The sequence below is a fragment of the Ranitomeya imitator genome, chromosome 2, assembly GCF_032444005.1.
Source record: "Ranitomeya imitator isolate aRanImi1 chromosome 2, aRanImi1.pri, whole genome shotgun sequence".
NCBI classification, from domain to species: Eukaryota; Metazoa; Chordata; class Amphibia; order Anura; family Dendrobatidae; genus Ranitomeya; species Ranitomeya imitator.
Window position 1 is genome coordinate 371136826 of NC_091283.1, and position 144179 is coordinate 371281004.

Here is a 144179-nt window from a genome sequence, read left to right on the forward strand (position 1 = left end):
GATTGTGTGTTTGGACACATTAGTTGGGAGTATGAGTGGCCTTGCTTGTGCCTACAATGTGCACTGCCTGCTTTATTATGGTGATTCTTCACATTCTCCTTTCACCCATTTTGTTGTTAGGTTGTTAACATCCACTGGATCCTCTTTCATTTGATATTTTTACTCTGTCACACAATTTTCGGAATACGCTCAACTTTGTTGCTTGAGAAAGCAATAAAAGGTTGACCGTTAGGGTACCAGTCCAGATCCTCCCAGATTTCTTCTATTTATTCTCTTCTCTTCTTATTTAAGCCACTTTTGGGCTATACTGAGTTTGTCTTTTGGCCTCATCTTAAACAGACCATTGCATTGTCTGTTAACAACACAAAACTGAATGAAGTTTACATGCCAGTGAAAGTGACTGAAAAATAATGATGAATAAAGTAATAGAAATAAAAATAATTTTTTATTGAATAACAATGGTAAAACCTAGAACATAGAATTTAGAATTTAAAAAGACAGGGGATGAAAGAGACCTCCAAAGAAATTTCAGGAACAGGGGCACGACAGACCACCATATAGATGAAAAGATTTTAAAACACCACCCGCTAAAAACCAAATTGAGTCACTATAGCCTGCTAATAACAAATTGGATTTCTGAACCAACAAAAAAGATATGTGATTTAGTAACACCCAATTGGGGGAAACCCAAAAAGTACAGGTGGTCAGATACAATTCAGTAAGGGCAATGCACACAACAGTAAAGAGAAAACCGGCAAGGAATATATAAATTTTACCTGGAACCAATGTGTTGGTAAAGTGCTGCGGTGTGGTGCAGGGAAAAGGGGGTGCCTGTGCCGCTTCCTACACCCGACGAGTGCCGTTTCGCTGATGCTTCTTAATGGGCCCCCAAGTATCGTCCGATACTGATATTTGCAGTATCGGAATGCTCAACACTACTTATCTCCTGAATCCACCCTCAGTCTATTCCTTTCCCCCACCCAGGGAAGAGGGGAGTAGTAGGGTACTGTAATAGACCAACCAGACTAACAAGGTAATATGAACAAGGATAAAGGAAAATACCAATCATACAAATATACACATAAAAAACAAAGGTAAATACTGGGGAATGGAAGATGGGGTTAAGCCAAAGTAGGAGAAGAAAGGGCTTTGTTACACACTCAAAACCAAGCAACAGTCACATTAATCCACCAAACTCCAATAATAGCCACTAACAACCTCCAGCCATGCAGCATAAGCCATCTCTGACAATGAGTGCTAGCCAGGACCCAGATTTTATATGAGATTGGAGTAGCTAACAGTGCACAGCTGAGAGCCTTAACTCAGGAAAGCTTCCAGGAGCTCTCAGCTGAGCAGATTAACCCCTGCACTGCTAAAATAAATTTACACCGTTTAATATGAAGATGACATGCTAAGTGAGATTATGTTAATGGAGGAGCTCACCTCCAAGATCAATAACTCCCATAATAAATTTTATAAAAGATAGTTCAACTGGCTGGTAGTGATGAGCGAGTATACTCGCTCGGGTTTTCCCGAGCACGCTCGGATGGTCTCCGAGTATTTGTGACTGCTCGGAGATTTCGTTTTTGTTGACTCAGCTGCATGATTTACATCTGCTAGCCAGCCCAAGTACATGTTGGGGTTGCTTGGTTGCTAGGGAATCCCCACATGTACTCAGGCTGGCTAACAGTCGTAAATCATGCTGCTGCGGCGATGAAAACTAAATCTCCGAGCAGTTATAAATACTCGGAGACCACCCGAGCAACGAGTATACTCACTCATCACTACTGGCTGGAGTTTAAATCTTCTGCCGATTGTCTTGACCTTATAGAGGAGAGCTAAGGTTATGCTTCAGGAGCCTTTCTGACGTTACCCTTATCCTCTTACCCATACATTCCTTCCCCCACTTCCTTTTATCTTTGTGTGTATTTGTTTTTTGGTTTTAACTTCTCGTTTTTTCTTTTATTACCCTTCTTTGTTAATTCACATGAAAATGTAATGACTTAATGTTTAAGTCTTGAGTCACCACGCCGGCATATCCTAAATTACCGTGAGCCAATGTACTACCAGTGACTCTACCTTGGATTGCCTTTTCATTTTAAAATGTTTTGGAAATACTGTTTGTTATGGTTATGTGGTCATGTTTGACCTACTACTTCTGGCATAACTAGTACCCAGTGTTTGCATTTGTATTCCCTTTTCAAAACTTAATAAAGATACATTTATAACAAAAAAATATGAAGGTGAAGTGCCTCTAATCAGTGCAGGAGTATGCAAAATTAAGACGCCGCGGTCTTCTGGCTCCTCTGTGGTCTTATCAAGAGAGGAAAAAGACCAAGCAGTATAATTCGCACACCTGGAGTATATAATATGCAAAATATAATCAACTTTATTACACCAAAACACATACAATTAAAACCACGTACAAAATATTACAAAGGAGAGTGATATACATATATTCCACTAGTACCAATACAGTGAATGTGCAACACTAACAAGTGGCTAGCTGCGAGAGATCACAAGAGCTTTTAGTATGTGCAAGTATAGATGGTAATGAACATGTGAATAAACATAAATAAACGTCAATAAAATATATGTAAACACACAAGTAATACAGTAGTGTGCGTCCCCACATCAAGAACAAAGCAGCACCACTATGGCGTGGGGCTAGAGTATGACCCAGTAACCACAAGATAAGCTGTATGTGAGCAAGACACAGAAAAAATATCAAAAAAGCTATGATAGCAGGTAAGAAAGACCATGGTCTCCAAAGATTATATATAGATAACAGCTTGTGTGTCCTTTAAGGGTATGTTCCCATGGTCAGTAAACGCTGTGGGTTGGACGCTGTGTACGTCCGCAGCATCAAACCTGCAGCGGTCAGATGTTACAGCATAGTGGATGGGATTTCAAGAAATACCATCTCCACTATGGGTGCACGGACGCCTTCGGCTTCCTTCCGGAGACGCACATGCCGTGCGTCTTTCCAGACTGCAGCATGTCTATTTACGATGCAGAGGTGCTCAGTCTTCGCAGCGTAAATTTCCCATTCACTATCATTAGATACTGTAAAACCACATTCTCTTCTTAGTCACGTGTATTAACTGCGGGAACACAGCTTACTATGCATGTGTATAGGAAAGAAATATATCTTGGTACCGTGTTAGCCAGTAGATAGAAAAATATTTAGAATTGACAGTCCTCAGTGGTTGATACCTTTTAATGGCTAACTGAAAAGATGGTAACAAATTGCAAGCTTTCGAGACTACATACGTCTCTTCATCAGGCAAAGACTAAAACAAATTCTGAAGAATCACATATTTATGCACAACATTGTATAGAAAAAAAAATTCTTTTTTGAGGACTCTCAATTCTAAATATTTTTCTATGCATGTGTACTAATTTATATAATAGCATACCTTGTTTCAGACGGAAGTTCACCTACACTGCTGTTCTCTCGATAGATCAGCTGACCGCGAGAACTGCCATGTACGGAACCGCCAGTGACGGGGTTATCTCTGGTCACAAGCCAAGTTCTCACGATCAGCTGACCGCGAGAACTGCAGTGCACGTGACCGCCGGGCATCGCATTATCTCCGGTCATCATCTTCAAGCTCCGCTGTGTCTGAATGTCAGGCTGAGCCAGCCATCCAGGTGTAGCAGAGCTGGACTCGACGTGGGACAGGATATTGTTGCTTTTTTATTTTATTTCTCTTAGGCCATTTTCACACGTCCGTGTCTCCTGCATGTGTGGTCACAGTTTTTACACGTAGACCCATTCAAATGAATGGGTCTGTGCACGTCAGTGTGTTTCCATGGACCGTGTGTCCTTGGGCAAAACACGCTGATGTATCCGTTTTTACCGTCAGCAATGACAGTAAAGTCCCGCCCTTGTGCACACAGAGAACACACATTGATGTCCTCCGTGTGACACGCATCAGCACCGAGGAAGAAGCGCTACAATATGTGCTGTTCCCCGGCGTCAGGTGCTGAAGCTGGCTCTCATCATTCTCCCCTGCTCTGCCGGCGAGCAGAGGAGAATGATGAGCGTTATATTGAAGTCTGAACGAAAGCAGGTAGGGGCTTTTGGGACTCTTACCCCCATCATCCGACACCTGCTGCCGTTAATAACAGTGACAGCAGGTGTGGATGATAGGGGTATTCCAAAGCTGCAGGCTGCGAACTAAGGAAATAAATGAATTAAAAACTTGACGTGGGTTCCCTCCTATTTTTTGAACCAACCAGGCAAAACTCACAGCTGGGGGTTGCAACCGTCAGCTTCAGCAAGGTTGGTTATCAAGAATAGAGGGGTCCCAGGACTTCCGGGAGGCGGAGCTTGTGAATGGCCGCTTCTTAGTAGAGCTCCTGGACCAAGGGCGCAAATTCCAGCCAAAGCGCCAACTTCTCCTACCCAGAGACCAGGATAAGGACCGGACAAGGGGCACCCGCGGTAGTCCCAGCTCTCCGGACCCCCCGGGAGACAAGAGGCGCAATCAGCGCCACATACCTCGCAGCACACGGCGCCGCTCCCGGCCAGCAGGGTCGGAGGCGGTGAAGAGATCGGAGGAGGGAAAGTGCTCGGCACACAGCGGCACCGATCTCAGCCAGAGAGGAGGGCAGGATTCACCGCCGAGGATCCGAGGCGTCCCAGGACAGTGAGCGGCTCCAGAGGGGTGCAGGAAGATCAGCGCGGGAAGAGGAGGTGAACCGGCGCCATTTTGCTGGAAAGCGCACCAGTCCTCACAGACCGCTGCGTACTGCTGGAGAGGTGAGAAGAGCCAAACCGCAACTGCCGCCGCTAGGACAAGGTGAGCGGCACAGGGGACATATACATTACCCTTGCACGGGGGGAGCAAGTGAAGGCTGCGGGACCTGGAGTACTCCAGCGGAAGGTGCGCGAGACCCCCCCCCACACTGTGGTCACTGCCCCGTGGAGACTTGCAGCAGATAGCAGCGCTGGTGCAGGAAAAGGTGAGCAGCACCCCCGACTTAGGTCAGTCACAACGCTGGTAGGGGTGTGAGGCAAGGAGAGAGACGTTTCTGCAGGTTTGCAGGAGGCACACCTGGAATTGGGTGATCTGCACAAACTGCGTAGCTGGAGCTCAGTACTGGCTCCTGTCACAGCCCTATAGTAACCACAGTGTATTTGCAACATATTTGGACGGCACAGAGTTTTAAGCGAAGGCTCACCTGATATACTAACGTAAAAGACATTTAGACTCATCCCCAGATGTAGTTACCAAGCACAAAGATATCACTGATAACTTAACAAATATTTCAGGCATCCATCTCACCATGGGCAAATTTTTGGGTAAAAATGCCAAAGCCGGCAGAAGTTCTACAAGTAACCAGGCAGGCACATCTCCGGTATCACAAAAAGCTGATACCAATACAGATAACCCACAGTCAATCGCAACCGCTATCATAGAACGGCTGATGCCTGAGATAGACAATCGTTTGGCAGCTTTCCAAACTTCATTGGACACAATAGTCTCACAAGTTAATACCCAGGGCGCACGCATAACAGATGAGGAACAAAGAATATCAGATCTGGAGGACTCTACCATAACTCTCACAGACAAACTAGATGATAAAGAAAAGATCATTTCGGATCTTATAGACAAAGTAGATGACCTTGAAAATAGGTCCCGTCGCAACAATTTGAGACTTATAGGCCTCCCAGAGTCTATCCCTCCCTCGGAGCTAGTAAAAATTACATCTGAGTGGCTGCCTAAAACTCTTGGGGTATTGCCAACATCGGGCGTCGTGGCTATTGAAAGAGCGCATAGACTAGGACCCCCGAGGGGAGGAGAAGGGGACAGGCCGCGTCCAGTCATCTTTAAAATCCTGGACTTCCAAGATAAAGTTCGCATCTTGGCAGCATTCAGAAAACAACATACTCTGCTGTATGAGAACCACAAACTACTACTGTTCCAGGACTACTCGGCCGCCATGGCAGCCAAACGCAAAGCCTTCAACCCTGCTTGTAAAATACTGGTGGATAAAAACATTCGCTTTAGTCTACAGTATCCTTCGATTCTGCGCTTTGTCATGGAGGGGAATAACCGGTCCTTCAGTGATCCAGGAAAGGCTCTGGAATTCCTTCGGGAAGCACCCCGGGCTCACTCTTATTCTGATAATTCCTGAATAAGAAAGCTACTTTAATATGTCATTACTAAGTGATATCATGTTTGTGCTAATAATCCTGTGCCCTTAAGCGGCATGTTTATTTTCTATGTTATGTTCACTCTAAGGTTGAGTACATCTGTTATTGTTATAGAGTTAAATTGGGGAAGGGATTTGGGAGGGGGGAAGGGCTCTGCTTACATACACTTAAATCTTGGGTCCTGGGAGATCATATGCTCACTCGCTGGGATGGGTGGAGATCTCACTTACAACTTATGCAAGTGGGTCTGGCGGTCACCCGAAAAGGGATAGGTTAATGACTGATCAGGCAGGCACTAAAGACACCACTATCCGCTCCTTACAATGGTGCTCATGGAATGTCAATGGACTAAACTCCCCAGTCAAGAGGAAAAAGGTTATAAATTTTCTACAAAAACAAAATTTCCACATAATTTTTCTTCAGGAAACACATTGGATTAAGGGTAAACATCCCTCCTTGTTAGGCAGAAAATATACTCTTTGTGCTGAGGCCTCATATACAAAAAAACAACGAGAAGTAGCTATACTGATATATAATGGCCTCAATTATGAGATACTTGACACTCTAGAAGATCCTCAAGGCAGATTTCTGCTGGTTAAAATTATGATTGAAGGAATGTGTTTTAATCTAGTCAACATTTACGCCCCAAACACGCCTGAGGTTCAGTTTCAAGTTAAACTAAGAGAGAGATTGGCGGGGTGGGATACGTCACGGGTGGTCATGGGAGGTGACTTCAATGAGGTAGCAGACATCTCCATGGATAGATCTAACCCTAAAGAAACTCATCGTTTAATGCAGGATAGTGGTATTCAATCACTAATAGATCACTTTGATTTAATTGACATATGGAGACTACAACATCCTTTGGAGAGGGACTACTCTCATTACTCCCATGTACACGATTCACATGCCAGGATTGATTGCTGGTTGTTACACGAGTCATTGTTACCCTTAGTAACACAATCAAAAATACAAAACACTCATATTTCAGATCACGCTCCGGTGACGTTTCAATCCAAACTAGTATCCCCAATCCACCAGGAGCGGAGGTGGCGCTTTCCTTCATACCTATACCAATCAGGCGATTTTAGAAAATACTTACAAATGTCATGGGGAGTATATAAAAACGATAATCAGGTCCACTGTGATGACGCATACTTGTTTTGGATGGCCTCTAAGGCCGTGTTGAGGGGTCAAATTATCTCCTATGTTAGCCATAAAAAAAAGACATTATGAATAGAGCTAGGGATACACAAAAATCAGTAACCCAAGCCTACAAGGATTTTAAACTAAATAACACTCCATTGACAAAGGAAAAATTTTTGAGGGCTAAGGAAGAGGCAGATACCCTGGCCCATGAATTGGCTTTATTCAACTTAGACTACCAAAAACAAAAATATTTTAAATGGGGTAACAAGCCGGGGAAGGTGTTGGCATCTCTCACAAGGCCATTTAGGAAACCAACGAGAATATACAAAATACAACAACGCAATGGTCACACTCTAATTAAAAATGAAGAGATAGTGGATGAGTTCCGTTCTTTTTTCAGCGAGTTATACAGGTCAGAGGCAGGAGGAGGGAGTGGGGAATTCCTCAAAAACCACCTTGCTTCAGCGCTCACAGAGGAAGAGAGGGAAACCATTAACTCCCCAATAACACCTTCAGAAATCGTACAGACTATAACTAAACTTAAAGTATCCAAAGCACCAGGTCCAGACGGGTTCAGCAACGAACACTATAAGATCCTAGGTACATGTATAGCTCCCCACTTGAGTGAGTTATTTAATAAGATAGTTGGACTTGGTCACCTGCCAGACCGGTTTAATGAGGCGGTGGTTATTGTTCTCCCAAAACCAGGTAAAGACCATACTCAGGTTGAGGGATATAGACCTATTTCATTATTAAATTCAGACTTTAAAATTTTCACAAAAATCCTGGCAGACAGACTACAGAAAATAATTCCAAAATTGATATCGCCACAACAAACTGGTTTTATTCACGAGAAATCCATTACGTACAACATCAGGACAGCTGTGAGTGCCATATCTTATAGTAGAGCACACAAACACATGAAAACTATTGTGGTAAGTCTCGACGCTGACAAGGCGTTTGATAGAGTAGCATGGAATTATCTATATGATCTGCTATCATTCCGAGAGTTTGGCCCGTGGTTTTGTGAAGCGGTCAAATCAATTTACAGACAGCCATTATCCAGGATGTCCGTGAACAATGTTCTATCTAGACCCTTTGAGATTCAGAGGGGGACACGACAGGGTTGCCCTTTGTCTCCACTTTTGTTCAACATTGCATTAGACCCATTCCTGAGAACTTTACAGAACGAGGCAGCTTTTGAAGGGGTGAGGGTGGGAGCTACATCTGTAAAAATCTCAGCCTTTGCTGATGATGTTGTTTTATTTATTGCCAACCCGGAAAAGGCAATCCCGGCCATCATGCATATCTTAGAGAGTTTTGGTAAATGCTCTGGATTCAAAGTTAACTACAGTAAATCTGAGGCCTTGGCAGTTTTTAGATCCGGGAGGTTGAGCGACCCCACATTCCCATTCCACTGGTGCCAGGAATCTATTAAATACCTGGGGATACGGTTACCTGCAAACCCATCTATTTTATATAGAGCTAATTACAAACCACTAATCTCCTCCATAATTGATCTTCTCCACTCCTGGAAACACTTCACACTGTCGTTCTCTGGTAGATGCCATTTAATTAAAATGATAGTTTTTCCTAAACTGCAATACACCTTTCAGACTCTGCCCCTTCTCCTAACTCGATCAGATCTGAACTTATTGAACTTAAACTTCCGAAAATTCATTTGGGGGGTTGGTGGTAGATCACGCATAAGTCTCGCAAGACTACAGGCGACTAAATTGGAGGGTGGTGTTTTCCTGATCTGGGAAGATATAACTTAGCGGCTAACCTCAGATATGCAATTGATTGGATTGGGGGTCTTTCTCACTTTGCAAATGTTGAATTGGAGCAACAATTTTACCCACACATTTCGCTACCAGTTTTATTACATCTAGGCGGGGAGGACCTCCCAGTGGGAATACAAGACCACCTGTCACTATGGCAAACGATGCAAACTTGGCGACAATGTAAGAAGATTTGTAAGCTAAGGTATAATCTATCCCCCTTCCAGACCTTTTTGGGAATCCCGGGGTTTCTGGGGGGTTCTGTACCGTCTTTTTATAAGCTTTTGGCTTCCCAGGGATGCGGGCAGGTAATAGACCTCCTGGATCTTAATTTCTCAATAATATCCTTTGAAACGGCGTCACAACAATACCCATTATTTAACAATAAACCGTTTTTATTTCTCCAGGCGCGTAGCTTGGTACAGAAATGTCAGTCATTGGGGGGGATGGTGGAGGGGAGGACCAATTTAGATGGGTTTATCCGAAATGCAAAATCTCACCCGGCTTCTATAAGTAACATTTATTCAATATTGCGTAGGAAATGGGTGGGGGAAGGGAAAACCACGGGTGTGGCGAGGTGGCTGAGGGATATGCCATGCTTGGAGGTGAGTGACCTCTTTGAGGCTACCATGACACAAAGAAAGACTCTGCCATACAGCAGTTATACTGACATGGCACTTTTAATATTACATAGAGCCTATATCACACCTTGCCTGCAATCAAAAATGTCCCCATCCATCGTCTAAAGAATTGCAAAAAATTTGTGAGGTGGGCTTCACACTCACTCCACAATGGGCCATTTTTAATATCCTAGATGAGACATCTCGCAAATTACCCAAACACATCAAGGCAACACTTACGATATGGGCTTCAGCAACTAGGAAGAGTATTTTGCACCAGTGGTTGAGTCCTTTGGTCCCTTCGCTCCCTTTCATTCGCACAAAAATTCAGTTCATATTTAGAATGGAGTGGTTGGACGCACTGACTAACAAAGAAAAACAAGTAGGCAAATTCTTTTCCACATGGGCTACATTTATTCCATCGCTCCCTTTAGAGACTAGGGAGAAACTGAGAACACAGTTTGAAAATACTCAATGGTATTTATTACAGCGGATAGGTGGTAACTCACCAATTCCATGAGATACTTCTATGGTCAAGTGTAAGCAGAGTCTGGAGGTTCATGTTTTTGGTTTATGTAGGGGAGGGAGGGTTTTGGGATACAATATCATTAATATTGTCACATTACTGTATTATCAACATTGGAAATGTATGATTTGTATTGTTTTATAAAACTCTAATAAACAGATTTAAAAAAAAAAAAGAATAGAGGGGTCCCCACACTTTTTTTAATCATTTAAATAAATAATTAAAAGAAACTGTGCGGGGTCCCCCCCATTTTTGACAACCAGCCTTGCTAAAGCTCACAGCTGGGGGCTGGTATTCTCAGGCTGGTAAAGAGCCATTGTTATTGCCCCCCCAGCCTAAAAATAGCAGCCCGCAGCTGCCCAGAAAAGACACAGCCAGAGTAAAATCCTTTATTTGAAAAAATTCCTCCTTTAATCCCTTTACCCCCAAAGTGGTTTGCACGTTAATGACCAGGCAATTTTTTACAATTCTGACAACTGTTTCTTTATGAAGTAATAACTCTAGAACGCTTCCATGGATCCCGGTGATTCTGACATTGTTTTCTCGTGACATATTGTACGTCATGATAGTGGTAAAAATGTATTTGATATAACTTGCGTTTATTTGTGGAAAAAAAACAGAAATTTGGCGAAAATTTTGAATTTTCATGCCCTTAAATCACAGAGATTTGTCACACAAAATACCGGTACTTACCGTATATACTCGAGTATAAGCCGACCCGAGTATAAGCCGACCCCCCTAATTTTGCCACAAAAAACTGGGAAAACTTATTGACTCGAGTATAAGCCTAGGGTGGAAATGCAGCAACTACCGGTGAATTTCAAAAATAAAAATAGATACCAATAAAAGTAAAATTAATTGAGACATCAGTAGCTGCGTTCATATATCCCCATATCTGCCCCATACTGTGCTCTGCTGCGTTCATATATCCCCATATCTGCCCCATACTGTGCTCTGCTGCGTTCATATATCCCCATATCTGCCCCATACTGTGCTCTGCTGCGTTCATATATCCCCATATCTGCCCCATACTGTGCTCTGCTGCGTTCATATATCCCCATATCTGCCCCATACTGTGCTCTGCTGTGTTCATATATCCCCATATCTGCCCCATACTGTGCTCTGCTGCGTTCATATTGCCCCATAGATGCTCGGTATAAGTCTGTGCCATGGCCGCTGCTGCTGCAATAAAAAAAAAAAAAAGCCATACTCACCTCGCTGATTGCAGCTCCCAGCGTCCGGTCCCGGCGTCTCTCCGCACTGACTGATCAGGCAGAGGGCGCCGCGCACACTAGTGCGTCATCGCGCCCTCTGACCTGAACAGTCAGAGCGCAGATAGACGCCGGGAAGATGGATCGGCGCCCGGCGGCTGGAACGTGGACAGGTGAATATAACATACTCACCTAGTCCTGGCGATCCTTGCGCTGTCCCCGCCTGTCACAGCTGTCTTCGGTGCCGCAGCTTCTTTGTCTATCAGCGGTCACCGGCACCGCTGATTAGAGAAATGAATAGGCGGCTCCGCCCCTATGGGAGGTGGAGCCGCCTATTCATTTTTCTAATGAGCGGTCCCACGTGACCGCTGAAGAGGAAGAAGCTGCAGCGCCGAAGCCCGTGGGACGGCAGGGACAGCGCGAGGATCGCTGGGACTAGGTAAGTATGCCTCAGCGCCCTCTCCCCCTCACATGCCGACCCCACCGCTACCGTGACTCGAGTATAAGCCGAGGGGGCACTTTAAGCCCAAAAATTTGGGCTGAAAATCTCGGCTTATACTCGAGTATATACGGTAATAAGTAACATTTCCCACATGTCTACTTTACATCAGCACAAGTTTGGAACAATATTTTTTTTGTTAGGAAGTTATAAGGGTTAAAAGTTGACCAGCAACTAAGGGGGTCATGAAGGGGGGTTTGATTTACTTTTATAGCGGGTTTTTTAGCCGGTTTTTATGTTTGGCAGCTGTCACACATTAAAGATGCTTTTTATTGCAAAAATATAGTTTTTGCATCACCACATTCTGAGAACTATAATTTTTCCATATTTTGGCCCACAGAGTTCTGTGAGGTCTTGTTTTTTGTGGGACGAATTGACATTTTTATTGGTACTATTTTCGGGTGCATGACTTTTTTTATCGCTTTTTATTCCGATTTTTGTGAGGTAGGATAAACAAAAACCAACAATTCATGAATTTCTTTTGGGGGGGGGGCGTTTATACCGTTCCGCGTCTGGTAAAATTTATAAAGCAGTTTTATTCTTCGGGGCAGTACGATTACAACGATACCTCATTTACCGTATATATTTTTTTATGCTTTGGGGCTTATATACAATAAAAACTATTTTATATAAAAAAAATATTTTTGCATTGCTTTATTCTGAGAGCTATAACTTTGTTATTTTTCCGGTGATGACGCTGTATGGCGGCTTGTTTTTGCAGGACAAGATGTCGTGTTCATTGGTATCATGGTTATTTATATATATCTTTTTGATCGCGTGATATTCCACTTTTTGTTCGGCGGTATGATGATAAAGCATTGTTTTTTTGTCTTGTTTTTTTTTTTTTTTTAAATGATGTTCACTAAAGGGGATAACTAGTGGGACAGTTTTATAGGTCGGGTCGTTACGGAAGCAGCAATACTAAATATGTGTACTTTTATTGTTTAGATTTTTTTTCATTTAAATATGTATTTATTGATAGAATATTTATTTCTTTATTATTATTTTTTATAATTTAAAAAATATATATTTTTACAATTATTTTAAAAAAAGATTTTTATTTCATTCTTACTTTTGCACTTTGTTCCACTATGGGATAAAAATTTTGTGCAGGCTGATCGCATCTATAGCAGGGGTCCCCAACTCCAGTCCTCAAGGCCCACCAACAGGTCATGTTTTCAGGATTTCCTTAGTATTGCCCAGGTGATAATTGCATTACCTGTGCAAAACAAAGGAAAACCTGAAAACATGATCTGTTGGTGGCCTTGAGGACTGGAGTTGGGGAACACTGATCTATAGCATGCAAGTTTTGTACAGCTATATTATTGAAATCCTCCGCACTCCCTGTGTAGAATATCTTAGAAACAAAAGGATTTTTTGAAACTTGCTAATTTATTCAAGTGAAAAACAGAAATCAATCAAATGTGACAGATCAAATAGTAGGCACTTATTGAACAATTGTACAAGCGACTCAATGTGACTGACGTTTCGACCCTCCCGGGTCTTACTCTAAAGTCGCACTTAATCCAGGATTTATGAGTGGCTCTTATGGTAAAGAGGATGTTGTCCCTGTAGTGTCAAGGGGCAGGTACAGTCTCTTTGATACCAAGTATGGCCTAATAGTTGATTTTTCTCTGAGTATGACCTTGTTGAGGAATAGCAGCGGTGCATCAGCGTCTTGCTGCTGTTTGCATATGCGATTTAAATAGAAAGTTGGTATGTCACTGGAGACAACCTTTTTTGCAGGTGCCAGCGTATCAGCCTTAAATTCCTGGTAAGTTGTATGTGGTTTAATGGATTTGCCAGTTCTGGATAAAGCCTTGTAGAGGGGTAACAGCGGCGCATCTGCGTCTTGCTGGTGGACATGTAGGCTTAATACCCTTAGTGGATGGGGGATGGCACTCCTGCGTCCTGTGGGAAGGCATTTAGAGTGCAGGCCAAATTAGATATATTTATGTTTTGTACAGCTGACATGTGAGCGCAATAGCGGCAGGTGGAATCGTGATCCACCAGCCGCTTTTAACCAGTTAAATGCCGCTGTCAAACGCCGACAGCGGCATTTAACTACCGCTTCTGGCTGCGCAGACGGAAATGCGCGCATCGCCGACCCCCTCACATGATCAGGGGTCAGCGATCCGTCGGTTACTGATGCCGGCCTGCTGTGAGCGCCACCCTGTGGTCAGCGCTCATAGCAAGCCTGCATTTCAAATACATAGGAGCGATCTGATGATTGCTGCAATGCAGCAGAGTCGATCAGGTTATGCCAGCTTCTAGCATCCCATGGAGGCTATTGAAGCATGGCAAAAGTTAAAAAAAAATTTTTTAAAAATGAAAAAAATAAAAAAAATATAAACTTTTAAATCATTCCCCTTTCGCCCCATCCAAAATAAAACAATAAAAAAAATCAAACATACACATATTTGGTATCGCCACGTTCAGAATCGCCCGATCTATCAATAAAAAAAGGATTAACCTGATCGCTAAACAGCGTAGCGGGAAATAAATTTGAAATGCCAGAATTACGTTTTTTTGCTCGCCACGACATTGCATTAAAATGAAATAACGGGTGATCAAAAGAACGTATCTGCACAAAAGTGGTATCATTAAAAACGGCAGCACGGCACGCAAAAAATAAGCCCTCACCTGACCAGAGATCCCAAAAAATGGAGACGCTACAGGTATCGGAAAATGGCGCATTTTTTTTTTTAGCAAAGTTTTGAATTTTTTTTTTCACCACTTAGACACCAAACATGTCCAGGGTTATTTTTTATCTATGAACTCATAATGACCTGGAGAATCAAAATGGCAGGTCAGTTTTAGCATTTAGTGAACCTAGCAAAAAAGCCAAACAGAGAACAAGTGTGGGATTGCACTTTTTTGGCAATTTCACCACACTTGGAATTTTTTTCCTGATTTCTAGTACAAGACATGGTAAAACCAATGGTGTTGTTCAAAAGTACAACTCGTCCTGCAAAAAACAATCCCTCACATGGCCATATTGACAGAAAAATTAAAAAGTTATGGCTCTGGGAAGGAGGGTAGTGAAAAACGAAAAAGGGCCGCGTCTTTAAGGGGTTAAGACCCTAAAGGGAAACTGACAAAGAAACACCAACACCAATATTATCTAAAGTGCTAATGTGCTTGAAAGTGCTCAGTCAAAAACCTGCATCAGTATATTCTCTTATAGTTGATATACCAAATTAATTCAGGGTTAATTTCTTTGCATGCCCTGATAATTCATAAATAAGGTGCATTAGTGAGCAATATCATAGCCAGAGAAGAAAAGATATATTTCTCAAACTTTACAGCGGATGTCAACCTCCGCGGTAAGGTAGGGTGAGTAAGGGAAAGATTACCCCCTCACCAGAGTTGCTTCTATCCTTTCAGTATTGTTAGGATTTTATTGTTAAGATTGGTATTTGTCTCTTGACCCTAATCTAAAGTTAATTTTATATAAGAATATTAAAAGTTATATTTTATGGTTATTATTTTTTTGTCTTTATTTACCATATAACTATAGGATTAGTAATGGAGAGGTGTCTTATAGATACCTCTCCATTACTAAACCGTGGGCTTGATGTCACCAGAAAATAGAAAGGTGATGTCAACCCACCTTGCCACTGCTACAGGGCAAGTGGGAAGAGTCAGGCAAAGTGCCAGAATTGGCGCATCTAATAGATGCGCCTTTTCTGGGCAGCTGCAGGCTGTTGTTTTAAGGCTGCTGTCAAAGGTGACATCAACTCCACAAATATGAACCCCACTTGCCACCGCTACAGGGCAAGTGGGAAGATCCGAGTAAAGTGCCACAATTTGTGCATATTTAGATGTGCCAATTGTGGGTCGGTAGCTATTTTTAGGCTGGTGAGGGACAAAATCCATGGGCTGTCAGACCGAGAATATCAGGCCGCAGCTGTCTGCTTTTTCCTTGGCTGCTTAACAAAAATAGGGACCCCACGCCATTTTCTTTTTTTAGGGGAGCCTACTACTTTTGCTATCCATGCAAGATAAGCAGACTGCTGCGGCCTGGTATTATCAGGCTGGTAAGGTTCATGGATATTGGATCCTTACCAACCTGAAATACTAGCCCAGTAGTCTGCTTTACTCTGGCTGGTTAACAAATATAGGAGGGGACCCCATGCCATTTTTTTTTTATTATTTATGTATTAAAAAAGGAGGGTACCTCTTTGTGTTTTCCTCCGCTTCCTGTGTCATTTACTTCCAGCTGTGTGACAAGATTCACCATTATTTAAATTAGTGCACGTGCGTGGTAAGCTGCTTCCCCGCACTTAATATGCATGTGACTAGGAAGATAGCGTGGTTTTACCGCATCTAATGAAAGTCTATGGGTAATTTACGAAGCGGAGACTGAGCGTCTCCACTACATAAATTGACATGCTGCAGTCTGGAAAGATGCACCACATGTCCGTCTACGCAGAGATGCCAAAGGCGTTGATGCACGCATAGTGGGCATGGGATTTCTTGAAATCCTATCCAATATGCTGCAACAGCTGGACGCTGCAGGTAGGATGCTGCGGATGTACGCAGCGTCCAACCTGCAGCGTTTACTGACTGTGTGCACATACCCCAATATATCTGCAAACAGGATATCACTTTTTTCCTTCCCAGAAGCCAACTTTCAATTAGCTTTATTTCAACTGGCAAAAAAAACTCATGCAATGTTTAAATGCATCAAAAATGCATGCAAAAAACGTAAGTGACCTCATATGCAGATTTGGTGCAGATTTCACCTGCGTCAAATCCTGAACAAATGCTGAGCCATTCCTGATCGTGTGCACATACCCTAATAGGAACAAAAGGGCTGCAGGAAGTTCCTGCCTAGTACTAAAGCAGTAAGGGCAACATTTGGAACCAATAAATACAAGAATCTACAGATATCCCACCAAGAGGGTGCCTAAATACATGGTTACCATGGTTACCACGCGTATTGCTGCTCATACAGCTTCATCAGGGAAAGAAATGAGATGTGTGGAGTCAGAAGGCGTAACAATAAATACCTTGTTAATTAAGGTAAATGTGGTTCCCGGTGTGAGTCTATGGTTCCCCGACTTGTCATAGAGGGCTGAGGCTAAACACACGATCAGCATGTGGCGCGTGCCTCGCTCTCAGTAGATGCAATGGATAGCAATCATGCTTAATTGAGCATCGAACCGGACTGTGCGCAGTCCTCAGTAAGTGAAACATGGCTGAATCTGTGAATGGGCAGTAGATTGCTCATTAGAGCGCTGTAAGCAAATGAACCAAAGGCAAAAGCCACATGAAAGATAAGGTTTGGACACTGCATAAATCATTGAGACATGCCAGTCCATTTGATCATGTACAAATATAAGGATTACTTGAAATGCAAAAAGTCCCTATAATGGAGCAGGGAAGGAACACCCTACACCAGGGGTGTCAAACTGCATTCCTCGAGGGCCGCAAACCATGCGTGTTTTCAAGATTTCCTTAGCTTTGCACAAGGTGCTGTAATCATTATGTGTGTAGGTGATTAAATTATCACCTGTGCAGTACAAGGAAATCCTGAAAACATGACCTGTTTGCAGCCCTTGAGGATTGCAGTTTGACACCCCTGCCCTTCACCATATAGGGAAGAGGCTGACTTGTGGGATGTCCTGACACCATGGGTAGGACAGATGCATGGGACAGGAACCTGATTGGAGTTGGAAAATAAAGGAGTAAATATAAGGCTAGCGTGAAAATTGCATAGGCTTGAAAGATGCACAATAATGTGAATATGCCCCAACTAAATGAAGCAGTGATTACATCCATAGGGGAAAAGGAGCCAGATGGGAAAGTATAGAAACTACAATTGGTTCCCTAATATACCAACCAAATCTATGTATAGAAAAATGTAAACTGGGCAACTATAGTTTAGATGCCTGAATCAATAGATTTATTTACAGTACATAGAAGGAGAGAGACTCAAGTTAAAATGTCAAACAAGACTAAATATTGAAAGACGTATGCTAGTCCCCCCTGTTTATGCAAAAACATTGTTGGATAACGCAAAGGATGGAGCATATCCATGTATAAAGACCCGGGCTCAAGGTCTTAGCCATGATAATTCTGCTACATAAAGACTCCCCATAGAGCTGTGGTTGCCTAAATGATATTTATGAGACCGTCCATGACCAACTTAGATATTACATTAGTCCTTTATGGTGTCCATAGACTTCAGATGTCTATATGGATTTGAAGCTGATTAGCCCAGGAAACGGTGATGAGCAATTCTTCATTCAGACCGGAGGGGTTGACTGTGCGTAGGTTAAAAATCCATCGTGCCTCACTTTGTAGTAGTAATTTGTGACAGCTCCTGCCTCTTCCATTTCTTGTGATTTTTTTTTGTAAACAAAAAAAGCTGGCTTTAAAGACTTTTCAATCATGTTGCGATAAGTGATGTTCAGCCACTGGTGTCAAGGTCTTACCTTTTTTTTATCTGCTGCTGCCAAATGGATGGTGGATCAGTGCTTCTGTGCCCGTTTCCTCAATTCCTGTGATGTTGGTCCGATGTATACGTTCTGGCAAGGACAAGCAATAGCATAGATGACATTTCTTGACTCACAATTGATGTATGACTTCAATGTATAGTGTCTGAAGTCATTGGGATCGGTGAATTTATCCCGGGTAGGTCGCATGTACTGGCAGATATTACAATCTCCACAGGGGAAAGAACCCTTAAGTACAATGCCCCAATGCAATCTGGTGGTCAGCTGACTAAAGTGGCTTCTCATAAGGATGTCCTGTAAATTCGGCGCCCTCCTTGCTGTTAGAAGAGGTCATGTGCTCATAAGTGGAGATGCAGGGGAATCCATCTGAAGGATTGACCAATGGGTCTGCAATATCCCCCTAATCCGTTCCCACCCAGTGTTTTAGTTCGTTATGAACCTAAGAGTTTGATCCTGGGCACAGGTACGGGTGGTCAGTTGGGTATCTTGCGTATGCCCCTTGGCTCTTTGGTTGGCTGCGAAAATTACCTTTTTGGGGTAGCCACCTTGTGGAACTCTCTGTTAGAGACCTTGCTTGGATGTTGAAGTCAAGATGAGAGGCACAATTTTGTCGGATTCTCAAAAAATTGGCCCACGTGTATCCCTTACTTGGTATGGGCAGGGTGGAAACTCATATTGTAGCAAGCTGTTCATAGCAGTAGGTTTCCAAAACAGGTCCGTGGCAAGGTGATGATCGGAGACAAGCATTTTCAGGTCCAAGAACGTCACAGAACTGGAAGAACAAAGGTACATCAAAAAAATGTTGTAGCTGTTAGAATTGAGCTCACTGAGGAATTGCGAGCATTCAGATTCTGTACCTAGCCATACAGAAAAAACAACATCAATAAAGCGATGCCAATGCAAGACCTTGTCGTGGTACCAGTGGGACTTGTACACCACCGTTCTGGCTCCTCTCTGTTATGGCAAACCTGTGACAAAGAGTCAAGTTTCAACAAATGGCTGGGAGAGAAGAGATGAGCTCACTATGGCTTCTTCCTGCCCCTCTCAGTGATAGACCGGTCTCTAACACGTGTTTATGTAGGAAGACACATGTCAATTAACAGGAGCTGTGCAAGGAGAAGCAGCAGCAGACTCGTTTTTTCTCTTCCAGCCATTTTTTTTCAAACTAAAAAAAATAACTGAATGCAATCATGCTGTCTCAGTAGGGCAGAGAAAAGAACAACTGCGTGGAGTGAGATTGGGGGCGCTGTGTGGATGACAGGACGTGTAAACCAAATGAAGCATTGTTCTGTCCCCACATGAGGCGAATGGAGGTGTGGTTGATTAATAAGTGTTGTGAGAGAGAAACGTACCTCCGTATTTCTTCGATGTGAGGCAGACAGGACCAATGCTGCTCAGCGTCCAGAGAGATGATGCACTCCAGGGATTGTGTAATCCAGACTTGTTTATTTTGTAGATCTGGACATACAGCGTATAACTGGTAATACAGAACTTCTCCAGAAATGCAGGGTAGACAGGGTACAGTAAGATGTAGCACCAAGTGTGTCTGCAAGTGTGAGCAGCATGAGAGAGTGGTCGAAAGACTGATGCCTTCCTAAGCCCAGTTCAAAAGCACGTCCTCTCACAACAGAAAGTAAACTGGAAATGGCTGCCAGAGGAAGAGAAGATTTGACCCCTGAACCGGATGTAAGACATGCCCACAAGAAATACATGAAAAACAAGCTGCCATACAGAAAAAGGCCATTGGGTGGCAGCAGAGTAAAATATAACAACATACATGGAAACTGAGGAATATACATGGAACAGCACACTCCCCGTCTGAAATTCCGTAAGGGATTTCACTATATCAATGTCCTTAAAAAGTCCAACAACCTAGAAAGTGAAACCAAACATGCATGTAATGCAATAATAACTTTAAACAAGACATTAAGTCAGTTCCTGAAATAATCCAATGGAAAACCCATCTTCGGATCAGAGAAGCCGCACTAGGCAAAACTATCTCTGACCCACTGTAATCCAATGGACAAATAGTAGTGCAGTGTTCTGTTCATAGTTTATCCTACCGGAATGTCCTCGATTGGTAGTATTTTTTTGGCAGACGTGCCAACCATGACAGTCTTTGTCTCCATGTGGCTTGTGATAAGATCTCGCGATGTGGACTAACCTTGCAATAGTCCTGACGAGTTTCATCCAATTGGAGAAGCGTTCGAAGCGCTGACAACCGAGGGTGGAGGTTGGTTTTGCATTCGTGGCCAGAGCACTGACCTCGGAGCGGACTTCTGGATCATCGTCCGGATCCTGGATGCTGAAGAATTCCTGAACACATTCACTTCCCTTCTGTTCCAGCAGAAACTTTGGACCTGAAAGCCAAGAAGAGTTAGCAAAGGAATTTATAGACATAGGTCTAGTGGCATGGTCGGCTGGATTAAGTTCAGATGGGATATAGTGCCACTGTTCAGGTTTGGAAGACCTTCTTATTCTCTCAATGCGGTTACTGACGTACACGTAGAAGCGCCTTGTTTGGTTGTAGATGTAACCTAAGACAACTTTACTGTCACTGTAATATTGTACGTCATCTATGTGAGTGTCCAGCTCATGCTGAATAAAGTCTGCGAGTTCTACTGCAAGCACAGCCCCACAGAGTTCCAGCCTGGGAATAGTGTGGTCAGGCTTGGGAGCCAACTTAGCTTTGCCGAAAACGAACCCAACATGATCTTGATTGTCAGATCCCGTTACCTTCAGGTAGACAACAGCTGCAATGGCCTCCGTGGATGCATCCGAGAACACATGGAGTTCCGTCCTAGTGCTAGCAGCAAGTGAGATTCCAGCGTAGCATCTCATTATATGGATTTTATCCAAGGCACACAAAGACTGCTTCCAGGTTTCCCATTTTGGTTCCTTATCAGGAGGTAGAGGGGTATCCCAGTCCTTGACAGTTTCGGACAGCTGTCTCAGAAGGGATTTACCTTGTATGGTAATTGGTGCTACGAATCCCAGTGGGTCATACAGGCTATTTACCACTGACAGGACACCACGTTTAGTGAATGGTTTGTCTGCACAGTTGATTTGGAATCCGAAGGTGTCGGCTGACAGGTTCCACCTCAGGCCTAAGCTTCTCTGCACAGGCGGACGGTCTGGTCCCAGGTCTATGTCCTTGAATCCAGGTGCGTGGTCGCTTGACTCAAAGGCTCTCATGACAGCTGGGCTGTTTGAGGCAATTTTGTGCAGTCTAAGCTTAGCTCGGTACAGCATATGTTGGGTCCTTTTAAGTAGGTCGATTGCCGCTTCTTCTGTGGGTAGAGATTTTAGTCCATCATCTACGTAGAAGTCTTTCTCTACAAAGTCTCTGGCGTCTGTTCCATACTCGGACTCTCCTTCTTGTGCGGTTCTCCGCAGGCCATATGTTGCCACAGCGGGTGAAGGGCTGTTCCCGAATACGTGCACCCGCATGCGATACTCCACCATCTCTTTGCTGGGGTCATTGTCCTTGTACCACAGGAACCTGAGGAAATTCCTGTGGTCCTCTCGGGCTATGAAACAGTGGAACATCTGTTCAATGTCGGCGGTGATGGCAATGGGCTCTTTCCTGAACCTCATCAACACTCCTACTAAGTTGTTTGTCAGATTAGGACCTGTGAGGAGGACATCATTGAGAGATACGCCTTGATGTTTGGCGCTTGAATCAAAGACAACTCTAATTTGTTTAGGTTTCTTCGGGTGATATACTCCAAATGAGGGTAGGTACCAGCACTCCTCATTTTCCTTTAAGGGAGACGCTGGCTCCGCATGGTTGTTATGGAATATTTTGCCCATAAAGGTGACAATGTGTTCTTTCATCTCCGGTTTATTGCTTAGCGTGCGCTGGAGAGAGTTAAATCTGGACAAGGCTTGTTCACGATTGTTCGGGAGCCTTACCCTGGTAGCTCGGAAGGGTAAGGGGAAAACCCAGTGATTGGTTTCGTCCTTAAGGAACTCATTGTCCATTATCCTGACAAATTCCTTGTCTTCCATAGATGGGGCTACTTTGTTGTCATCCTTAGTGGTATGAAACACCAATTTTCCCAAGTCGTCTGCATAGGGAGAAGGGATAACATCAGGCAGCTGTACAGAATCTGGAAGCTTTTCCTTCACCTCATAGTGATGAGGACATGGTTTGCAGAAGGTAGTGCGCCCGTCTCGGCGTACGTACGTCTTAAAGGAATGGACTCCTGTTTGGTCCAAGCATACATTTCCTATGACTACCCACCCCAAGTCAAGTCTCTGGGCGTAGGGGGCGTAGTCAGGACCATTACACTGTTGGCGGACCTTATGTATCCTCAAATCGTCTCTGCCGAGCAGAAGTAGGATTTCAGCATCTGTGTCCAAAGGTGGGATAACGCTGGCTAGGTGCCTTAAGTGTGGTTGGTGGAAAGCAGCTTCCGGGGTAGGGATCTCATCCCTTTGGTCTGGTATTTGATCGCATTCAATTAGTGTAGGTAGGGGTATTTCTACGTCTTCATTGACAGGAGAAGCGATGAAACCTTGTGCTCTTCTGCCGCTAGTCTCTATGCGCCCCGAGCAAGTATTCAGAGTGTAGAGCGTTGCTGGTCCCTTGATTCTAAAGGCTTCAAAGAACTTAGGTCCAGCTAGGGATCGATTGCTCTGATTGTCAATGATGGCATACATTTTTACAGCCTTCTCTGGTTGCCCTTCTGGATAGACTCTGATTAGGCATATCCTGGCACAGCATTTAGCACTTTGATTCTCCCCACATACCTCTGAGCATGAGCAGGACACAGCTGTGGTGGACTTGGCGTGATTCTGTGGCTCCCCACCATGGTTTGTAGCGGGACTAGAGGTAACTGCAACTGCTGTTTCGCCGGTGACTGAGCCTGGGTGCAAGGCTGATGGGTGTCTGTCGCTATGACACTCTTCACACTTAATGGCAGATTTACAGTCCTTGGCCATGTGTTCTGATGAAGCGCAGCACTTGAAACATACCCCAAGTTCGCTGAGGATTTTCTCGCGCTCCTGCATGGTTTTGGACCTGAAGCCTCTACATTTGTTCAGTGAGTGTGGTTTTTTGTGAATGGGACACTCACGATTGAAAGACTTATCCCTCGACGGAATAGTGTACTGCTTGTCAGCAGGTACTGCAGGTGATGGCAGGTTAGTCTTTCTGACGCTTACACTGTTCCTTGAGTCCTTGCGTCTATGTGCGACGCTTTCATACCTTGATGAAGGTGTTGCTGGAGCTGCAGTGTTAGACTCCAGGAAGTCGAGGCTAGGGTCGTTCCTCATTTGGGCTTGTTCGTCAATGAACTTGCAGAACTGAATGAACGGAGGAAAGGTGACGTCATGTGACCTTTTATACCTGGAGACGCACACTGCCCACTTCTCTTGCAGACTGTGTGGCAGCTTTGAGATGATCGGGTTCACCCCGTGGGCAGTGTCCAGGTAGCACAGTCCAGACAGACGAGGGTCTCTTTTAGCAAGTTCCAGCTCCATAAGCAGGTCACTTAAATCCAGAAGCTTGTGGGCTTCCTTAAGGTTGATCCTTGGAACGTTCTGCAGTCTCTTGAATAGGGACTTTTCTATGGCTTCAGCGCTGCCGTAGGTTCTTTCAAGTCTCTGCCAGGCCGCAGCGAGACCTGCTTCAGCTTGCCCCTCATAGACGGTCCTAAGACTCTTGATACGGTTTGTGGATTCAGGACCCAACCATTTTACCATGAGGTCGAGCTCCTGCTCCGCGGATAGGTTGAGATCAGCAATGGCGGCCTTGAAGGTTGCTTTCCAGGCTCTGTAGTTCTCTGCACGGTCGTCGAATTTTGAGAGGCTAGTGCTGATTAGCTCCCTGCTCACCATGAACCTGGCAAACTCGGACATGTCTGATCCTTCACTCCTTGTTACCATATTAGCTTGTGGTGCCCCTCGGGCGTATAAGCTGTGTGGCGTGGAAGGGTGAATTGTTCCCGGGTAGAATGATGTCGCTGCAGGGTTGAGCTGTGGTTTAACCTCTAGAGATTCCGATGACTGCTGCTTGAACTGTGGAGGCGGGCTGGAGTGTGCCTTGTGGTCGTCTTGCGATGATGATTGCTCCTGAGGGGGTACATCACGGCGTTGGTCTTGGGTCTCTGTAGGGGCTGTGGGCGATACTGGCACCATAGGTTGGGCTGACTTGGACGTTTCCGCAATGTTGGGTTGAACGTCACTGGAGAAGGTGTGCGCTGCAGGTATCTGTTTCTGCACGTAGTCTCTGGTACGAACAGCTGGGTCGTCTTCTTCCTGTGGTGGCAGGCAAATTGGGTCGAGGTTTTGCTTCAATGCTTGCTCGAGTATTTTTACTTCGGCTAATGCAATTTCTTCCTCCATTTCTGTTTGAAGAATCTTTGCTCGAGCCTCTGCTTCTGCTCTCTTCGCTTCTGCTTCTGTTTGAAGAATCTTTGCTCGAGCCTCTGCTTCTGCTCTCTTCGCTTCTGCTTCTGTTTGAAGAATCTTTGCTCGAGCCTCTGCTTCTGCTTTCTTTTCGGTGTATGAACGTCTTAGTTTGGACCGCTCTGCATTTAAACGTGCCTCTAGGATTCTGTCGCTGAGGGCTGAAGTTCTTGAGCAGGATGATTTGTATGACTGAGCAGAGTGTTTAGACGAGGCTGACCTATGCGATCTAGTTTCTTGCAGATGGGTGATACGAAGCTCCGCTTTATCTTTGGCGTCTTGCACGGCGGCGTCCCTTTCTCTGTCTGTGGAATCTGCCTTGCTTAACTCTGATAGGGCTTCGTCGATTTTAGATTCTTTTAGGAAGGCAGCATACTTTGTGGACAGTCTCTTGTATCTGCCGTGGGCCACGTCTAGCTGTCTTATAGTGTCCTGTAAACCCGCTGCATCATTTTTATGGCGTTGGACGCTTGACATAAGGGAGGCGACTCGTTCCCATAGGTCGTCCAAGTTGTCATTGAACTCATCCCTTGTGGAACAGTAATTCTCGAGGACCTTTAATGTTGGCTTGATGGAACGTACTGGTCGTGCATCTGGGTCTGCTGTGGAAGCGGGCTCTGCTTCCTGGTCTTCATAATGGACAGTATCAGGTTGTATTTGCTCTGTTTCAGCATTGGGGAACTGTGGAAGGTCCTTTTCGGCCATTTTGATTTAAGGTGCGCTGTCCCTTTAAGAAACTGAACCTTTAAATTGGGGGCTGGAAATTGTGGTGCAGCTTAGTTGCGACCCCCTGATAAGATTCCCAAGGTGTGGGATTTGTGGGGTTCTGCGGTCCGACGATCTGCAGCAGTGTGGTATAATACACAGAGAGTCTTTATGTACAATGCAGTCTGAGGTGATGCTGCAGGAGATTTCTTAGCAGAGCGGGGCTGCAGTATGTGAGCGGGCAGAGAGCGGGCACGTGAATAGTGATATAAGGGTGATTCTGGCCGGGCTTCAAGGCAGTCTTTCGACTGTTCTGTCCCCACATGAGGCGAATGGAGGTGTGGTTGATTAATAAGTGTTGTGAGAGAGAAACGTACCTCCGTATTTCTTCGATGGGAGGCAGACAGGACCAATGCTGCTCAGCGTCCAGAGAGATGATGCACTCCAGGGATTGTGTAATCCAGACTTGTTTATTTTGTAGATCTGGACATACAGCGTATAACTGGTAATACAGAACTTCTCCAGAAATGCAGGGTAGACAGGGTACAGTAAGATGTAGCACCAAGTGTGTCTGCAAGTGTGAGCAGCATGAGAGAGTGGTCGAAAGACTGATGCCTTCCTAAGCCCAGTTCAAAAGCACGTCGTCTCACAACAGAAAGTAAACTGGAAATGGCTGCCCGAGGAAGAGAAGATTTGACCCCTGAACCGGATGTAAGACATGCCCACAAGAAATACATGAAAAACAAGCTGCCATACAGAAAAAGGCCATTGGGTGGCAGCAGAGTAAAATATAACAACATACATGGAAACTGAGGAATATACATGGAACAGCACAAGCAGGGAAAGAGGACAGCGATTGAGGGGATAGAGGAGACACTGAGAAGACACACAACGCTGAACGGATTGGATTGTATGGGGGGATTGTAAAGGGTATTTTTTGGGGATATGTAGAGGGGGTTAGAGACTTATTTACAGCAAACTATTGTAAAAGAGGCATTAAAGATGGTGGCCCCTTCCTAGGCTATTATCAGTCCACAGCTGTCTTCATAGCCTTTGCTGGTTATTAATTATAGGCAGACCCCATGTTATTTTGGGGGGACTCCCCTATTTTAATAGCTAGTAAAGGCTAAGTATTCAGCTGTGAGAATATTTTAATAGCCTGGGACGCTCCATGGGAATTACCCCCTCCCAGGCTATAAACATCTGCACCAAGTCACTGGCTTTCCCTCTGCTGGTTTTGAAAATTGCGTGGGAGCCCACGTCCTTTTTGTCCGTAAAATAATCTTTTATCAATTAAATACATGTCACACACTGTACTAATTGTATTTGTCAATGACATCTATATATCTACCTGTTTAATTTGTATTTACTGTTTGTAATCCATCTCTTCTATCCTGTCGGCTCCTGCAGTGATTTTACACAAGCCGGCAAATTAATTACTGGCTTTTCTTCTATCTATCGTTCTGTGCAATATAAATACACACACATATATATGGCACTGACATGTATGTGCGTATATATATATATATGTGTGTGTATTCTATGTGTATATATCCATTCTATCTATTCTATTGTAACCTGTCAGTATGATTATACTGTACGTTGCAGATCATTTGCCGGCTTTTAATCTATCGCTTGTCATACAGATGTTGCGTTTAAAAAAACGCACAACACTCGTCCGTTTTTTTGGCCCTGATATCGGAACTTTTTTTTCACACATATAAGTATGAGCCCTTAGAGTGACAGTAGGAGGAGAAGTTACTGAAGGGGGAGAATAGATTGGGATGGTGCTGTTAATGTGAGAAGTCAGGAGTATCAGTGTTGGTCTGGGCAGAGCCTAATGGTACCAGCGCGGTCCAGTAATTCGAGTCACCGGGGTTACAACTCCGGACATTTCTTCCCTCATCTCCTGTGAGTGATATTACTGTATTTAGAAGTGGAAGGAACCACAGCAACTCAGCCACGAAGTGGAGACCCCATAACAATAAAGGTCTGGTGCTGAGGCATAAATGTTGGCTCTGCTGACTCCATAACTGCGGAGCTCTAAACCTCCTTTAGAATTAACCTCAAAACAAAGCCTGCCCCCCACCAGGAGCTTCACAACATTGGTTTCCACGGCCGAGTAGCTGCATACAAACCTTCCATCACCAGAACAATGATAAGCAACGGATGAAATGATGGAAAGCTGCAGGCACTGGACCAGGGCAGGAAATGTGCTCTGTGGACGGAAAAATCACCCTGCTCTACCTGAAGACTGATGGGCTGGTTTGGAGTGAATGTCGGCTACTGTAGAGTAAATGTATCCGACGACCTCTAGTATTCATTCCAGGTACACTGACAGCACATGGCTCCGCTCTGTACACACAGCTCTGCAGATATCTCCACTCCGTACACCTCGTACAAGGCTCCGCACACCTCATATACACGTGGCTCTACTCTGTACACACGCCTCCGCTTCCCACACCTCGTACACACACGGCTCTGCTCCGTACACCTCGTACACATGCGGCTCTGCTCCGTACACCTCGTACACACACAACTCCGCTCCGTACACCTCGTACACACACAGCTCTGCTCCGTACACCTCGTACACACACGGCTCCGCTCCGTACACCTCATACACACACGGCTCCGCTCCATACACCTCGTACACACACGGCTCTGCTCCATACACCTCGTACACACACGACTCCGCTCTGTACACCTCATACACACGTGGCTCTGCTCCATCCACACTGTAAACCCCTCCTGACCCCACACATAAACTTCCCCTCATCCAGCCCCATGACAACCAGCACAGCAGAGTCCTTCATACACTGAGGCCCCTGATCATGTGACTCCTGACTCCTCCCTCCTGTGACCTCATCACAGGTCCTGTGCGCACAGAGCAGCCATATATGTGGTGTGCGGCTCTGCAGGTGGAGGTAGGTGCTGGAGATTCCCCATTTCTGGGCGGGGGCAGGGGGCAGTAACCCCTCCATTACTGAGGTGATTTGGGGGGTTTGTGCTCCAGGAGACATTCTTTCCCTCTGTTCCCGGTGATGTAGACTCAGACCTGGCGGGTTGGATAGTACAGACACATATCGCGCACGCTGTGCCCCTCCGTCCCCCTGAGAATAGTGACCGGGGTAATAAATCACATGACGTCATTTCTGACCCTCAGTCGTGTATGTTCCAATCTACGACACGAGAAGCCGATCCCGGATCAGACGATTCCCCACGTGACCATCACTGAGACAATCTCACACCGCTCTCTGCTCCTACAGCCAGATCGCGGCTTCGGGGGGCGGGGGGGCAGGTTAATCTGTGATGGAAATGACACCTCTCTGGGAATTCATCTGTGATTATAGTGACAATTTTTTCTCCATTGGTGTTTGCTAAAAATAAGCCTCAGGGGACATTGTAGTGCAAATTGCAAATATGCTGAGGTCATGCCCTGTACATTGTGGTGTCCTGTACATTGTGCCCAGCTCCTGCTTCTGGATACACGCTACGCCCCCTTTAAATTAAGTGGGCTATCCTTGATACAGTAATGTCAAACTTGTGGCCACAAACTGCGGTTTAGGCACATTGTGGGGCTCAGAAGGGAGGGGGGGGGGCATTTGGATCTGGAAGTGCAGATTTCATCCGTTTTCTACTGGGAGTGTTGGGATCCATGAGGCTTTTCCAGAGCCTTTGTGCTACATGTAACATGGACACCCCCTATATTTCTGTTAACCGGTGATGGACTTGAGTGGGGTCTTTTTTTGTGGGTTGAGTTTAAGCTTTAATTGGTGGCATTTGGAGCCTCGTAAAATTTTGGATCAGTTCACATTTATCCTGTGCTCTACGGTTGAGCACTTACATTGCGGTTTCCATCTACAGTAGTGTTCAAAATGATATTAGTGTGTTCAAAAACATGAGTTAGTCGCTTCGGACTATAAGATACACCCAAAATTTTAAGGAGAAAAATAGGAAAAAAAATTTTTTTGTTTTAATGAAATGGTGGTGCTTCTTATAATCCATGTGTCTTATTGCTTACCGGGGTGGTGGCTGCGGTGAGGGAGTGGGATGGGCTGGGATGAGGGAGTGTTCCGATGTGCGGCGCACCGCTGCGGGTGTCCGGTACGGCCACTGCGTTGTGTCCAGTGGTGCTGCTGGGGGCTCTGCTGACATTTTGTTAAAGGCCAGAGCCTGTGCAGTGGACTCCGGGAAAATGGCCGCCGGGGGGTGGCACATGCGCGGATGGAGATCTCTGCACCAATTTCTCGGGAGATGAGATTTCAGAGCATTTTATCAGTCCACAAAATGTTTCTCCATTTCTCTTTAGGCCAGTTGATGTGTTCTTTGGCAACTTGTATCCACTGTAGTGCGTGTATTTTTTTTTAACAGTGGGACTTGCCGGGACTTCTTGCTAAGAGATTAGCTTCATATAGGTGTCTTCTAACTGTCACAACTGTACTCACAGGTAACTTGAGACTGTCTGTGATCATCCTGGAGCTGATCAGTGGCTGATCCTTTGCCTTTCTGGCTATTCTACCATCCATTCGAATGGTAGTCTTTCGTTTTTTTCCACGGCTCTCTGGTTTGGATTTCAATTTTAGTTTCAAAAAAATTTATATTGAAAATTTCAAAAACAGTACGAAATTTAAATGTAGATGTACTCCCTCGCAGGGGAGTCTATAACTGAGAAATATATGAACATAAACTTATTTTGAACGTAGGGGAAGAAAATACCAAGACAACATAGGGAGGAAACATTAAGGGAAAGGGGGACTGCATTTACATCTTAAAATGTATCAATCATTGTCCCCGCAGGTTCCAACCCCTATGGGGACAGGCGTAGAGTCTGACTCAAGAGTAGATTAGGCTGCAGGTCCATCCATGGACTCCATATCTTGAAGAACTGATCCCACATGTCATTTCTGGTAGCCTCAATGCGTTCATAAAGCATGATTTTATTCATCCTTGGATTTCAATTTTAAAGCATTGGAGATCATTTTAGCTGAACATCCTATCACTGTCTGCACTTCTTAATAAGTTTTTCCCTATCCAAGCAACTTTTTAATCAAAGTACGCTGTTCTTCTGAACAATGTCTCGAACGACACATATTTCTCAGGCTTTCAAGGAGAAATGCATGTACATGTTCTGGCTTAACCCTTAAATAAAGGCCACCTGATTCACACCTGTTTCTTCACAGAATGACTGACCTCACTAATTGATCTCCACACTGCTATTATTTTGAACATACCCCCTTTCAATTAATTATTTTAATACACAGATCCAAAAACATGCAGGTCATGAATGCTGAGTATTTTGGTTTTCTTAGAATCTACTGCGCCATCTGGTAAATTATTTGACATGTGGTAATATAAATTATACTAAAAACAATGGTTTATCTTGTTAGTCACATTGGACTGCCATTCTTTTGAACCTTACTGTATATCTAAAAGGTATGTGACTCAGATGAAATCCCTGACGGATTCACTGGCTAAAGTGAGTACATGGCTAGAAAGATGTACATCGTTGGATCATTGGCCAAAGTGTCTCAATCTGTCTTCTATAGGGAATGCTCTGTTGCGGTTTCGACCAGTGCTGTGGAGTTGATTTCCATTTTGGTGAAGTTGGAGTCTGTATAAAATGGACCGACTCTGACTCCTAAAATATATAATAAATTTGGTACAGTAGTACAATGAAGGATGTGTTGCAAATGTTTTCACAAGAATTTTGGGAAAGTTATGAAGTGTCCTATGAATGTCTGTTCTGTTCGTAATATAAGGATCTAGGGTTTTAGTTGAGATGAATCTGTGCTGCACTTTATGAAAATGCTCAGTAGTGAGGCAGTGCTATGGAGTCAGAGACAGAAGTCAGGGAAATTAATGAGTCAGTCGGTGATTTGGCTTAACGTCTCCACAGCCCTTGTTTCGGCTGAATCATCTGTTTTAGAAATGTAGCCATAAATCCCGATGGAAGCGCTCAGCACTGAGCGCAGGATAAATATGAGCTGAGCCTTACTGCGATCTTTGGGAAACAGAATTAAAAAAATTTAACAACAGGTTAAGAATAAGTTTTATTTTTTTACTCTGTTCACTGTGCGGTAAATAGGATAAGATTATGTTCTGATCAGAATAATAACAGCGATAACATATATACATTTTTTTTTCAAGTTTTGTTACTATTTCACAATAAAGAACTATTTTTATCACAATATTTCGAGTGCTATAATTTCTCCATTTTTCTGCCAAAAGAGTCATGTGATGGGTTTTTTTCAAGATGAGTTGAAATTTTTATTAGAACTATTTTGCAGTGCATAATATTTTTTTATTTCTTTCAATTCCAATTTAGAGAGGCAGAATTAACAAAAAAAAAACAGCAATTCAATAATTGTTTTGCTTTGTTTTTGTTATATACAGTTTCATCAAGTTGTAAAAGTGATAAGACTGCTCTAGTCTTCGGATCAGTACAATTACAATGATACCATATTCATGTAGAATTTTTAGCTTTTGTGGCTTATCCACAATTGCATTTTATAGAAAAAGAAATTGAGAGCTATCTTTTTTTTTTTAATTTCTCCATTGATGGCGCTGAATGGGGGCTTGTTTTTTGTTTTTCAGGGCAAATTGATGTTTTCAGTTATACTATTCCTATATGACTTTTTGAGCGCAATTTATTTCATTTTCTGTGGTATAATGCAAAAACATAGTTTTTGACACATTTTGGTTAAATATCGGATAGCACTTCAGCATGAGTAGACAATTTCAGCATGCTGAGAGTGAATCCGGTATTCGGATCGCACTCTCTCATTCATGGCTATGGGTGCATATGAAATATCGGACTGCATAGGCATGGAGAGAATCAGATCACGCTAAGGTGACACTTGGATCAAGCTGTGACAGACTTTGATCGAGTGTCATTATCATAATCAGCCCGATTCTTTTGCACAAGAGAACATACGTTCCTGTAACCCCATCTTAAGGGTTAGATTGTGTGACAGTTTTATGGAGCAGGTCATCCTGGCGGTACCAAATATATATTTTTTTGTTTGTTTTTGGAATTATTTTTCTTTACTTTTTTTTACTTCTCTACCTAGTCCCTCTATGAGACTTTCAGGCCAAGTTCTCACAACTGAATATTTTACTCTTCATATTTTAGAAAAAGTGCAGGTAAACTATTTTACTTAACCCATTATCTACCAGTGTCCTTTTTTTTGGACGCCTAAGCTTTAGCTTCTAGCAACTAAGATTTTATAATTTTTATAATTCGGTCCAATTTTTTGTGTTGTGTTTGTAAAATGAATGTTTTCAAAATAGGAAATCGTGTCATTGTCATTTTTAATTGAATATTGGGACGCCCTTTTCTGAAAAATCCGTACTTGAAAAAAATTAGCAAATTATGTTTCTGATTCATTAGGACCCAAATCATTAAAAATCTGTCATTAAAAAAAAATGAAAATTGCTAATTTGGCAAGTAATGGGTTAAAGAAGTTGTGCACTACTTGGGAGGCCCCAATAAAATAAAAAACGTTCTCACCTCCCGTGCCGGCACCGATCTTGCGGTGTCTGCACTTGTGTTCCCTGGGCTCCCTTGTGGTTGTTAAAGATACTTGAATCTGGCATCCAATCGGCATTGGTGTCACAGGTCCCGTCTTTGAACAAATCGAACATTAAGAGGAAGTCAGGGCTGAGTCTGCTCTATCACTCCCTCTATGCTCGAGTTATCAGAAGGTGGGGACAGTGACGTCAGCTCTGATTGGGCACCAGGCTCACGTGCCACCACCATTGGAAAGGCATCAGCACGGAAGGTGGGTGTAAGCCTTTTTTATTCTATTGGTGCAAAAAATTTAGATCAATAAGGGGTTGTCCTAGTAGTAGACAACCCCTCTAACCTCTTAACACTCAATTACATGCAGTGTCCGTCATTGGGTGCCTCCCCCTTGTGATGAGACCGCACCTTCTCCAGCACATGACAGCCTCACAGGGTCACGTGACAGTGGGGCGCCGATGGATTGGCATGACATTGGGGTGTGTGGGAGACCTCTGTGGTTGTCATAGATGGATTGTTATGAGTGCCCCCCAGCGGTCGGCGCTCATAGCAAGTGAGCATTTTTGCTACATAGAGCAGGGCTGCAGCGCTGCTCTGTGTAGCAGAGGCGATCAGGTGATCCCACCTTCTTGTCTCTTTGGAGACTTTTGAAGCAGGTAGAAAGTGAAAAAAATGTTGAGCCCGATCTATCAATATATGAAAATAATTAATTTGATCTGTAAACGGTGTAACGCTAATTTTTTTTTCCAGAACTAAGGTTTTTGGTCATTGCAACATTGCATTAAAATGCAATAATGAGCAATCAAAAGTTTGTATCTGCACCAAAATGGTATCAATAAAAACGTCAGTTTGGCGCACAAAAAATAACCTCTCACCCAACTCGAGATCACAAAAATAAAGACGCTACAGGGCTCGGAAAATGTAAACTTTTTTTTTTCACCACTTAAATAAAAAAAGAACCTATTCATGTTTAGTATTTGCAAACTCCTAATGACCTGGAGAATCATAATGGCAGGTCAGTTTAAGTATTTAGTGAACATGGTAAAAAAAAATCGTGGAATTGCACTTTTTTTTGCAATTTCACCACACTTTGAATTTTTTTACCATTTTCCAGTACACTATATGGCCAAACCAATGGGGTCTTTCAAAAGTACAACTCGTCCCGCAAAAAATAAGCCCTCACATTGCCATATTGACACTATGGGAAGAAGGGGAGCAAAATATGTATACTCAAAAATGGAAATACCCCTGATGCTTAAGCGGTTAATGTGTGCAGACATGATGAAGAAAATCTGCAATTTCAAAAACTCACCAAAAGCTCATCGTGGGAACTTAGCCTAATTTATTTGTCTGAGCACTAGTCTAATGCATTTTAATACACATAATAATAATAATAATAATAATAATCTTTATTTTTATATAGCGCTAACATATTCCGCAGCGCTTTACAGTTTTGCACACATTATCATTACTGTCCCCATTGGGGCTCACAATCTAGAATCCCTATCAGTATGTCTTTGGAATGTGGGAGGAAACCGGAGTACCCGGAGGAAACCCACGCAAACACGGAGAGAACATACAAACTCTTTGCAGATGTTGTCCTGGGTGGGATTAGAACCCAGGACCCCAGCGCTGCAAGGCTGCTGTGCTAACCACTGCGCATATATTGCAATGCATGACACCTGTTAGATTGCACTGGCAGAACGCCTGTTAGACCTTGCCTATGGCTGGGTCTAAAATGCAACTATATCTGGCACACCAGGAGGCCATGACATCCATCTACTCTATGTGATAGCCTCATTGGGATGCCGATAGGTCGAGAGAGGGAGCCACTTTTCACAATCTACTAAATGCCGCAAACACGGCATCTGGATGGTTAATCAGCCAGGGGCAGGGCTGGCACTGACCCTGGCTGTTATCGCAGGAGCTCGGCTGTCAGCTAACCTGTCTGTGTCTGCTGTCAGAACTCTCACTGTATAATTCCACACAGTGACAGGCCACATGCACACATTCAGTATTTGTGCCACAGTCATTTCAAGGTACAGTACTTACTATCTTTACTTCCATCCCTAAGGTTTCCTATCCCTGTTCCTTACTATCATGCCCCCTTTTTTGCTGTATACACCATAATTAGGCGGTATTTAAAAACTTTTTCATACTTTTTCTGTGGCTGAATCACGTGGAGGCAGTTACCATTATATGGATTGACAATGGAATATATCTAAGGATATTAAAAACACTGTCATGGGGCTTGTTATATTTGGACTACTTCACTATGTATGATATATAAAAAAGATTTTTGGAAGCTTCATTGCTCCACAAATTTATAAATATTTAATCTTCACTTCAATTCTAATAGCAGCTCCATTCTTAAAGGTGATGATTCACCTGTAATTTGTGTACCTTTTTTTGGGCTGTTTTTTATCTGCATATTGCTGTCCCCATACTAACTGGTTTTACGTTGAATCTTTTAACATTGTATCAATAAAAATGTTCATGTAATTTTATGGCATATAGCTTCCCGTCTATTTTTTTGATTTATTAAAAAAAATTTGAATATTTTCTTTTGCTGAATGAGATACAGCCCGCCGTATCCCACATTGTCATGTTGTGGCAGTGTTATGAACCTGTCTGCAGACCTCAAGCGCATTAAAAGAAGTTCTAATTTTTTTCTGTTCCTGAATGTGATGCAGCCTGCCGTATCCCACATTGCCATTTTGTGGCGGTGATATGAAGCTATATGCAGACATCATGTACATTAAAATATTTATTTTTTTCTGTTGATAAACGTGATACAGCCCACTATATCCAACCTTTTCATTTTGTGGCGTTGAAATTGTTCTGTTTGCAGAGCTATTGCACATTAAAATTAATTTATTTTTATTTTTTTTTACAAACGTGATACAGCAGCCGAGATCTGAGTTTGAAATTGTTTTGAGCCTATCGTTTAGATCAGTGTTCCCCAACTCCGGCCATCAAGAGCCACCAACAGATTATGTTTTCAGGATTTCCTTAGTATTACACAGGTGATGGGATTCTTGGTCGTCCAGCTGATGCAAGTATCACCTGTGTAATACTAAAGAAATCCTGAAAACGTGACCTGTTGGTGGCTCTTGAGGACTGGAGTTGGGGAACACTGGTCTAGATTATGTGCTTCTTTAGCATCCAATTTCTCATGGGCGTCTTTTATACCTAACTTGAGACGCGCATCTGTTACACCTATGTTCTGACAAGTATCAAATGCTCTCTGGCAGTTGGTGTTGGGTAGATGAGTAATAGTTGTAGGCTGGATACTGGATCTTGGAACACATGGGCTACTTGCACAGTGGCCCATGTGTTCCTGTTTCCATAATTGTTCTCTTGTGTCTACAAGACTGGGGAGTTCCACCACTCCTCTTGGGCTATCTGCACAAAAGCTGTTCTACCCTGTATGCACACATGGATTTTTCCTCTCTGAACCCTGTTCACACAGGTTATATACAGATGATCAGGTTTTTAAATACATCAGATAGGGATTGCATACATTAGTTAGGACTGCTCTGATAAGGGTATACCGTGAAGATTGGTAGAGCAGCTTAGTATACATTTTTTGCAAAAAACGTATCAACCAAATACCCTGTTTTTTACATCTTTTACTAGCACTTGCGGATTACTGCAACATTTTTTCAAACTGAGTGTTTTTGGTTTTACTATTCTCTTTTGTGTCTTCTGGATACTGGATCTTGTATTTCCCATAGCTGCCATGTTATCGATCCTGTTGTACGTTCCCATTTCCTCCCCAAAAATTCTTCTGTTACTAACGTCATACAGTAGGGAACATGTCACTTTGAAATTGTTTGGAGCATTTACTAAATCTTATACAGGCCTTATTGACAGGCCCCCAAAATTCTTCTGTTACTAACGTCATACAGTGGTGAACATCTCACTTTGAAATTGTTTGGAGCACATCTTTGTCATACAGGCCTCAACCACACAGAAAAATAATTTTTTTTTTAATGTGACTAACTCGATTCAGCAAGCCATATTTCACCTTCTCATTTAGTGCCACTGAAATTCAGCTGTGCAGAGTAAAAAATTTAAATTTTATTTGCTAATACTGTGCTCATAGCACACTATGTGAGCAACATGACCGGGAAAAAGTGAGGTCGTGGTGGAAGGGAGATTAGGCTCGATGTCCGAGGTCTAAATGGGGTAGGTGGTGAAATTGATACCAAATAATTGGTGTCTGCCACAAATTTTTAGAAATGTGTACACTTTTGTTTGGGTGTCCATTTGCTAGGTTAGCTGTAATGGAAGATGCGTTGGTCTCTATTATACTATTTCTACTCTCTTGAAATTGATACAATTTTTGGAAATGTGTGTACTCATCGTTGGGTGTACATCTGCTGGGTTGGCTGTAGTGGATGTTGCTCCCCAGTATACTATTTTTGCTCTGGTTAAAATGATGCCACTAAGTTTTGGGAATGTGAACATTCCTATTTGGGTGTCCATCTGCTAAATTAGGTGTAGTGGACAATGTGTCAGTCTCTATTATACTATTTCTGTTGTGAAAAATTGATGCCACTTTGTTGGTGTCTGCCACTAATTTTAGGAAATGTGAACAATCCTGGTTGGATGTCCATCTGCTGAGTTGGCTGTAGTGGAAGATTTGCCGGTTCCCATTATACTATTTCTGCTGTGGTGAAATTGATGTCACTTTGGTGTCTGCCTATACATTGTTTGGATCTGTGTAGACTCCTGGTAGAGTCTCCTTCTTGTGTGTTGCCTGTAGCAGTAGGCATTCGACATCAGCAGTCCTCCACTGTCATTGAGTCAAATACCCGTGTTGCTATTCTTACATTTTTCTGACAATAGTCAATAGAGTGTGGCTGAGCATCAATTTCAATTTTTTTTTATCACTTATATAACGCCAATAATTCAACATTCGCTTTACAGACATTTACAGATATTACTGCCACTGTGACCATTGGGACTCACAATCAAAATTTAATATCTGTATATCTTTAGAGTGTGGGTATAAAAATAAATACTGGGAGGAAACCTTTGCATACATGGTTAGAACATACAATACCTATGCAGATGCTGTTCTTTGTGGGGTTGGAACACAGGACTCCAGCGCTGCAAGGCTGCTAATGTTTTTGCATTTACGACTCAACGTTTCTGTGGTAGGCTTCCAATCACTGTGATGCAAACTGTGTGCGTCACTGCTGTCTTAGAGAAAAACACTGTCAAGATTGTCTTCAAGCATATTTTGATACTGCAGAATGGGCGTGTCCCTTTTTCAGGGGGGAGGCAACTGGCAAAATGTACTTTTGTACCAAGGATAGAACACACTGGCACTCAGAAGTTAGCACTATTTCGAATCATAACTATACAGGTAATAATCATGTTGCAAATAGTGCTGCAAGAAGGCACATATGGGTCAGTCTCTTTCATGAGGTCCAACTCCACAGTGTGTTGGTGGCAGGATAACACCCGAGCTTTCTTTCTCCATCCACTTGTGGCAACCATGGACAACAGAGAGTGAATCATTATCCTCTTCATCTCCTAACTGGTGCCCGTCCATCACCTCTTCCTTAATTCTCATTTTTTTCATGGTCCTTCTCCATTTGTTCTTCTTCCATTTGTTCCTCCCATGGCAACCACCTGTGACAGGACAGACCTGAACTTGGAGATATTGTTAACCCTAAAGGCATCCTCCTCTGATTCCTCATCTTTCCCCGGGACCATCACCACCTCCTCACCCAGACTATTTAAAGTGTGGTCCAGCATTTAGATGACAGTAATAGAGATGCTGATGACGGTATCATCACCGCTAACTATCTTAGCAGCCACTTCCAAAATATGCAGAAGGGTGCAAAGGTCCTTCATCTTGCTACGCAAGTGTGAATTGTCCATACTGTGATGTGCCAGGCTATGCAAAATGTCATACTGCACCAGGTCTCGGCGCTACTGCCACAGTCGCTGCAACATGTGCATATCAATCGGTTAACTGGTAGTCCGAAAGATCTCTGTAATAATAATAATAATAATAATTTGTATTTATATAGCGACAAAATATACCGCAGCGCTTTACAAATTATAGAGGGGACTTGTACAGACAATAGACATTACAGCATAACAGAAATACAGTTCAAAACAGATACCAGGAGGAATAAGGGCCCTGCTCGCAAGCTTACAAACTATGAGGAAAAGGGGAAACACGAGAGGTGGATGGTAACAATTGCTTTAGTTTTTCGGACCGGCCATAGTGTAAGGCTCGGGTGTTCATGTAAAGCTGCATGAACCAGTTAACTGCCTAAGTATGTAGCAGTACAGACACAGAGGGCTATTAACTGCATAAAGTGAATGAGAACATGATGCGAGGAACCTGTTTTGTTTTTTTTGTTTGTTTTTTTGTAATTTTTTTAAATTTTTTTATATATAAATAGGCCACACAGGGATCGTTAGGTTAATGCATTGAGGCGGTAGGCCAGTCTGAACAAGTGAGTTTTTAGGGTACGCTTAAAACTGTGGGGATTGGGGATTAATCGTATTAACCTAGGTAGTGCATTCCAAAGAATCAGCGCAGCACGTGTAAAGTCTTGGAGACGGGAGTGGGAGGTTCTGATTATTGAGGATGCTAACCTGAGGTCATTAGCGGAGCGGAGGGCACGGGTAGGGTGGTAGACTGAGACCAGAGAGGAGATGTAGGGTGGTGCAGAGCCATGGAGTGCTTTGTGGATGAGGGTAGTAGTTTTGTACTGGATTCTGGAGTGGATGGGTAGCCAGTGTAATGACTGGCACAAGGTAGAGGCATCGGTGTAACGGTTGGTGAGGAATATGATCCTGGCAGCAGCATTCAGGACAGATTGGAGTGGGGAAAGTTTGGTAAGAGGGAGGCCGATTAGTAGAGAGTTACAATAGTCCAGACGAGAATGAATAAGTGAAACAGTAAGAGTTTTTGCAGAGTCGAAAGTAAGAAAAGGGCGAATTCTAGAAATGTTTTTGAGATGCAGGTAAGAAGAGCGAGCCAGTGATCGGATGTGGGGGGTGAATGAAAGGTCAGAATCAAGGATGACCCCAAGGCAGTGGGCATGTTGCTTTGGAGTAATGGTGGAACCGCACACGGAGATGGCAATGTCAGGCAAAGGTAGGTTAGTAGAGGGAGAGAACACGAGGAGTTCAGTTTTTGACAGGTTTAGTTTCAGATAGAGGGAGGACATGATGTTAGAGACAGCGGTAAGACAATCACTGGTGTTTTCTAAAAAGGTCGGCGTGACAACAGGAGAAGAGGTGTATAATTGGGTGTCGTCAGCATATAGATGGTACTGGAAACCAAATCTACTGATTGTTTGTCCAATAGGGGCAGTATACAACGAGAAGAGGAGGGGGCCTAGGACTGATCCTTGAGGAACCCCAACAGTAAGGGGAAGGTGAGAGGAGGAGGAACCAGCAAAACATACAGTGAAGGATCGGTCAGAGAGATAGGAGGAGAACCAGGAGAGAACGGTGTCCTTGAGGCCGATGGAGCGGAGCATAGTGAGGAGGAGCTGATGATCCACAGTATCGAATGCTGCAGAGAGATCCAAGAGAATTAGCATGGAGTAGTGACCATTAGATTTAGCTGTTAGTAGGTCATTAGAGACTTTAGTGAGGGCAGTTTCAGTAGAGTGTAAAGAGCGGAAGCCAGATTGAAGAGGGTCGAGAAGAGAGTTATCTGAGAGATAGCGGGTAAGACGGGAGTGGACCAGGCGTTCGAGGAGTTTAGAGATGAAGGGAAGATTAGAGACAGGTCTATAATTAGCGGCACAGTTTTGATCGAGGGATGGTTTTTTAAGTAATGGATGTATGATGGCATGCTTAAATGAGGAGGGAAAAATACCGGAAGTGAGGGAAAGGTTGAATATTTTTGTTAGGTGAGAGGTGACAGCCGGGGAAAGGGACTGGAGGAGATGTGACGGAATGGGGTCACTGGTGCAAGTGGTCGGGCGAGAAGATGCAAGGAGCCTGCTTACTTCTTCTTCTGTAACTGCTTCAAAGTCAAAGAGTGAACTAGATGCAGTGGGGGAGGGAGGACAGTGCATGGTATGAAGAGATTGGGAGATGATTTCCTGTCGAATGTGGTCAATTTTTTCTTTGAAGTAATTGGCCAGATCGTCAGCATGGAGATCCGTGGTTGGGGCCTGCACTCTTGGGTTGAGTAGGGACTGGAACGTGTCAAAGAGACGTTTAGGGTTATTGGACAGGGAGGTGATGAGGGTGTTGAAGTAGGTTTGTTTGGAGAGGTGAAGGGCAGAATTGTATGTCTTTAGCATGAACTTATAATGGATGAAATCTTCGGGTAGATTAGATTTTCTCCACAGACGTTCTGCGCACCTGGAGCACCGCTGCAGGAAACGTGTTTGCAGCGTGTGCCACGGTTGTTGCCGTCTGTGCCGAGTTGTTTTATGTATAGGAGGAGCAGCTTCATCCAGAGCACTTTGCAGGGTTTCATTGTAATGCTTCAGAGCAGAATCAGGACATGAGATGGAGAAGATTGGGGCCAATGAGGACTGCATGTTCTTCATAAGTTTCTGGGTGTTAATGGCATGTATGTTTCTATAAGTGTGGAAAGTGGGGGTGACCTGAGCGGGATGGCAGTTCTTGATAGAGAATGAAAGAAGGTTGTGGTCAGAGAGTGGGAGAGGGGAGTTTGTGAAATCATCCACTGAGCAAAGCCGGGAGAAGACCAAGTCAAGGGAGTTTCCATCTTCATGTGTTGGAGAGTTAGTATGCTGCGAGAGGCCGAAAGAGGATAGAGATAAAAGGTGAGAAGCAGATGGGGAGAGGGGAGAGGCAATGGGGATGTTGAAATCACCCATGATAAGGGTGGGGGTGTCACAGGAGAGAAAGTGTGGAAGCCAGGTGGCAAAGTGATCCAGGAACTGATGAGAGGGGCCGGGAGGACGATACACCACCGCCACTCGCATGGAGAAGGGGACGTAGAGTCTGACCACATGGACCTCAAAAGAAGGGAAGACAAGTGAGGGTACTTGGGGGATAACTTGGAAAGTACATTTGGGTGAAAGGAGCAGACCAACGCCTCCACCTGCTCTGTTGTCTGATCTTGGGGTATGAGAAAAGTGTAGTCCACCATATGAAAGAGCAGCAACAGCGGTGGTGTCTGACTGCTGGATCCAGGTTTCAGTAAGAGCCAGGAGATTAAGAGAATTAGAAAGGAAGAAGTCATGAATGAAGGAGAGTTTATTACACACAGAGCGAGAATTCCAAAGGGCACAATTCAAAGAGACAGAAGACATGCAGGGAATATTAATAAGGTTAGAGGGGTTTCTGAGTATAGCAGTTGGGAGGTTTGACTGGCTATAACATGGGGGGCCGGGGTTTGGAGAGATGTCTCCAGCGACTAGGAGAAGGAGGATCGAAAGAGTGAGCAGATGGTTAAGTGATTTGTGAGAGCGTCTCTTGTGTTGGATGGTGGGACTGAATGGTTCTGTGCTGTTGAGCAATGTGAACAGAGCATGAGTGCTATACATAGGAGAGGAGAGGACAGAGGGGCCGATATGGATGGAGTATAGAGAGTTAATGCAAGGGCGGTGAATGTGAGTGAATGCAGCAGCCAGGATATAGATTATACAAATAAATATGGTGAGTATTTGTGCTATTTCAAGTGAATAGGGAATAGATTTAGTTTTTCTTACCTGTCTCCTGCCCTGTCTAACTGCCATGTTATAACTGCCGAGTACTTAGAAAAAAAAGTACTTTGAATAAAAAATACACGAATACTAGTGCACGAATGCACCCCTGCACGAATGCATCCCCAAGCTAATTCTACATTTATAGAAGGCTAGCCCTTAGATCTCACTTTTTTTTTTTTTTGTGTTAAAGCTCGTTAGCAATCAATCTAACTCACTCAACTCAGTTGAGACAACAGGACACAATAAATGTAGTGATCAGATAAACAAATGTCCAGGTCTACATGGATCATAAACCGCTTTGAAACAGTTATGTGATCTCTCTGAGTAAGGACATGCAAAAGTGAGTTAAATATCTATAATATGTGTACCCACTTAAGTGGAATGGTGAGGATGCCAGCCATGCAAGGCACGTGTGTAAGGTTGGCCTGGTGTAGGGCCTGCAACCAGGTTTGCACTGCTATCGCACACGACCTTCCCTGGCTCCAGGTTGAGTGTAGGCAGCCATTGCTCAACCTCAGCATGGATAGCTGTCCATAACTGTTGATCTGTATGACTGCAATCTCCAAGGCATATTAATTTAAACATTGCCCGATTCTGGTGAGCCATGGCTGCACTGTACAGAGGTGAGTGGGATTCCCTCTGCAGTGTTGTAACATCTGTTTAATAAAGACAGAGGTTGAGGGCACAGGTGGAGGCCCTAAAGGAGGTGGAGGAGGCAGAAGCACTGAAGGAAATATTAGAAAAAGAGATGTTGCGCAAGCCCTGGGGATTCCAAGACTTGATGTCTAGTGACACCTTGATGTCTAGTGTTTTAAGTCTCCATCTCCTGGTGTGTAGTAGTTTAGTTCTCCAACTCGCGCTGTTTGGTAGTTTAGTTCTCCAATTCCTGTTGTCTAGTAGTTTAGCTATCCATCTGATTTTGGTTTATTTTTCCATCCCCAAGCACCCTGCAAGCCTTGGATGGAATATGCGTATATCCTGCTGTACGATCACTGCTAACTCCATGAAAACCCTACACTCCTCGTTGCCAACAACAATCCTGTTTTTAATCCAATAAATAAATGAAGGCCGATTGGAAGCCATTCTTCTTTTGAGGTTCACACCATCAGGGTGTTCCATCCCCTCTCCCTCATAGTCAGGGGTGGATTAAGGGTAGCCAGGGCCCCGGGCTGTTCAGACACTGTGGGCCCCCCGGGTCATGTGACAGGGGTCATGTGACGGGGGTCATGTGACGGGGGTCATGTGACGGGGGTCATGTGACGGGGCCCGGGGGTCATGTGACGGGGGTCATGTGACATACCCGAGCCAGATTATTCCAGAAAAATGGCCGGGCCCTACTCTACTGTAACCTATTAAATATTTGTTAAAATCTGCAATACAATTTAGGTATATTTTGACCAATAATATCACATACAAGGAACCAATACCACCGCACCATGACCAGACCACAAATTACAACCCCAGTGATCGAATAATATCACATACAAGGAACAAATAGCACCGCACCATGACCAGACCACAAATTACAACCCCAGTGATCGAATAATATCACATACAAGGAACAAATAGCACCGCACCATGACCAGACACCATATTACAACCCCAGTGATCGAATAATATCACATACAAGGAACAAATAGCACCGCACCATGACCAGACCACAAATTACAACCCCAGTGATCGAATAATATCACATATAAGGAACAAATAGCACCGCACCATGACCAGACACCATATTACAACCACAGTGATCAAATTATATCATACACAAGGAACAAATGCCAGACCACATATTACCACCAGTGACCGAATAATATCACATACAAGGAACAAATACCGCTACACCATGTCAAGAGCACATATTACCACCACTTGGTGACCAAATAGCACACACAAGGGACAAATACCACAACACCATTTCCAGACCACATATTACCACCACATAGTGACTGAATACTACAATCCTGACAGTAATAAATAAATAAAAAAAACAAAATACTGTCACCATAACTGCCAGTATTCACAGGAGATCTGTAATTGGTATGCAGTGTCTGTGTAGAGGTTATACAGCGATCACTGGCGACATTATACACAGGAGCTCTGTATATGGTTTACAGCAGGGGTGTCAAACTGCATTCCTCGAGGGCCGCAAACAGGTCATGTTTTCAGGATTTCCTTGTATTGCACAGGTGATAATTTAATCACCTGCACAGAATGATCCCAGCGCCTTGTGTAACGCAAAGGAAATCTTGAAAACACGCACGGTCTGAGCTGAGGCCCTCGACGAATGCAGTTTGACACCCCTGGTTTACAGTGTATAGTGTCAGTGTATAGATAACACTGACTCACCAGTGACGTCTCTAGCGGTGAAGTCCTTCATCTGTCATGAAGCACAGACCGCCATCATTTATTCCAGCCAGGGCTTGTTTGTTGTTTCTGCAGGAAATAACACAGTTATCTCGAGCTCCGCTTGCAGAACATTACTTAAATTTTCACAATTTCAACATTACACCACATGAAGAAAAAAAGGCAATATAGTGTCACTCTGCACAGTAACAGGACCGCCCCCCCATTTAAAAAAAGTATACGCAAAAAATAAAATAAATACATCACTGCAGTAATAATATCCCTTAATTAGCCCCTACGGAAATAATATTCCCCACCCTGGCCCCGTTTATCTCATTCCTGGCTCCTGCAATATGTTCTCGCATCCTGCACTCATGAGTATCCATCCTGCCCCATATGATTTACCCATCCTGCCCCATCTGTCTCCATCCTGTCCCATGACAGTATGTTCAACAATCTGCCCCAGTGTGGCCAGCATATTACCCCCAGTGTGTCCAGCATATTACCTCCACACAGTGTATCCAGCAATCTGCCCCAGTATGTCCAGCATTGCCCCCAGTGTGTCCTGTCCAGCAATATGCCCCAGTATGTCCAGCAATCATCTGCCCCAGCCAGACTGTGTCCTCAGGCTCCAGCATTGCCCCAGTCAGTGTCTCCAGCAATCATCTGCCCCAGACTGTGTCCTCCTCCAGCATTGCCCCAGTATGTCCAGCAATCATCTGCCCAGCCAGTCCCCAGACTGTGTCCTCCAGCATTTCCCCCCCAGTGTCTCCTGCATTGCCCCCCCCCCCCCCCAGTGTCCAGCAATAGCAATGCAATCATTTGAGGCCCCCAGTCCCGACTGTGTCCTCCTCCTCCAGCATCATTGCACCAGTATGTCCAGCAATCATCTGCCCAGCCAGTCCCCAGACTGTGTCCTCCAGCATTTCCCCCCCAGTGTCTCCTGCATTGCCCCCCCCCCCAGTGTGTCCAGCAATAGCAATGCAATCATTAGAGGCCCCAGTCCCGACTGTGTCCTCCTCCTCCAGCATCATTGCACCGTGACCAGTATGTCCAGCAATCATCTGCCCAGCCAGTCCCCAGACTGTGTCCTCCAGCATTCCCCCCCAGTGTCTCCTGCATTGCCCCCCACCAGGCCCCAGTGTCCAGAAATAGCAATCATTTGAGGCCCCCCCAAGTCCCGACTGTGTCCCCTCCTCCTCCAGCATCATTGCCCCCCCAGACCCAGTGTGTCCAGATATCAGACTGCCCCAGTCCCAGACTGTGTCCTCCTGCTCCCAGGTCCCAGCATTCTGCACCTGCCACCCCCCCCCCCTAATCACACACCCCCATCACCCCCACTCCCGACTTCTCCACCGTTATATTTATTATATCTCCACTCAGATTATTAAAAAAAAAAAAAATTCTCCAGTCCTCACCTTACCAACGATCCAGGCGGTGAGCTCCCTCCCCTCCAGCAGCGCGCACTCGCCAGCGACTGACAATGACGTCAGACGCCAGCGACGTGTGCGCTGCGCCTGCGGCCGACGTTAACTATTGCCGTGCGGGCGCGCCCGCACGGCAATAGGAAACTAACCGACGCAGGCAGCGCCGCTAGGGGCCCGGTGAGCAGATGAGACAGGGCCCGATGCGGGCCCCCTCTCTCTGCCCACCGGGTCCGGGGGGGCTCCCGGCACGGCATGGGCAGTGTCCTCAGTGATCGAGAGTGACGGCACGGCAGGGGCACGGCGGCCGGCCGCACGGGCCCGGCACTCGCGCCGGCGGCGGCAACACATACAAACAAACCAGTCTTCTGACAGGGGCAGCAGGCGGGCGGCTGGGTGGGTGGGTCACGGCCGGGGGTGCCACTGCACTGTGTCAGTGAGACAGTGACTCACTGTGTGCACTGTGCTGAGTCACTGTCATATGATGATGAGACTTGCTGCGAGTGCCCTGATGATGGCGGCGGCCAGCGGGCAATCTGTGTGCGGTAGCCCAGGGCCCCCCCACACCACTGGGCCCTGGGCTACCGCCCAGATTGACCCTCTTATAATCCGCCCCTGCTCATAGTAGCAATCATATACCAACCCCCAGGCTCACCCACCCACTCTCTTGACCACTTTTATGCACTGTGGCCACCCTTCATGTCCTCCGAATTGACAACCCTTATCCTGGGAGACTTCAACAGCTCCACCTCCCCAACTGCATCTAAGCTTCTATCTCTAGCCAATTCTCGTGGCCTCTCACAACTTTCAAACTCTGAGACACACAAAGACGGTAACACCCCTGATTTGGACTATGTCCGGTTCAGTTCAATCTCCTACCTAGATGACTCACCTTTTACCCTTTGTCCCCATGAAACTAGGAGTATAACCACAACTTACGGTAGACATTTTAGGTGCTCCCTAAAATCACGTTCCCTAATCAAAGTCGTTTTTGTATATGCACTGCTCAAAAAAATAAAGGGAACACTTAAACAACAGAGTATAACTCCAAGTAACTCAAACTTCTGTGAAATCAAACTGTCTACTTAGGAAGCAACACTGTTTGACAATCAATTTCACATGCTGTAGTGCAAATGGAATAGACAACAGATGGAAATTATTGGCAATTATCAAGACACCCCCTATAAAGGAGTGGTTATGCAGGTGGGGACCACAGACCACATCTCAGTACCAAAGCTTTCTGGCTGATGTTTTGGGCACTTTTGAATATTGGTTGTGATTTCACACTCGTGGTAGCATGTGAGACGGATTCTACAACCCACACAAGTGGATCAGGTAGTGCAGCTTTTCCAGGATGGCACATCAATGCGAGCTGTGGCAAGAAGGTTTGCTGTGTCTGTCAGCGTAGTGCCAAAGGCTGCAGGCGCTACCAGCGGACAGGCCAGTACACCAGGATATGTGGAGGGGGCTGTAGGAGGGCAACAACCCAGCAGCAGGACCGCTACCTCAGCCTTTGTGCAAGGAGGAGCAGTGCCAGAGCCCTGCAAAATGACCTCCAGCAGGCCACAAATGTGCATATGTCTGCACAAATTGTTAGAATCTGACTCCATGAGGATGGTCTGAGTGCCCGACGTCCACAGATGGGGGTTGTGCTCACAGCCCAACACCATGCAGGATGCTTTGCATTTGCCACAGAACACCAGGATTGGCAAGTTCTTCACTGGCGCCCTGTGCTCTTCACAGATGAAAGCAGGTGCACACTGAGCACATGTGACAGAGTCTGGAGACGCCTTGGAGATCGATATGCTGCCTGCAACATCCTTCAGCATGACCGGTTTGGCAGTGGATCAGTAATGGTGTGGAGTGGCATTTCTTTGGAGGGCCGCACAGCCCTCCATGTGCATGACAGAGGTAGCCTGACTGCCATTAGGTACAGAGATGAGATCCTCAGACCCCTTGTGAGACCATGTGCTGGTGCGGTTGGCCCTGGGTTTTTCCTAATGCAGGACAATGCCAGACCTCATGTGGCTAGAGTGTGTCAGCAGTTCCTGCAAGATGAAGGCATTTAAGGGACTGGCCTGCCAATTCCCCAGACCTGAATCCCATTGAACACATCTGGGACATCGTGTCTCGTACCATGCACCAACGTCACGTTGCACCACAGACTGTCCAGGAGTTGGCGGATGCTTTAGTCCAGGTCTGGGAGGAGATTCCTCAGGAGACCATCCGCCGCCTCATCAGGAGCATGCCCAGGCATTGTAGGGAGGTCATACAGGCATGTGGAGGCCGCACACACACTACTGAGCATCATTTCCTTGGTTTGAGGCATTTCCACTGAAGTTGGATCAGCCTGTAATTTGATTTCCCACTTTGATTTTGAGTATCGTTCCAAATCCAGGCCTCCATTAGTTATTAAATTTGATTTCCATTGCTGATTTTTGTGTGATTTTGTTGTCAGCACATTCAACTTTGTACAGAACAAAGTATTCAATGAGAATATTTCATTCATTTAGATCTAGGATGTGTTATTTGAGTGTTCGCTTTATTTTTTTGAGCAATGTATATAGCTTATTCTCTACTTCTCTGAACATAATTCACCATCAATCTCAACTGTACCCAAAAGGCTCATGTAGCCTTTATCATACACCTCATTTCCTCAAGATGGTTGTACCATCACTGTAAATAATCACCTGTAATTGGTGTCACCTTCATCCCCACCTCATTGTAGATTGTAAGCTCTGAAGAGCAGGGTCGTCGTTATTTTTGCTTTAATTGTTTGATTATCTTAAACTTGGTAACTTTTGACTGTTTTATATGAACTGCTGACTCGTAAAGCTATGCGTAATGTGTTTGTGATATATAAATTAAGTACATTATTATTAGTAGATTGAAGATGGTGAAATTCAAACAGTTAACTGTTCCATGTGTAGGAGTGAAGAATCTTTAATGTGAGCACAATAGCATAAATATGGGTTTGCTGCTGTGTCGACCCAGGGTGGAGTAGGGTGAACACGGCAAGTTGCTGGACTGTGAGAGAGGTGCAGGTGGTGATGTTACTGTGGATTGAGAAAGATGTGGTGTGCTTGGTATATAAGATCAGTCAAAAACAGCAGGCTTGTCCAATTCCGTATCAGCCAGGGCCGGACTGGCCATCGGGCAGTTCTGGCAAATGCCAGAAGGGCCGGTGCCAGTAGTGGACCGCTGCGCGCCAACTCACCCCCCCACCAGCGCCGTCGCATTCAACATTCAGGGTTACCTACTCACACACCACCTCCTCATCTCACCCTTTATGTGTCGGTGTCCACCAAGGTTCAGTTGTAGGACCAGGAACTATGCTTAGAGGGCGCACTCGCGCGCTCCCTCCCTCTTAAAAGGACCGCCTGCATCAACCTAAGGTATTCCCAACCTATAGCTGGGCGACACCTTATATTTAAGGCTTCCCCTCCAATATGGAGGTGCCTGAGCTATGTTGTTAGTTTGCCTTGCAGGCTGTGCTTGTCTGCTCATACCTGTTTGCGGTCTTCTGTCCATCACCTGCCAGCACCCATCTGTCTAACACCCATCCAGCCCACACCTGCCAGTGCTTTTCTGTTCCTCAGCCAGTCCAATCTGCACCCGTGGTTCCAGAGTCCCTACAGTGCCTGCCTGCATTTTTCATCCCTCCTTTGGACCTTAGCAGCTTACCCGCCGTAGGGGGTCACCTGCCACATTCTGTAGGTCAGCCATGGAGTAGCACCTGGTGCCACCTGTTTGTACCTCCTTGGGTCTCAGTTTTCGTCTGCTGCCACTGGTCTGACTAGGGATTTGGTAGGCCACCTAGTTACGCCCCTTCCAGGCTTTCAGAGGATACGGAACAGTGATTCCACCACTTTGCCCGTTACAGTCTCCATCTGCTGGGTTGACTGTAGTGGAAGAGGTGGAGGCCCGTGCTATACTAATTCTCCTTTATTGCAATTGATGACACTTTGTTGGTGTCTGCCACTAAATTTTGTAAATGTGTAGACTCCTGGTTGGGTCTCCTTCATGCATGTTGCCTGTAGCAGTAGACCTCCGAGACCGTCAGGCCTCCACTTCCTTGGACTCAACTACCCATGTTACTATTGTTAAATTTTTCTGACAATGGTAGTCTAGAAAACTGATAATTGTGCCACCTGAGTGTGCTCAGCATGAAAGCAGGTAGAAGTGTTGCATGTGGTATCAGGGCTCCCAGCAAAGAGGCCCTACACTACTATTGAAAGCTGTAAATGCTGTCCCAGACCCTGATATCGCATGCCTGGCTAATTGCTGCAATGCCATGCTACAATCTGTACTGTGGGTGAATTGAGGCTACTTTCCTGGTGTCTGTCCCACATTTAATGTGTTTTGGAAGCATTTGGGGCCATTATAAGGTGTTGTTCATGTGTTTGTTTTGCTTTCCATTGAGGTGAATGGCATTCGGTTATGTTCGGTGAATATTTGACTAATTGGCGGATATTGCAAATTTTGCGAACGTAATCCAAACCGAACATTGAAATATTCACTCATCTCTACACATAATGTACTATACCTGTCATTATGGGGTTAGTGCAGATCTGAAGCTGTGTTTTAAAGTGTTTCTAGTACAGAACAGCTTTGATTCTCTTCTTAAAGATGCAACTTTTTTCTTTTACAAGCGTTCTTTCTCAGACTTCACATAGAAGCCTATGGAGAAAACAAGGAATAAAAATGCACAGTTCAACTGTATAATTAATAAATATGTATACACCGCACACTCTAATGACAACGTGTGATTAACGCTTAAATATTTATTAGTCACAAAATAAATTTGGATAGGGGAGCGAAACAGAAATATAATGCTGGAAGCGATATGTATAAAAAGCAAACGTTTCGGCTCAACCAGAGCCTTATTCATTGAATCGCTGAAAGAACAAAAAAATCATAAATCACCAAATGACAAAATAACAAACTAAAAAATAATACACAAATGTAGTATAGTGATGGTGTACTTATTTGAAAAAATCCCGTGATCCTAGGAGTAAAAGACAACATATAAACCAATAAACGAATAATATATACATTATATACAGTAATAGGCTCATAGGTAGACTAGTTCTGGCAAATGAAAACAGGAAACATATGGTTACCTTATCCACAAGAAGAAGTGGAGTGAAGTGGAAAGGGTAGATATCCCTCAGTGCCAAGATTACAGCTGCAAAGAATGGCATCATAGTTAGAAAAGAGGTCTAGCCCACTATGTTATAGACTGAGATATAGACGCTGCGTCATGGGGGCTGCAGGCACGCTGCTGTCCATAGCAAGGCGCGGGAGCGCCGCTGATATCCACTACTCTGCAGGTAATGTGCGCCTCCACACTATCTAGGACACAGTAGCGCCAAAACGGCCTTTCATTTGTCCCTATACACATTGATTTATTTGGCCTTTTCCCCTTCCCCCCATAGGCTACAACATATATTGCATGCAGGCCAGCACCCTTGAGGACTCATAACCTTTACCTCAGCTATAGGTACCCCATTCCCTCTGATCTCTATATCTCAGTCTATAACATAGTGGGCTAGACCTCTTTTCTAACTATGATGCCATTCTTTGCAGCTGTAATCTTGGCACTGAGGGATATCTACCCTTTCCACTTCACTCCACTTCTTCTTGTGGATAAGGTAACCATATGTTTCCTGTTTTCATTTGCCAGAACTAGTCTACCTATGAGCCTATTACTGTATATAATGTATATATTATTCGTTTATTGGTTTATATGTTGTCTTTTACTCCTAGGATCACGGGATTTTTTCAAATAAGTACACCATCACTATACTACATTTGTGTATTATTTTTTAGTTTGTTATTTTGTCATTTGGTGATTTATGATTTTTTTGTTCTTTCAGCGATTCAATGAATAAGGCTCTGGTTGAGCCGAAACGTTTGCTTTTTATACATATCGCTTCCAGCATTATATTTCTGTTTCGCTCCCTTATCCAAATTTATTTTGTGACTAATAAATATTTAAGCGTTAATCACACGTTGTCATTAGAGTGTGCGGTGTATACATATTTATTAGTATTCAGGATCTTCTGATCCATTACACCAGCACCTCGCAAATTCTGACTGAGTGCACGCCATTATTATATTTGCAACTGTATAATTAGGCTCACAGCGGGCCGAGTTTTCATGAAAGCGCATCCACTTTTTCTTCACTTTTTTTCTGCACAAAAAACTCTGCATAATGTTAAAAATGTAAAATGTTATGGCTTCTACGACTATGAGTGAATGAACAAAAAAAAAATCCATAGATCCTAACTGGATTTAAGTCTACATTGTTCAGTCTCTGGCATCTGATAAATGTCTTTCGCTGCCACCGCCCCCTGGCATCTCCTGGCAGAGTAAGCAGAAATGGGCTGTGGGTTTTAGTAATAAATATGTAGTAAAAAAGTCCAAAATGTTGTAAAATAATAATAACAGCATTAACCTTCTCCTGCTGCACTCACTTCACTCCAAGAAGTGACCAGCAGCCAGTGACTGAGGATGGAGAAGCTGTCTTAGTAAGCCATTCATGTCATGTTCATGTCTTTAAGAAAAAACAGAATAGGACATCTACACTCGTACATCTCATCACAAGTTTCCCTTATTATCTCCAGTAATTGTATTCTTACATGGGATCTTTATGATGTTACATCTTCTTCACATTCAGGCCCCTGCAATATTGGATCCTCTCAGTAGAGATCTTCAATTTAGGAGAATTTTCCTGATTGACTCTTCAAGGATGGATAAAGACAGAAACAAGATGGTGGAAAGAATATTAGACTTCACCCTAGAGATCCTCTTCCGGCTTACTGGAGAGGTGAGAGATTCTGATGACGTCACGTTACATCATTCTTATCTATTGGGATAACAGATCAACATAACTGAAGAGGTGAGGACTCTGGAGATGTCTGTAGTGAGATTTATTAGTGTGTCTCTCAATAACCAGGATTACACAATAGTGAAGAAGACCTCTAGTGAGCGGTGTCAGGCCCCTGTATCTGACGGATGGGGAAGACCGCTGAACCCAATCACGGGGCCTCCACCTCACCCCCTGATGCATGAGGACATCAATGACCAGAAGATCCTAGAACTCACCTACAAGATGATTGAGCTGCTGACTGGAGAGGTGACATTATTGGGAATGCTGGGACATTATACAGTAACGCTTTGAAGGATTGAGGGGGGATGACAGTATTATTGTATGTGTCAGGTTCCTATCAGATGTCAGGATGTCACCGTCTATTTCTCTACGGAGGAGTGGGAGTATTTAGAAGGACATAAAGATCTGTACAATGACGTCATGATGGAGGTTCCCCAACCCCTCACATCACCAGGTAATAGACAGGACAAAATACAAACTACCTATTTCAGTATGTAAATAATGAATTCAGTCCCTGTATGTGTTTCCTCCAGTTCTAGCCACTAAGAGGACAACATCAGAGATATGTCCCCATCCTCTTCTTCCACAGGACTGTAAACAAGAAAATCCCAATGCTCCTCAGGATCATCAGGTAGATGGAGAGAAGGTGTCATGAGATCTCCTCTATGATGTGTAGACGGCTGTGAAAGTCTTGTGCTCAGTCTTGTTTTATACACCAGTATTATATGTTTTATACTTGTGTAATGAGAACGGTGGAGATGGCAGGATTAGAGCTGATCATAGATGTGACTTCTCCATCTGTCTGTGACTTTTACAATATTTGTTTCAGGGTGAAGATCTGACCCACATTAATGCTACAGAGACATATGTGAGGGGTGATGAGCGGTGTAAGGAGGACATTCCTACAGATAACTGCCCAGGTGACTAGTAACCACTAAATTTAGAGAAGTCACAGATTCTTCTCCCTGTAGAATTAAGTGTTGCAGTGTTTTAGGGTTTGTTCGCTCAGCTTTTTGATGTGCATTTTTACTGACTGAAAGATTTAGTGCTTCAACAATAAAAACACACTTTTTAATATTTTTTTTACACATTTTAGCCACAACACAGGCTAAAATTGAAATACCATTTTTCCCACAAAGAAAAATGTTGGGTCGATCTCTGTACAATCATTTATTTTTATTTGGTTATGTGATTGCTCCATCCGGTAGAAGAAGCATGGAGACTGGTGGTGACTGGGAGCCTGGCCAGCAGTGGTAGAGAATTATTATTAATAATAATATCTCATGAGATATAAACTCTTGAGGGCCATGAACTTGGCAACAATGTGTATAGGGCAAGCACTGTGTAAATGACTAATACCATTAACAATTAACTTTTATTAGAGTAATTATAAACGACCATCAAAAACATGCCTTAGCAAGCAGCTAAAAGTTAGCTGACCTACAGCTGACTCATACTATAAAGAGGGGGATTATACTGGGTGTACCTGGTTCACCCTATTATCCCCTGATTAAATCCCACCTATCAGCGGCGGTTGGCACCCTAACTTGAACACAAAATGGCGCCCCCACTCAGCAGCGGTTCTTCCTGATGACCCTAGAAGTCCTTACGCAACTTGTGGCAAAATAAAGTACCATACCAAATGAGGCAACCTATTGTTCCAAAAAATACCACCTATTTCCAAACCTAATTGAACAGTCCAACATATATATAGAAGCGACAGGGGTGGGGAAATGTATTAAAGCAGCCAAAGTTCAAAATGCCAACAATATGAGGAATGTATCTACAGATCCAAGAATCACCGCAATGTTAGTAAGAAGAAGAGACCGTCAGTAACCAAAGAATTTGTCCTTAAATTTTCAGTCAGGGAGGAGAGGAGGAGATATTAAGGGGCCTATATGTAACTGGCACAAACCATCCAATGTATGGTTCTTTTATTTGAGAATATCTGTTTCCCACATCAAAAATATCCTTTTCTCTACCCATGGTCAATTGAGAAACTGCCTCCTGTTAAAGCACAGGCCTATCAGATGGTTTGTGCCAGTTAGATATAGGCCCCGTTCGGTGAGGGTTTGTGTATGGCATCAATGTAAGCATCATAGCCATGAAACATTGTTGATGTACTCTACATCAAGTGTGAGTGTTGCTGTGTAGAAGCAGCTGTGTATTATAAAACCAATGGGTCTGTTAGAGCTAGTAGTGGCCCTGAATATGTACTTTAACGCCGGACAGAACTATATATTAGTTTATTAAGTTGAATACAATCTCTAAGGCACTTATTTTACCCTGCACCCCTCTCTGAGTTTAGGGGATAAGGGTGGTCATGTGAGTGTAAATACAGCAACAGCCTGTCTCTAAATCTGATGTGATATGTGCAAATATTGGATCACATATCAATTGTGATATGCAGGGGAAGGTACCTGGCCGGAGAGGTGTGTTGCATATAACGACACACTGACTGAGAATGTGTGGGTGCTGCTGACCAATGTTGTGCTGGTGTGAATGTCTTATCCACATCTGCACAGGCGCTGTCAGGATATACTTCTAGTGCCGGGACCTGATGCGAGAGACTCCGGCGAGTTTCTTGCATTGAACTCGCAAGTGTGACCCTGGCCTAATATGGAGTGCGCAGGTTGCTGCCGACTGCTATCTTCCCTGGGCGGGCGTCCCTGTCGCATATGCACAGGCGCAGCCAGCTCTGTGATGATACGTGCACAGTATGACTCACATCAAGACACCTCGGTTGATACGGTGCAGGCGCCACGATCTGTGGACGGCGCATGCGCTGTGCGGCACACACCATGTCCAGAAGACACTAGATATCATGAACAATCGGGTGCACATGCGCCACCGGCATTGGCTCCGAAAGTCCTCTAGTGTTTGTATTTTAATTAAAACATGCGCATTATCCGAAATGGGGACAAACTTTTAGCAAAAGGTATATGACAAACCCCTGTAGTTGTTCTCCTAGAGTCCGAATGACTGGCTTTCTGAGCTATTTAAAGGTACCCCTGCCCCTTATTCACCAGGGCTGCTACACCTATGTATGCTTTTCTGCTGAAAGGTGATTATAGTTTCAACTGGTGTTGAGCCTCTTGGGGCATTTATCTCCTGATATAGTCCAATCATATTGCACCTTTAAGCTGACTAAAAGAGGCTGAATTTATTTGTTTAGGCATGGTGCAATAGCTGATTATTCTATGTATACTGCCTTTTTGTAGGATTTCTGTTAAGTTACATCCTCTGGGCTGCAGTTGAAATGACATGATAATGTGTACTGGAACCAAGACGTAAAGATATATACATACTGATATACTATTGTTTTTTGAAAAACCAGGCCGGTTGTACGTAGGTATGCTTTTTTGCTTAATTGTTATTACAGTGTACACTCCCTGGTGTCAAGCCTCTTAGAGCAGCTATTCCCTTATATATATCTACACAGCCCAATCACTTTGCATCTTTAAGACGACTAACCTCTGGAGTTAATTGACATTCTAGCTCCAGATTCCCTGATTGTTTTGAGGAATTTATTTCCTGAGCAGTTCCAACAAGATACACCCTGGTATTACCACTCAATACCCTATCTCCCATCTCCCCATTTTTATTTGCACTTTTTTTGTATAGGTACTTTTATGGAGGGAAAGCATGAGGGACCAGTGAGGTAGGGTCCTCATTGAGCGAGGCCTCCATTTGCGTGTAACTCTATGGCTCCAACCTCCGCAGCCAGGAAGGGACTTTTCTATTACGGACCTTAGAGGATGAGTTATAGGTAACACATCCTTTAATATCTTCCCCTCTCCTCCCTGACTTAAATTTAAGGACAAATTCTTCGGTTACTGACCGTCTCTTCTTCCTACTAACATTGCGGTGATTTTTGGATCTCTAGATGCCTTCCTCATATTATTGACATTTTGAACTTTCACTGCCTTAATACAATTCCCTACCCCAGTCTGTTTTCACTCTTTAAAATGAAAGATTATAAAAAATAAACAAAAAGTAGTTTAAAAAAGGTGTTGAAGAGTGTAAAAAAAAAAAAAAAGTCATCCACTTTTTTGTAAAACTAAAAAAAAATGTAAAAAAGTAGGCATGTTGCGTATCCTCACATCCGTAAAAGGCAGATCTATTTAAATATAGCAGTGATTAACCCTTTAAGAACAACGATACAACCACTATTTTTTTATTTTTTACAAATTTCTGAATTTTTGTAAGCCACTAAATCTCTGGCTAAGAAGGTGCAGAACAAGATGGCAATCAAGACTAGAAAGGAGGCCTGTCCTCTTCAATGATGAGTCCAGTTTTTGTCTTGGATGCAGTGATAGATTGGAGAATGGTCTGGAGACTGTGCGTGCCATGCCATGAAGAAGCTTTAACAAGGGAACGTCACATTGCTGAAACACCCAGGGTTATGATATGGGGCGGCATAATGGGGGGCCATATCCAGACCCCTCTAATCTTCATTCCAGGTACACTAATAACTCAGCCATACATTGATTTGAATGTGGAAGCAGTGGTATGGCCAATTCTTCAAAGTATCACAACAGCCGTTTTTCAGTACACACGACAACCTCAGGCCACATGTTGCTTGTGCTATTGTGAGCAGCCTGCTTGGCCTAAATGTGCTCCCATGACCTTCAGCGTCTCTGGACTTTTCTCCCATCCAGTACATCTGAGACATCATTGGTTGGCAATTGTAAAGCGATATGGGTGATATGGTAGATCATCACATTGTTTCGGGTAATTGCTCTCCCACCTTAGGAGAGAATTGGTGAATGTTGATTTCCTGCGGGTACAAGTTACTTTCTGATCAAAATGTCTAGAAAAGGCAGACTTGTACAACTATATTCATAGGTAAAACACAAGCTTATGGGGTTAAGTCTAATGACAAATTCTTTTGCTGTGCCTTGCAATTATTATAAAGACACCGTCAATATAACGGCCAACATTTCAATCCTCACAATACCCGATTCTCCATCAACATCATCAAATATTATGGTTTCCTCCAACCAGACCAAGAGCAAGTTGGTATATGTTTTGGGAATTTCCTGGATTTACTTTTTCCCCATTATTGTTGCTGAGATATCAATTGCAAAGGGAGCTGCCAGCAGAGATTTTGAAGATTTTCTTGCCAAAGTGTATTCATTGCAGCAGCACATTCCTAAGATGACCATTAATAACCTCATTAATAGCTACTAAAGCGAGCAAGTTATTTTTGCACAATGTGCTCATACTCAATACTGAAAAATATAGTTTAAACCAGGCCTATATAAATGAATCTTCCAAAAACTTCTAAAGAAACCCCAAAAAATATATAACGGAAGCAAATGTCATAAGTACATAAACATCAAAAACTTTATTAAATCTTGATTAAAAAACACTTTCATTAAAAAATTGTAAATATACCATCCAAAAATGGAAACACACATGCAAAATAAAACTGCAGGTGTGCAGATCATGTATCACAACCATTAAAGTATACAGAAAAATAAGTATGTGGAGGGGTTAAATAACCATTAAACAGTGGATTGATAGACAGAGTAGTGCATATCACATCACAGTTCCCCCGGAAGAAGCAAGACGCGAAACGCGCGTTGGGGCCTTCAGGACTGCACGTGCAGGTTATGTATTACCTCCATTTTTTCCACCTCTAACATGTATCTAGTATGGGGCATGGCTAATTGGTAAGCCCTTTATGCACAGGCATATTAACCATTCAGTGGCAGCTATATAGATTGGTTTATACAGCACTAAGCACTTTATCTATTGTTCATTCTTGGTATCAGTCCATGTGTACTAAAATACTGGGTACTGTAACCGTTACAAGGAGAGATATGTACTATTTAGTATGGATTGATCTTTAATGACTATATGCACTAATTTGTCTATCAATCCACTGTTTAATGGTTATTTAACCCCTCTGCATACTTATTTTTCTGTATACTTTAATGGTTGTGATACATGATCTGCACACCTGCAGTTTTATTTTGCATGTGTGTTTCCATTTTTGGACGGTATATTTACAATTTTTTTAATGAAAGTGTTCTTTAATCAAGATTTAATAAAGTTTTTGATGCTTATGTACTTATGACATTTGATTCAGTTATATATTTTTGGGGGTTTCAATACTAAAAAAATTGAGATGTTTTGAAAATTTTATTTCAATTTTATTTATATATTACTAACAAGTTTTTAAATCCATTGATTTCCATAATTCCAGAACTTTTTCTTCCGGGTTTTGCAATTTCAATGTTGAGGAGTGTTGCTAGTTTGACATATTGTGGAAGGTCTCTGCTGCTGCTTCCAAAGTCTAGCATTGCTTGTCTGTCTGACATCATTTCAACAGCACAGCAACCAGTGAGCTGACTAATTGGCTGCCGCACTGTCAATGAGGATTGAGTGTCAAAGTCAATACAAGACATCGGGAGCAGTGGCAGAGACTCACCAGTGAACCCCAGGAAGGGAAGTCCACCACAGTTTCTATGGCAAAATGCAGCGATGGCCATATTTAAAAGGCAACAACCCCTTAAATTGTATTGGTCAGTTATTCTGTTATGATCATGCTTACCAGCAAAATGGTGCAAGCTGTGGATAGCCTAATGCTGGCCAAAACAGACAGTGGGTGAAGGAATTCTTGAGTGTCACCCTTTAACTACGATTTGGACTTCACTGCAGGGATTATCTGGGACATAGGAGTTACGTCGTGGACTGGCATTTTACACATTATCAAGTCAAAAATGATCCAGGTCATGCAAAGAAGTTAGGCAGGAGGTGGTTCCGGAGCAAGCCAACATCAATTTCTAGTAATGATTCAATGTCTATTGAAATATATATATATATATATATATATATATATATATATATATATATATATATATATATATATATATATATACATTTCTTGTATTTTTTTTTTACAGATAACTGGACCATGATCTCAGAGAAATATTTAATATTTTCAAATTTTAATGCAAATGATCATGGTATCACATCTGACACCTTTGAAGAGCATCCCATTATACCAGACATACCTCCAGTTCTTCTTAAGCAAGACAAATATAGCAAAAGGGATGGTGAACATCAAAGAGCATACAGAAGAAAGAAGCCATTTTCATGTTCACAATGTGGGAAATATTATGCAACAATATCTGATCTTACTAAACATCAGAGAATTCACAGAGGGGAGCGGCCATTTTCATGCTCAGAATGTGGAAAATTTTGTATAACAAAATATGATCTTACTAAACATCAGAGAATTCACACTGGGGAGAAGCCATTTTCATGTTTACAATGTGGGAAATGTTTTGCAGACAAATCAACTCTTGCTAGACATCAGAAAATTCATACAGGAGAGAAGCCATTTTCATGTTCACAGTGTAGGAAAAGTTGTTCTACTAAATATGAGCTAATTAAACATCTGCAAATTCATACTGGGGAGAAGCCATTTTCATGTTCAGAATGTGGGAAATATTTCAATCGGAAAACAAATCTTGCTAGACATCTGAGAACTCACACAGGGGAGAAGCCATTTTCATGCTCACAATGTGGGAAATGTTATGCAACAAAATCTGATCTCACTAAACATCAGAGAATTCACACAGGTGATTATTCATTCTCATGTTCAGAATGTGGAAAATGTTGCATAACAAAATATGATCTTACTAAACATCAGAGAATTCACACAGGTGAGAAGCCATTTTCATGCTCAGAATGTTGGCAATGTTTTTCAGACAAATCAGCTCTTGTTAGGCATCAGAAAATTCACACAGGGGAGAAGCCATTTTCCTGTTCACAATGTGGGAAATGTTGTTCTACGAAATCTGATCTTACTAAGCATCAGCAAATTCACACAGGGGAGAAGCCATTTTCATGTTCCGAATGTGGGAAATATTTCAATCGGAAAGCAAATCTTGCTATACATCTGAGAATTCACACAGGGGAAAAGCCATTTTCATGTTTAGAATGTGGGAAATGTTTTACAATTAAATCACATCTTGTTACACATCAGAGATTTCACACAGAGGAGAAACCATTTTCATGTTCAGAATGTGGAAAATGTTTTAATTGGAAAACCAATCTTGCTTCACATATGAAAATTCACACAGGGGAGAAGCCATTTTCATGTTCAGAATGTGGAAAATGTTTTATAGAGAAATCAGATCTTGTTAGACATCAGAGAATTCACACAGGGGAAAAGCCATTTCCATGTTTAGAATGTGAGAAATGCTTTTTTTCAAAATCTGATCTTACTAAGCATCAGACAATTCACACAGGGGAGAAGCAGTTTTCATGCTCAGTATGTGGGAAATGTTTTAAGCACAAATCAGTTTTAGTCTTGCATGAAAAGATTCACACAGGGAAGAAACCATTTTCATGTTCAGAATGTGAAAAATGTTTTAATCGGAAAACAACTCTTGCTACACATCTGAAAATTCACACAGGGGAGAAGCCATTTTCATGTTCAGCATGTGAGAAATGTTTTACAGAAAAATCAGATCTTGTTAGACATCAGAGAATTCACACAGGGGAGAAGCCATTTTCATGTTTAGAATGTGGGAAATGCTTTGCTGCAAAATCTGATCTTGCTAAGCATCAGACAATTCACACAGGTGAGAAGCCATTTTCATGTTTAGTATGTGGAAAATGTTTTAAGCACAAATCAGCTTTAGTCTTGCATGCAAAGATTCACACAGGGGAGAAACCATTTTCATGTTTTAAATGTGGAAAATGTTTTAATCGGAAGACAACTCTTACTAGACATCTGAAGATTCACACCGGGGAGAAGTCATTTTTCTGATCAGAATGTGGGAAATGTTTTACAAACACATCAAATCTAGTTACACATCAGAGGTGTCACGCAGGGGAGAAGTAATTTTCATTTTCAAACTGTTGGGAAAATGTTCTTACATATTTCATTTTTTTACTACGAGAAATCACACGGGTAGATGGCCACTTTCTTTTAAATCATTTACTTGGCAAATTGCACGAGTTAAAGTCAGTGTAAATTTACATGTTGTCATACAAGAGAAATGGAAAACTGTTTAAAGCACTAAATGATTTTTGATAACAGATGTTAATCTGTAATTTCTTACATTAGTCATCCAACAATGGAAATAAAGCATCTATAATCTGATTGAGCACTTTATTAGATACACCCATCTATTAAAATGTTGGACCTCCTATGGCTTTTCTAAGTGCAGCAATTTGTTGTCACAAAAAAATGAAATGCAGGAATTTTGGCCCATGCAGGCTTAATATCTTTTAGCATATGTGGCAAGAAATTGAATCTGTTTATTTCTTTAATTTCTCATTCAGACGTGAATTTTCTTGAATGGTCAAAGTTTCATCATTACTGTCATTAGAGTTTTGGTCAGAGTTGTTATCAGTTTTTCTCAGATGTAAAAAAAAAACTTAGTGCAATTTCCTAAGCTTTTTTTTAATCAAACAGTACATGAAAAAGAAAGAGAACACAAATGGCATCCGAGTGCTGTCCGATGTTTTCACAGTTCCATAGACTAGCATTGGTGATCCAAAATTATGATCTTTGTCAGACACGTTTCTGTGCCTTTTGTGGACCATTCCTTCCAAGGAAAAATTGGGGCATGTGAACTACCCCAGAAACTATAATGGATGTGAGTGTTATTTATGAGTATCACGGATAGCACACATGCGGGAAAAACTGAATGACCTCTGCACACATCAGTTGGAGCATCAGTGGCATTGCTTTTGCCTACAATGTGCACTGCCTGTTTATCATGGTGATTCTTCATATTCTCCTTTCACCCTTTTCGTTGTTATGTTCAATTTGTTTTTATTAATCAGTTTTGAAAATACAAAAAAAATAACATATGACCAAATATATTATGATCAAATAAGCAGGACTTAACAAAACTTGTAATGATAACAATATTCATGCAGAAATATAAACAGGTTGCTGCAAAAAAAGAAACAACCTAAATTTTAATAACCGCAAATGAAAAATTATTCTGAAAATTCCAACATAGAGGTTAGAAAGAGAAAGAGGGAAAGCGAAAACAAAAAAAAAAAGAATTAAATAACATTTTTTAGGGAGGGTAGGAGGATTACGAAGGAGGAGAGGGAAGGGAGAAGAGGTATGGAAAAAGGGAGGGAGGGAAAGATGAGGAAAATGAGGCAGCAATCTTGAGGTAGGCACACAGCAAGAACCCAGAAACACCTCACAAGAGAAAGACCCATCTATTGGAATAGTTTCTAAAAAGCCACTGAGTCCTGAAACAGGATCCAGTGGCTCCACAATCTCCTAAATCTATCACCGTGTCTAGAGCTTACGTCCTACAAATATTAACCATCTTGGCAAACCATTCCAACATTAGGAGAATATGGGTTGTTTTCCAATGTCTTGGAATCACTGACCGCGCTGCAGTTAAATAAAATCGGAGACTATCCTTCTTTTGAGAACCAATTGAAGAGGGAAAAATAGAAAGAAGAACGGTCTTGGGGCTGAACTCCAGACTTCTGTAACCAAAGAGTAATTTGAAAAAAACTTTTCCCAGAATGGCTTGATTCTACTGCAATCCCACCATATGTGTATCATATTACCACTATCTCTTCCACGTCGCCAACATGTGTCAGGAACAGATGGAAAAATAGCATGCAATATTGAGGGATAATGATACTATCTTGTAATAATTTTATAGTTTTTTCCTGGGCAGGGCAAGTAATTGATAGGATTTCTATTTACACATAAACTGTCTCCCACTCCGACTGAGATAACGATTCCCCAAGTTTCCCTTCCCATGCCAACTGGTAGCCCATTTTCCCCCCGCATCCCTCTCTGATTAGGTAGTTGTATAAAACTGAAATCACATGCTTAGGTGGAGGTTCCTGTAAAAATAGTTTTACAAAAGGGGAAGGTGTGAAATGGCATAAGCGGTTTAGACCCTTAGAATATATAAAAGATTGCAATTGTGGCTATTTAAACCAAGAAAGGACTTTGGATGGGTACTGAGCCTGCAGAGAATTGAATGCGGGCAACTTACCATTAATAAGAACATGATGCATACAGGTGTGCTCCACTGCCCTCTAACCGAGAAAAGACTCTCTAAAATAACCCTCAAATGAAGGAGTAAAAAAAAAGTGATGTAACAGGACTGATACTACCAGAGGGAAATTTTCCCTTACAGAAACTGTGCCATATTTTGAGTGTTTCTACTGTTAAATTATTTATGCAACCCAGCCTGGAAGCCTCTGTCCAGGGCATCCACAGCAAGTGCTCTAAAGGTATCTCCCCAACTTCTTGCTCAATCTCAACCCATTGCTTCTTACCAGGGGAAAAATTCCAATCTATAAAAAGAGCTATAGTAGAGGCTTGGAAGTATGTTTTCAAGTTAGGAAGCCCTGCACCACCCAATGCTTTAGGGCAGTGATGGTGAACCTTTTAGAGACCGAGTGCCCAAACTGCTATCTAAAACCCACTTATTTATCACAAAGTGTCAACATATCAATTTAACCGGAATACTGAGATTAGAAAAACAACTCCTACATTAGCGCGCTATAGCGTCTATAGCAATGAGCTTGTAAGCGCTGCACTCCAAGCTTAAGATACTAGCTACCAACTGCAGTGGAGGTCTGTTCTTGAGAATGAAGGGGATTTTTATTCAAAAGTAAAGTTGCCAAGATTATTATTATTATTATTATTTATTATTATAGCGCCATTTATTCCATGGCGCTTTACATGTGAGGAGGGGTATACATAATAAAACAAGTACAATAATCTTGAAAAATACAAGTCACAACTGGTACAGGAGGAGAGAGGACCCTGCCCGCGAGGGCTCACAATCTACAAGGGATGGGTGAGGATACAGTAGGTGAGGGATGTTTAACAGGGTAACAGGATGTTTAACAGGGTAAGATGTTTGTTTCTTACAACCTCTTTGCAGTTTTAACCCTTTATCATGATGAAAACAAACCCTTTAAGCATAAGATGTCAAGCTAAGTACACAGAGGAACAAAATTGAAAGCTTTGACAAAGTCGCATGCCAACAACCTTGATATTTGTTAAAATAAAAATGTCAACAATTGAGGATGTTTTTCCTTATCTAATAAAACGATTAACTTTTGAAATTATAGTGTAATATAATGTTATGTAACAGTAACAGCAGTAAATAGCATATGGCCCAATGGCCGGATATAAATATTTAAAGGATACATAAACACAGTATTCCTCCATACACAGTATGATGACCCTACTTTATCCCCCTCCCTCAATTCCCCCAACAAAGAATGAGGACCCCATCACAGTGTGATTCTCCAAACATAATCCCCACACAGCTCTCCATACAATATAATGTGCACAAAATGTCCTCCTTACAGTACAATGGTTCCACATAGTCCTCCATACAGTGTAATAGGCGTCACATAGTGCTCCATAGAGTGTAATGGGCCCTACATTGTCCTGCATAAAGTGTTATGGGCTCCACATAATGCTCTATACAGTATAACGGGGCCCTGCATTGCCTTCCATACAGTATTATGGCCCCACATGATGCTCCATTCTGTATGATGGCCGCACATAGCGCTCCAGACTGAATAATGATCCCACATAAGGCTTCAAACTGTATAATAGCCCCACATAATGCTCCATACAGTGCAATGGCCTCAAGTAGTCCTCCATACAGTAGAATGGCCCCACATAGTGCTTTCTACTGTATAATGGCCTCACATGATGCTCCATACTGTATAATGGTCACACATGATGCTGCATACTGTGAAATGGCCCCACATGACGCTCCATACTGTATAATGTCCCCACATGATGCTCCATACTGTATAATGGCCACATATAGTGCTCCATACTGTATAATGGCCACACAAGATGCACCATACTGTATAAGGGCCACACATAGTGCTCCATACTGCAAAGTGGCCACACATGATGCTCCATACTGTATAATGGCCCCACATGATGCTTCATATTGTATAATGACCCCACATGACGCTCCATACTGTATAATGGCCCCACATGATTCTCCATACTGTATAATGTCCCCACATGATGCTCCATACTTTATAATGGCCACACATAGTGCTCCATATTGTAGAATGTCTGCACATAATGCTCTATACTGTATAATCACCTTACATGATGCTCCATACTGTACAATTGCTACACATAGTGCTCCATACTGTATAATGGCCATACATGATGCTGTATACTGTATAATGGCCCCATATGATGCTCCATACTGTATAAAGGCCTCACAGTTAAAAAAAAAAAAAAAACTCACCTCTGCTCGTTCCAACGCTGATCTGGTCTCTTCATATATCAGTCCTACCTGTGGGCACATGCGCCATCTTGGAAATAGCACTGCCACTCTCCTCAGCCCACGTGCCATCCCCGTCCTCAGCCTGGGCGAGATCCCCATCTTCCGCATGTGCGCAGACTGATAGAACGGCGCTCGGTCTGATGGGAGAGTTGGGAGCAGAGGAGAGTGGCCTCGGCACTAGTGATGAGGATGATTACAAGCGGGCTTAGGAGAGTGGTGGCGGTGCTAGTTTTGAAGAGATGCTGCATGTGCCCATCAGGAGGGCTCTGCATGCCCCCTCTGGCACAAGTGCCATAGATTCGCCACCGCTACTTCAGGGCGTGCAAATGTTTGCATACTAATTCTAGGTCTAGATTGCCCCCACATAAATCTTATCATAGCAGCACAAAGCTTATAAAACATGTTAGGGCATGTTAGGTTAGGCTATGGGTTGAACTAGATGGACTTAAAGTCTTCATTCAACCTTAATAACTATGAAACTATGAAAATAAAACTGCTGGGAGGAGACACAGGTGTGGTCTGAAAAATATATAGAAATCGCGGTAGTATATTCATTTTAATGGCATTCATGCTTCCAAACCATGATAATCTCAGTTTGCTAAATAATCCGAAGTCCTTAAAGTGACTCTGTCACCTGAATTTGGAGGGAACAATTTTCAGCCATAGGGGCGGGGTTTTCGGGTGTTTGATTCACCCTTTCCTTACCCGCTGGCTGCATGCTGGCTGCAATATAAGATTGAAGTTCATTCTCTGTCCTCCGTAGTACATGCCTGCACAAGCAATCTTGCCTTGCGCATGCGTGTACTATGGAGGACAGAGAATGAACTTCAATCCAATATTGCAGCCAGCGGGTAAGGAAAGGGTGAATCAAACACCCGAAAACCTCGCCCCTATGGCTGAAGATTGTTCCCTCCAAATTCAGGTGACAGAGTCCCTTTAAGAGTTAGGTCTAAAAGTTTTTGTTAATTAAGAGAAAAAAGTTTGGATGGTCAGAAGGAATGAGGACTCACAGATATTTTATGGCATCTACACACCATTTGAAAGGAAAATTTGATGTTGCTTAGTACCCTTTCGTTGTTAACATCCAGTGGATCCTCTTTCATTTAATATTTTTACTCTGTCACACAATATTTGGTATACGCTCAACTTTGCTGCGTGACAAAAGCTCTAAAAGGTTGACCATTTTGGTAATCGTGATAATCTAGCACATAGGACAACGCTGCCTGGTAGAACCTATTGAAAAATGCATTTTAGGCTGGGGTCACATTTGCGAGTGTGATGTGAGAAACTTGAGCGAGTCTCTCGCATCAATGCCCGGCACTGCCGCCAGCACTCGGACTGGAGCATGCAGCTGCATAGAAATACATGCAGGCGCACGCTCCGGTCTGAGTAACAGCACCAGTGCTGGGTATTGATGCGAGAGACTCGCGCATCACACTCGCAAGTGTGACCTCAGCATTAGGTTACCAGTCCAGATCCTCTCAGATTTCTTCTATTTATTTTCTTCTCTTCATATTAAAGGGACTGTTGGGCTATACTGTGTTTGTCTTTTGGTATCATCTTAAATAAAGGGGCAAGGCAATGGCATAATCTTTTCACAGTCCGAGGTCAGAATTCCAGGAAGGTAGAATATCAATAAGGCAAAGGGAAGATCAAAGGCAAGGTCTAAGGTTTGGCAACAAAGATCAAATACGGGAACACAGAGCACAAAGAGCCCCGACCATGATTGGATAGCTGAATTGCCACTCTGATTGGACTGCTGAGCTGTCCACCATACTGACAGCTCATCATGCCTGTGTCCTAGATTGGACAGCTGAATTGTCATTCACGGCTTCCAGGCACACCAATACACAATTATGACTCATTTTTACAACAAAATTTGCAAAACCATTTTTTTTAGGGACCACATCACACTTGAAGTCACATTGAGCAGTGTACATGACAGAAAATACCCAAAAGTGACACCATTCTAAAAACTGCACCCCTCAAGGTGCTCAAAACCACATTCAATAAATTTATTAACCCTTTACGTGCTTCACAGGAACTGAAGCAATGTGGAAGGAAAAAATGAACATTAACTTTTTTTTCACAAACATTTTACTTCAGAACCAATTCTTTTTATTTTCACAAGTGTAAAAAGAGAAAATTAACCACAAATTTTTTTTCCTGAACATGCCGAAACCCCATAGGTGGGCATAAACCACTGTTTGGGCGTACGGCAGAGCTAGAAAGGGAAGGAGCGCTGTTTGACTTTTTCAACACGGAATTGGCTGGAATTGAGATTGGACACCATGTTACGTTTGGAGAGCCCCTGATGTGACTAAACAGTGGAACCCCCCCACAAGTGAGACCATTTTGGAAAGTAGACCCCCAAGGAACTTATCTAAATGTGTGGTGAGAACTTTGAATCCCCAAGTGCTTCACAGAAGTTTATAATGTAGAGGCGTGAAAATAAAAAAATTTCATTTTTTTCCACAAAAATGATCTTTTCACCCCCAAATTTTTATTTTCCCAAAGGTAACAGGAGAAACTAGACTGCCAAAGTTGTTGTTCAATTTGTCCTGAGTATGCTCACACCCGATATGTGGGGGTAAACCACTGTTTGGGTGCACGGCAGAGTTCGGAATGGAAGGAGTGGATGCCATGTCAGGTTTGGAGATTTGTCTAAACAGCAGAAACCCCCAACAACTGACCTTATTTTGGAAACTACACCCCTCAAAGATATTATCTAGGGATATATTGAGCAATTTGAACCCATATGTATGACACAGAATTTGATAACATTAGGTGGTCATATTGAAAAAGTTAATTTTTTTTCACAAAAATCTTGTTTTAGACCTTAATTTCTCACTTTTGTCAGAGATTACACCAAAAAGTGAACCCCACAAATTTGTTAACCACTTTCTTATGAGCGCGACGATATCCCATGTGTAGTCCAAAAGTTCTGTTCGGACAAACGGCAGGGCTCAGACAGGAAGGGGCACAATGTGACAAATTTGGCTTTATTTGAAATAGATTGTCATATTTGCAGAACCTGTGTGGTTCAAGAGCAACAGAAATCAAGGGTATTTAAACCACAGCGATGCTTTTTAACGATGCCGAGGTTTAAGGTTCTAGTGCTCCTTAGCATCAGAATTTCCCTGGGATCTCAACTACTAGGGTGGCTGAGACCCACAGAGAACATGATTTGGGTCGGTTTTTACCGACCCCGGAGTTGCGAGTTTTTACGGTATAACGGCGACCGCAAAAAAAGTGCAATTTTTCCATTTAATTTCTCTCTCTTCTAACGTGATCACACATCAGAGGAGAGAGAAATAGGGTCCCCCAAGCCCCCACAGTACCTTACATACCGGATCATTGTCCCCTGGTGCCCCGGCCCCCCTTCTTCCTCTGGCAGAAAGTGGTAAGCGCATGTGCAGAGCGCCCGCCAAGATCTGCATGCCTGTACCCGGCAACCGATGAGAATTTTCTCATTGGCTGCTGGGTTTTGATTACTGTAATAGGATCTGTCACAGTGATCTAAACCACCAATATTTAGTAGTAAATATGGCAGCACTTGGGCTGTACCTCTCTCTTTTCTCTTGTATTTTTTTGGGGGGAGAGTAGAGAGATAGACTACAGTTCAAGCGCTGCCCTGTCAGAATTATAAAAAATAATTTCTGCGTCTGAAAAAGTCATAAAACGTCCAATTACCCACCCCCATTCTCCGTAATTCCCACATCCCTGTTGTTAGAAGATTTATCAAATAAATATTTTTATATATATATATATATATATATATATATATATATTTTTTATTTTTTTTTTGCGGTTAGGGTTACACGTATTAGGGTTAAGGTTAGCAGGAAAAAATACTAGTGTTAGATTAGGGTTAGTTTTTCATTAGCCTGGCAATAAAAAAATGGCCTGCAGAACATTCAGCGCGGAGCGAGCATACAGCCTGCTTTGCTCCGGCAGTGAAACAGAATCTGCCTCTGAAGTAGAGCAATTTTCAGGCAGCGATGACGACTCTTCCTCAAGGGGATCCTACAGCCCACTGGTAGCGGAGTCTGTCGTCACTGCTGAAGCTTCAGAGGCAGGACCAAGTACCGCAGTCCCCCACCACTGTGGTATAATGATTCTTAATTTTCCCCTCAAATTCCCCCTTTTTCTGCAGCCCATGGAATAAGAGTACATGTCACCAATTTTACCCCCATTGAATTTTTTCAAAATTAAGACCCGAAGGGGTCATTGTACCCAATTAACTATCCATCTGCATTCAAATTGAGACAGCCTGAACTTCAGCTCACCACCCCTGATTCCACCATGGACGCGATCGATACTTCGTACCCTGAGTAGGTCAGGGTTGCAGGCATGTCTGAGCCTGAAATGGCGAGGAACTGTTTTCAGGGACGCTATGTCATCAACAGTTAGGGCCCCCCTAATGTCCCTAACATCCCTTATACGTACCCACAATTTGCGGGAGGTGAAGCTCACATAAATTAAGCCACAAGGGCATGTGGCATGATAGACTACAAAATCACTGGTGCAAGAAATATATTCCCTGATTTGAAATGTCTGTTTCCCATCTGATGAACAAAAAATCGCCAATAAATCTTTCAAGTTGCTACTCCTCCTCGCAGTTAACAAGGGTTTTTCAGGTAGCAACTTACCCAAAGATGGTTCAGTCTTTAAGATGGGCCAATGTGTATTCAGAATTTTACTAATAATCCCCCATCTATTATTGTAAGTGGAAATGAACCTGATGTTATGGAACCCATCAGTAATCCCCCTAGAGCTGGGCAGGAGGCGGTCACGGTCGGACGCCTTAGCCCGCTTGTAGCCTTTTCTTAATGCAATGTCCACTGTAGCCCTGAGCAATGAATCTGTCCCAAAGGTCAGCAGCCTACGTTTCAAAATGCTCCTCAGTGGAACATAGGCATCTGATCCGCAAGAACTGAACCAACGGGACGCATGGTGGACGGGGTATAGGCAGAAGTGGCATGCAAAAGTGCATTGACCAATGTCTCCTTACTATAGACATCGGCCTGAATTCTGTCCTCACTTGACACAGCAATCTGGATATCCAAAAATTCCCATGAAACTTATGTGCAAGTTAGATGTTCTAACAATTCTGGTTTATTTGTGCCATAAACCCATGTAGATCTTCAACAGTACCCTACCAGATGATAAGCAGGTCATCAATGTAGCGATACCAGCATAATGCCTGGGTGGGGGCCTGCGCGTCTTCCCCAAAAACCACCCTCTCCCAGAATCCAAGAAAAAGGTTTGCATAAGATAGCGCCCAGGCCGCGCCCATGGCGGTTGCACGCTTTTGCAGGAAAAAACGATCTTTAAATGTAAAAAAATTGTGGGTCAAAATAAATTTCAATAATTTCAGAATTAATGACTGCAGTGATGGATCCAGTGATGGATCCAGATTGCTAGTGCCCAGGTAGACCTCACTCAACCACCTTGAGCCCATGTTCATGTTGGATACAGGTGTACAAGGAATCGACATCTGCCATGACCAGCATCATGTCCCATTCCAGGGAGAAGCCGTCAAGCCTCCGAAGGACGTCTGTAGTGTCCCTAACGTAGAAGGCAGTGTGTCGACCAAAGGGTGAAGATAATCTAATATATAAGCAAAAAGAAAAACAGATTGCCGCACCAACCGCTAGTGAAAACACCTGTACATGTGTGTGTCAGATATCCAGCGTATATGCCACTTACAGAACTTGGGTGCTGCCACAGAAATATAATCCATGAAATAGCAAAAACTGTAGAAAAAAGCTGAAACTCCTAAACCCTTCATCCAATTTTAATGTGGATACCCTCAAATGAAAGCTGAAAGTCTGAGCTTCAACTGCATCTGAATTGTTTTGTTTAAAATGCATTGTGGTAATGCCTATAACCAAAATGAGAAAAATGTTGTCTCTGTCCAAATATATATGGACCTAACTGTACGTAGATGGCACTCCTCCTGTGAAGGGTGTATTAGTATAGGATGTAGATATACGCATTGTCACATCTGGATCAGTTAAACTGAGCAATAGTTGTGCATCTTTATTAATATCGTCAACTGAGTTATGATCTACCATGAACCCCAAAGGGCCCACCGTGCATGGAACCTCCCCCGGGTGTACCTTTGTGTCTATACTAGATGAAGTTGCAAACGACTTATACAGGTGAATCTTTCTTACAGCCTTAAACAAATCAATCTTAAACTCGACAATGTCAAATTTTCCTGGTAAACAGAAATTTAACCCTTTCGATAAAAGTGACTGATGTGCCGCATTGAGTTCATGAGAAGTCAAATTGATAATCGTTGTTATTGGTGCAGCTGCTGGGAGGGTCGTTTCCATGAAACTTGTTTCCTTTTCCTTAGATTCTCTTGATCTGTACTTCCTACCCCCTCGGCGCGTCCTGCGTCTAAAGGGGCTGCTGGTAACGGAGAGTGATCCTGGGGATTCCTGCTGGTTGTTGCTACTGGTTCCTCTGCGTTACTAGAATCAGAGTCTGTGGTTAAATAATCTCTTTTGAAGATTTTTTTGTTGTTATACTTATTATTCTTGTTGGATCTTTGTCTGGAAAATCTCCGGTGGTTTTGTGCGTTTCTATTTTTATTCCAAGAGAATACCAGTCCTTGATCAAAGTCTGTCTTGTCGCGTATAAATTTATCGCGTTTACGCTGTTTTATATCCGCTTGGATTGCCACCATCTTATTGTCCAATTTCTTATCCAGAGTAGTCCATTGGTTTTCCGTTAAACGAGTTTTTATTTCTTCCTTAGTTTTGATAAACTCCGATTTAACAATATCATAATTAGTGATGTTTTGCTGCAATACTAGCTGTAAGAGGTCTTGGGAACATTTAAGTAAAATTGATTCCCAAGCTTTCACAAATTGTGTGTTATCTCTGAATTGGGACAAATCATTATACGCTCTTAGTCCCCGTGGGACCCTGCCACAGTCCGCATAGGATTTCAGGGAATTGTTCGTCCAAAAGAGATTCACCTCTCTTTCCGCCAGGTTAAACAATTTATGTTCCAGAGATTTGGTGCTTAATGACCCTAGATGCTCAACAAAACTATTAAAAGTATGGTTGTCCCCATCCCAAATTATGAATACATCGTCCACAAAGGGAATGTACATTAACCAACCTGTTTTTGGCGGTTTTTGAAAATCGGTATGTGTATACGGAAAGCAATCCCTTCTTAAAACATATCAAATTCTACCTCCGTTTTGTGGACGATGTATTTATAATTTGGGATGGGGACAACCATACTTTTAATAGTTTTGTTGAGCATCTAGAGCAGACTAATAACATGATTTTGAAGTTCACTTCAGTTTTGGGGGGGTTAAATTTGGAATTTTTGGATGTGAAGGTCAGTGCAGAGGAGGGGAGGTTAAACACAGAAATTTTTCGTAAGATTACAGCCACTAACTCCTTATTGCACTATAGGAGCGCACATCCACATTATATGAAGGATTCCCTCCCCTTCAGTCAGTTTTTAAGGGTTAGGGTACCGTCACACTGAAACAACGCTGCAGCGATACGACAACGATGTCGATCGCTGCAGCGTCGCTGTTTGGTCGCTGGAGAGCTGTCACACAGACCGCTCTCCAGCGACCAACGATCCCGAAGTCCCCGGGTAACCAGGGTAAACATCGGGTTACTAAGCGCAGGGCCGCGCTTAGTAACCCGATGTTTACCCTGGTTACCAGCGTAAACGTAAAAAAAAAAAACACTACATACTTACCTTCCGTGTCTGTCCTCCGGCGCTGTGCTTCTCTGCAATGTGTGAGCGCCGGACAGCCGGAAAGCAGAGCGGTGACGTCACCGCTGTGCTTTACGGCCGGCGCTTACAGCCAGTGCAGAGAAGCACAGCGCCGGAGGACAGACACGGAAGGTAAGTATGTAGTGTTTGTTTTTTTTACGTTTACGCTGGTAACCAGGGTAAACATCGGGTTACTAAGTGCGGCCCTGCGCTTAGCAACCCGATGTTTACCCTGGTTACCAGTGAAGACATCGCTGGATCGGCGTCACACACGCCGATTCAGCGATGTCAGCGGGAGATCCAGCGACGAAATAAAGTTTCAAGCGATCTGCTACGACGTACGATTCTCAGCGGGGTCCCTGATCGCAGTAGCGTGTCAGACACAGCGAGATCGTAAGGATATCGCTGGAACGTCACGGATCGTGCCGTTCTAGCGATCAAAGTGCCACTGTGTGACGGTACCCTTAAACGAGTGAACAGCGATTCCGAAAAATGCAGACAACAGACCCGTGAGTTATATGACAGGTTCAGTGCTAGAGGTTATCCCCGGTCAACTTTAGATAAAGCCTTAGTCAGGGCTGACAAATCAGATGTCAAATCCTCACAGGGAGCACATAAAGATAAAAGGCAGAAAAGATTTACTTTCAGTTTTACCTTCGGTCCCTTGGATTCAGCAATAAGAACAGCAGTCAGGAAGAACTGGCACATTTTAGAAAGAGATCCTGCACTAACTGAACTGGCCAGCAGAGGCCCCTTATTTGCGTGCCGTCGGGGTAAGAATTTAAAAGACATTTTAGTTCATAATAATATCAGTACAACCCGATCTAATTGGCTTCAGGATGGGACCCCTCAAGGTAACTACAAATGCGGTCACTGCAATTTTTGTGGGTATCACATGATTGACAAACTAATAAGGCTAGGTCCTGTCACACATAAAGTGCAGCAGTTTATTTCGTGCAGGACCACATATGTGGTATATGCCTTGTTCTGCCCATGTGGATTTTACTATATTGGGAAAACTATTAGACCGTTGTTTGTGAGGTTCAGAGAACACTTCAATTCGATCAGCACTGGCAAGGGTGTCCCTCGGTTAATATCACATATGCGTTCACATCATGGAGGGGATTCGTCAGTTTTGAGATTTGCGGGACTAGAAAGAGTAGCTCTGTCTGATCGAGGAGGAGATCATAATAAATTACTTCTGAGAAGAGAGGGGAAGTGGATCATGAGGGTTAATGCTACAGGACCCTTGGGGTTAAACGAGAGTCTGGATATGTCAGTATATTTATAATGGAGAGTTGGCAATATAATATGATGTTGGTTGCACAGTTCATGTTCAAGATTTCATATTTATGTAAGGTGCTTATTCTCACATTGTTTTTAATCACTTTTATGTTTTTATTAGACTAGTATGATTGTGATTATGCAGGTGAGTGAGTGGCCACCTGGTGGTGGTTTCTGCTATATAGAGTCCTCTCACTCACACTCTGCATCAAGACCCGAGGAAGCGCAGTAGCGCGAAACGATTGTCGTCTATTTATATCACGTTTCTCCCTGCTATTTCTGCATTTGGCATGTGGCACAATAAAGACTGAATATTAGCAGATGGTGAGTGCCTAGTTTTTTCTACAGTTTTTGCTGAATCTAATATATAAAGCTGAATGTGTGTGTATGTACAGTGGGGCAAAAAAGTATTTAGTCAGTCAGCAATAGTGCAAGTTCCACCACTTAAAAAGATGAGAGGCGTCTGTAATTTACATCATAGGTAGACCTCAACTATGGGAGACAAACTGAGAAAAAAAAATCCAGAAAATCACATTGTCTGTTTTTTTAACATTTTATTTGCATATTATGGTGGAAAATAAGTATTTGGTCAGAAACAAACAATCAAGATTTCTGGCTCTCACAGACCTGTAACTTCTTCTTTAAGAGTCTCCTCTTTCCTCCACTCATTACCTGTAGTAATGGCACCTGTTTAAACTTGTTATCAGTATAAAAAGACACCTGTGCACACCCTCAAACAGTCTGACTCCAAACTCCACTATGGTGAAGACCAAAGAGCTGTCAAAGGACACCAGAAACAAAATTGTAGCCCTGCACCAGGCTGGGAAGACTGAATCTGCAATAGCCAACCAGCTTGGAGTGAAGAAATCAACAGTGGGAGCAATAATTAGAAAATGGAAGACATACAAGACCACTGATAATCTCCCTCGATCTGGGGCTCCACGCAAAATCCCACCCCATGGGGTCAGAATGATCACAAGAACGGTGAGCAAAAATCACAGAACCACGCGGGGGGACCTAGTGAATGAACTGCAGAGAGCTGGGACCAATGTAACAAGGCCTACCATAAGTAACACACTACGCCACCATGGACTCAGATCCTGCAGTGCCAGACGTGTCCCACTGCTTAAGCCAGTACATGTCTGGGCCCATCTGAAGTTTGCTAGAGAGCATTTGGATGATCCAGAGGAGTTTTGGGAGAATGTCCTATGGTCTGATGAATCCAAACTGGAACTGTTTGGTAGAAACACAACTTGTCGTGTTTGGAGGAAAAAGAATACTGAGTTGCATCCATCAAACACCATACCTACTGTAAAGCATGGTGGTGGAAACATCATGCTTTGGGGCTTTTTCTCTGCAAAGGGGCCAGGACGACTGATCCGGGTACATGAAAGAATGAATGGGGCCATGTATCGTGAGATTTTGAGTGCAAACCTCCTTCCATCAGCAAGGGCATTGAAGATGAAACGTGGCTGGGTCTTTCAACATGACAATGATCCAAAGCACACCGCCAAGGGCAACGAAGGAGTGGCTTCGTAAGAAGCATTTCAAGGTCCTGGAGTGGTCTAGCCAGTCTCCAGATCTCAACCCTATAGAAAACCTTTGGAGGGAGTTGAAAGTCCGTGTTGCCAAGAGAAAAGCCAAAAACATCACTGCTCTAGAGGAGATCTGCATGGAGGAATGGGCCAACATACCAACAACAGTGTGTGGCAACCTTGTGAAGACTTACAGAAAACGTTTGACCTCTGTCATTGCCAACAAAGGATATATTACAAAGTATTGAGATGAAATTTTGTTTCTGACCAAATACTTATTTTCCACCATAATATGCAAATAAATTGTTAAAAAAACAGACAATGTTATTTTCTGGATTTTTTTTTCTCAGTTTGTCTCCCATAGTTGAGGTCTACCTATGATGTAAATTACAGACGCCTCTCATCTTTTTAAGTGGTGGAACTGGCACTATTGCTGACTGACTAAATACTTTTTTGCCCCACTGTATGTATGTATGTATGTGTGTATGTCCGGGATTGGCATCTGCACCGTCGCAGCTACAGCCACAAAATTTTGCACAGTCACACATCTGGACCCCGAGAGCGGCATAGGCTATGTTGTGAGGTGAAATTTTAACCCCACGCTTTCCAATTCACCAAACAATTTTGCCCCTAGCTACATAATGGGGAAAAAGTGAAAGGAAAAGTGTTGGAGGCAAATTGACAGCTGCCAGATGTGAACAAGGGGGACTTAAAGAGTGAGAGCGATGGTGCCAAAGATTGTATACCGTACAGTTGCTAAGGTGGGGCCCCGACATGGGATACTCACCACACACGGGGATATGAACACACACACAAAATGCGCCACACACTACCACATGCTTGAACACATATCACCCTCAGCGCACATTTCACCACACATACACCAACCTCGCCACATAAAAGTCGAAACACAAAAGTCGCCGCTCAAAACTCGCCACGCGCAATACTCGCCACATGCAAAACTAGGCTCATGCAAAACTCGCCACACGTGCAAAACTCACCTCATGGAAAACTCGCCACACGCAAAACTTGCACACGCGGAAAAATTGCCACATGCACAAAAGTTGCAACACATGCAAAAGTTGCCTCACACAAAACTTGCACATACTCAAAACGCACCACACATAAAACTTGCCACGCGCAACTCGCCATGTGAAAAACTTGCTGCACACAACTTGCTACACTAGCCTGTCACATGCAACTCGACACACAAAAAGTTGCTACACGCATGTCACCACATGCCACTCAACACACACAACTTGACACATGAAACTCGCCCTAAAACACAGACAAGTCTGGTATTATCCTTCAAAAATAAAAATCTGATTAATAAGCAGACAAACTACAAGAGCAACAAATGTACCATATAGGAAATACGGCAGCTGTCAGTCACATGACCTGTCTATTATGTGTATGTGTGAGCTAATATATACTGCCAGGGGGGAGGGCTTCCTGTTGGCTGGGGATTTATCAGGCTGCCAATTTAGCTTACAAATACTGAGGTAAAAATACTGACCAAATAACGTGTGAACGCGATCTAATACAGGAGGAGATGACACACATATATACTATATACAGGAGGAGATGACACACAGGTATATACTATATACAGGAGAGATGACACAGGTATATACTATATACAGGAGGAGATGACACACAGGTATATACTATATACAGGAGGAGATGACTAACAGGTATATACTATATACAGGAGGAGATGACACACAGGTATATACTATATACAGGAGGAGATGACACAAGTATATACTATATACAGGAGGAGATGACACACAGGTATATACTATATACAGGGGAGATGACACACAGGTATATACTATATACAGGAGGAGATGGCTTACAGGTATATACTATATGCAGGAGGAGATGACACACAGGTATATACTATATACAGGAGGAGATGACATACAGGTATATATATATATACAGGAGGAGATGACAACCTGGTATGTACTATATACAGGAGGAGATGACATACAGGTATATACTATATACAGGAGGAGATGACAACCTGGTATATACTATATACAGGGGAGATGACATACAGGTACATACTATATACAGGGGCGATGACACACAGGTATATACTATATACAGTGGAGATGACACACAGGTATATACTATATACAGGAGCAGATGATACACAGGTATATACTATATACAGGAGGAGATGACTTAAAGGTGTATACTATATACAGGAGGAGATGACACACGTTTATACTATATACAGGAGGAGATGACATACAGGTATATACTATATAAAAGGGGAGATTACACATAGGTATATAGAGGAGGAGATGACATACAGCAGATATATACTATATACAGGGGAGATGACATACAGGTATATACTATATACAGGAGATCACATACAGGTATATACTATATACAGGAGATGACATACAGCAGGTATATACTATATACAGGGGAGATGACATACAGGTATATACTATATACAGGAGATGACATACAGGTATATACTATATATAGAAGGAGATGACATACAGGTATATAGTATATACAGAAGTGATGACATACAGGTATATACTTTATACAGGAGGAGATGACACATGGGTATATACAATATACAGGAGATGACATACAGGTATATACTATATATAGAAGGAGATGACATACAGGTATATAGTATATACAGAAGTGATGACATACAGGTATATACTTTATACAGGAGGAGATGACACATGGGTATATACAATATACAGGAGGAGATTACATACAGCAGGTATATACTATTTATAGGGGAGATGACATACAGGTATATACTATATACAAGAGAAGACATACAGGTGTATACTATATATAAGGGAGATGACAAACATGTATATACTGAGGTGAAAATGAGGGGTGTGAGGTGAAAATGAAAAGGTGTGAGTGCAAAATGAGAGGAGTGAGGGAAAATAGTGGAGTGATCGGAAAATGAGAGATGTGAGGTCGAAATGACAAGTGTTAGGGGGGAATGAGAGGAGTGAGGGGGAAAATGAGAGGTGTTAGGGAGAAAATGAGAGGCATGATGGGAAAATAAGAGATGTGAGGTGATATAACTAACCACAGATATTTACTATGCCCAGGCAACGCCGGGCTCTTCAGCTAGTGTTCAATAAATTTACAAATTGGGTCGTATAGCCATCCCACGCCAGAGACAATAGGATGCCCAGGCGGAACCCGAAGGTCCTTATGAATCTTTGGCAAAAGATAGAAAGTGGGTATGATTGGGTGCTGAATATACAATCCCTACTGGACCTACTTAGTGATAATTCCCAGAGAATATGCTCTATCTAATATGAGAAATATCTCCCTTTGCGAACAAGACAAAAGGGTTGTTGTGTGAGAGGGGCGTGTAGGCATCATTTTTAACTGCCTAAAAACCTCCCGCTCATACATCTTTATGGGCCAAACAACCACGTTCCCCCCTTATCTGCAGGTTTAATGACCACATCTTTCAGTGCCCTGAAGTCACACAGTCCTAGCGCTGTGCCTTTGTTAGGTTTCATGTATCCTATTTGTGAGAACTGTTTTAGTTCTTCTGTCACCAACTTGCAGAATATGTTTATCTGGGGACACAGTGAGAAGGGAAGGAACGTGGTGGACTTGGGAAGAACAGATGCAGGGAATTTACCTCTGGAGGTGTGAATGTTTCCCTCTCTAGATCTTCAAGGATTTGAATGGCCTCCTGTTCTGCCTTACTGCCGAGGTCCAGTCATGTTATGTACCAGAGTGCAATCTTTTCAGGATAAGTTTCCTTACGAATAAGTGCAGATCTTTCGCTGTAGTGAAGAAGTCAAAGTTGTTGTTTGGAACAAATGTTAATCCCAACCGTAAGACCTCACGTTGGGTGTCTGACAGGATAAATTAATTACCTCTAAATTATTGAAGTGCTGAGGCATAAATGTTGGCTCTGCTGACTCCATAGCTGCAGAGCTCTAAACCTCCTTTAGAATTAACCTCAACACAAAGCCTGCCCCCCACGGAAGCTTCACAACATTGGTTCCCACGGCTGAGCAGAACAATGATAAGCAACGGATGAAATGGTGGAAAGCTGCAGGCGCTGGACCAGGGCAGGAAATATGCTCTGTGGACGGACAAATCACCCTGCTCTACCTGAAGACTGATGGGCTGGTTTGGGGTGAATGTCGGCTACTGTAGAGTAAATGTATCCGACGACCTCTAGTATTCATTCCAGGTACACTGACAGCACCGCTCTGTACACACAGCTCTGCAGATATCTCCACTCCGTACACCTCGTACAAGGCTCCGCACACCTCGTATACACACGGCTCCTCTCCGTACACCTCTTACACACGCCGCTCTGCTTCGTACACATGATACACACGCGGTTCCGCTCCGCACACCTCATACACACACGGCTCCATTCTGTACACCTCGTACACATGTGGCTCCGCTCCGTACACCTCGTACACATGTGGCTCTGCTCCGTACACCTCGTAGACACGTGGCTCTGCTCCGTACACCTCGTACACACACGGCTCTGCTCCGTACACCTCGTACACACGCGGCTCTGCTCCGTACACCTCGTAGACACGTGGCTCTGCTCCGTACACCTCGTACACACGGCTCTGCTCCATACACCTCGTACACACACGGCTCCGCTCCGTACACCTCGTACACACACGGCTCCTCTCCGTACACCTCGTACACACACGGCTCCGCTCCGTACACACACGGCTCTGCTACATCCACCCTGTAAACCCCTCCTGACCCCACACATAAACTTCCCCTCATCCAGCACCATGACAACCAGCACAGCAGAGTCCTGCATACACTGAGGCCCCTGATCATGTGACCCCTGACTCCTCCCCTCCTGTGACCTCATCACAGGTCCTGTGCGCACAGAGCAGCCATATATGTGGTGTGCGGCTCTGCAGGTGGAGGTAGGTGCTGGAGATTCCCCATTACTGGGCGGGGGCAGGGGGCAGTAACCCCTCCATTACTGAGGTGATTTGGGGGGTTTGTGCTCCAGGAGACATATTTTCCCTCTGTTCCCGATGATGTAGACTCAGACCTGGCGGCAGGGCTGGACTGGGACTAAAATTCAGCCCTGGCATTTGAAGTCACACAGGCCCACTTGTCATATGGTGACTGTATAATATCTTTGTACACTTGTAGGTTACAAGAAGTGAGGGGAGTGTAACACGACTATATAACATATAATTACAGCTGTATTCAGCATTACAGCTCAGTCACCATAGAATGTAATGCAGCACAGCCCCCATAGAATGTAATGCAGCACAGCCCACATAGAATGTAATGCAGCAGACCCATAGAATGTAATACAGCACAGCCCCCATAGAATGTAATACAGCACAGCCCCCATAGAATGTAATGCAGCACAGCCCCCATAGAATGTAATGCAGCACAGCCCCATAGAATGTAATGCAGCACAGCCCCATAGAATGAAATGCAGCACAGCCCCCATAGAATGTAATGCAGCACAGCCCCATAGAATGTAATGCAGCACTGCCCCATAGAATGTAATACAGCACAGCCTTATAGAATGTAATGCAGCACAGCCACATAGAATGTAATACAGCACAGCCCCCAAAAGAATGTAATGCAGCACAGCCCCATAGAATGTAATACAGCACAGCCCCCATAGAATGTAATACAGCACAGCCCCCATAGAATGTAATACAGCACAGCCCCCATAGAATGTAATACAGCACAGCCCCCATAGAATGTCATGCAGCACAGCCCCATAGAATGTCATGCAGCACAGCCCCATAGAATGTAATGCAGCACAGCCCCATAGAATGTAATGCAGCACAGCCCCCATAGAATGTAATGCAGCACAGCCCCCCACAATAGCCCCACAATCCAGTTATCACTCATTGATAATTAAAAACACTCTACTCACCTTTCCTCTTGCCCCGTGGTGCTCCTGGCTCCGGTCTCAGCAGCTGCAGTCTGCCCGCCTGACACACAGCAGGTGCGCGATGATATGACGTCATCGCGCATCCGCAGTGTCAGAGGCAGAGCGGGGAATGATGGGAGAGGGAGCGATAGCGGACGCTCTCTCCTTCATCATTGCATTCAACTGTATCAGCGTCTATGATGCCGGTATAGTTGAATGCGGGGCGGTGAGTGTGCCGACAGTGGGGGGAGTGTGCCTACAGTGGCACACTCGAGCGGCCCACTACTGCCACCGGCCCTTCTGGCCTTCTGGCATTTGTCAGAACTGCCCAATGGCCAGTCCGGCCCTGCCTGGCGGGTTGGATAGTACAGACACATATCGCATATCGCGCACACTGTGCCCCTCCGTCCCCCTGAGATTAGTGACCGGGGTAATAAATAACATGACGTCACTTCTGCCCCTAGTCGTGTATGTTCCAATCTACGACATGAGAAGCCGATCCCGGATCAGATGATTCCCCACATGTGACCATCACTGAGACAATCTCACACCGCTCTCTGCACCTACAGCCAGATCGCAGCTTCGGGGGGAAGAGGTTAATCTGTGATGGAAATTACACCTCTCTGGGAATTCATCTGTGGTTTTAGTGTCAATATTTTCTCCATTGGAGAAAAATAATCAGCGGGGACATTGTAGAGTGAAAATTGCAAATATGCGTCCTGTACATTGTAGTGCCCTGTACATTGTAGTGCCCTGTACATTGTGCCCAGCTCCTGCTTCTGGATACACGCTCCCTGTAAATTAAGTGGGCTCTCCTTGCTACAGTAATGTCAAACTTGTGGCCACAAACTGCGGTTTAGGCACATCGTTGGGCTCAGAAGGGAGGGGGCATGTGGATCTACAGTAGTGTTCAAAATAATAGCAGTGTGTTCAAAAACATGAGTTAATCACAAAATCTTTATACTAGTTTTTATTTCCTGCATTGGGAACATTGCACACTGTTTTCTTATTCAAAACAGGAAGAGAAATGTACAGTTGTGCTCAAAAGTTTACATACCCTAGCAGACTTTTTCCTTTCTTGGCCTATTTCCAGAGAATATGAGTGATAGCACCAAAACTTTTTCTACACTCCTCATTATTGGTTGGGTGAAGCCATTTATTGTCACATTACTGTGTTTTCTCTTTTTAAATCATAATGACAACCCAAAACATCCAAATGACCCTGATCAAAAGTTCACATACTCCATTTCTTAATACCGTGTATTGCCCCTTCTAACATCAATGATAACTTGAAATCTTTTGTGGTAGTTGTGGATGAGGTTCTTTATTTTCTCAGATGGTAAAGCTGCCCACTCTTCTTGGCAAAAAGCCTCCAGTTCCTGTAAATTCCTGGGCTGTCTAGCATGAACTGTGCGCTTGAGATCTCCTGTTATGATCTGGTGATTAAGGAGCGACATGCGTCTAGTTCTGAGCAGGTGGCAACTATACTGACTCAAGTGAGAATGCCCAGTCCTGAGGGTCGCCACGCAGTAGAGAAATAACCAGGGTGGATAAAAATCAATGTTTTTTAAAAAAAAAAATCAAAAAAATCGATTTTTTTTTTTTTTTTTTTTTTTTTTTTTAAATCGGATTTTTTTCAATAAACTGCTTTTTGAGGAAAATATTTTACCATCCAAAGGTTCTTCCATCATGAGATAAAGCTGAGTTGTTTAACTCAGTAGAATAAAGGCTGTATATGTGTAACATTCACAATGCCATGCTCTTCCAGAGGTTTCTGTAGGATTAGTGGGCAGTTTCTCTCCTATATTATCACAGACGCTCGCTTTACTTACGCAGTTCTCAAAACTGAATTTGACTCCGCAGAGGTCCCAGCCTCTTCTTCACGGCAAAAATGTTACAACATGAACAGAGTTGAGAAAAAGACCTTAATCCTATTGTTCTACAAACCTATGAATACAGAATCAACCCCTTCAGTGCCAAGTCCAAGAAGTTAAGACAATATGTTTCTGATTGTTTGGAGTGGAATAGATCTGCACAACACAAGAAGAATGTGAATCTAAGTGTGAGGAGGAGGAAGGGCAAGCAGACAAGAAAATGAAAGTGAAACTTTGAGCACAATACTGCAGCATAGCCACAGACAGACAAGTCTGGATCTGTTTGTGTGTACGATCTGAGGTTTATGAGAAGTGCGGTGATGAAGATGACTCCTCTTCATCACCGCACTTCTCATGATGTTGCCTCATTCGCGCCACCAGGCCTTGCGTCTCTTTGTTGCATCGTTTGCATTTTGCACGCATGCCTGCCTTACCGATAGGCGAAGGAGCTTCATTAAAATATTCCCAAACTGGGTCTCTTTTACGGCCTGCTGCCATTATAAGGAAAGAATGTAATAAACCTCAGATCGTACACACAAACAGATCCAGACTTGTCTGTCTGTGACTATGCTGCAGTATTGTGCTCAAAGTTTCACTTTCATTTTCTTGTCTGCTTGCCCTTCCTCCTCCTCACATTTAGATTCACATTCTTCTTGTGTTGTGCAGATCTATTCCACTCCAAACAATCAGAAACATATTGTCTAACTTCTTGGGACTTGGCACTGAAGGGGTTGATTCTGTATTCATAGGTTTGTAGAACAATAGGATTAAGGTCTTTTTCTCAACTCTGTTCATGTTGTAACATTTTTGCCGTGAAGAAGAGGCTGGGACCTCTGCAGAGTCAAATTCAGTTAGATAGAAACTTTGATTTAAATCACTGATTTAAATCAAGCCTTACTGACTAGTGATTTAAATCGTGATTTAAATCAGTTAGATTTACCGTATATACTCGAGTATAAGCCGACCCGAGTATAAGCCGACCCCCCTAATTTTGCCACAAAAAACTGGGAAAACCTATTGACTCGAGTATAAGCCTAGGGTGGAAATGCAGCAGCTACCGGTGAATTTCAAAAATAAAAATAGATAATTATTTCCCCATAGCTGTGCCATATAGTGCTCTGCGCCGTTCATATCTCCCCATAGCTGTTCCCCATATAGTGCTCTGCCCTGTTCATATTCCCCCTTGGCCGTGCCATATAGTGCTCTGCAGCGTTCATATCTCCCCATAGCTGTGCCCCATACAGTGCTCTGCAGCGTTCATATCTCCCCATAGCTGTGCCCCATATAGTGCTCTGCAGCGTTCATATCTCCCCATAGCTGTGCCCCATATAGTGCTCTGCACTGTTCATATTCCCCCTTGGCTGTGCCATATAGTGCTCTGCAGCGTTCATATCTCCCCATAGCTGTGCCCCATACAGTGCTCTGCAGCGTTCATATCTCCCCATAGCTGTGCTCCATACAGTGCTCTGCAGCGTTCATATCTCCCCATAGTTGTGCCCCATATAGTGCTCTGCAGCGTTCATATCTCCCCATAGCTGTGCCCCATACAGTGCTCTGCAGCGTTCATATTTCCCCATAGCTGTGCCCCATATAGTGCTCTGCAGCGTTCATATCTCCCCATAGCTGTGCCCCATATAGTGCTCTGCAGCGTTCATGTCTCCCCATAGCTGTGCCCCATACAGTGCTCTGCAGCGTTCATATCTCCCCATAGCTGTGCCCCATATAGTGCTCTGCAGCGTTCATATCTCCCCATAGCTGTGCCCCATACAGTGCTCTGCAGCGTTCATATCTCCCCATAGCTGTGCCCCATATATGCTCTGCAGCGTTCATATATCCCCATAGATGCTCCACATAAATCTGTGCCATGGCCGCTGCTGCAATTAAAAAAAAAAAAAAAAAAGCCATACTCACCTCTCTTGCTTGCAGCTCCCAGCGTCCGGTCCCGGCGTCTCGTCCCGGCGTCTCTGCACTGACTGATCAGGCAGAGGGCGCCGCGCACACTATATGCGTCATCGCGCCCTCTGACCTGCACAGTCAGAGCGGAGACGCTGGGAAGATGGAGCGGCGCCCGGCGGCTGGAACGCGGACAGGTGAATATGACATACTTACCTAGTCCCAGCGATCCTGGCGCTCCCCGCCTGTCACAGCTGGTCTTCGGTGCCGCAGCTTCTTTCTCTATCAGCGGTCACCGTTACCGCTGATTAGAGAAATGAATAGGCAGCTCCACCCCTATGGGAGGTGGAGCCACCTATTCATTTCTCTAATGAGTGGTCCCACGTGACCGCTGAAGAGGGGAAGAAGCTGCAGCACAGAAGACCGTGGGACGGCAAGGACAGCGCAAGGATCGCTGGGACTAGGTAAGTATGCCTCAGCGCCCTCACCCGCCGACCCCACCGCTACCATGACTCGAGTATAAGCCGAGAGGGGCACTTTCAGCCCAAAAATTTGGGTTGAAAATCTCGGCTTATACTCGAGTATATACGGTAAATCAAATCCACCCTGGAAATAACTATCTTTACTTGCTGAATGGGGTCACCAGAGGAACGGGGTTTCAGAGCTAAAAACAATTTGCAGTTATTTTTAAAGTTCAAAAACTTAGATCTATCCCCGTAAAACAAATCCGGAGTAGGAATTCTAGGCTCTAAGGCCGGAGTCTGAACCACATAATCTTGAATACTCTGTACTCTTGCAGCAAGCTGATCCACACGAGAAAACAAACCCTGAACATCCATGCCTGCATCCAAATCCCCAATCACCCAGAGATCAAGAGGAAGGAAAAAGACAAAACAAACTAAAGAAAAAAAAATGGCTGAGAACTCTTTTTCTCTTCCTTCTTTTGAGAGGCATTCAGCTCATTTTTGGCCAGTTGTACTGTTATGATCTGGTGATTAAGGAGCGACATGCGTCTAGCTCTGAGCAGGTGGCAACTATACTGACCGCAGTCCCTAAGCTCAACACAACACTAGAAGTAGCCGTGGAATGCTCCTAACTCTGCCTAGGCATCTCGTCACAGCCTAAGAGCTAACTACCCCTAAAGATAGAAGCAGGAAAACTATCTTGCCTCAGAGAAAATCTCCAAAGGCTAGATTAGCCCCCCACAAATAATGACTGTGAGAGGAGAAGGAAATGACATACGTAGTATGAAACAAGATTTAGCACAGGAGGCCACTTCTAGCTAGATAGAAAATAGTACAGGACAGAACGCTGTGCGGTCAGTAATAAAAACTAGAAAAAGTCCACCGCAGAGAAATGCAAAAATCTCCACACCTGACTAAAGGTGTGGAGGGCAAACTCTGCTGCCCAGAGCTTCCAGCTTAGCTGAATATATCCATACTGAAAAGCTGGACAAATGAACAAAAACAGAGAAAGTGCTGAACAACAAGTCCACAACAAGAGAACCGCAAAAGGACAAGCAAGGACTTAGCTTTGATGAACTGGTCAGAGTGTCAGGAAAGTCCTAAGAGCAATGACTCCAGGCAGGAACAATTGACAACTGGCATTGAATGAGGGATAAGGCCAGACTAATATAGCCGAGCCAGAAAGACGATCAGTGAAAACAGCTGCTGAAGCTAAACCAAGAAGCAGCCATACCACTCAAAACCACAAGAGGGAGCCAAAGAGCAGAACTCACAAAAATGCTACTTACAACCACCGGAGGGAGCCCAAGAGCGGAATTCACAACAATCTCCCCAGAGTGGCTCAATGATATTGAGGTCAGGAGACTGGGATGCCCACTCCAGAACCGTCACTTTGTTCTGCTGTAGCTAATGACCGGCCGACTTGGCCATGTGTGTTGGATCTTTGTCATGTTGGAACGTCCAAGTACATCCCATGCGCAGCTTCCGGGCTGATGATTGTAAAGTTGCCTCCAGTATTTGCTGATAACGTGCTGCATTCTTCTTTCCTTCAACTTTGACCAAGTCTCCTGTGCCTTTGTAGCTCACACATCCCCAAAACATCAGCGATCCACCACCGTGCTTTACTGTAGGAATTGTGTTCCTTTCATCATAGGCCTTGTCCTCTCTCCAAATGTAACGTTCATGGTTGTGGTCAAAAAGTTCCATTTTGGTCTCATCACTCCGAATTACCTTGTTCCAGAATCTTTGAGTCTTGTCTCTGTGTTGTTTTGCGTATTGTAGGCAAGATACTTTGTGGCATTTGCACAGTAATGGCTTTCTTCTGGCGACTCGAACATGCATTCCATTTTCCTTCAAATGCCTCCTTATTTTGCATCTTGAAACAGCCACACTGCTAGTTTTCAGAGTCCATTATTTCAGCTGATATTTGTGGGTTTTTCTTTGCATCCTGAACAGGTCACATTTAGTAGCCATTCAAACCCATTTGTGTCAACTTCTGTGCATGTTATCAAGCCAAAATCACCAGGGTATGTGAACTTTTGATCGGGGTCATTTGGATGGTTTGTTTTGTCATTATGATTTGAAAAGAGAAAACACAGTGAATGGAGAAAAAGTTTTGGTGTTATCATTCATATTCTTTGAAAAAAGGCCAAGAAAGCAAAAATTCTGCTGGGGTATGTAAACTTTTGCGCACAACTGTAGGTTAACATATTGTTAACCCCTCTCTAACCTTAGACGTACTATCCCGTCGAGGTGCCCTGGGCCTATCTGACCCTCGACGGGATAGTACGTCATAGTGATCGGCCCCGCTCACGGGGGGAGCGCGGCCGATCGCGGCCGGGTGTCAGCTGCCTATCACAGCTGACATCCGGCACAATGTGCCAGGAGCGGTCACGGACCGCCCCCGGCACATTAACCCCCGGCACACCGGATCAAACATGATCGCGGTGTGCCGGCGGTATAGGGAAGCGTCGCGCAGGGAGGGGGCTTCCCTGAGACCCCCACAGCAACGCGATATGATCGCATTGCTGCGAGGGTCTCCCTACCTCCCTCCCTACTCCAGACCCGGATCCAAGATGGCCGCGGCATCCGGGTCCTGCAGGGAGGGTGGTGGCTTACCAAGTGCCTGCTCAGAGCAGGCGCTTGGTAAGCCTGCACAGCTGTAAGTCAGATCGGTGATCTGACAGAGTGCTATGCAAACTGTCAGATCATCGATCTGTGATGTCCCCCCCTGGGACAAAGTAAAAAAGTTTTTAAAAAAATTTCCAAATGTGTAAAAAAAAAAAAAAATTCCTAAATAATGAAAAAAAAAATATTCTTCCCATAAATACATTTCTTTATCTACATAAAAAAAAACAATAAAAGTACACATATTTAGTATCGCCGCGTCCGTAACGACCCCACCTATAAAACTATATCACTAGTTAACCCCTTTAGTGAACACCGTAAAAAAAAAAAAAAAGAGGCAAAAAACAACGCTTTAGGCCATGTTCACACAATGCGTTTTTTACTGCGGAATCGCCGCGATTTTGCCGCTGCGGGTCCGCAGCTGTTTTCCATGCAGGGTACAGTACAATGTTACCCTATGGAAAACAGGAACCGCTGTGCCCACATTGCGGAAATTCACTAAAAAAGCCGCGCTGAATTGCTGCGGTAAAAAAGAAGGACCATGTCACTTCTTTGTGCGGAACTGCAGTAAAACCCGCAGACGAAAAAAATATCTGCGGGTTTTCTGCGGTTTGTGGTGCAGAAACCGCTGCAGCAGGAAGTGCGTGGGCGGAGTGTGGCTGTCCCCCGTGCTCCAATCCCACCCCCCCTTGCTCCGATGCCACCGCCCCCCCGTGCTCCGACGCTTACGGGGCCTCCCGGTGTCCGTCCATCTTCTTCCTGGGCGCCGCCATCTTCCAAAATCGGCCGGCAGATTCGTTCCAGGCATATTTTGATCACTGTGATAACCTCACAGTGATCAAAATAAAAAAAAAGGTAAATGACCCCCCACCCCTTATCACCCCCATAGGTAGTAACAATAATAAAATAAAGAATTTTTTTTTTTTCCCCCACTAGGGTTAGGGGTAGGGTTAGGTTTAGGGTTAGGGGTAGGGTAAGGGGTAGGGTTAGGGTTAGGGTATTTTCAGCCATTTTAACCCTTACTTCCTAGCAAAAAAACTTCCTAGCAAACACACAGACAATCTGCAGAGAAAACTGCATAAAAAACCGCACTAAAAACCGCATAAAAAAACGCACCAAAAACTCACCAAAAAACGCACCTGCGTTTTCTGCCAAGAGCTGCGGTTTTTAGTGCAGAAAAAACAGCAGGGAAATCAGGAACGTGTGAACATAGCCTTATTCTCATACCGCCAAACAAAAAGTGGAATAACACGTGATCAAAAAGATGGATATTAGGGTTGAGCGAAACGGGTCGGCCACTTTCAGAAGTCGCCGACTTTTGGCAAAGTCTGGTTTCATGAAACCCGACCCGACCCCTGTGTGGGGTCGGCCATGAAGTCGGCGATCTTCTGAATGTGGTATTGGAATTCCGATCCCGATTTCCGATATGTTTGCAATATCGGAAATCGGTATCGGAATCCATATTTAATGTAAAATAAAGAATTAAAATAAAAAATATCGCTATACTTACCCTCTGACGCGCCCTGGAACTAACCGGGAACCTTCCTTCCTTCGAATCAGCGCTTCCAGGACCTTGCGGTGACATCGCGGCTTGTGATTGGTCGCGCGGCCGCCCATGTGACCGCTCGCGCGACCAATCACAAGCCGCTACGTCACGCAAGGTCCTGGAAGCGCTGATTCGAAGGAAGGAAGGCTGCCGGAAAGAAGCAGGGCGCGTCCGAGGGTGAGTATATACCTAATAGGAATATACTCACCCTCGGACGCGCCCTGCTTCTTTCCGGCAGCCTTCCTTCCTTCGAATCAGCGCTTGCAGGACCTTGCGTGACGTCGCGGCTTGTGATTGGTCGCGCGAGCGGTCACATGGGCGGCCGCGTGACCAATCACAAGCCGCGACGTCACCGCAAGGTCCTGGAAGCGCTGATTCGAAGGAAGGAAGGTTCCCGGTTAGTACCAGGGCGCGTCAGAGGGTAAGTATAGCGATATTTTTTATTTTAATTCTTTATTTTACACTTAAATATGGATCCCAGGGCCTGAAGGAGAGTTTCCGCTCCTTCAGACCCTGCGAACCATTGGAAACACAATGCACTGCATTGGGTTTCGAGTTTCGGCCGACCCCGACTTTTTTATAGGATCGGCCGATTTCACTTGACCCGACTTTTGAAAAAGTCGGGTTTCGTGAAACCCGACCCGATCCTATAAAAGTAAAGGTCGCTCAACCCTAATGGATATAAATAACCATGGTACCGCTGAAAACGTCATCTTGTCCCGCAAAAATCGAGCTGCGACACAGCATCATCAGCGAAAAAATAAAAAAATTATCAGAATAAAGCGATGCAAAAATAATTATTTTTTCTGTAAAATAGTTTTTATCGTATAAAAGCACCAAAACATAAAAAAAGATATAAATGAGGTATCGCTGTAATCGTACTGACCCGAAGAATAAAACTGCTTTATCCATTTTACCAAACGCGGAACAGTATAAACGCCTCCCCCCAAAAAAGTTCATGAATAGCTGGTTTTCGGTCATTCTGCCTCACAAAAATCAGAATAAAAAGCGATCAAAAAATGTCACGTGCCCAAAAATGTTACCAATAAAAACATCAACTCGTCCTGCAAAAAACAAGACCTCACATGACTGTGGACTCAAATATGGAAAAATTATAGCTCTCAAAATGTGGTAATGCAAAAAATATTTTTTGCAATAAATAGTGTCTTTCAGTGTGTGACAGCTGCCAATCATAAAAATCCGCTAAAAAACCCGCTATGAAAGTAAATGAAACCCCCCTTCATCACCCCCTTAGTTAGGGAAAAATAAAAAAATGTATTTATTTCCATTTTCCGGTTAGGGCTAGGGTTAGGGTTAAGGCTACAGTTAGGGTTGGGGCTAAAGTTAGGGTTAGGGTTGGGGCTAAAGTTAGGGTTAGGGTTTAGATTACATTTACGATTGGGAATATGGTTGGGATTAGGGTTAGGGGTGTGTCTGGGTTAGGGGTGTGGTTAGGGTTACCGTTGGGGTTAGGGGTGTGTTTGGATTAGGGTTTCAGTTATAATTGGGGGGTTTCCACTGTTTAGGCACATCAGGGGCTCTCCAAACGCTACATGGCGTCCGATCTCAATTCCAGCCAATTCTACATTGAAAAAGTAAAACCATGCTCCTTCCCTTCCGAGCTCTCCCGTGTGCCCAAACAGGGGTTTACTCCAACATATGGGGTATCAGCGTACTCAGGACAAATTGGACAACAACTTTTGGGGTCCAATTTCTCCTGTTACCCTTGGGAAAATACAAAACTGGGGGCTAAAAAATAATTTTTGTGGAAAAAAAAAAATATTTTTTATTTTCTCGGCTCTGCGTTATAAACTGTAGTGAAACACTTGGGGGTTCAAAGTTCTCACAACAAGTCTAGATAAGTTCCTTGGGGGGTCTAGTTTCCAATATGGGGTCACTTGTGGGGGGTTTCTACTGTTTAGGTACATTAGGGGCTCTGCAAACGCAATGTGACGCCTGCAGACCAATCCATCTAAGTCTGCATTCCAAATGATGCTCCTTCCCTTCCGAGCTCTGCCATGCGCTCAAACGGTGGTTCCCCCCACATATGGGGTATCAGCGTACTCAGAACAAATTGGACAACAACTTTTGGGGTCCAATTTCACCTGTTACTCTCGGGAAAATAGAAAACTGGGGGCTAAAAAATAATTTTTGTGGGAAAAAATTTTTGTTTTATTTTTACGGCTTTGCATTATAAACTTCTGTGAAGCCCTTGGTGGGTCAAAGTGCTCACCACACATCCAGATAAGTTCCTTAGGGGGTCTACTTTCCAAAATGGTGTCACTTGTGGGGGGTTTCAATGTTTAGGCACATCAAGGGCTCTCCAAACGCAACATGGCGTCCTATCTCAATTCCTGTCAATTTTGCATTGAAAAGTCAAATTGCCCTCCTTCGCTTCCAAGCTCTGTCATGCGCCCAAACAGTGGTTTACCCCCACATATGGGGTATCGGCGTACTCAGGAGAAATTGTACAACAACTTTTGGTGTCCATTTTCTCCTGTTACCTTTGGTAAAATAAAACAAATTGGAGCTGAAGTAAATTTTTTGTGAAAAAAAGTTAAATGTTCATTTTTATTTAAACATTCCAAAAATTCCTGTAAAACACCTGAAGGGTTAATAAACTTCTTGAATGTGGTTTTGAGCACCTTGAGGGGTGCAGTTTTTAGAATGGTGTCACACTTGGGTATTTTCTATCATATAGACCCCTCAAAATGACTTCAAATGAGATGTGGTCCCTAAAAAAAAAATGGTGTTGTAAAAATGAGAAATTGCTGGTCAACTTTTAACCCTTTTTTAACTCCCTTACAAAAAAAAATTTTGGTTCCAAAATTGTGCTGATGTAAAGTAGACATGTGGGATATGTTACTTATTAAGTATTTTGTGTGACCTATCTCTGTGATTTAATTGCATAAAAATTCAAAGTCGAAAAATTGCGAAATGTTCCAAGTTTTCGCCAAATTTCCGTTTTTTTCACAAATAAACGCAGGTAATATCAAAGAAATTTTACCACTATCATGAAGTACAATATGTCACGAGAAAAGAATGTCAGAATCACCAGGATCTGTTCCAGAGTTATAACCTCATAAAGGGACAGTGGTCAGAATTGTAAAAATTGGCCTGGTCATTGACGTGCAAACCACCCTTGGGGGTAAAGGGGTTAATATTGATCATGTTTTCAGGATTTCTTTAGGATTGCACAGGTGATGGAATTATCACGATTGCAATACTAAATAAATCCTGAAATAATGATGTGCTGGTGGCTCTTGAGTAGAGTTGAGGGAATATGTTCAGAATCGGTTGCCGAATCTGAATTTGCCATATTCGTGCTATATTGGTACTCTATTCGTTCCTTCCAGTCACGTGCCACTTGTTTTTCACAGGAAACGCTCTTACCCTGTGACTTCCTTTTACATACAGTACACACCATAGGGACTGGTTATATACATATACATTATGGCTTTACTTGTTTGTTCTCACAATGCTTTAGCATACTATTAGTTTAGTTATTTGCTATTATATGTTCCATGGTACGTTGCCTTTAGGCTCCTTTATGCACTCACCGTTTTCAGTGTCTTAATGGACAATGGTTTATGTATACTGCCACAAATTGTACTTTTACTTACTGCTTCAGGTGTCCAGCCTGATCGAGCTTGTCCGGACACCATCCTGGGTTTTGTCATTAATAGCAGTTTGGTGGTGTCTGATATCTGGTACCCCCCCCACACACACACACACTGAACAGCTGTTATGTCCTTCTGTGGCGGCCAGTTATAAACACTATGACCCTGATTCGTTCAGAGTAGCATGCCAGTCTCATTAAGTGGTGAGCAGGAGTAAGTTAAGAGGCACACACAACTTAATGAATTTGTCCATACCAGCACTGTTACCCCAGTCACAAACTGGTGTAACAATCTTGGTGTAAGAAACGCTACAATTTTTGATTGATTTGACGTGTGAACAGAATCTCGCATTATCCCACCTCCTCTCCAACTGCACCCAACGTTTAAAAAATGTAGTGACTTTTCAAACATGTTTTGCAACAATTTTCTTACTGGCGTAAACAGTTTGATGAATCAAGGCATATGAACAGAGCCGCTAAGTGCAGTTCCACTCAGTATACAGCAGACCCTGCTGGTTGTTGCCAAGTACTGCACCACAGCTCATGTGTAGAATAGAATCTGTGATGCATTAACCAGTAACAGCAGTCCGCATTGCTAGTATCACGACTCAGATATCCTGAGGCTAGGTGCTCCTTGCCTATCCCTGAAGCTAGAGGGCGCCCTACCTATCCCTGCTCATCGGATTACTTCTAATGGTGAAGACGCCGGGGTCACGTACCTTGTTGAGCTCCTAGATCAGCCTTAAACTCCCCTTGAAGACTAAAGAGGGAACACGTACAGGGATAAAGGAAAATACCAATCACACAAAGATACACTTGCAAACAACTAAGCGGATCACCAGGCAGTGAAGGAAGGGAAAAGAAAAACAAATGGAAGAGGATGAGGGTTAGCATACAGACAAATCTGCAACCAACAGTCTTTAGAACAGCACTCCAAACACCTAGTCAAATGACAAGCTCTTCCAGACTCCTAAACCAGGGTATAATTAATCTAACACTGGCAACACTGAATGCCAGAGGGGAGTATATGTTGGAGAGGGGAGCGTCCAATACTGAACAGCTGAGATCATTAAAGCTGGAAGGTCCAGCAACACTCAAGCTAAACAGATCCCCTGCACTGCTAACAGAAACCTGCACCGTTTAATATGACAGTGAAGTGCTTCTGATCTGTGTAGGAGTAGGAGAAATCAGAAATCTGCGATTTTTCTGGTCCCTCTCTGTCGCGGTAAACCCGTGACAATAAGGGTTTAAATGAGGTTGCCTCCAGAGCAAACAGGTGATTGGTGGGGGTGCCTGGTGTCAGATCCCCAGTGATTTATCTATCATCAATATCTGTGCCAAGACAACCCCTTTCAAGTGACAGTAGCTACTATGCCATCTCACTGAGATCACCATGATATTCTGGTGTATACCACCATTCACTCTTGGTATAAGTCTCTCTTACCATCGTTATATTACACATAGGCCTTTTAAATAAATCATAATACGTGATACATTTACATACTAATTGTTCCTTTCTCATAAAAAGCATAGATGCTTTTGCCATATATTCCAGCTTCTCACGAAGCATTTTGGATGGATTTATAGAACTTTTTCCATTCTCTAGGTTTTCATCTACAGTGTATGAACAATGTGCGAAATAACGACATTATCATGGTGGCTGCGTCATAGATAAGGTGACAGGAAGGCAAGAATGGCTTCCTGGTTGCAGATGCACTCCGCGTCTCTCTATTGCCGATAGTGGAGCAAAAGGAAGGCCCCCTGCCGGCAATAAGTGCTGATGATGGTTGCCCAAAATACATTATTATCATGGCAATCTGGACACTGCCCTTGCCGAGGGTTGGGCCCCGGGTGGTGGCCCTGAATGTCCTCATTATAATATTATTACTAAGATATTATTTGTAAGGCTATGTGCGTACGTCCTGAATTGCCTCGGAAATATCCGCGGCAATTCCGGAACTCCCTGCCGTGGGAAAAACGCATGCGGAATTGGCATGCGTTTTCCCGCTAAACACTAGCGTTTTACAAGCATAATTAGCTTGCAGAATGCTAGCGTTTTCCAAGCGATCTGTAGCATCGCTTGGAAAACTGATTGACAGGCATTTTCCCAGTAATGCCTGGTGGCAATGACCCCAGATGACGTAGCGGTCTCGCAAGACCGCACGTCATCACAGGTCATTGCCGCAAAGCATCCTTGGGATCGCGAGCATACTCATGATCATGAGTAAGACTTCATAGTTGAAATGCTTTGATCGTTCTTACAGGTGTGCCAGGTGTTTGCTATGCAAAGATTTTTTTGAAAAACGCTATATTGTTTCAGTTGTCCACTAAAGTCTCACAAAGTTTGAACCGCCTCCGCCTTCAGCTGGATCATTTCTCACCTTGTCTCCATATAGCGTGGGCGCTCACCCCGATCCGTGCTGGGCATTGGCAGGTCTGGGGATTTCTCTGAAGACCGGTAAGCTGACTACATTTTTTTTCTGTATTATTTGCTTAATATATGCGTTTTTTTTCGCGGTTTTATAGCGAAAAAACGGGAAAATTCCTGAACGTGTGCACATAGCCTAAATGTTCTGAAGTCTCCTGAGCAAGTGGTCGGCTCTACGGGAACGTTTCCCCTGGAGCTCCCTATGTGCGCTGCCTGAACTACGCTCCTCCAGCACCATGACAACCAGCATAGTCCTGCATACACTGAGGCCCCTGATCATGTGACCCCTGACTCCTCCCCTCATGTGACCTCATCCCAGGTCCTGTGCGCACAGAGCAGCCATATATGTGGTGTGCGGCTCTGCAGGTGGAGGTAGGTGCTGGAGGTTCCCCATTACTGGCCGCAGGCGCTATAACATTTGTATTTGTCATTCTGGGCTTCATATAAGGGAACCTGTCACGTTGAGGGTTGAAAACGTCAGCGATTCTCTCATCGTCTTCCTGCATTGTCACCAGTTAGAGCCGCGCTCGTTTCTCCTCCGTCCCATAGACGATAAATAGAGAGAAGCGCACACGTCCCCTGTAGAAGCCTCTCTGTGGTTCTATACACTTGTTGCTATCGCGGTTTCTTCAGGCAACATTTATAATTGCGGCAGTTATAATGAATGACTCCTGTAAATCCCCCTTATGGCCGCTCCCCGGGACCCTCCCAGTGTCATTGCACTTTGTATTTCCAGAGTCTCTGGGACCAGAATAGCTCTTGTATTGATAATCTGTACAATTATCCATGTAGATGGCAGATATGATGTGGAGATTATGTCTTTATAACATATAAAATGTTCCAGTCATTATTAAAAAGGAGAGAACACAACATCTTCATGTTATATCTCCTGTAATTGTGTTATTATTCTGGATTATTTATGATGTTACATTAACTCATTCACATTCAGGTTCTTACAAGATCTGTTCCTCAGTGGAGATCTTCTGTAAAAGAGAATTTTCCTGATTGACCCGTCAAGGATGGATAGGGACAGGGACAAGATGTTGGAGAGGATATTACACCTCACCCTAGAGATCCTCTTCCGGCTTACTGGAAAGGTGAGAGATTCTGATGACGTCACATTACATCATTCTTATCTATGGGAATAACAGATGGACAGAACTGGAGAGGTGAGGACTCTGGAAATGTCTGTAGTGAGATTTATTAATCTGTCTTTCCATAACCAGGATTACACAGTAGTGGAGAAGACCTCTAGTGAGCGCTGTCAGGCCCCTGTATCTGAGGGATGGGGAAGGCCGCTGAGCCCAATCACAGGGCCTCCACCTCACCCCCTGATGCATGAGGACATCAATGACCAGAAGATCCTAGAACTCACCTACAAGATGATTGAGCTGCTGACTGAAGAGGTGACACTGCTGGGAATGCTGGGACATTATACAGTAACGTTATGAAGGGATCGGGGGAATGACGGTATCATTGTATGTGTCAGGTTCCTATAAGGTGTCAGGATGTTACCGTCTATTTCTCCATGGAGGAGTGGGAGTATTTAGAAGAACACAAAGATGTGTACAAGGACGTCATGATGGAGGGTTCACAGCCCTTCACATCACCAGGTAATAGACAGAAAGAAATACACACGGCCTATAATTATCTGTATGTAAAGAATGAATTCAGTCCCTGTTTGTTATTCCTGCAGCTCTATCCAGTAAGAGGACAACACCAGAGAGATGTCCCCGTCCTCTTCTTCCACAGGACTGTAAACAAGAAAATCCTGATATTCTTCAAAATCATCAGGTAGATGGAGAGAAGGTGTCATAAGTTCTCCCCTATGTTGTGTAGACGGCTGTGAAGGTTTTTTGTTCAGTCTTGTTTTATCCACCAGTATTCCATGTTTTATAGCTGTGTAATAAGAATGAAGGAGTTGTCAGGATTAGAGCTGATCATACATGTGACTTCTCATCTGTCTGTGACTTTTACCATATTTTTTTCAGGGTAAAGATCTGACCCATATTAATACTACAGAGACATTTGTGATTGGTGGTGAGTGGTGTAAAGATGAGATTCCTACATATGACTACCCAGGTGAGTAGTAACTACTGAATGTAGATAAGTCACGGATTCTAATTAGTCACCAGCTTGTATATTGATAAGTTGACTTTTTAAGGTTTGTTCACACTGAGCTTTTTGATGTGGATTTTATTCTTAAAAAATTATCTAAATACAAAAAGTATTCTTTTTTGCTCTATTTTTAGAAGGTTTTTTTCTCTACCGCCATAGCACCCTTCTTAGCTGGTACAGATGAAATGCTTATGTATTCACAGTATTGTCTAACACTGGACACTTTGCCTAGTGGATATCTCTAAATATATTTCTGAAGCTTGATAGGATCATGGTGTCACAGACAACTGATATCGAAGGCAGAAATATTACCAGTCATCAATAGGCTTTACAGTTTATGTACAAAACAATTTTCTCAGCCTAAAACTCTCAATATAGATATATTTCTATTAGAAGTACTGAAAAGTAAGTGTCATAGGTTTCATTTTACAATACTACATTACTATTAAAATAAAGGTGCCACACAAGAACAATAAACATGGGAATATTATGAGTCCTTGTAATCGTAACAAACTGTACAACAAATTGAAGATATTATTTATGGTGATTACTGAAACCAAGAATTAAAATGACACAATTTTTTATTTTATTTTTCATTTTTTCTACTGAAAGCCAGTGTTTCCATTGGCTACCCTCACGATTGGAAAAAAAATTAGTTACATTAAAGAATATAAAACAAATGCAAGCTATGCTTCTCTTTGTTGATGACCACACTGCTTCTCCCATCTGTCCTGCTCTGTGCAAGACTACATGTAGCTGGGTATGAGACAAACACCACCTATTAGCACAGACAATACTGAAACTGAAAATACAGTTAAATATAGTTTGTAATATAAAAATGAATATAATTTCCAGGCAGTGTTACTGATAGGTTTTATAACGTGTTATTCTTGGCAGATGACTGCACCAGGAAGTCAGAGGGACATGTGATATTTTCAGATTTTGCAGCAGAAGATCATGGTGTTACACCAGATACTATCCGAGTCACACCTCAAACCCTTTACAGAGAAAATCTGCCATCTGATCCTTTTCACCAGGTCTTTTCTTCTTCATCAAAGACTATTATGCAAAGCAAAAGTCACAGAAGTTGCGGACAAGATCAAATAGCCCAAACAGAGGAGAAACCACTTTCAATTTCAGAATATGGGACATATCTTACAGAGAATTCACATCTCTCTACACATCAGGCTAGTCACAAAGGGGAGAAGCAATTTTCATGTTCCGAATGCGGAAAATGTTTTATTCGGAAAACAAATCTTGTTACACACCAGAGAATTCACACAGGGGAGAAACCATATTCATGTTCAGAATGTGGGAAATGTTTTAATCAGAAAACACATCTTGTTACTCATCAGAGAACTCACACAGAAGAGAAGCCATTTTCCTGTTCTGAATGTGGAAAATGTTTTACACAGAAATCATATCTTGTTAAACATCAGAGGATTCACATAGGTGAGAAGCCATATTCATGTTCAGAATGTGGTAAATGTTTTAAATGGAAAGCAAGTCTTGTTACACATCAGATAATTCACACAGGGGAAAAGCGATTTTCATGTTCAGAGTGTGGTACACTTTTTAAACATAAATCAGGTTTATTTGCACATCAAAGAACTCACACAGGTGAGAAGCCATTCTCATGTTCAAATTGTGGGAAATGTTTTATACTGAAATCAGATCTTGTTAGACATCAGATAATTCACACAGGGGAGAAGCCATTCTCATGTTCAAATTGTGGGAGATGTTTTAGTCAGAAAAGAAATCTTATCAGACATCAGAAAACTCACACAGGGTAGTAGACATTTTCTTATTTGTTTTTAATTTTATTGACCTCATGCAGAAAAAAAATCAAGATACAATGAACTAGTCAAACCTGTATACAATTGCCAATGACCAATTGCAAAGTATCCATTTAGTATCCAAATAAGAACCATGTGTGTAAAATATATAACTTTTACGTACAGTGTTTAACTTCAGCTTTAGAGGATTGTTTGTTGGCACTCCTTTCTATCTAATTTGACATCCATTATAGAGAAATGCTGCTGTATGTATTTAGGACTTTCTTTAGATGAGCTGATGGCTCTCTGCTTCACTATTATTATTCAACTGTAGCTGAAACTTCTTAAGAATCAAATAATTTCCTTTGAAACTGTCCTGATCACGCTTACCAGTGATTCCCCAGGCTCAATGTCAGATTAAGTGGAAGAGGAGACGTGGACCACCTTTTTCAAACTTGTTACAATCATTATTAGACTTGTACTTCTGAAACTTATTTCCTCATGTTTAAATCAAGATTTCTTTATATGTTAAGATATTACCTTTGAATCTATGGAGGTGAGAGAGGGCTGGTATTTTATATGTATAAATAGCAGTGAATGACATAGTAATATGTGTATTATTACATTGGGTAATTAGAAGTATTAGGAGAGGCAGAGTTGTGTACAGCAATATTTGAGGATGAGATTCTAGGAATAAAGAATCTTACTCAATGGCTGAAATATAAGTCTACAAATTGCTTTATTTGAAAGCATCAGCTATAGTATATTTTAGAAAGTTTTATTCAGATTTCTTTTAGCATTTTTTTTTCTCCAAACTAGTGGTTGTAGTAAGGTAAATATAGAGATATTGCAACACATCAGAAGAACTCCACTTAGAATCTTCAGAAGATTTGTCTGGCTGGAGATCAAAATTGACTAAGGAAGGGAAATGTTTAGGCAGAATAATGGTAAGGCCGGGATCACACATGCGAGAAACACGTCCGTGTCTCGCATGTGAAATCCAAGCTGTGGCGCCGGCACTCCAGAGCGGAGCGTGCGGCCGCATAGGAACACATGGAGCCGCACGCTCCGCTCCCAAGTGCCGGCGCCAGAGCTTGGATTTCACATACGAGACACGGACGTGTTTCTTGCATGTGTGATCCCGGCCTAAATCTTCCACTTGACCTATTCTGGGTGGAATTTAAGGTTCTGAACGTCCTAGAGCAGTGGTGGCAAACCTATGGCACGCGTGCCAGAGGGGGCATGCAGAACCCTTCTTAATTGTAAAGTGCTGTGGAATATGTTGGTGCTATATAAATAAAAATTATTAATATAAAGTTATTAACCCTTCCTGTTGAACACATTTGCCATCTCCTCAGGACTAGCGCCGCCACCACTCTTCTCAGCCCCCTTGCCATCTCCCTCATCAATAACACTCTGGCCACTCTCCTCTGCACGCGCGCTGTTCCATCATGTCACACATCCTCCCATCAGTCTGCGCATGGGCTGAGGAGAGTGGCGGTGCTAGTGCCCACAGGTAGGATTGTGATATATGAAGAGACCAAATCAGCGTTGGAACGGGCAGAAGTGAGTAGTTACCGTATATACACTCGTGTATAAGCCGAGTTTTTCAGCATTTTTTTTTTAAATGCCCCCTCGGCTTATACATGAGTCATTGTCCTAGAAGATGGAGGGGGAGTGGCGGAGCAGCGGGTCACAGGAGACAAGAGCTAGCGGATGCGGCTAATGAGTGCCCGCTGCTAAAGAGAAATGAATTTTCACTGCCCTGGCAGTGAATATTCATTTCTCTTATAGTGTGCACAGTGTCCGCAGCAGTCACCGGCTTCCAGCAGCTGCCAGGATATTATGAGTGTCCGCTCATTAAGGTAATGAATATTCACCTCTCTCCACTTCCATACGCATGGAGAGAGGTGAATATTCATTACCTTATTGAGCGTGGTCACATCATCGCTCAGTCGCAGATGCTGCTGGCACAGGAACAAAATGCTACGAGGGCGCGCAGGGAAGAAAAGTAGGATGTTTTGGGTTTTTTTTTTCATGCTTTTCTCATGGGGGCCATACATGCAAGGATAGGGATGAGGAGCCATGCAAACAAGGATGGGGATAAGGAGCAATGCATACAAGGATGGGGATAAGGAGCCATGCAGATGAGGATGAGGAACCAAGCATACCAAAATAGGGATTCGGGGACAATGCATACCCGGTGTACCAGGCCAGATTAACCCCCCCACCCAGAATATACCCGGGATTAAAGTGGCCTAGGCCAGATTATACCCCGGGTATATTCTGGCCTAGCCCAAACTATACCCTGGGGTATAAATTGGACTAGTCCAGATTATACCCCTCCAGGTCAGAATATACCCCAGCTGCTGTATATCAGATTTTTCAGCCTTTTGAGAACCATTGAGTGATATAAACAATAACGGAGCCCCAGGCAGCAAACAGGGCCCCAGGCAGCGCACAGGGCCCAAGGCAGCGCGCAAGGCCCCAGACAGCGCACAGGGCCCTAGGCAGCACACAGGCGCCCCAGGCAGCGTACAGGGCCCCAGGCAGTACACAGGGGCCCCAGGGAGTGCATAGGGGCTACCAGGCAGTGCATGGGGCCCCAGGCAGCGCATGGGGCCCCAGGCAGCGCACAGGGCCCCAGGCAGCCCACAGGGGTCCCAGGCAGCGCACGGAGCCCCAAACAGCGCACGGTACCCCAGGCAGTACACAGGACCCCAGGCAGCCCACAGGGGCCCCAGGCAGCCAACAGGGCTCCAAGCAGTGCACAGGGGCCTCGGGCAGCACACGGGGCCCATGGCAGAACACAGGGCCCCAGGCAGCACACAGGGGCCCCAGGCAGCGCACGGAGCCCCAAACAATGCACAGTGCCCCAGGCAGTGCACAGGACCCCAGGCAGCCCACAGGGGGCCTTGGCAGCACACAAAGCCCCTGGCAGAACACGGGGCCCCAGGCAGTGCACAGGGCCCCAGGCAGGGGCGGACACAAGCAGCAATGGGCCCCTGTGCAGGAAATACATTTGGGGCCCCCCCTCATGCATGTACACTGTATATAAAATACCTATAATAACATGTGTATACACAGCAGTATATACACTCATACTAGCCCTATACACACAGCAGTATACACACAGCAGAAAATACACACACTAGCCCTATATACACACACAGCAGTATACACACACACAGCAGTATACACACACACACTAGCCCTATATACACACAGCAGTATACACACACACACTAGCCCTATATACACACAGCAGTATACACACACACACTAGCCCTATATACACACAGCAGTATACACACACACAGCAGTATACACACACTAGCCCTATATACACACAGCAGTATACACACACATACTAGCCCTGCATACACAAAGCAGTATACACATACTAGCCCTATATACACACATAGCAGTATACACACACACACAGCAGTATACACACACTAGCCCTATATACACACAGCAGTATACACACACATACTAGCCCTGCGTACACAAAGCAGTATACACACATACTAGCCCTATATACACACATAGCAGTATACACACACACAGCAGTATACACACACTAGCCCTATATACACACACAGCAGTATACACACACACAGCAGCAGTATACACACATACTAGCCCTACATATACACACACACAGCAGTATACACACATACTAGCCCTATATATACACACAGCAGTATACACACTGCCATATATACACAGAGCAGTATACATAGTTACATAGTTACATAGTTATTAAGGTTGAAGGAAGACTATATGTCCATCTAGTTCAACCCATAGCCTAACCTAACATGCCCTAACATGTTGATCCAGAGGAAGGCAAAAAAAACCCATGTGCAAAGAGTAAGCTCCACATTGGGGAAAAAAATTCCTTCCCGACTCCACATACGGCAATCAGACTAGTTCCCTGGATCAACGCCCTATCAAGGAATCTAGTGTATATACCCTGTAACATTATACTTTTCCAGAAAGGTATCCAGTCCCCTCTTAAATTTAAGTAATGAATCACTCATTACAACATCACATGGCAGAGAGTTCCATAGTCTCACTGCTCTTACAGTAAAGAATCCGTGTCTGTTATTATGCTTAAACCTTTTTTCCTCCAACCGCAGAGGATGCCCCCTTGTCCCTGTTTCAGGTCTATGATTAAAAAGATCATCAGAAAGGTCTATGTACTGTCCCCTCATATATTTATACATTAAAATGAGATCACCCCTTAGTCTTCGTTTTTCCAAACTAAATGGCCCCAAGTGTAATAACCTATCTTGGTATTGCAGACCCCCCAGTCCTCTAATAACCTTGGTCGCTCTTCTCTGCACCCGCTCCAGTTCAGCTATGTCTTTCTTATACACCGGAGACCAGAACTGTGCACAGTATTCTAAGTGTGGTCGAACTAGTGACTTGTATAGAGGTAAAATTATATTCTCCTCATGAGCATCTATGCCTCTTTTAATGCATCCCATTATTTTATTTGCCTTTGTAGCAGCTGCCTGACACTGGCCACTGAATTTAAGTTTGTCATCCACCCATACACCCAGGTCTTTTTCATTGACGGTTTTGCCCAGAGTTTTAGAATTAAGCACATAATTATACATCTTATTACTTCTACTCAAGTGCATGACCTTACATTTATCCCCATTAAAGCTCATTTGCCATTTATCAGCCCAAGCTTCTAGTTTACATAAATCATCCTGTAATATAAAATTGTCCTCCTCTGTATTGATTACCCTGCAGAGTTTAGTGTCATCTGCAAATATTGAAATTCTACTCTGAATGCCCCCTACAAGGTCATTAATAAATATGTTAAAAAGAAGAGGGCCCAATACTGACCCCTGTGGTACCCCACTGCTAACCGCTACCCAGTCCGAGTGTGCTCCATTAATAACCACCCTTTGTTTCCTATCCCTGAGCCAGCTCTCAACCCACTTGCACATATTTTCCCCTATCCCCATTCTCATTTTATGTATCAACCTTTTGTGTGGCACCGTATCAAAAGCTTTTGAAAAGTCCATATACACTACATCCACTGGGTTCCCTTGGTCCAATCCGGAACTTACCTCTTCATAGAAACTGATCAAATTAGTCTGACATGAACGGTCCCTAGTAAACCCGTGCTGATACTGGGTCATGAGGTTATTCCTCTTCAGATACTCCAGTATAGCGTCCCTTAGAATGCCCTCCAGGATTTTACCCACAGTAGAGGTTAAGCTTACTGGCCTATAGTTTCCGAGTTCAGTTTTTGTTCCCTTTTTGAATATTGGCACCACATTTGCTATACGCCAGTCCTGTGGCACAAACCCTGTTATTATGGAGTCTTTAAAGATTAAAAATAATGGTCTATCAATGACTGTACTTAATTCCTGCAGTACTCGAGGGTGTATCCCATCCGGGCCCGGAGATTTGTCAATTTTAGTGATTTTTAGACGCCGCCGCACTTCCTGCTGGGTTAAGCAGGTGACATTTAATTGGGAATTTTTATCACTAGACATTTTGTCTGCCATGGGATTTTCTTGTGTAAATACTGATGAAAAAAAGTCATTTAGCATATTGGCTTTTTCCTCATCCACCATCTCACCCAGACTATTTTTAAGGGGGCCAACACTATCATTTTTTAGTTTCTTACTATTTATGTAGTTAAAGAATATTTTAGGATTATTTTTACTCTCTGGCAATGAGTCTCTCTGTCTCAATCTTTGCTGCCTTGATTTGCTTTTTACAGAATTTATTTAATTTTCTGTATTTATTTAATGCCTCCTCACTACCTACTTCCTTTAATTCTCTAAATGCTTTCTTTTTGTCCCTTATTGCGCCCCTTACAGCTCTATTTAGCCATATTGGTTTCCTCCTATTTCTAATATGTTTATTCCCATACGGTATATACTGTGCACAGGTCCTATCCAGGATGCTAATAAACGTCTCCCATTTTCTCTGTGTATTTTTGTGTCTCAGGATATCGTCCCAGTTAATTGCACCAAGATCCTCTCTCATCCGTTGGAAATTTGCCCTCCTGAAGTTTAGTGTCCTTGTAACCCCTCTACTACACATCTTTTTAAAGGATACATGAAAACTTATTATTTTGTGATCGCTATTTCCCAAGTAACCCCCAACCCTTATATTTGATATGCGGTCTGGCCTGTTGGTTAATATTATGTCTAGCAGTGCCCCCCTTCTTGTTGGGTCCTGAATTAGTTGTGAAAGGTAATTGTCTCTCATAATTGTCAAAAACCGATTACCTTTGCTGGAACTGCAGGTTTCTGTTCCCCAATCTATTTCAGGGTAGTTGAAGTCCCCCATAATAATGACTTCTCCTTGAGTCGCAGCTTCATCTATTTGCTTTACTAGGATATTCTCCATTGCTTCCATTATTTTTGGAGATTTATAACAAACCCCTATCAGTAATTTATTATTTTTTCCCCCTCCCCTTATCTCCACCCACAGGGATTCTACATTTTCATTAAATTCACCTATATTATCATGCAGGATGGGTTTTAAGGATGATTTTACATATAGACACACCCCTCCCCCTCGCTTATCTGTACGGTCATTTCTGAACAGGCTATAGCCCTGCAAGTTAACAGCCCAGTCATGGCTCTCATCCAGCCACGTTTCAGATATCCCCACCATGTCATAATTATGCTCCAACAACATTAGTTCTAATTCGTCCATTTTGTTGGCGAGGCTTCTGGCATTAGTATACATGCACTTTATGTTCCTCTCTGTACTTCTATTTCTTAAATTATTAACTGTTCTGACCCCACCCCCCATGCCACCGCCACCCCCAACTTCCTTATTTGTGCCCAGGACTCTGTCTGCACTATCTTCCCCTCCTATAAAATGAATACCCTCCCCCCCAATTCCTAGTTTAAACACTCCTCCAACCTTCTAGCCATTCTCTCCCCCAGCACAGCTGCACCCTCCCCATTGAGGTGCAGCCCGTCCCTAGCGTAGAGCCTGTAGCCAACTGAGAAGTCGGCCCAGTTCTGCAGGAACCCAAACCCCTCTTTCCTACACCAATTCTTGAGCCACTTATTAACCTCCCTAATCTCCCGTTGCCTCTCTGGCGTGGCACGTGGTACCGGCAGTATTTCGGAAAATACCACGTTGGAGGTCCTTGCTTTCAGCTTGCAGCCTAATTCCCTGAAATCATCTTTAAGGACCTTCCACCTACCTCTAACTTTGTCATTAGTGCCAATGTGCACCATGACCGCTGGGTCCTCACCAGCCCCTCCCAATAATCTGTCCACCCGATCAGCGATGTGTCGGACTCGAGCGCCAGGTAGGCAGCACACCGTTCGACGATCCCTGTCTTTGTGACAGATTGCCCTATCTGTTCCCCTAATAATTGAGTCGCCCACTACCAGCACCTGTCTGGCCTGCCCTGCTCTCCTATTTCCCTCCTTACTGGAGCAGTCACTCCTCCGGCTTTCAGAGGACATGCCTGGCTGCAGCAGTGCTACCCCTGTACTGGCACCCCCCTCATCTGCCAACTTAGAAAACTTATTGGGGTGTTCCAGATCAGGACTAGCCTCCCTGGCACTCTTCCCTCTACCCCGCTTCCTAACTGTCACCCAGCTTGCTACTTCATTGTCCTGCAGCTCCATCCCACCATCCCCCCCCTCATCTGTCCCATTGAGCGTCTGCTCCGTGAGCAGAAGACTCCTCTCCATGTTGTCTATGGATCTCAGTGTTGCCAGCTGCACATTTAGAGTCAGAATCTGGGTTTCCAAATGCACAACGTGCTCACATCTCGCACAGCAGTATGCACCCTCGATCGGCTGCTCAAGGACTGCATACATGTGGCAAGATGTGCACTGGATGGCATTAACAATCGTGGAGCACATTTCCTAATGGGGATTGCACCAGACAGAACAGTTCAATAAAAAAAAAAAATAAATACAAAGTATTAATAAAAATCAGACAGCAATTCAGTAATTCCTCCCCTGAAAACTCCCTGACTCCAAAGTCACTGAATCACAAGTCACACTTACCGCCGTCCACACTTACGCTCTGGTCACACTCAGCTCGCTCACACTCGCTCTGCTGAAGATTTATAGAGATTTTTTTTTTTTTCTTCCTAGTTCCCCTCAACAGCAATCAACCTAGACACACACTAGCTATATATATATACATATATATATATATATATATATATATACATATATATATATATATACACATACACGTACACAGCAGTATGCACACACTAGCAGTATACACACACTAGCAATATATACACACTAGCAATATATTTATACATACATACATACGCACACACACACACACACACACACACACACCCCAGTACTCACACACTAGCAATATATACACACAGAAGTATACACACACTAGCTATATATACACACAGCTGTACACACACTAGCAATATATATATATACACAGAGCAGTACACACACACTAGCAATATATACACACATCAGTATACACACACACTAGCTATATATACACACAGAAGTATACACACACTAGCTATATATACACACAGCAGTACACACATACACTAGCAATATATATATACACACAGCAGTACACACTAGCAATATATATATATATATATATATATATATATACACACACACAGAGCAGTACACACACACACTAGCATATGTATACACACATACTAGCCCTATATATACACACACACACAGCAGTATACACACTACCTCTATATACAGACACAGAAGTATACACACACATACCAGCCCTATATACACACACACACACAGACACACACACTACCTCTATATACAGACACAGAAGTATACACACACATACTAGCCCTATATACACACACACACACTAGCTATATATACACATAGCAGTATACACACACACACACTAGACAGGTCAACATCCATCACATGGAATATGTACAGTACCAACAGAGAGTGCAGTTGCAGGGAGGTAGTCAGGCCCAGGGGAAATGAGCAGGGGAGACATGGAGCCTGTCAGCACTCATCCCTGCAGACTCCCGGCGGGCCAGGCCTTCTCCTATCTCCTACCTAGAGTAGTAATTCCTCCTCCCCTCCCCCTATTTTCACATGTATCCCAGTCCTGCCGATCACTGGGGCTCTGGGAGGAATGTGTACCTGCACAGCAGCGAGTCAGAGACGCAGCTTCAGTGTCTCCCTCACTCCTCTTCCAGCATTTGCCGCCCCTCACCACACTGCACCAGTGACAGCCGGACAGCAGCGTAATGTATGCTAACAGGTGAGGTCAGGCAGGGGGCCCCTTTTGACCATCATATCACGTGTGCAGCAGAGCGGGCCCCCTGCTTCTCCTGTTATCAGTAATCCTGCCGCCGGCTGTCATTCACCGCCCTGCTTTCTCGGTCCTTCAGGGGCCCCCTCCCGCTCTGGGCCCCGGTGCAGTTGCACAGGTTGAACCGGCGGTATGTCCGCCCATGGCCCCAGGTAGCGCACAAGGCCCCAGGCAGCGCACAGAGGTCCAAGGCAGCACACAGGGCCCCAGGCAGCACAGAGGGGCCCCTGGAAGAGCACAGGGGCCCCAGGCAGCACCGAGGGGCCCCAGGCAGCACAGAGGGGCCACAGGAAGAGCACAGAAGCCACAGGAAGTGCACGGGGCCCCAAACAGCGTATGGGGCCCCAGGCAGCGTACGGGGCCCCAGGCAGCGCACAGGACCCCAGGCAGCCCACAGGGGCCCCAGGCAGTGCACAGGGCCTCAGGCAGCACACGAGGTCCCAGGAAGTGCACGAGGCCCCAGGCAGCACAAGGAGCTCCAGGCAGCACATGGGGCCCCAGGCAGAGCACAAGGGCCCCATACAGCGCACAGGACCCTAGGCAGCCCGCAGGGCCCCAGGTAGCACACAGGGTCCCCAGGTAGCACACAGGGCCCCAGGCAGCGCACAGGGCCCCAGGCAGCACAGAGAGGCCACAGGAAGTGCACGGGGCCCCAGGCAGTGCAAAGGACCCCAGGCGGCCCACAGGGACCCCAAGCAGGCCATAGGGCCCCAGGCAGCACACAGGGCTCCAGGCAGCCAACAGGAGCCCCAGGCAGCCTACAGGACCCCAGGCAGCCCACAGGGGGTCCCAGATAGCGCACAGGGGGCAGAGACAGTGAGCAAGGGGGTAAGAGAGAGCGCGCAAGGGGGGGAAATAGACAGGGCGTATGTCCCCTGTGCGCTATCTGGGACCCACTGTATGCTGTCTGGGACCCCCTGTGAGATGTCTGGGGCCCTGCTCTTGAGTATATCACTCAATCCTGTAAGGCTAGTTTCACATTTGCATACAGCCGTGCTCATGCGTACGCTCTCAGTGAAGCCTTGACCACTGCTGTGCCCTGCCGGTTAAGCTCCACCCACGTTCTTTTGACAGTGCTGCAACCTGCGGCGAAGGCAACGAATTGGATTTTCTTGCGTTCACCGAATCGTCAAAACAACGCATGCGGACGCAAACGCAAACATCCGCAGGGCCTGCGTACCCAATGATAAAGATAGGGTATGCAGGCTGCATGCGTACCTGGGCGGAGCTTAACTGGTGGGCGTGGCAGTGGGCGGGGCTTCACTGACAGCGTACACAGCCGTGCACAAATGTGAAACTAGCCTAAGATGTCTAGGGCCCCTGTGCGATGTGTGATGTCTAGGGCCCCTGTGCGATGTGTGATGTCTGGGGCCCCGTTCTTGAGGACATCACTCAATGGTTCTCATAAGCATGAAAAATCTGATCTACAGCAGCAGGGGTATATTCTGGCCCGGAGGAGTATAATCTGGTCTAGGTATAATAAACCCATGGTCTATACTCCTCTAGGGTAGAACATTAGTGTGTTTTTGCTGCTGTAGTGATACATTATATATAGATGCACATACACAAACCATATACCATTTCATGCGGCTTTTGTCAGATTTTCATGCAGTCTGCAGCAGATTTCCCTCTTCCACGTGACACGGAGAAATCTGCCGTGCTTCTGCACAAAAAAATCCACATCGTTGGGATGCGGATTTTGATGCAGACTGACTGCTGATTTTTTCCCTGTTGAAAATCAGCAGCAAATCTAGTGCAAGGGAATGGGTGGACTAGACTTATAGCATGTGTTGGAGGCATTACATTGAACGGGCAGTAGACGGTGCAGTTCCATTAGTACATAGTTAATGTTATGTGTTGTAACTTACCGTATATACTCGAGTATAAGCCGACCCGAGTATAAGCCGACCCCCCTAATTTTGCCACAAAAAACTGGGAAAACTTATTGACTCGAGTATAAGCCTAGGGTGGAAATGCAGCATTTACCGGTGAATTTCAAAAATAAAAATAGATCATTCTTGTCCCATAGCTGTGCCATATAGTGCTCTGCACCGTTCATTATTGCCCCATAGCTGTGCCATATAGTGCTCTGCACCGTTCATTATTGCCCCATAGCTGTGCCATATAGTGCTCTGCACCGTTCATTATTGCCCCATAGCTGTGCCATATAGTGCGCTGCATGTTCATTCTTGCCCCATAGCTGTGCCATATAGTGCTCTGCACCGTTCATTATTGCCCCATAGCTGTGCATATAGTGCTCTGCATGTTCATTATTGCCCCATAGCTGTGCCATATAGTGCTCTGCGCCGTTCATTATTGCCCCATAGCTGTGCCATATAGTGCTCTGCACCGTTCATTATTGCCCCATAGCTGTGCCATATAGTGCGCTGCATGTTCATTCTTGCCCCATAGCTGTGCCATATAGTGCTCTGCACCGTTCATTATTGCCCCATAGCTGTGCATATAGTGCTCTGCATGTTCATTATTGCCCCATAGCTGTGCCATATAGTGCTCTGCGCCATTCATTATTGCCCCATAGCTGTGCCATATAGTGCTCTGCGCCGTTCATTATTGCCCCATAGCTGTGTCATATAGTGCTCTGCATGTTCATTATTGCCCCATAGCTGTGCCATATAGTGCTCTTCACCGTTCATTATTGCCCCGTAGCTGTGCCATATAGTGCTCTGCACCGTTCACATTGCCCCATAGCTGTGCCATATAGTGCTCTGTACCGTTCATATTGCCCCATAGCTCTGCCATATAGTGCTCTGCACCGTTCATATTTCCCCATAGCTCTGCCATATAGTGCTCTGCACAGTTCATATTTCCCCATAGCTGTGCCATATAGTGCTTTGCACCGTTCATATTTCCCCATAGCTGTACCACATAGTGCTCTGCACCGTTCATATTGCCCCATAGCTCTGCCATATAGTGCTCTGCACCGTTCATATTTCCCCATAGCTGTGCCCCATAGTGTTCTGCACCGTTCATATTTCCCCATAGCTGTGCCACATAGTGCTCTGCACCGTTCATATTGCCCCATAGCTCTGCCATATAGTGCTCTGCACCGTTCATATTTCCCCATAGCTGTGCCACATAGTGCTCTGCACTGTTCATATTGCCCCATAGCTCTGCCATATAGTGCTCTGCACCGTTCATATTTCCCCATAGCTGTGCCATATAGTGCTCTGCACCGTTCATATTTCCCCATAGCTGTGCCATATAGTGCTCTGCACCGTTCATATTTCCCCATAGCTGTGCCACATAGTGCTCTGCACCGTTCATATTTCCCCATAGCTGTGCCATATAGTGCTCTGCATGTTCATTATTGCCCCATAGCTGTGCCATATAGTGCTCTGCATGTTCATTATTGCCCCATAGCTGTGCCATATAGTGCTCTGCGCCACTCATTATTGCCCCATAGCTGTGCCATATAGTGCTCTGCGCCGTTCATTATTGCCCCATAGCTGTGCCATATAGTGCTCTGCATGTTCATTATTGCCCCATAGCTGTGCCATATAGTGCTCTGCACCGTTCATTATTGCCCCGTAGCTGTGCCATATAGTGCTCTGCACCGTTCACATTGCCCCATAGCTGTGCCATATAGTGCTCTGTACCGTTCATATTTCCCCATAGCTCTGCCATATAGTGCTCTGCACCGTTCATATTTCCCCATAGCTCTGCCATATAGTGCTCTGCACAGTTCATATTTCCCCATAGCTGTGCCATATAGTGCTCTGCACCGTTCATATTTCCCCATAGCTGTGCCACATTGTGCTCTGCACCGTTCATATTGCCCCATAGCTCTGCCATATAGTGCTCTGCACCGGTCATATTTCCCCATAGCTGTGCCATATAGTGCTTTGCACCGTTCATATTTCCCCATAGCTGTGCCACATAGTGCTCTGCACCGTTCATATTGCCCCATAGCTCTGCCATATAGTGCTCTGCACCGTTCATATTTCCCCATAGCTGTGCCACATAGTGCTCTGCACCGTTCATATTGCCCCATAGCTCTGCCATATAGTGCTCTGCACCGTTCATATTTCCCCATAGCTGTGCCACATAGTGCTCTGCACCGTTCATATTGCCCCATAGCTCTGCCATATAGTGCTCTGCACCGTTCATATTTCCCCATAGCTGTGCCCCATATAGTGCTCTGCACCGTTCATATTTCCCCATAGATGCTCCACATAAATCTGTGCCGCTGCTGCTGCTGCAATAAAAAAAAAAAATGCCATACTCACCTTTCTTGCTTGCAGATCCCAGCGTCTGGTCCCGGCGTCTCGCCGCTCTGACTGATCAGGCAGAGGGCGCCGCGCACACTATACGTGTCATCGCGCCCTCTGACCTGCACAGTAAGTGCAGATAGACACCGGGAAGATGGAGCGGCGGCTGGAACGGGGACAGGTAAATATGCGATACTTACCTGGTCCCGGTGTCCGGCTCCTTCTCCCGCACAGCTGGTCTTCGGTGCCGCAGCTTCTTCCTCTATCAGCGGTCACCGTTACCGCTGATTAGAGAAATGAATAGGCGGCTCCACCCCTATGGGAGGTGGAGCCGCTTATTCATTTCTCTAATGAGCAGTCCCACGTGACCGCTGAACAGTGGAAGAACTGCAGCACCGAAGACCGTGGGACGGCAGGGGGAGCGCCAGGATCGCTGGAAGCAGGTAAGTATGCCTCAGCGCCCTCACCCGCAGACCCTGCCACCCACCTTGACTCGAGTATAAGCCGAGAGGGGCACTTTCAGCCCAAAAATTTGGGCTGAAAATCTCGGCTTATACTCGAGTATATACGGTATGTATGTTTCTCCCTGCTCTCTATGATATGCACCTTAAATTCTCCAGTGTGAGCTCCTATTCTATCCTGATAAGGTATAAATAGTGTACTTGGAACACCTCCAACAATGGAAGAGCAACTATATGATCAGGTTTTGAGATTCTACACTGCAACAGAACAAAAGTACCCCCAGTGGTACGATCTACCTCCGGAGAAACGTTCAAATGCCAAGTCCCAGTTTACACAAACATCTAAGCCATATCGAGCAGAGAAAGGGATAATTTACTATGGAAAAAAGGAGGTTCTCACGAAAAGCCGACTGCCAAATATCCTGAAGGCCTGTCACGACAACTCAACATCTGGTGGCCATTTTGGCAGAGATAAAACATTTGCCAAAATTTCTGACCGGTATTACTGGAAGGGAATGAAGAATGATGTTTACCAACATGTCAAAGCCTGTCAAAAATGTTTTGTCACATGTCTCAAAATCCACAAAGAAGCTCCACCACTCAACGGTATACCAGTGCCTGGAAAAGTATGGAGCTTAGTTGGGATTGATATGATCGGTCCTCTTCAGGAAACATCAAACTGCAACAAATATATAGTTGCTGTCACTGATCATTTCTCGAAGTGGACTGAAGCAACAGCTGTTCCAGACAAGAGTGCCATGTCAGTAGCAAAATTTTTGTACACCATTATTTGCGGCTTAGGCTGTATGGACACTCTGATTTGCGACCAAGGAAGAGAGTTTGTGAACTCGATCATCGACAACCTGATGGATCATTTTCAAACAGATCACCGCATTTCATCTGCCTACCACCCACAAACAAATTGCCAGCGGGAACGTGACACTCAAAGAATCTCTTTGCAGGCTTGTCAATGACCAAGGAACCAACTGGGACCAGTTCATCCCTGGTGTTTTGTTTGCCTATCACACATCTGTGCATGCCTCAACCAAGTGCACTCCATTTGAGGTCATGTATGGACGAAAGGCTAAGCTTCCTATTGACCTCAATCCATCAGCACATGACACTGGATGTCATGTCTTTCAGATGATGCCAACCCTGATGTGCTAAATACACTCACAACCATTCATAACAGGATCCTCTCAACTGTAAGTACCAACATCCATTCTGCTCAGGAACACCAAAAGTGTGCCTTTGATCGCCGACACAAGAGCAACAAAGAAATCACTGCTGGCACCATTGTTTATGTAAAGAATCAATGTCGTATTCATCGCATGGGTTCAAAGATGGCCCCACGCTGGGTTGGACCCTACTTAGTTGTGGAATCCTTAACCAAGGGACGAGTAAAACTTAACAACAATAAGACTGGCAAGATACTAAGCAACACCTACCATGCCAGCAACCTTAAGATTTACCAGGATGAAGAGACTTCTCTACCACCCCAGTCCCCTGATGACTGTCCCAGTGACTCTGCCACACAGAAACACCAGCAAACCAAGACTTTCAACCCACTACCAAGTTCTGGAAGGAAGTATCTTCCCACCACTCTTGACCTTATGTTTTAATAGGGTTGTGTACTTTGGAGGCACAAGAGATCTTGGACAACCACGGCGTACATATAAAACCAAAGGTGATGGGAACTGCTATCTTCAGGCCATCAGCTATTTCCTGACAGGAACAGAGGACAACTACTCCCTTCTCGGAGCTAAAGTCATCCACCACATGAAAACTGACTTGTCCAAAAAACTACAGGGCTACTGTAATCAAGATGTGAATGAATATGTGAACACCTCTGGCATCTCTCGTGATGGAGTCTGGGCAACTGATGCTGAAATCATGGCCACAGCAAATCTGTTGAGTTGTGACATCGTCATCCACACCAAAGTTGGTGACACCATGGATTGGTTGACCTATCCTGCAAGCTTCAATCTGCAGTCAACAACAGAACATGCACTTTATCTTGAAAACAATCATGATCATTTTAATGTTATCAATGTTTACTAATCATTTTAATGTTGTTATCAGTGATTACCTTTGAACGTTTATATTGTAGTGTACTGTCACCAGCCATGTGTACGATTATCAGCCGAAAGCTTCTCTGGAACTAATAATCGCCCCATGCAAAAGTACTGTACCTTTATAAGTTGAAGTTTCAGAATGTTATAACTTTTATTATATCCTGAACAGTTTTTTTATGAACAGTCAAGGTTTTCAGGTTGAAGTAAAAAAAAGTCTGTTTGTTTAGAGTTTTAAACAATAAAATGTTGAAAAATTATGTAATTCTTGAGTATATCACTCAATGGTGCTCATAAATGTGAAAAATCTGATCTTTAATATGCTTTAATCTTTAGTATACTCAAGAACGGAGCCACAGACATCACACAGGGGGTCCCAAACAGCGCACATGGGATCCCAGACAGCGCACAGGGGGCAGAGACAGCGCACTGTCACTTCCTCCTCCCTTGTGCACTGTCTCTGCCACTCCGTGTGCTGCCTAGGGCCTCGTGTGCTGCCTGGGGCCCCCGTGCGCTGTCTGGGCCGCTGTGCTCTGCCTTGGGCCCCAGGTGCTGCCTGGGGCCCAGGTGCTGCCTGGGGCCCTGTGCGCTGCCTGGGGCCCCATTAGCTGTCTCTGCCCCGTGTGCTGCCTGGGGCCCTGGGTGCTGTCTGGGGCCCCTGTGCGCTCCCTGGAGTCCATGTGCTGCCTGGGGCCCTGTGCGCTGCTTGGGGTCCTGTGCTCTGCCTGGGGCCCCATTAGCTGTCTCTGCCCCTGTGTGCTGCCTGGGGCCCTGTGCTCTGCCTGGGGCCCCATTAGCTGTCTCTGCCCCATGTTCTGCCTGGGGCCCTGTGCACTGCCTGGGGCCCTGTATGTTGCCTGGGGCCCTTGTGCGCTGCCTTGGGCCCCTGTTTGCTGCCTGGGGCTCCGTGCACTGCCTGGAGCCCCCCTGCGCTGCCTGGGGCCATGTGCGCTGCCTGGAGCCCTGTGGGCTGCATGGGGCCCTGTGGGCTGCCTGATGCCCCTGTGGGCTGCCTGGGGCCCCGTGCGCTTCCTGGGGCCCCATTATTAGGAATGTCACTCAATGGTTCTCAAAAGCCTGAAAAATCTGATCTACAGTAGCTTGGGTATATTCTGACCTGGAGGGGTATAAACTGGACTAGTCCAATTTGTACCCCGGGGTATAGTTTGGGCTAGACCAGAATATACCCGAGGTATAATCTGGCCCAGAGGGGTATAAACTGGACTAGTCCAATTTATACCCTGGGGTATAGTTTGGGCTAGGCCAGAATACACCCGGGGTATAATCTGGCCTAGGCCACATTAACCCCCGGGTATATTCTGGGCGGGGGGCTAATCTGGCCTGTTACACCGGCTTAAACCCTTTGAGACCTAGCCTGTTTTCACCTCAATGACCAGGCCAATTTTTTCAATTCTTACCACTGTCACTTTATAAGGTAATAAGTCTTAACCCCTTAGTGACGGAGCCAAATTTTTTAAATCTGGCCAGTGTCACTTTATGTGGTAATAACCCTGGAACACTTCAACAAATCCCAGTGATTTTGAGACTGTTTTTTTTGTGACACATTATAGTTAATGATAAATTTAGGTTGATATGTTTTGTGTTTATTTATAAAAAATATAAAAAATTTGAGAAAAATGTTAAAAAATTAGCAATTTTCAAACTTTGAATGATTATCCCTTTAATCCAGATAGTCATGCCACAGAAAAACATTAATAAATAACATTTCCCTCATGTCCACTTTACATCAGCATCATTTGTAAAATGTTATTTTATTTTGTTAGCATTTTAGGAGGTTTAATAATGTAGCAGCAATTTTTCATTTTTTCATGGAAATTTGCAAAATTTATTTTTTTAGGGACCTATCCAGGTTTGAAGTGACTTTAGAGGTCCTATATATTGGGAACCCCCCAAAAGTTATACCATTTTAAAAACGGCACCCCCTGACAAATTAAAAACTGCAGTCAGGTCGTTTATTAACCCTTCAGGTTATTTTCAGGAATTAATGCAAAGTGGCATGAGAGAAATGAAAATGTGTATTTTTACCACCTAAATGCCTCTAACTTCTGAACAGGTTACAACAGCCGTCAGACTCTAAGGCCGCTTTTTGGTCATGAATTGCCATGGCAAACATCAGGACAACACAATCATGATCTTAGGGCACCAATTAGGATAAAGAGGGAGCCCCCACACTCTGTTAACCATTTATATGATGCAGTCACTATTGACAGCAGCATCTAAGGGGTTAAACAGACTTTGAAGGTGCAAATGCTGATCGTGGCTGATACAGCAAGTTGTCAGCTATAGTGTACAATTAACAGCTGCTGGATTGTCTCCTGTATGGGGATGCTATTCTCTTATATCTAAGGTCAGTTAAAAAGTGTATTGGCTGTCATTAAGGGGTTAAACATATCCTGGTGATTCTGAGACTATTTTCTCGTGACATATTGTACTTTATGGTAGCTGTAAAATTTCTTCGATATGACTTTCGTTTATTTGTGGAAAACAAATAGAAATTTGGTGAAAATTTCGCATTTTTCACACTTTTAATTTTTATGCTCTTAAATCAGAGAACCTTATCGCACAAAATAGTCATAAATAACATTCCCTACCCATCTACTTTACATCAGCACAATTTTGAAAACATAATTTTTTTGGGGGGGCAGCAAGTTATGAGGGTTGAAAGTTGACCAGCATTTTCTCATTTTTACAACAAAATTTGCAAAACCATTTTATTAACCCTTCAGGTGCTTCAAAGGAATTTTTGGAACGTGGAAGGAAAAGATAAACATTTACCGTATATACTCGAGTATAAGCCGAGATTTTCAGCCCATTTTTTGGGGCTGAAAGTCCCCCTCTCGGCTTATACTCGAGTCATACCCAGGGGTCAGCAGGGGAGGGGGAGCGGGGACCGTCTAATTATACTCACCTGCTCCTGGCACGGTCCCTGCATGTCCCTGCTTCTTCCAGCGCTGCAGCTTCTTCCTGTACTGAGCGGTCACATGGTACCGCTCATTACAGTAATGAATATGCGGCTCCACCTCCCACAGGGGTGGAGCCGCATATTCATTACTGTAATGAGCGGTAACTGTGACCGCTCAATACAGGAAGAAGATGCAGCGTCGGGAGAAGCAGGGACTGCACCGCGCTAGGGGCAGGTGAGTATAACATGGAGGGGAGTGCTGCGCTGCGCGATATTCACCTGTCCTCGTTCCGGTGCGGCTCCGTCTTCAGTGTCCTCTGGCTGTGATGCTCAGGTCAGAGGGTGTGGTGACGTGGTCAGTGCGCGCCCTCTGCCTGAACGTCAGTGCTGAAGACGGAGCCGCACCCGAACGAGGAGCAGGTGAAAGTGCCGGAGGCCTGAGCGATGGAGAGGTGAGTATGTGATTATTTTTTTTTTATTGCAGCCACAGCAAATGGGGCAAGTGAATGTATGGAGCATCTATGGGGCCATAACGTTTGTGCAGCATTATACAGGGCAAGTGACTGTATGGAGCATCTTATGGGACCATAACGTTTGTGCAGCATTGTAAGGGGCAAATGTCTGTATCGAGCATCTTATGGGGCCATAACGTTTGTGCAGCACTATATAGGGCAAATATCTCTATGGAGCATCTTATGGGGCCCTTATTACCCTTTATGCAGGATTATATGGGGCATATTTAATATGGAGCATCTAATGGGGCCCATCAAACTTTATGGAGCATTATATGGGGCTCCTGATTCAATATGGATATTCAAAAACACTTAACCTACTGATGTCTCAATTAATTTTACTTTTATTGGTATCTATTTTTATTTTTGAAATTTACCGGTAGCTACTGCATTTTCCACCCTAGGCTTATACTCGAGTCATTAAGTTTTCCCAAATTTTTGTGGCAAAATTAGGGGGGTCGGCTTATACTCGGGTCGGTTTATACTCGAGTATATACGGTACTTTTCTTTCACAAAAATGTTCCTTTAGACCTATTTTTTTTCACTCACATAGTGCTCAATACTGTATAATTATAAAGAAGTCTAGCACTCAACTTAAGCGGCGATAGATTTGATTTATTTGTAGCACTTGAAACGTTTCAGTCCATAAGGACTTTCATCAGTCACTACAAAGTCATAACAAAATAAAGAGTACAACCAGTACAAAACAACAAAAGTATATACAAAATGACAAACTAAAATATCATATAAACATATAGAGCCGGTAACAATAAGGTCATCATAAACGATCATATCTGAGTAAATATATGAAGGCAGTGGATATATAGCAAATAGCTCCGCTCAGTGCCAAATGAGGTGATAGTGAGTTGTTGTGAGGACCGATAAAGCGAGAAGAAAGCAAAAAGGGGGAACAAAAAACGTACCGTGCCGTTAGAAGCCCATAGGGCTGGGTTCAGAAAGAGCAGGGATGCACAGAATGTGGCTAATAAAATACAGAAAGAAGACAATTGGTAAATGGGGCAGGGGAGAGAGAAGGTGTTCATATATAAAAAGGTACTTACAAAAAGCGCCGCCACAGCTTGCGTTATAGAGAATGGAGGTAAAATAGAGCTGTGAGGCAGATAATAAAGGGTATAGATCAGAACCTGTAAAGGGTATCTGAAAGCTGGAGGCCATATATATGTGTGACATAAATAAAGGAGAAAAGAGGTACCTTAATTAGAGTGCTGTAATGGTGGGGCAATGGCCGCACATCAGGATGTAGCACCCACAAGCTATAGAAAAGAGGGATAAAGACGCCATATAGATCAAAGAAGTGGCAGCAGGCCAAAATGTAGTAACAATGGGTGAGTGGATGTTACCTGAAAGCGCTGGTGTTCGGGATGAGGGGCACTGCCTCCAGACACGGTATCCACCGCTAGTCTGAGGAGTGTATAACCCCATGTGTTTAAATAACCCGGGGAGCGGAAGCCGGGTGAATGGGGGGCGGGACCGCCGAACAGGATGTGACATAGCACTGCTGTGTGAGAGGGGGAGGAGGTGTAAATGTGGATAAGCAGCACCGTATGTGCTCCACATAAAGCGCAGAGCACCCAAGGGGACTGAAAACACAAGGGGGAGTGTTGTATTTGCACAAACTAGCGCGCAGTAGATGAAGGACCGGACTAATGTATGAATGAGGTGTAGTCCTATATAGAATAAATAATGATGAAACATGGGGAAGAAAAACCCGAAATAAATGGGAGATGTATATAAAAGAGAGAACTAGATGGAGCGCCCCCAGACACGGGGCCACGACGTTTCGGTACCGGGCCTCTCTGGTTCGGTTCCGAGGCTGTCACGGTGGCTAGACCTGGTCCGCGACCCTGCTAAGGGGCGTCCAATGAAGGTGGTAGTATAGTCTGTCAGGAGTTTGTGACGCCACCTGTGGTATTCGGTCAGGGTGACCGACGCTGCTGTGGGGGTCCGCTGGGGTGATGAAATGGCAGCTGGATGGTATACCTTCCCACAGGTGAAGTATGTCCCCAGGGCTTCCCAGTGAGGTGGATGGTGATGGTGTGAGGTGCAGGCAATAACGAGGACACAGGTTTGCAGTCTCTTTACCTTTTACTGAAGGCTTCAGTACACTCAGTCCAGAGCACGTTCAACCGGGCTATCAGAGACCGGCCGGTCCGATGGGCACATCCAGAGTTTCCCTCACAGATGGAAATCGTTGCCTACCAATAGCGCCTGTATGTTGTAGTCCTACCCTGCTGAGCATTCGGAATAGTCCTCACAACTGCTGTTCTCTTTCGTTCGTTCTCTACAGCTTTCTCTCTCTCTCTGTCTTTGGTTCCAGATGTTGCTAGTTTCTAACGTCCCCCAGATATGTTATGGCTAGGACGCCACCCTTTTGACAGGAAGGCTTGGAGGTCTTCCGGGACCCTAGAGACGCCCCTCTCCCAATGTTGCCCCCTATGTCTTCGTAGGTGTAGAAGGTAGACAGCCAACCTATAATTGACTGTCCAGCGGAATTTGAAGTAATGCGTGAAGTCAGTTACTCCTACGGTGATCCAGCCACCGACTACGCGCCTCAGTAAGATGTTGCCTTCCTCTCTCGGCACGACTCTTACTGGCTCTCCTTTGTGCTGATCTCGTTTACACTGTTCCACAATATTCTTCCCCTCTTGTCTCTTCCTTAGGATACCGCCGCAAGGTGTGCAGGCGCGGTTCCGTAACGTTCTGTTCTGTCGCTAGGCACCTGCCAGGTTCTCACGCCTGACAGGGACCTGCCACGGGATGTTGCCTGGTTCCAACCCAGTCAGCTTCTGACTAACTTCCTCCCCAGCCCCTAGTTCTACCAGTGTGAGGAGTGGCCCAATAAATGAAGCCTTTTTCTCCCCCTAGTGGCCGGAGTGTGAAGTGTAATGTGTTCTGGTGATACCTGGTCAGGAGAACTCTTTAGTGCCATCGGACGTACTGCTACTCGCCTTGGGGCCATACTGCAACGACCAGGTCTCTGGGGCGCTGCACTCCCCCCCCCCGGTTAAATCCAGGACTCCTGGACTGGGAAGAAGAACAACAATATAATGCAGTGAAAGACATACAAAATTTTTAAATGCTAAGAACAATAAATAGAAAAGGTGCTTCCCTTTATGGGAGGTGAGGACACTTGAACGTTACAAACAAAAATAACAGTTTTAAATATTTTTAAATAACGTTTAGACTATAAATAACTTTCTGTACCCAGCCGGGTATTCTACTAAGTGCAAAATTTTTGAACCTTAAACTAACTCTTCCTTTAAGGGCGTATAAGCTGAACCCACTAAAGGCCTACTAACAAGTACTATAACAACTCAACCTTCATGGTCATGGCACATGGTCAATTGGGTCCAGTACTGAGGCTTATTCTTGGCCAAAGGCGTAGCATCAATTCCTCTCAATGGAATAGGATACTGCAAGGGCTCCAAGAAAAAACCACAGCGCCTAGCATACTCCAAGTCCATCAAATTCAGGGCAGCGCCTGAATCCACAAATGCCATAACAGAATAGGATGACAAAGAGCAAATCAGAGTAACGGACAATAGAAATTTAGACTGTACCGTACCAATGGTGGCAGACCTAGCGAACCACTTAGTGCGCTTAGGACAATCGGAGATAGCATGAGTGGAATCGCCACAGTAAAAACATAGCCCATTCCGACGTCTGAGTTCTTGCCGTTCAGCTCTGGTCCAAGTCCTATCACATTGCATAGGCTCAGGCCCATGCTCAGATAGTACCGCCAAATGGTGCACAGCTTTACGCTCACGCAAGCGTCGATTGATCTGAATGGCCAAGGACATAGACTCATTCAAACCAGCAGGCATGGGAAATCCCACCATGACATCCTTAAGGGCTTCAGAGAGACCCTTTCTGAAGATTGCTGCCAGGGCACATTCACTCCACTGAGTGAGCACAGACCACTTTCTAAACTTCTGACAATATATCTCCGCTTCATCCTGACCCTGACACAGAGCCAGCAAGATTTTCTCTGCCTGATCCACTGAATTAGGTTCATCATAAAGCAATCCAAGCCCCAGGAAAAACGCATCAACATCACGCAATGCCGGATCTCCTGGCGCAAGGGAAAATGCCCAGTCTTGAGGGTCACCACGTAACAAAGAAATAATGATCTTTACTTGTTGAACAGGGTCACCTGAGGAGCGAGGTTTCAAGGCAAGAAACCATTTACAGTTATTTTTGAAATTCAAAATAGGCTCTGACATCGGATTCTGAACCACAAAATCTTGAATGTTTTGTACCCTTGTAGTGAGATTATCCATCCAAGATGACAGACCTTGAATGTCCATGTTTACACCTGTGTCCTGAACCACCCAGAGGCAAAGGGGAAAAGAGAGACAAAACACACTGCAAAGGAAAAAATGGTCTCAGAACTTCTCTTATCCCTCTATTGAGATGCATTAGTACTTTGGGCCACCTGTACTGTTATTCAGGACAATAATGGACCTGGTGGTTAAGAGCACACGGAATGACCTGATAGTTACTGATAATAAAGGACGATCTCTGGGACGTGGGAACTCTGCTGACCGCAATCCCTAATCCTATCAAACACACTAGAAATAGCCGTGGATTGCGCCTAATGCTCCCTATGCAACTCGGCACAGCCTAAGGAACTAGCTAGCCCTGAAGATAGAAAAATAAAGCCTACCTTGCCTCAGAGAAATTCCCCAAAGGAAAAGGCAGCCCCCCACATATAATGACTGTGAGTAAAGATGAAAATACAAACACAGAGATGAAATAGATTTAGCAAAGTGAGGCCCGACTTACTGAACAGACCGAGGATAGGAAAGGTTACTTTGCGGTCAGCACAAAAACCTACAAAAGGACCACGCAGAGGGCGCAAAAGACCCTCCGCACCGACTCACGGTGCAGAGGCGCTCCCTCTGCGTCCCAAAGCTTCCAGCAAGCAAGACAACAAAAAATAGCAAGCTGGACAGAAAAATAGCAAACCAAAGAAATACAAGCTGGAACTTCGCTTCTGCTGGGAAGACAGGTCACAAGAATGATCCAGGAGTGAACTAGACCAATACTGGAACATTGACAGGTGGCATGGAGCAAAGATCTAAGTGGAGTTAAATAGAGCAGCCCGCTAACGAATTAACCTCGTCACCTGTAGAAGGAAACTCAGAAACACCCACCAGAGGAAGTCCATGGACAGAACCAGCCGAAGTACCATTCATGACCACAGGAGGGAGCCCGACAACAGAATTCACAACACAGGACTGGCCAAATTGCTTCAAAAATGCAGTGCCATCATTTGGGATGAATGCACCATGTCACACAAAAGGGCTCTGGAAGCAGTGAACAGACTGCTGCAAGACCTGCGTAGCAACAAATATATCATGGGAGGAGTAGTTGTTGTTTTGGCAGGTGCCTTCCGCCAAACACTATCTGTTATTCCAAGATCAACCCCTCCAGACAAACTCAATGCCTGTCTCAAAGCATCGTACCTTTGGATAAAAGTAAAGAAAATGTCACTGAACACAAACATGAGGGTCTACATGACAGGCGATGTTTCTGCTGGACTGTTTTTGAGCGAGCTGTTGCCTGTTGGAGATGGCAAGGCACCAGTAAACTCAACCACTGAACAGATCACCTTCCCAATCAACTTATGTTGCATTGTGACTTCCATTGAGGAGTTGAAAGCAAAGGTTTTTCCAAACATTTAACTCCATTTCAAAAATTCTGTCTGGCTGTGTGAAAGGGCTATTCTAGCTCCCAAAAATGACAGCGTCAACAAGATCAAGCTTCAAATTCTAAATCTCCTTCCAGGTGTGTGCACAACCTACAAGTCAGTGGATACAGTAATAGACCCTGCTCAAGCATTATTTTATCCAACTGAGTTCCTCAATTCCTTGGAGCCACAAGGACTTCCTCCTCACAACCTCTTTCTAAAACCTGGCGCACCTATTCTGCTATTGGGAAATTTGGATCCACCAAAGCTGTGTAATGGAACAAGACTCTTGATTAAGAACCGGTCTCCACATGTAATTGAGGCAACCATTTTGACAGGATGTGCCACAGGAGAAGATGTTTTCACTCAAACAATTCCTCTCATTCCATCTGATTTGCCTTTTGATTTTAAATGCCTCCAGTTTCCTGTCGACTGGCATTTGCTATGTCCGTCAACAAGGCTCAGGGACAGTCCTTGAAAGTAGCTGGAATCGATTTACAATCTACATGCATTTCTCATGGTCAATTTTATGTGGCCTGTTCAAGAGTTGAAACAGCCAAAAATCTGTTCGTCTTTGCACCTGAAGGAAAAACTAAGAATGCCGTTTATCAAAAGGCTCTCGAATAAGTAGTAGAAGAGTACTTCACATTACTTGGCCAATTTAGTTAAATCTGTGTGGAATATCTCTGGTGTTGAAATATATGTTGTGAAATGCTTCTATTAGCTTAGTTTTTGCCTTTTAATAACTACATTTCTATCTATTTGTTTTGTGGCTTTTGTGTTCAGAATACATTTTTGTTAACACATTCTATTTTGCTAACAGCAGTTAGTAACCCGGGCGAAGCTGGGTAGTACAGCTAGTATATATACAGTACAGACCAAAAGTTTGGACACACCTTCTCATTTAAAGATTTTTCTGTATTTTCATGACTGAAAATTGTACATTCACACTGAAGGCATCAAAACTATGAATTAACACATGTGGAAATGTATACTTAATTTCAGTTGTTTCAAACTTTTTTGTTATGTCTTATATTCTAGGTTCTTCAGAGTAGCCACCTTTTGCTTTGATGACTGCTTTGCACACTCTTGGCATTTTCTTGATGAGCTACAAGAGGTAGTCACCGGGCATGGTCTAACAACAATCTTGAAGGAGTTCCCAGAGATATTTAGCACTTGTTGGCCCTTTTGCCTTCACTCTGCGGTCCAGCTCACCCCAAACCATCTCGATTGGGTTCAGGTCTGGTGACTGTGGAGGCCAGGTCATCTGGCGTAGCACCCCATCACTCTCCTTCTTGGTCAAATAGCCCTTACACTGCCTGGAGGTGTGTTTGGGGTCATTGTCCTGTTGAAAAATAAATGATGGTCCAACTAAACGCAAATATTATGGAACAGCATGCCGCTGCAAGATGCTGTGGTAGCCATGCTGGTTCAGTATGCCTTCAATTTTGAATAAATCCCCAACAGTGTCACCAGCAAAGCACCCCCACACCATCACACCTCCTCCTCCATGCTTCACGATGGGAACCAGGCATGTAGTGTAGTGTACATCCGTTCACCTTTTTCTGTGTTACACAAAGACAAGGTGGTTGGAACCAAAGATCTCAAATTTGGACTCATCAGACCAAAGCAGATTTCCACTGGTCTAATGTCCATTCCTTGTGTTCATTAGCCCAAACAAGTCTCTACTGCTTGTTGCCTGTCCTTAGCAGTGGTTTCCTAGCAGCTATTTTACAGTGAAGGCCTGCTGCACAGAGCCTCCTTTTAACAGTTGTAGAGATGTGTCTGCTGCTATAACTCTGTGTGGCATTGACCTGGTCTCTAATCTGAGCTGCTGTTAACCTGCGATTTCTGAGGCTGGTGACTCGAATAAAAGACAGAAGCAGAGGTGACTCTTGGTCTACCTTTCCTGGGGCGGTCCTCATGTGAGCCAGTTTCTTTGTAGAGCTTGATGTTTTTGCCACTGCACTTAGGGACACTTTCAAAGTTTGCCCCATTTTTCGGACTAACTGACCTTCATTTCTTAAAGTAATGATGGCCACTCATTTTTCTTTACTTAGCTGCTTTTTTCTTGCCATAATACAAATTCCAAGTCTATTCAGGAGGACTATCAGCTGTGTATCCACCAGACTTCTGCACAACACAACTGATGGTCCCAACACCATTTATAAGGCAAGATACCCACTTATTAAACCTGACAGGGCACACCTGTGAAGTGAAAAACATTCCCGGTGACTACCTCTTGAAGCTTATCAAGAGAATGCCAAGAGTGTGCAAAGCAGTCATCAAAGCAAAAGGTGGCTACTTTGAAGAACCTAGAATATAAGACATAATTTCAGTTGTTTCACACTTTTTTCCTAAGTATATAATTCCACATGTGTTAATTCATAGTTTTGATGCCTTCAGTGTGAATGTACAATTTTCATAGTCATGAAAATACAGAAAAATCTTTAAATGAGAAGGTGTGTCCAAACCTTTGGTCTGTACTGCATATACAATGTGTATATATATATAAACATATATATATATATATATATATATATATATATATATATATATATATATATATATATATATATAAACAAAGTCTTATCTCCTAGCTCTTATTTTAAGATCAATGCATACAGTGAGTATAATAAGTATTGAACAGGTCACCAATTTTCGAAGTAAATATATTTGTAAAGCCGCTATTGACATGAAATTCTCACCAAATCTTGGTAACAACCCATCCAACCCACATAGGAAAAGAAATCAAACCACAGATGTCAATCAACTAAGTATATACTGTATATGTATCTTATAGCTCAACCACTCGCCTCAAAAAAATAAATTTAATTTTTGCATTAGCATTTTTCGCTCCCTTTTTTCCCCCTAGTCAGAACTGTTCCATTTTACCATGGATGTAACTATTTAAAGGATTTGATTTTTGCTGGACGAATTGTTCACTTGGATGACACCAACAATTTTTTCCATACAATGTACTAAAAAAAAGAAGCAAAATTCCAAGTGGGATCCAAGTGGGATACAATGGTGAAAAAAAAAAATGCAAGTCGGTCATTGTTAATTGGATTATGCTTTTACATTATTCTATGTATGGTAGACATGACCTGGATGTATGATTCTCCAGGTCCGTACACCTAAGTCGATACTTAGATTTTTTTTTTATATTAAGAGGTGAAAAAAAATCTGAATTTTTAAAGGAAACAAAATTTGGTTGTGTTGCCATTTTCCGAGACCCGTTACATTTGTGTTTTCCCATTAATAAAGCTGTATGACAGCTTATTTATTATGGTGTGCCAGGGTGGTTTTGTTTGATCTTTACAACAGTTTGACTATTTTTTATTGCATTTGTTAGGGAGGTGCGGTGAATGAAAAATCCCAATTCTGACTTTTTAACTCTTAACAGAGTTTACTTAATTTTCTATTTTCAAAGATCAGACTTTTATGGATGCAACAAAAACAAATATGTATTTCTGTATTATTTCTTTATTTTGAACGTGATTCCAATGTGCATTGTGCCTACAATGTGTATTGCTTTAATTGCACCTCTAGTGACATTATGTCTGTAGCACATATGACAGCTGCAGTCAATCACTTTGCGTAGCACTGCTGCCACTTTAGTCGTGAGCCACTGAGCTCAGTGATTGGCTGCAGTTGTCACATGTACTACAGACATGACATTACTGCTACAGCCTGTAATCGAAGACTGAAGCAGCAGCAGAGAGCTACACTAGAGCAGTGAGAGGGGAGAAATGCTGATTATATTATTTGTAACACAGGAAAGCAACTAGTCTACAGAAGATTGAAAGAGGAAACAAGAGAAGGGCTGAGGAGACGGCCTGAGGGCAGAGAGGAGAGGACCTGAGAGCATTAGGGCGGGGAGGAGCGCAGAGGAGAAGACCTGAGTGTGTACTTATTAAAACATTTCCCGAATTTTGAGCATCAGAATGGTTTCACTCCTAAGTGAGTTCTTCTATGTGGAACAAGACATGACTTAAATTTAAAACATTTACCACAATCTAAACATACAAATGGCTTCTCCCCTGTGTGAACTTTTTGGTGCTCAACAAGATTTGATTTCCATGCAAAACATTTTTCACATTCTGAGCATGAAAATGGCTTCTCCCCTGTGTGAGTTTTTTTATGGTAACCAAGAGTTCTTTTGGTAGAAAAACATTTCCCACATTCTGAGCATAAAAATGGCTTCTCTCCTGTGTGAGTTTTCTGATGCACATTAAGATGTGATTTTTGTGCAAAGCATTTCCCACATTCTGTGCATAAGAATGGCTTCTCCCCTGTGTGAACTCTGTGATGTTTAACTAAAACAAATTTATGTTTAAAACACTTCCCACATTCTGAACATGAAAATGGCTTCTCCCCGCTGTGAGTTTTTTGATGGTCAGCAAGACCTGATTTCTGAGAAAAACATTTCCCACATTTTAAGCAGGAAAATGGCTTCTCCCCTGTGTGTCTTCTCTGATGTCCATTAAGTTTCGATTGATAGTCAAAACGGGCTCCACATTTTGAACATGAGAATGGCTTCTCCCCAGTGTGACTTTTCTCATGTCTTATAAGATGTGCATTCTTCGTAAAACATTTCTCACATTTTGAACATTTAAATTTCCTTTCCTTGTGACTTTTCTCATGTTTAACAAGATTTAATATATCTACATAGCATTTTCCACATTTTAAACATGCAAATGGATTCTCCCCTTTGTGAGATCCGTCTGGTTCGCTATCCCTTCTGTTATTTTCATTTTGGTTAATAGTCTGTATTGAATCAGGAGAGAAAACCTCTTGAATTGGATCAGATGATAGATCTTTGCTGTGAAGGGCTGATGGTATATCTGGGATAATTTCAAGCTCTTCATATGTTTCTTGTGTGATACCATGATCATCTTCTTTACAATCTTTAGAGATCACATGTCCCTCTGAGCTTCTGGTACAATCTACTAAAAATATTAAAGATTACATTTATATAATCTTAATAATCATTATTAAGTGTACATAAATCCATACAAAATTGCAAGGGATTTAAAAAAAAAAAAAATCGAGGTCAATAGAAGGCTAAACAAAATACAAAAAACAAAGAATTCTGATAAAACACTGTGATGTCAGGTAGCGTTATTAAAGCATTTGCTATTAATCATGGCATCACAACTTGTAAATAAACGGTATAATAATTCAAAGCTTAGCAACAAGCCATCACACCCATGTGTATGTATACAAAAATATTTGGAGATTAAGAGAGAAAAGAGATTTCTTGGTCATCACGTGGATGATTAATATTCCCCTCTTGAGGTACAGATATCCAACTGGATTATTAGCAATATTAAAGCATCTACATTTATCAGTTCCACAAAAATTCTGGGAACAGAATTTTACTGACATGACACAGGAACTTCTAATATCTTTCCCATCACCCTGCAGCCTTATACAGAATTATGGGCTTTGCTTCATGAATATCAATAGCTTGTGGGCCCCAAAATAGTCAAGAATAGTGTGAGATAATGTACAAAATGACTTAAGTGGATTTACCATATTCCTTTTAATGGAGCATATTTCATCAGTATTTGTATATCATTATTTTATTATATAATACAAGATCATATTTTAATCCATATTTATTTACTATTTTGACAGAAGGGTTGAAACTAAAGCTGAAAAACCTTTAAGATCACAGAGATCACAACAATACAAAATGGTTCCAGATTGTGACTGAGAAGAATCTGTGATGTTTCTGCAGTTAGTGATTACTACTCACCTGGGTAGTCATGTGTAGGAATCTCCTCTTTACACTGCTCATCACCACTCACATATGTCTCTGTAGTATTAATATTGGTCACATCGTTACCCTGAAACAAATATTGTAAAAGTCACAGACAGATGGAGAAGTTACATCTATGATCAGCTCTAATCCTGCCATCTCCACCGTTCTTATTACACAAGTATAAAATATATATTATCTGTGGATATAAGAAGACTGAACACAAGACCTTCACAGCCGTCTACACATCATAGGGGAGATCTCATGACACCTTCTCTCCATCTACCTGATGATCCTGAGGAATATTGGGATTTTCTAGTTTACAGTCCTGTGGAAGAAGAGGATGGAGACATCTCTCTGGTGTTGTCCTCTTACTGGAGAGAACTGGAGGAAACACACGCAGGGACTGAATTCATTCTTTACATAGATAATTATAGGCCGTGTGTATTTATTTCTGTCTATTACCTGGTGATGTGAAGGGCTGTGAACCCTTCATCATGACATCCTGGTACAGATCTTTGTGTCCTTCTAAATACTCCCACTCCTCCATGGAGAAATAGACGGTAACATCCTGACACCTTATAGGAACCTGACATACAAAACGATACTGTTATTCCCACGATCCTTTCATAGCGTTACTATATAATGTCCCAGCATTCCCAGCAGTGTCACCTCTCCAGTCAGCAGCTCAATCATCTTGTAGGTGAGTTCTAGGATGTTCCGGTCATTGATGTCCTTATGTATCAGGGGGTGAGGTGGAGGCTCTGTTATTGGGCTCCTAGTTCTTCTCCAACCCGGAGACACAGTTACTTGACAGCGCTCACTGGAGGTCTTCTTCACTACTGTGTAATCCTGGTTATGGAGAGACACATTAATAAATCTCACTACAGACATTTCCAGAGTCCTCACCTCTCCAGTTCTGTCCATCTGTTTTCCCCACAGATAAGAATGATGTAATGTGACGTCATCAGAATCTCTCACCTCTCCAGTAAGCCGGTAGAGGATCTCTAGGGTGAGGTGTAATATCTTCACCATCTTGTCCCTGTCTCTCCCCATCCTTGATGGATCAATCAGGAAAATTCTCTTATATAGAAGATCTTCACTGAGAGGATCCAATATTGTAGCGACCTAAATGGGAAGAAGGGGATGAAAAATTATAGAATCATAAAAAGTACAATTTCTGGAGCCAATAGGGGGAAGCATACAAAGAGGTATATAGTAAATAATATTATGAGTGATGGAGAGCACAGTTTTACTAAGAAAAGAAGTTGACAAACAAACTTCATAATTTATATAGAGATGAGGGGTTGCTATGGATATACAGTTTTTTGATTTTGCATTTAACGCTGTCCCACATAGACACCTAATGGGTAAATTATCTGGTGAAAGAAAGTTGTCACCTATGAATCGGTGGGAGCCCGACTGCTGGAATCTGCATTGACTAGCAGAATAGAGAACTGTTATCACGGTTACAAAGCAGTGGCAGTGCGCATGCTCGACTGGTGCACAATTCATTCATTATGTGGCTGCGTGGTGCTCTGCTTTTTTCAGCAGTTTCATAGAGAATGAATCAAGTGGCTATTGGTTGTCAGTCCTGTTGCTCTATTTTGTAAAGGGGATACAAGTTCTCTGTTGGAGATAAGGCGTAAGTTTTCTCCTTGTGGAGAGTGACATGCCAGGTCTGGCACGCCAGTATGAGGAGACTTAAGTGCCTTGCATGCTCCTCTGGGTAATTAAATAGGCAAATTGTTTCTTCAGAGAAGAAGAGGACTTGAACTCTAGTGCCATCTATTGGCATTAGTAATACTACAAGTCAATATCGACCATTTAACGAGCCTTGCAATATGACTCAGGATAAAAGCCAAATAAAAATCTTAATATTCAGATATGGTGTTTCGGGGCATTGCCTCTCATCAGTGCAAAATATTAGATCTGATTTGGCTAGGTGAGAGGCTAAAGGTACCTTCACACATAACGATATCATTAACGATATCTTGCTTTTTGTGACGTAGCAACGATATCATTAAGGAAATCGTTATGTGTGACAGCGACCAACGATCAGGCCCCTGCTGGGAGATCGTTGGTCGCTGAGGAAAGTCCAGAACTTTATTTCGTCGCTGGATCTCCCGCTGACATCGCTGGATCGGCGTGTGTGACGCCGATTCAGCGATGTCTTCACTGGTAACCAGGGTAAACATCGGGTTACTAAGCGCAGGGCCGCGCTTAGTAACCCGATGTTTACCATGGTTACCAGCGTAAACGTTAAAAAAACAAACACTACATACTTACCTTCAGCTGTCTGTCCCCGGCGCTCTGCTTCTCTGCACTCCTCCTGCATCCTGTGTCAGCGCCGGCCAGCCGGAAAGCACAGCGGTGACGTCACCGCTCTGCTTTCCTGCTGACCGGCGCTGACAGTGCAGAGGAAAGCAGAGCGCCGGAGGACAGACAGCTGAAGGTAAGTATGTAGTGTTTGTTTTTTTAACGTTTACGCTGGTAACCATGGTAAACATCGGGTTACTAAGCGCGGCCCTGCGCTTAGTAACCCGATGTTTACCCTGGTTACCGGGGACCTCGGGATCGTTGGTCGCTGGAGAGCTGTCTGTGTGACAGCTCTCCAGCGACCAAACAGCGACGCTGCAGCGATCGACATCGTTGTCGGTATCGCTGCAGCGTCGCTGAGTGTGAAGGTACCTTAAGACTGGAATCTAGGGGATAAGTTTTCTCCTTGTGGAGTGTGACATGCTAGGTTATGGTGAATGACAGGTACTCTAAATGGTCTTCGGTTATAAGTGGCACGCTACTTGGAACAACAGGAAGTATTTGAAGGGATAAGACTAGGTGGCAAGAGGATCAAAGCCTCGTATTTTGCGGATGACATAATACTTTATATAGATGTGGAGAGAGATTTGCCAGAAGTATTAGATCTCTTAGTAGTTTTTGATTAATTTTCAGGCTTCACCTTACATAAAAGCAAATGCAAAATTCTACAAATGTCAGACAAAGATAGAAATGAAACAGGAAAAAAAGAAATATATGGTATTCCGTTAGCGGGAACGCATTTCACATAATTGGGTATCAAGTCAGGAGCTGGAAAGATGGCAAAATCTGCCTTGGAGCTTATTGAGAAGGAGACATCTTTTAAAAATGGTGAATATTTCAAAACTTATGCAATCACTAAAGATAATACCGGTTCTCCTAAAACATCTAGACGTAGAGAGGATAAATTCATCTATCAGGAAATTCATATGGAAGGGTTGGAGGCCCCGTATAAAATTAAAACCACTGATAGCAGCAAAAAAGGGGGTGGGGCAAATCTACCAGGCGTAAGAAAATACAACCTGGCGTGTATCTCCCAGCACATAATAGATTGGTTGAAAGATACTAATAAATTCTCTGACACGGCCCTGAAAAAATCATATGCAGATCCATGGAATTTAGTTGCAGTATTGCAGGCACCACAAAATACAATTCCTACCAAAATTAAAAACTCAATAGTATACCGGGACATGATAGCAACATGGAAAGATCAGAAAAATTCTAAAATTATCATGGAGAATTTCAGTGATTTGCCCTTGTAGGGGAATCCAGTGTTACGGCAATTAGGGGAGATCAAGTTATTCCAGGAATAGAAGCTGAAGGGGATACTCAAAATAGCGCATTTATTGCGCGAGGAAGAGAGTAGGTGGTTCACTAGAGAAGAGATTGCATCAAAATTTGACTTTAGTAAACACCAATTTCTACAATGCGAACAAATCAGATAAATGTAAGGAAAGAAACTCAAAGAAACGCAATGGATACTCTTATTCGACCAAGCAGGCACACACACAGTATATCTACGTTATACAGAGGTTTCAAAGAAATTCTGGGGAAATTGTAAACAGTACAAGTATTAAGGTCATGGAATAGGCAAATAGAGGGAGAGGAAATGGAGTAAAAAAATCCTAGTATGGTGGAAGGTAGTACGGAAGAATATTTTGAGTGAGGTTTGGAGGCACACATAGTTTAGGATCATGCATAGAGCAATCTAGGCTTTTAATATACCAATATCCAAAATTATGAGAAATTGTCTGACACATTGTCCAAAATGCAAACTTAAAGATTCAATCCTACTACATGGGTTGTGGAGCTGCCGTAAAGTACAAGAATTCTGGAAAGACATGTAACGTATATTGGAAAACACGGGTGCTAAGAGTGTTCCTCTAGATCGGTTACCATTTCTTTTCCACTACTGGAGGAATGCGGACGATGTACAACAAAAAGAGAATGAAAAGCTAACCCTAATATTCCATACAGTCTGTTAATAGCCAAAAGAAGCTTGTTAAAACATTGGTTATCTGAATCTATTCTAAATTGGAAAGCGATAACAGGCCGAGTGAAGGCTATATTCCATTTGGAATGGATGGAAGCAGAACGTGATAAAGAAAGAAGTGTTAAATCATTTATGATAAAATGGAAAGGCTTTTTACTCAATTATTATACAAAGGAGGAACTTCATAAAATCATGAAGCCCTTTCACCAGACCAGTTGGTATTTATTGGAAGACTTGGGTGGAACATTAGCGGAAGTTAATAATATTTGATCCAAATGTGGAGGGAAAAGGGGGGAGAGATACAGGCTAACAGAACATGGTATAGAGATTAAAAAAGGAAGCACAATATCCGAGGGGTTACTTTGGTCAAGAGAATGATAGGATAGGCGTGAACACTGGAAATATATATAGTGTATCAGTATAGTATAGCCTGCATGTCTGGGTACAGGGAGGGTAATTGGGGAATCATGTTTATTTTTCTTCTTCAATTACTCTGTGATCCTTTCATTTTGAAAATAGAAGAAAGGAAACTAAAATCTGAGAGTTTGTAAACTAAGTGTATGTAATGTTATTGTCCAATTATAGATGTTAAAAATCAATATAAAAGCATTGTTTAAAAAATAATGCTTGTGGTGAAGAAATCAGTTTTGTGGATTTTGTTTAATATATGTTTGAAGTTTTCTTATATTCATATATTTGTGTATTGGGGAGGGCCTGTGGGTAGGGTCTTCAGCTCTGCTTCGGCCTCTCCACTGCCTTTGGTGTCTTTATCTTCTTCCCATTTTATATTTTGAACCGACGCTGTCCCACCCGCAGCATGAGGTACGAAGATATGATTACAAGAAAACTTTAAACACAGATTAAATGGATTTCTTCACCAAAATGTCATTTTAATCAGTATAACATGGCCATGTTTGTACTTTACTTAACAAAATCCTGCTGACAGGTCCTCCTTAAAGGGAGTCTGTCATCCCCAAATTCATATATGAGCTGCAGTCACCAGCATCAAAGGCTTATCTACAGCATTCTGCAATGCTGTAGATAAGCCCCCGATGTAACCTGAAAGATGAGAAAGGTTATATTATACTCACCCAGGGGCGGTCCCGCTGTGGTCCAGGTCCGATGGGCGGTGCGGTCCTGTCCGGGGCCTCCTATCTTCATAGGATGACATCCTCTTCTTGTCTTCATGCTCCGGAGCAGGCGTACTTTGTGTGCGCTGTTGAGGGAAGAGCAAAGTACAGCAGTGCGCAGGCACCGGGAAAGGTCAGAGAGGCCCGGCCCTGCGCACTGCAGTACTTTACTCTGCCCTCAACAGGGCACACAAAGTACGCCTGCGCAGGAGCCGCAGCAGGAAGACAAGAAGAGGACGTCATCTGATGAAGATAGGAGGCGCTGGACAAGGACCGCAATGCCCATCGGACCGGACCGAATCGGCACCACCCCTGGGTGAGTATAATATAACCTTTCTCATCTTTCAGGTTACAACGGGGGCTTATCTACAGCATTACAGAATGCTGTAGATTAGCCCCTGATGCTGGTGGCTGCAGCTCATATACGATTTTGGGGGTGACAAACTCCCTTTAAGTATGACAAGTGATTCAGTGAGTTTAGAAGAGTGTAGCTTGTGTTAATTCATAGTTCCATTTCCTTGTTTATATTCCAAGTTTTCTGCAATCCATGTTAGCAAAATTTGCTTCCTTTTTTCGACAATGCCATTCAGTGTACATCTTGTCGCATGTATGCAGTCCTTGACCAACCGTTTGAGGGTGCATTCTGCTGTGCGAGATGGGTGCATGTTGTACATTTGGTCATGGCACAAATCAGCACTCTCTTTTCTAAGACTTATTTGGAATGCAGCAACAAGGGACATATTTATGCCCAGCCTTTACACCGATGCCTCCACCCTGTGCCAGTCATTGAAATGGTTGCCCATCTGCAATAAAGTTCAATATAAACTTCTCCCAGCCAAAAAAACTTCACACAGTTCTGCACTGCCCTACATCTCCTCTCTCATCTCTGACTACCATAGTTTGAGGCATTCCCTAAAAACACATCTCTTTAGACTGGCCAATCGCCTTAGCACATTAATCTATCTCCTGTTCTCGCTTCCTAACTTTTCCTCAGCATCTGGTCCCTCCTATCATGTTTACCTGCCCTCCATGGCTGTACTGTACACACACTGGCTGGTGGCCGGACGTTGTAGCATTATGTGAATCCCCCCTATGTATTTTATGGATGGCTGGACCATTTTTACCATTTACGTTATATGTCGCTCTCATTTCCTCAGAGATTGTGAGCAGGAACCTCACTGCTCTTGTATCTGTTGATCTATGTGATTATTGTTGTTCTGTTATGTCTTTATTGTCTGTACAAGTTCCCTCTAATGTATAGCGCTGCGGAATATGCTGGCGCATAATATACACCATAAATACACTGACTTTATCGCTGGGTGCAGGTAACAGGTAAAAAGGTCCACTCAGTACAGCTGAAGCCTAGACACTGTCCTACTAGGTCTGTACCAGAACAAGGGGGTTGGAGGCCAGGATGTAGCTGCAAGTCCTACCACAAGGAGGCACCATCTCCGGGAATGGAGGGGTTACTGCCCCCTGCCCCCACCCATTAATGGGGAATCTCCAGCACCTACCTCCACCTGCAGAGCGGCACTCCACATATATGGCTGTTCTGTGCGCACAGGACCTGGGATGAGGTCACAGTAGGGGAGGAGTCAGGACCGGATTCAAGTTAGTCTGCAGTTAGCTATTAGTTATTAGTTAGCTATTCGATTTTCCATGCATGGTGAATTATACATAGAGTGGATATTGTTTGGGTAAAATTTTGATCAGGACTTTGAGACGTTTATTTTGACTACTTGTGGTCCTGGGTTATTCACATAAATCGCTTATGTCGCACATAATCAAACGCACTCAATCGTACGTAAATTCAATTTGAAAAGAGGTACCCTTGACCACTAGTACTCAAAATGACCAGATCAATGTCCTGAACAATATTTGTCAAAAAAATTATCAACTCTATGTGTAGTTCAGAAGTTATTCACGTAAATCGCTTATGTCGCGAATAAACAAACGCACTCAATCGTACGTAAGTTTAATTTGAAAACAGGTACCCTTGACCACTAGCACTCAAAATGACCAGATCAATGTCCTGAACAATATTTACCAAAAAAAATATCAACTCTATGTGTAGTTCAGAAGTTATTCACGTAAATTGCTTATGTCGCGCATAATCAAACGCACTCAATCGTACGTAAGTTCAATTTGAAAAGAGGTACCCTTGACCACTAGTACTCAAAATGAACATATCAATGTCCTGAATAATATTTGCCAAAAAAAAAATCAACTCTGTGTAGTTCAGAAGTTATTCACGTAAATCGCTTATGTCGCGCATAATCAAACGTACTCAATCTAACAAATATTGCCCCAAAAATTCACAACTCTATGTATAGTTGAAGAATTATACAAAATATGCTAACTCCACATGTGAAACATTTTATAGGTACCTCATTGTTTGCTATCACAACTTACTTGAAGTTTCCATAAGGGCTTAACCCACTAATCTATGTTCAATTCAAGGGTTGTTGAACAGATGCTAAGTTTGTGTGTGAAATTACACTTAATAAAGTTTTATGTCATCAAATTATTTATATGTAATTGTAACGTCATCATTAACCTTTTTTTAACTTTACATAGTGTTTCTTGTGAAAACGTAAAACACAACCAATATATGGATACCCAAAGAAACCACCAACAGAAAGTAGATATAAAAATGCCTTTATTGTATATGATTGGCTAGATAATACAAACAATTGTGCACACAACAGGACTAAAAAAATTATACTATAGAATTAAAATAAAATTAGTGGTAGCGGCTGACCCAGTCTATATATGTATCTATATATATAATTGCCTAAGGGTTTTTCCGTCTGTCTGTCTGTCTGTCTGTCCTGGAAATCCCGGCTCTCTGATTGGTCGAGGCCGCCAGGCCTCGACCAATCAGAGACCGGCACAGCATCGACGTAGAAATCCCACGTCTCTGATTGGTCGAGGCCGCCAGGATAGGGGATCACCTAGGTGACATTAGACATGCCAGGGATACCCCAATATCTAGACATGTTCGGATGGTACATCATAGTGACCTCAAGTCTTTTACTTTCTGTGCCATAGAAGTGGTAGTCCCTTCCATCAGGGGCGGTGACTGGGATCGAAAGATCTTACAAAAGGAATTGAAGTGGATCCATAGATTGGATACGGTCTTCCCGAATGGGTTGAACGAACAAATGAACTTTGGCTGTTACTTATGACTCCATTATCAGTTGATGTTATTTTGGCAATGAGAAAATCTGCACCATCGACCCTGAAATGGGTCTGACTGGTTTATAAATATCTGTCTGAGATTTCTTGGACCGAATATTTGTTAGTACCTGTGGAATTATTTTGTCTACGGAAGTTATCTGTGGGGGTGTGTGCGTTTTGAGATTTTGTCACTGTATAGACATGTGTTTGGTTCTTTATTTATAAATATGTTAGCTCATCTATGATATATAAACTAAAAATGATCACAGTATGAGCATTATGTCTATATTGACGTTCTTAGAGCGGTGGGTGACAGGGTAAGGCACCAGTGTGACATTAATTATGCGCAAAATATCAATGAGGCCTTATGGTAGGCACATGCACAATCATAGCGCTGTAGTAAGAATTTATTTGGCTTTCATGATTATCTATAATTGACTGATTGTGCGCGGTGCTCGATATTTGGGAATTTGATTATGATATTATTATCTTTACAATATTAACCGTGCATGCATTGTTTACATCTTAATTGATGTCCGCGCTGTTATATTTAACCAATATTCCTTTTGACCAATTGCACTGAGCGTGCGTATTCTATCGGCACTTATGCACTAGTCCTAGTGGCGCTTTTACCTGGTTTGAGGAGAGGAGGCTGCCCTGTTGTTCTTAACTATGCCGTAATTGGCGCATGCGCTTTGGTATGTGTCACTGTTACGTTGTTGTCTCCATGGCACCAACGAAATATGTGCTCATTGCGCGTGCGCTGGTATATAGTGTCTACATCACTATGGTTACTCAGTATCCCTTTTGATTATACCTACTGAGCATGCGTCTACATCACTATGGTTACTCAGTGTCCCTTTTTATTATACATACTGAGCATGCGTACTTTATCGGCGCTATAGACTAGTTGTAAATGGCGCCTCAGCTGTATGTCAATCTGGGGAGGCCCTCTGAATGTTTATTACGTCACGATCGGCGCATGCGCATTACGGTTTAGGGATAAGAATTATCCCTCGCTGAGTAATAGGGGTTCTATTTGGTGCCTCTGCGCAGGCGTATTAGACGCATTAGACGTCACAGGATGCATGACCTCCTCTCGGCTGTATTACCGGAAGTATTTGGGACACGCACGCCGGTAAGCAGCTGTGCCCGCTTTTGTTAAGTGTTTAGCCTTTAAAACGCACACGCTATGACATATGTCTGGGAGCACCATATCCACGAGGGATCGGCCCGAGGGTGATGCAGACTATCTGGTTCACCTGCACCATTTATGAAGGAAGCTAAGTAACCCTATGTGTATATTTGATAAACTCCTGATGAACCTCCGGTTATATGCGGAGGGGAAACGCGTTGAGTTTGAAGAAGGGGGTACCGTGGTTGTTTTTTGTTCAAATGGTCATATTGATTTGGTTTAGGCGATGGGGTTTTGGGAGAATTGTGTCCTTCTAGTATGTGCTTATACTCTGGATCATTGACATCTAAAACGTGGGAGGTCATTTCACCCGTAAGTCATTGAACTGTATGCTCTTTTATATTGTTTATTGTTTGGTATTTATTTATTACATACATACTAATTTAGATAACTTGAGAATATGTGGAGTATGAACGATCAGCACTATTTATATGAAAAGGACACCCCATTATCAACTGGGTATCACATATCCTCGTGATATATGCCCCTATATATCTGCATAACATCCTGCCTGCCCTTTAATTTAGGGTAAGATTAGTGTAGCCATCGTGGAGCGGGGGCACCATTAGCATTTAGGGTGCCGACCCCCGCGGATAGGTAGTTTTAGTGCAGCTAGCATAATAGGGTATCTGGGTTACTGCTACTGACCCACCATTTTTTGAGTTGCACTGTATACTTGTCCTTTCTATTCCCTGTCCCAGTAGGGCCCACTAGGGGTAGCAGGGAGAGTCGACGAGGAGTGGGGGCGCCATTGCGCAGGTGTTATAGGGTGCCAACCTCCGCTGGTTAGGTAGGGTGTTTTTTAGTTTAGTGTAGGGATTGGCACTAACTTGGCCTTTCCTATGGTGTGTTGTTAATCTTGGTGATGGTGTGGTTGTGCACATAGCTGGTATTTAAATACTTTTATAAGATTATATTAATAAAGATTAACTTTTAATTCTTGGGATTTTTCTGTGAGCTTTCCTATATATACCCAAGGTCGTAAATTTTTTTTTCTCTGTGAAAAATGGCCTCGACCAATCAGCAACGGGCACAGCGACGATGATGTCATAAAGGACGTAGAAATCCCGCGTCTGATTGGTCGAGGCCGCCAGGCCTCGACCAATCAGCAACGGGCACAGCGATGATGATGTCATAATGGTTGCCATGGCGACGATGATGTCATAAAGGTTGCCTCGACCAATCAGCGACGGTCAAAGTCTGCCGCGAATTCTGGAATTATCATTGTCCATATACTACGGGGACATGCATATTCTAGAATACCCGATGCGTTAGAATCGGGCCACAATCTAGTATATATATAATTGTCTAATGGTTTTTCCGTCTGTCTGTCTGTCTGTCCTGGAAATCCCACGTCTCTGATTGGTCGAGGCCACCAGGCCTCGACCAATCAGCGACGGGCACAGCGACGATGATGTCATAAAGGACGTAGACATCCCGCGTCTCTGATTGGTCGAGGCCGCCAGACCTCGACCAATCAGCGACGGGCACAGCGACGATGATGTCATAAAGGACGTAGAAATCCCACGTTTCTGATTCAGCGATGGGCACAGTATCGACGCAGATGTCATAATGGTTGCCATGGCGACGATGATGTCATAAAGGTTGCCTCGACCAATCAGCGACGGGCACAGTCTGCCGCGAATTCTGGAATCATCATTGTCCATATACTACGGGGACATGCATATTCTAGAATACCCGAGGCGTTAGAATCGGGCCACAATCTAGTATATATATATATAGGAGTAGTGTTTCCCTATTTTAATATGTGCATACAGAAGGAAAGGGGAGATTTATTTATAAATGTACTAGTGCTATACTTCCACAATTAATTATGAGGGGATTACCTCAT

General features: G+C 43.7%; 2 protein-coding genes across 3 annotated transcripts; one reads left to right on the forward strand and one right to left on the reverse strand.

Annotated features, from left to right (window-relative positions):
• Positions 1 to 28422: 28422 nt before the first annotated feature.
• Positions 28423 to 102491, forward strand: LOC138663959 (zinc finger protein 585A-like). Its single transcript, XM_069750348.1, has 9 exons — positions 28423 to 28459; positions 53187 to 53336; positions 53466 to 53645; positions 53730 to 53853; positions 53933 to 54030; positions 54229 to 54319; positions 60314 to 62122; positions 70312 to 70323; positions 100914 to 102491. The coding sequence occupies exons 1-9, from the start codon at positions 28433 to 28435 to the stop codon at positions 101543 to 101545; spliced, it is 3123 nt and encodes a 1040-aa protein (XP_069606449.1). The 5' UTR covers positions 28423 to 28432; the 3' UTR covers positions 101546 to 102491.
• A 26877-nt stretch (positions 102492 to 129368) lies between these two features.
• On the reverse strand, positions 129369 to 139520 carry LOC138663951 (oocyte zinc finger protein XlCOF7.1-like). 2 transcript variants are annotated; one of them, XM_069750335.1, is made up of 7 exons: positions 139467 to 139520; positions 133495 to 133641; positions 133186 to 133365; positions 132979 to 133102; positions 132800 to 132897; positions 132511 to 132601; positions 129369 to 131695 (listed from the first exon to the last, which is right to left on the reverse strand). In XM_069750335.1, the coding sequence occupies exons 1-7, from the start codon at positions 139491 to 139493 to the stop codon at positions 130689 to 130691; spliced, it is 1674 nt and encodes a 557-aa protein (XP_069606436.1). In that variant the 5' UTR covers positions 139494 to 139520; the 3' UTR covers positions 129369 to 130688. The 2 variants fall into 2 exon arrangements, with proteins under 2 accessions (XP_069606436.1, XP_069606435.1); XM_069750334.1 differs by having other exon boundaries at positions 129369 to 131698.
• Between the last annotated feature and the right edge of the window lie 4659 nt (positions 139521 to 144179).

Coding starts and splice junctions, on each gene's coding strand:
- LOC138663959 (XM_069750348.1), top strand. CDS start 28,433: ATGTGGTGTGCGGCTCTGCAGGTGGAG. Junction 53,854..53,932: donor CCAACCCCTCACATCACCAG/GTAATAGACAGG, acceptor TGTTTCCTCCAG/TTCTAGCCACTAAGAGGACA. Junction 54,031..54,228: donor ATGCTCCTCAGGATCATCAG/GTAGATGGAGAG, acceptor TATTTGTTTCAG/GGTGAAGATCTGACCCACAT.
- LOC138663951 (XM_069750334.1), bottom strand. CDS start 139,493: ATGTGGAGTGCCGCTCTGCAGGTGGAG. Junction 133,366..133,494: donor TCTACCGGCTTACTGGAGAG/GTGAGAGATTCT, acceptor CTCCATAACCAG/GATTACACAGTAGTGAAGAA. Junction 133,103..133,185: donor TTGAGCTGCTGACTGGAGAG/GTGACACTGCTG, acceptor TTTGTATGTCAG/GTTCCTATAAGGTGTCAGGA.